This window comes from Adiantum capillus-veneris, chromosome 1 (assembly GCF_014529385.1).
Source record: "Adiantum capillus-veneris isolate H3 chromosome 1, ASM1452938v2, whole genome shotgun sequence".
NCBI classification, from domain to species: Eukaryota; Viridiplantae; Streptophyta; class Polypodiopsida; order Polypodiales; family Pteridaceae; genus Adiantum; species Adiantum capillus-veneris.
In genome coordinates, this window is record NC_140931.1 from 74,236,981 (window position 1) to 74,381,159 (window position 144,179).

At 43.0% G+C, this 144,179-nt stretch overlaps 3 protein-coding genes and 1 pseudogene across 3 annotated transcripts; 2 read left to right on the forward strand and 2 right to left on the reverse strand.

Annotated features, from left to right (window-relative positions):
• The first annotated feature begins 23,612 nt into the window (after positions 1-23,612).
• On the forward strand, positions 23,613-87,100 carry LOC147464974 (uncharacterized). Its single transcript, XM_086517276.1, has 13 exons — positions 23,613-23,865; positions 24,093-24,234; positions 83,906-84,045; positions 84,338-84,425; positions 85,140-85,210; positions 85,287-85,388; positions 85,636-85,725; positions 85,804-85,878; positions 85,966-85,998; positions 86,087-86,167; positions 86,238-86,297; positions 86,399-86,556; positions 86,637-87,100. Exons 2-13 carry the CDS (start codon positions 24,180-24,182, stop codon positions 86,683-86,685), a joined length of 1,002 nt encoding a protein of 333 aa, XP_086373402.1. The 5' UTR covers positions 23,613-23,865; positions 24,093-24,179; the 3' UTR covers positions 86,686-87,100.
• A 27,223-nt stretch (positions 87,101-114,323) lies between these two features.
• LOC147464975 (uncharacterized) lies at positions 114,324-130,356 on the reverse strand. Its single transcript, XM_086517294.1, has 6 exons — positions 130,192-130,356; positions 128,016-128,052; positions 127,753-127,849; positions 116,541-116,593; positions 114,799-115,013; positions 114,324-114,706 (listed from the first exon to the last, which is right to left on the reverse strand). Exons 1-4 carry the CDS (start codon positions 130,354-130,356, stop codon positions 116,542-116,544), a joined length of 351 nt encoding a protein of 116 aa, XP_086373420.1. The 3' UTR covers positions 114,324-114,706; positions 114,799-115,013; position 116,541.
• Positions 125,435-126,280, reverse strand: LOC147464976 (uncharacterized; annotated as a pseudogene).
• LOC147464977 (linamarin synthase 2-like) lies at positions 130,222-132,523 on the forward strand. The gene is made up of 2 exons (XM_086517282.1): positions 130,222-130,713; positions 131,446-132,523. Exons 1-2 carry the CDS (start codon positions 130,587-130,589, stop codon positions 132,423-132,425), a joined length of 1,107 nt encoding a protein of 368 aa, XP_086373408.1. The 5' UTR covers positions 130,222-130,586; the 3' UTR covers positions 132,426-132,523.
• Positions 132,524-144,179: the final 11,656 nt, after the last annotated feature.

Consider the following 144,179-nt stretch of genomic DNA (forward strand, 5'->3'; position numbering starts at 1 on the left):
GTTGTAGATGGTGTGGCCTCTGTTTTTGTTGCTTTGGGCTACTCAAAACTGGATGTTGCTTGCTATTCAGGCTCCTTTTCTTTGGCTTTCTCGCCCTCATTGGGTCTAACTGTTGGTGAAGGGGGAGGGCTTGGCATTGGGTGGTCTACCTGTTCCATAGAGGGTGAGGTTGGCTTTAGAGACATCTCCTCTTGATAGTGTTGTGTCTCTCCTTGTTCTGTACCCGCTGCCTGTCTTTGTTGCTCTGTTGCATCTTCTCCTGCTTTTCTCTCAGCTCTTGAGCTTCTTTTAACTTGAGGGCTTTTGCCTCTACATACATGCACTCAAGAAAGTATGTGGGGTACTCTGCTTCTTTCCTTGCAGGGTTCTTAGTTCTAGGACCCCTTATCTCTTTTGGAACCCACCTTTCCGGGTCCTCACCTGCAGCTTGGCGGTTTCTTTTGTAAGTTTGTTTTTCTCTTTCAAAACTCACCTTTTTTTGTTGAGGTTCCTCTTGGTGTGCAGCTACAACTTTCTTCTTCATCTCTTCAATTCTAGCCCTTCTCTCATTGTCTGAACTCTCACTGCTATGAGCTTCATGGGAGCTTTCGGCAAACTGTTCATCAGATTTATAAACTCGCTTTAATGAACGTGTAGTTCTTGGAGACGGTTGTGTAGACACAATCCATGTTTTTTGATCTAGGGCTGGCGGCAAATTGTCGGCCATGCCAATAGCATGATATGCTATTCTCATCAGTACTTCAGGCATGCCCAGATAAGTAATTTTACCTTTTTTCTTTGTGCCCTTCAGCGTTGTCAGCACATACTGTACATGATCAATCGGTTGCCTAGTTGTCGACTTCAACACTTGGGTGAAGATAGTGGCAACTGCATGATTTGGTGTGGTGTACTATGGCGGTCTCTTTGCTAAGAAGTGAAAGTGCTGATGGTACATACGGGCTGGTTCTTCCGCTTGCCTTTGGATGAGGTCGGCAAAAGTTACAGCAACAGTCTCCTTGGTGAATGTGCCTGTTATCTTTCTGTCTCGGGCCCGCACTGTCATTCCTTCAGTCAACAACTTCAGTGCCTTGGCCACAATTTCCTTTGTGATTACCACTTTGACTTTTTTCCCTTGTTGATCAGTAATTTGGGCTGATCCATCCTCTTTAATTGTAGACAGTAGCTCATAGGCTTTCTGAAAATCTATGCCGCATGGTTCCTGGTCGTAGAATTCCCTGAGGCCCAGCCTTCTGTTAGCTTCCTTTGTGTTTGGCTTGGCCGTTACATCATATATCTCTTTTGGTAGCATCTGTAGCTCTACTTGGCGTCCTTCTTCACTCTTAAACCTACCTGTGAAAACTGTTGTATTGTTTTTCTCAAGTTGTTCTCTTGACAAGTATGTTGTCTTGGCCGTCTTTACTAAACTTGGGTCCAGTTGGTAGGGTGGCAGCTCTTGCAGCTTCTCTTTTTTGGACACCCTTTTCTTGGACTTCTCGCCAGCTTACATTGCTCCTGTTAGGGGAATACAGTGCCAAAGTTAGAAAATTCTGTAAATTCCGCTCTGAAATGCCCTTGAGTCTGAATTGCTAACAAATTGAGTCCAATTTGCTTCAAATCAATTTTGGAGCATACATAGATGCATAAAAACATGTAAAGATCAAAATCATACAGTTCAAGAAAAAATTTGCAACAAAAGTAAATAATCGCGATTATTTTCAACTGGGGATTTTTTCCAACTTTTTGCATTTTTGACATTATAAGCTTGAACTATGTGGCCTTTAGTGCTCTGAGTGAAGTGTGGGCTCAATTGAGTGCAAGGGGTGGAAATGGTGCCAAATTTAGGCTTTCAGTCTCTGAATCATATAGATATAAAGGGATTTTGAATTTTTGAGATCCAAATTTGGTCAGTGGACTTGGGACATCATGTGCTTTGGTCCCATAAGGTCAAAGTTGCAATTTTTTCCCATTTTGGCAAGAAAGTAAATAATTGTGATTATTTAACTTTTTCACCAAAATGTACTTTTTTTTGTGCAACTTGGTTCTAAGCATGATTTAGACTCTGTGCATGAGATATGGGGTGATTTGGATCAAAAAATGTGACACATAACTCAAAAATTGGATTGAAAAGACTTCTTTGCGTTTTTTGATAATTTTCCAAGTTTTTCTTGATCATTTTGGCTCAAACTTGAAATATGACATGTAATAGATGTGTACAAGTGATAGGTGAAGTGAAGGTACCATTTTCAAGCCAAAAAAGTACAAAAATAAATAATCGCACGATTATTTACAGCAGTCAATTTTTTTGCTAAACTTGACAATTTTTGACCTATACATATTCAATACACCTAAGACAAATCCTAAATTGAATTTGGTAAAGTTTTGTCGTGTCGACATCACTTCGTGCTTTGTCGACTCTGGAATCACTGATTTTTGTGACTAGATGGCTTGTGGAGTTGGTTAGTCACTTTTGAAGCTATAGCTTTGTCCGCTACATAGTCCTGAAGCTACCCATCCAATTTTGACCCATTGGGAGTCAGTTTGACTTCATATGTCAAATTTGATGCTTTGTAGCCTTCGAGTTGTTTTCTGCTTTTCGAGAGCTTGCCTTGATAGTTTTTATGAAATTGTCCATGTACATTGTGTGTAAACCCAGTCTATAAGCTGTCTGTGGAGTCAGAATCCAATTCTGGCATCTTGCAAAAACCTAGCTTTTCTACTTGGGACCCCCCTCGACCCCTACCGAATGGTCATCTGGTGATATAGAAGTGTTCTATTATATAGGGGCAGGTCTCGTCCAATTTGGTTGAGCTGACAGGCCGCTATGGTCAATTTTTGGTCGTAGGACTTCGTGCACTGCTCGATTTCTCCTCGAGCTTAAACTTGCCATCGGCCATATAGAATTGATCATTGATAATCTTATAACTTACCCCTCATGTCTCGTGTGAGACGGCGCTGTACATGGGCGATTGTGCTCCGAAAGTCGTGCGCGAAGAAGGTCGAGAGCTCTCTTCTCCAAGGGCGACTAGTGCTACCTTGGATATCTATACTCGGACTTCCCAAACCATTTTTCCCCAAATTTCCCTATTAGTCCTACTACGCCTCTATGTTACACTCAAAAATTTTCTTAATCGGATTTCGGTAGCTCATTCTGCAAGAATTCGTAGGCCTTGGCCGCTTAATTTAAGCTTCCCGCTTCCATCTATTGATTTGATTGATATTTTTATGCCTGTCCGCCTTGTCCTTTTGATCATCAACGTATTTTCAATTTTTCCATCTGAGCTCATTTGCTATTTATTATTAATCTCTGACCTGTTTATTGAAAAAATAAAAAATAAAACAAAATGCGCTAAAAAAGCAAAGAGAAATTTTAATAATTAAGAAAATTCATTAAAAAACATAGATTTATTTTTTTTGGTAGATTTCTCCATTTTTAAGTCCCAAATTAAGATAAATGATAAAAAAATAACCAAAAAAGATAATTTTTTAATGATTTTTTGATAGTATATACACTATTTACTCTCATCGGGGAGATGTTATGACTTATTAAGGGCATTATTAGGTAATTTTGCAAAAAAATCACACGTTAACATCAAACTGTTTTCCTCCCTCTTCAAACATTGTCCTTAATTACTTAGCCCTTCCACCCCTCTTAGATGGCGTACTCCAGGACGACTGTGTGCATGGGTTGAACAATCGTGTCTATGCATAGCCTTGGTTGGCTCTACCATGTTTTGAAGATCAATGCAATTAAAACCATTATGTTGTACAAGAGTGGGTCTTGAGTAATCAACTCAAGGGTTTCTAATGTCGAGGTTTTCTTTTGATGTCTCCCAAAGAGAAAATCTTGTAGTTTGTGTGCTCTTCACTTTATTGTACCATTAGGATGCTTTGGCACGCTAATTTCCTAAGCTGTTGGTATCAATAATGATGGTTGTCGAGCTTTTACCTACCATTGGTATCTTGGTTTTTCTTCAATGAAATGTTGTGGGTGAGTGTTTCTAGACTTAACCCTCCATTGCTTTATTGGTTTTACAGTTGTTGCAGAAGATAAGTGCTCTTTTTTCCTCCAAATCCATTTTGTTTTAGGTTCCCTGCTCAAAGATGCTCCTCTTTGTGTTTTGAACCTTGGAACTATCTTTAGTACTGTAGATGATGTTTTGGGCGCCCAAATTTGAATTGGCTTGCCTTTAAGCTATGATTTTGGTACCCAAATTTGCATGACTCCTTGCATGCTACTTGTAGCATTTGCTTGTCTATAGGATGGAGAAGATTGATTGCTTTTCGTGGTTTGCTTTGATGGTAACTTGATTTCCATTCCTCTTTGCTTGGTGCAATTGGAACAATGAGTTGTCCTCCTTTGGGTGATAGCTTGAGCTGGTTGGTATCCCAATCTGGTACTACCTTATACGTCCACATCCATGAGATTCCAAGAATCATTGTTTCATTCATGCGTTCATCTGGTAAACATACAAACTGATGAGGGTATGAACATCCATGTAGTATCACATTTAAGTTGACTACTCCCAATGTCGGTGTTGGGTTCTTGTTGCTCCTTGAATAGTCGATATTCCTGCTGCTGTCAAAGACTGACTCGTTGCTTCTTGTATGTGGAATAACTGACTGCATTTACTTGAGCGCCTCTATCAACCAATGCATTTGTGCTATGATTATTCAACTGTACTTTGATGCAAAGGTCCATTCCATCTAAGCATTCATCATCCATTGACACTGCATCTTTCTGTAATTTCCATAGTCGGGCTTCTAGTTCCAGAGTGTTGATGGGAATAGGTATTTGTTGATTTTTGAGAGCAGCTTTCCTTTTGAGTACTCGAAGCCGAGCTTCCTCTTGGGCTTCATCGATAACCTGTTGTCGTTTTATCTTTCTTTGCTTTGTCGCATGCATCTTTTCTAGCAATTCATTGGTTAGCGAAAAATTGTACTTCTTTAAACGACATCCACTAATCCAATTAGCCATTGGTTCGCCATCTAGGGGGACAACTTAATTGCTCCACTTGGAGATACATCTTCAATGATAAACAGTCCGTTTCCCTTTTTCTTAAACTTGGGAATGTGTTGCTTAAGGGAATAGACTAAAACTAAGTCCCCTTTTTTGAAGATTTTTGTGACTAGATGGGAATCAAAAAACTGTTTTTGTTTCCGTTTTTGTGCATAGTAGTGAGCTACAACTGTTAGCCTTTGCTCATCAAGCTTTTCTAAATCTTCAAGTCTCTCTGACAATTCGTGTCCAGCCCACTCAAGATCCTTAGCTACCCTTAGTATCGACAATAGAAATCCTATTGGCAGTATGGCATCAAGACCATAAACAAGGTTAAAGGGTGCAGTAAAGTTGTTTTGAATGAAACTCGATAAGACCATAGAGTGGCATGGAGATTAATTTCCCAATCTGTTCTTTTTGAAGGAACCACTTTAGTTAACACTGAGCTAAGAATTTTATTCGTATGCTCAGCTTGTCCATTTGCTTGTGTGTGATAGAGAGCTAATTTTTTATGGATGACCATAAATTCATTAAGCAAAATACTCAATTACCTCATTGAGGAAATGAGTTCCCCTATCACTGACAATTTCTATTGGCAGTCCATATCTTGTGAACACATTCTCATATAAGAATGCGGCTGTGGTTCTAGCATCATTCCTTTGAGTTGCTTTAGTCTCTGCCCACTTGGTCAAATAGTTCGTAGTTATAATGATATATTGAGCTTGGGTTCTATAAGCAAGTGGTTGTATTGGCCCAACAAAGTCTATACCCCATTTTGCAAAAGCTCTAGCCCCCATCATTGGGTCTTAAGGGCATGCTATCTACACAGGTTGGCATTTTGCTCGTTGACATACATCACACCTTCGAACATATTCTTTGGCATCTGCAAAAAGTGTTGGCCACCATATGCCTGCCATTAAGATTTCTCTTGCGGTGGTTTCACTAGAAAAGTGACCTCCAGCTAATCCAGCATGTGCTTGTTCTATAATGGGAATATATGCGTCTTCATCTGCACAAAGATGAAAATGTTGATCTTTACCTCTCCGATACAATTGGTTTTCAATAAGAGCATAGTCTCTTGCCTTAGTTTCAATTGCTCTGTGACGGAGTTTACTCATATCCTCTGGAAATGTTCGGCTTGATAAGTAAGTAAGTGGATAGTTACTCCACTTTGGAACAAGTGATATTCGGAACAATGTCACGTGAGGTATGGGTGCTTGTTTTTTACATTGAGGACAAATTTTTACAACAAAATGAACATCACTCCTCATAGTTGGCCAAAATACTCCAAGTCTCAAGATTCGTTTCATAGTTTGGTCTTCTACAAAGTGAAGTCCTACTACGATAATATGTGCTTGACTTAGGTATTGGGTTTTCTCCTCGTATGATTAATGCACAACAGTAATATTCCATCTTGATTTCTTTTGTACAGCCTTTCAGCTAGTAATTGATACATAGCCGATTGCTCAATTAATCCGATTGTAATAAGAAGTGGTATTTGCGAATCCACTTGAGCTATGGTCATCAATGATACCATATTTTCCAACCATCGAGGTATCAATTCCAGGGAGAACAGATATGCATCGGGTAGATCATCGTCTACTCCCTTAGGTGGTTCTCCGGAAAAATCCTTAAATGATTTGCTCTTTGATGAGTGGTGCCCTTTTTCACAACTACAGTAAAATCAAATTCCAAAAGAATAATGAACCATCTCACTATTCTTCCTATGTTACATGGCTTGTTGACCAAGTACAATAAGGCTTGATGGTCCATAAAGAACACAAATTTGTTTGCTAATAGGTAATGTCTATACTTTTTCACGGCATAGATCATCGCTAATCCTTCCCTTTCGGTGGTTGTATAGTATTTCTCTGCCATATTCAATTGTCTGCTAGCATAAGAAATAGGAAAATCAATTTTCTTGTCTCCTGGTTGAGCTAGTATACACCTAATGGCAAAATTGGAAGCATCTATATGTATGTGGAATATCTTATTCCAATCTGGTGCTTTCAATATTGGAGCTGAAGTGAGAGTTTGCTTAAGCTTCATGAAGGATTCTTCACACTCATCAGTTCATTCAAAGAGTGTAATCAAGCTATACATGGGTTTTGCAATTATAGCGTACATGTAAATGAATCGTCTGTAATATCCACAATGTCCCATGAAGGCTTGAACCCCCTTGACTATTGTCGGTCTAGGCAAATTAGCAATAACATGAATTTTATCCATATCATTAGCTATGCCATTTTTAGACACTATATATCCAAGAATTTTTTCTTGTCTACCCATAAATGTGCACTTTTCAGGATTTAAGCAAATCTTATAAGGTCTACATTTTTTTAATACCTTTTTGAGGTGTTCAAAATGATCAGCCCGGATTGATGAATGTACACATAGATCATCCATATATACTTCCAAGAAGTTTCGAAGGTATTTTTTAAAAGCATGGATCATCAATCTTTGAAAGGTGACAGGATCATTAGTTAATCCAAAAGGCATAACCAGATAGGCAAAAATACCCCATTCAGTTGCAAAGGCAGTTTTATGATGATCTTTGGGGTCAACCAAAAGTTGATTGTATCCCAAAAAGCCATCTAAAAAGCTATAAGTTTCTTTTCCTGCAACTCGTTCCAAAACATGCTCAGTGATTGGAAGAGGAAAGTTGTCTCTAATGGTTGCTGCATTCACTTTCTTGTGATTAACACACACCCTTAATTTTCCATTTTTCTTGGGTACTACCAAATTGGAGACACCCAATCTGTGTGTTCAATTTCATAAATGAATTCGGATTCCTTTAGATTTTCTATCTGTTCTTTGATCTTGCTGGCAAATGTCTCATTATAAGTGTATGGCTTTTGTCTGCTTGGTTTTGCATCATCTCTCATAGGTATGGTATGTTGACAGATTTCTGGATCAACACCCTTGAGATCCTTATAAGACCAAGCAAAGATATCTCGGTATTCTTTCAGTAAGCTTAACAAAAGCTCTTCTTCTTCTTCCGTCAGGTCATTTGCAATGTAGGCAGGTCTAAGCTCTTCTTCTGGTTCAGCTAGATCTATCTTTTTTGCATTTTCAGGTCCTTCGTAGGACTCGCTCTGTTTTCGTAGTTCTCTGACAGGTTGTTCGCTATGATTTTGCGGTCTTGGAGAGTTTATTTCTTGTAAATGGATGGAACACTCATTACATCTTTACCTTCCTCCTCAGTGGTTTCCATTTCAGTTGTATATATCTCCTTGAGAGCTCTCTTCAACTCTTGATACTTCTTTTTCCATTCAACTCGTGTCATGGTTGGATCCTTGTCCTGGTATTTAGGTTTTGCTTGAGTTTCCTTTCTCATTTTTCTCAATGTTTTCGATATTTCCTGCTTTCTGTTTAAAGGATATCTACCAATGATTTTGTCTTTGATACAATCATGTGCATTTATCTGCATCAGAAACTGTGTTCTACTGGAGACTAATGGCATAGGTCTAGCTTTCAAATTTCTGGTGTCTCTTTTTAATCTATACCATTTCTTTCTTGTAGGTTTCTGGTTTGGAAAGTCAAAAAACTTTTTCTCCCCTCCTTTCATGTGTAGTTTAGCTCTCACATGTTCTTTTTCTGACCCCGAATCATCTGAGGTAGCTGAATGTTCTTCTAATTCATCTGTTGCATCATAATAGAGGTCTAAAAAGTCTTGTTGAGCCTTCGTTAAGTCCTTGGATTCTTGTCGTCGTCAATGTGAAGGGTCGAGAGCATTTGTATAGGGAATTATGTCATAGCCATCCTCATTGCAAACAAACTTGAGTAGGCATAGACGTATTTACACATGCATCCATTGTTGCTAAGATTTGAGTCCACTCAAATGGATCAACAAATGCTCTGGAAAGGGTTCAGGTACATAGGCTCTATCTGTGCAATCTCTTTCTAAGATACATTCTTCTCGTTTTAAACTCCCTTTTCAGAGGCTCCACACATCCAAATAGGTGCGTCTTTGTTCAACCCGGTGATAGAAGCTTAGTTTCTGCCGAAGAGACTGAGTTGAATTCTTATATGGGTGTTTTCATGACATCTCTATAAATGTGATCTTTTAGATTAAACCTTGTTATTGATCCACTTGCTTCAAGTACAAATAATTGTTTCCCCAATCCTGGATGAGTTGTACTTGTCGCATGAAAGGTCTTCCCAAGATGATTTCATAATTGAGTTTCTTTCCAAAGTCCACTATTGCAAAAGTGTGTTGATAATCAATCCCACAAGAACTAACTATCATCTTTTCAAGCAATCCTAAGGGTCTTTCGATGTGTCCATCAGCCAATTGCAATTTCATTCGAGTTTGTCTGATGGCTGGTTGCCCCCATGATTCCCATACTGCTTTCGTGGCTATGGCTATGCATGTCCCACTATCCAGTATTGCTATGGTTTCTATATCATTATATCTCACTGGAAGGGTTGTGTTTCCTTCCTCCCCTTCGTAATATTCTACGACTTTGTTCATTGAAACGGATCTAATCTCTTTGTTATCCAATTCTGTTTCAATTTTCCCAAAAAAAATTCAATTAGCCATGTTATCCCCACCTTCTCTAGAGTTTTTTGTAGATCATTCCATAGATATGGTCAGATTTTCAAAAGTTCTCCTAAAGTAAGAGTGCATTGAATGGGTGTAGACATGATTGAATGGATGTTGTCTACCTCTAGGGTATGTTTCTCTTTTTTTACCTGAGTGGTTTTACACACTATGGATACATCTTCGTTATCTCCCAAGTAAGAGAGTAGTGTTTTCAAAGTCAATGGTTTAGACATTCCTGAAGCTTCAGATCCGCAATCCCCATACAAGGATTGTACATCTATGTCCATATCCGGAGGTAGATTGTCTAACCAAACCTCCTCTATATGAGTTGACTTCAGAGTTAGGCTCTTATCATTAATCTCTCTAAATTTTTCCCATAAGTGTCCTGGCCAGTCTTCTTCTACGAACGGAATTCCATCTCTAAGGCATCTTCACTGTCAGGTACTATGAGTTTTGGCTCTTTTGTTTCAAGGTGGGGTTCTACCACCACTTCGAATTTTTGTTTACATGTTCCTTCCACAAACTCCTCGGGTTTTGCTATACTTTCAAGCTTGGGTTTTTGTTTTTCCAGCATCTCTTAAGTAATTCTTACCAAATTTTAATAAGCTTCAAGCTTAATTGCTTCCATATCTGGAGAAGGATAATTTTTCCATTTGTTTTTCATGTTTTGGCCTGCTTTAAGTCCCGCTTGGTAAGATTCCAAGGCTGCATTGATTGGCTCAAAAAATTTGTCTACAAAATTGATCCTCTAGATTTCACTGTGGTTTTCTTGATTTCGCTTCCACTTTCTTTCACTTTTTCCTGGAATAATTTCTTTGCTTTCTCCTCAATTTCAGCCAGTTGTTTTTGTTTTCTCATTTCATACCTTTGCTTCTGCTTCTCTTGGTCTTTTGAGAGGAATATTTTGTATTCTCCGAATCATCAAAGGAGTTATGTTTCTTTTTCATAGCCTGGGCTCTGGTGATTACCTTGATCAGAACAATTGGTTCACTCTCAGATGAGTTAGTAGGTATCAGTTGGACTACGTTTACTACTACTTTACCCTTGTTTAAAGGATTTTTTGGACAATCTTCCTCCCTTTTTGCAACATTGTATACAATAAGCTTCAACTGGCTTAAGGTTTTTGTCAAGCTCTGGGCATTCATTTTTCCAATGATCATCTGCACCACAATTATGACTAGAACTAGAAACTGTCATAATTGTTGTGCAGATGATCATTGGAAAAATGAATTTCCAGAGCTTGACAAAAACTATGAGGGGACCAAGGCAAGGGATACCTCAACAGCGACAACCAATTAGGCCGCAGAAATGGTGTGCAATCAAGGGTAAATGGACCAACCATGAGACCAATGAGTGCTATTACCGACCAAAGTATGATGGGAATGTTCAATACGTGCCTATGAGGCCACAAGGATAACCCAGTTACAGATATCATCTTAATATGGCCCTAGCTCAAAGACCACCGATGGATATGGAAAGACCTCAACCCGTGTTGGGTCAACAACCTCCATATACTGGACATAATGCAGTGCTTGTAAAGTACATGCATTCAGAAGGAGTCATAGGTGAACAAGCACTAGTGCCTGTTACACCCTATGCTGAGCCTAGTCCATCTACAATAATGGTAGAAGGAGATTGGTATAGTTACTACCATTACTGTAGATGGACTAGGCTCAGCATAGGGTGTAACAGGCACTAGTGCTTGTTCACCTATGACTCCTTCTGAATGCATGTACTTTACAAGCACTGCATTATGTTCAGTATATGGAGGTTGTTGACCCAACACGGGTTGAGGTCTTTCCATATCCATTGGTGGTCTTTGAGCTGGGGCCATATTAGGCTGATATCTGTAAATGGGTTGTCCTTGTGGCCCCATCGGTACGCATTGAACATTCCCATTATACTTTGGTCGGTAATAACACTCATTGGTCTCATGGTTGGTCCATTTACCCTTGATTGCACACCATTTCTGCGGCCTAATTGGTTGTCCTTGTTGAGGTATCCCTTGCATTGGTCCCCTCATAGGTGCTTTTTGCATGTTATTCATCATTTCGTTCATCCTTTTGAGCATGTCTTCTATGGTTGTAAGCGGTGTTGCAGCGGCAGTTCCCACTTGTGATGGTTTGGTGTATGTTGTTTTCTCGCTTTGGTTATCCTTAGGACATTTTCTTCATTGAAAATATCACAATTGTCTCCTAAGTCAATAGCATCCGTGACACTCTTGTAGGGTTATATGTTTCTTGCTATACAGTATAGCATGAAGTTCTTTGTTTAGCAGTCCCTCTAGAAATAATAATACTAGCCTTTCTTTTGCAGGTATTTTTAGCTCTAGGCATCTTGCGATGTATTGCTTCATTCTAGTTGCACAATCCCTAACAGACTCACCTTATTTCTCTTTGAAGCTATAGATTTGAGCTACCGTATTGTGTTTGATCCCCGTTTTGAAACATACAGCTACAAATCCTTGAGCTAATGTATTCAAGTCCATGATTGACCTTGGCAGAATGTTTTGGAACCATGTCAGTGCTTTTCCTTCTAATGTCATTCCACATCTCTCGAATTGGGTATGAAAATCAAATATGCGTTCTGCTCTTAGCACTTGTGTAAAGCTTGCTAAGTGGTCATATGGATCCCCAGATCTACTTATTTTCTGACCCATTTTTGAAAATCGGTTGGTCTGACACGTCTATTTGGTTCAACTCCCGGTCTCCTTGAAGTTGGTCCTGTTCCGAGTCCTTCAAACCAATCTGTTGGAAATAGTGACTCATGTAGCCCTGGATTGGCTTTAGTCACCCGGCTTTCTTCTTGATGAGGTGGTTTCTGGTTTTTTAACATTACTCTCGAAAGATCTCTCATGGAGTTTATCTCTTGGAATGGTTTCTGGTCCTTGGCCCAATATCGAATCCCTTATGGAGTACCCTTGGTATTTGGCTTGTTCCACCTCGTGAGGAGTCATCATAACAAAGTTATTGTTATAACAATCCCTAAATAGGTAGGTTGGTATATCAATTAATCCCTTGTCTTTGATTTTGAAGATATAGATGATCTTCATAGGCGTTAACTGTCCTGATTTGGCATGAGAAGTCCATAGAAGATCTTTGACGTTTCTATCCTCCCAACAATAGACTCCGATCCTCGAATTATCCGTACTAGGCCATTTCAAAGGCTTCAAATCAACTTGATCATATCCTTTGAATTCTAAAGTGAGTGGTCCTTCTTTTGTTGCCATGTTTATAATTATAGTATTTACTTCTAGGGTTTTCAACTTGTAAATACTGAGTTCCGTTTTTATCCATGTATATTTTTCCTTGTTTGTTTGCCTTGATTTCCTCTTCGAACTCTATGTCATGGTCATCGATGCAAATGCCATACTCTTCATTAGGATCCAGGCAGACGTGAGCTCCATGGCAATTAGTCTTATAAAAAGAGAGTATGTGCTAATATTGCACTGTCGTTCCGGTTTCTGAATGAGTCAAATAGGAAGACCTTTCAGGTGTTGATTCTGAAAATGTGTCTGATACTTCTTCAAAGATAGTGTCCAAGTGATCTCCTTGGTTCACACTCTCTTCGGTGGATACTCTACTAGCGGTCTCTCTAGATATGCCTTGATTTGCTAGTATATGACCAGCTCTAAGGTTCATATAGACTCGTGAAGCCCTGGATAGAGTACTTACCGTCGGATTGACTTGTTGTAAAACTTCTTCCGCTTGACTTAATTGCAACTTCTGTCAAGCTTTCAATTCCTTGTCTGCAACCTGATTCCTGTATCAATTTTATTAAAGTTAGCTATTCTTTCACAAAGACTGTACAATTTTTGCTTACTATTGTGACTAGTCTATGTGTATCTCTTCAAGTTAAGTGAATCAATACTTGAGATTTTTAGATTCTACTTTTGCAAAAAGCCAAAGACTAATTTACAACCTAGAAACTGAGTGAACATGTACTAATTTGGATCCAATTGAATCCAAAATTGCCCGGTGGCCTTGTATTATGTTGGTCTAACACTATACAAGCTCAAAAATCAAAAAGTCTATCTCTGTGTATCAGAAGTAAATAATAGCGATTATTTACTTTTCTCAATTTTTTGCACTTTTTGACTTGTTTTGCCAAGTATACAACTAGTTAAGGTCTCTGAACAAGTTTCACTGAACTTGAACAAAATCTGTTCAAGTTATCAACTGTTTCGTGTCCGCGTACTCATTTTTCAAGAAGTCTCACTTTTGTGATCCAAATTTCAAGAAGTCTCACTTTTGTGATCCAAATTTCACCAAAATTGATTTGTGTGGTCTACTTGATATGCTTGACCTTGTGGTATACTCAAATGTGCAAACATGTCCAATTTTGTAGCAAATGTAAATAATCGCGATAATTTACTCCTATTATTTTTATGCATGTTTTTGCCACAATCTTGACATAGATCTGTTAAGCAACTCAACTTAAGCTCCCTAGCCAAGTTTCATCAAGTTTGGATAATTCTTGTTCAAATGGTCAACAGTTTTGTGTCTGTAGACTGAATTTGCAAATTTGGCCAAATTTTCAATCCAATGATCCAAATCTTACCAAATTTGGTTTGTGGGCTTAAGATAACATGATAAAACTAGTGGTATGCTGGTTTGGTCAAAAAGGTTGAAAAATAGAATAGAAGTAAATAATCGTAATTATTTACTTCTGGCAAATTATTGCAACTTTTTGGTCATTTGAGCATGACACTTGTTTAACACATCAATATAAGCCTATAAGTCAAGTTTCATTGAGTTTGAACCAAAGTTTCCCAATTTACACTCAAGTTCCGAAAGTTAGTACCAGAATTCAGTTTCTACCAAGTTTCTGGTCAGTTTGGTGATCCAAATTCTATGGGCCTTTACAAAAGATGTTTGTACACATGCATAGAGTCTCTGGTATCAACCTTGGTCAGAGTATTTGACCTAGTCGTTTTTGACCCAGAATGCATCTAGATGCTTAGCAATGATGCCCCAATACCCTGCATATACTTAGTTTTTTACTTTGAAGCTTAAATTCCTAATTATGATGAAATTAATCCGCGGTTCAACGACGCCAAAAGCTATGGATTACCATGAAATGCTTATGTGAATGCGTAGAGCTCTTACCTGCGGTTGCAACGCAACAGACGTGACTACAATGTGACAAACGGGGAGGGAGTAGGAAGCGTGAGAAGGAGAGAAGTGAGCGTCGTTAGCTCACGCTGTGTATTTCTTATCCAAAACTTATGAAAAAAACTTACAAATTATCTTTTATACCTTAGCCAAGGTTTTTGGTGGTCAAAATTAATAATCTAGGAGCTCTAACTAAAGACAAGTTGATACAATCTGGAAGCTTGTAGCCCCGACTCATCAATTACAATGTTTATATAGAAAGTAGGAGTTACAATATTCCCGATTTATCAAAATAATAAGTGTTTTTACAATAAAAGCTCCGAAGAATGGTATTCGAGTTAGCTTGCTGCTAACAGCTATTGTCTGAGAGCACAACAAGGAGGATGCCGACAAGGTAGAGATGTCGAGAGCAACAGTAGCGTCAGTAGCAAAGGGCAACAATGGTGATGACAAGGGCAACGTGGGGTTGTAGCCCGTGCAAGTGATGATGATGGCAACCTGGGCAAGTAGTGCGGCTGAAGAGATGCACAATGTTGAATATGCTCAAAAAAGACAAAGCCACATGCAGCTGACAAAAATAGTACTCAAATTTTCACCTTTTGAAGGACATGGTCACATGGCTCACACCACAAACGCCACACAATAAATACAATCTCTCTCTCTCTCTCTCTCTCTCTCTCTCACACACACACACACACACACACACACACACATTTCACCACCTGTTGGTTATTTTTTTAGTATCAAATTAAACTTTCCTAGCTTAGTTCACACTTGCTGGTACACATACACACACACATTTCACCACCTACTGGTAATAATTTTTTCAAAGTTTAGTTCACACTTACTGATACACGCATACCCACACACATACACACACATTTAACCACTTGCTGGTAGCCTTTTTAAGCATCAGATTAAGGTGTAGATTTAAGGGGATCTACTACTTTTGAAACATGGGATGTGACCCTAGATGGGTGTGATGGTTACAAAGCGTGAAAAAATTACTTATTGCAGTCTTTTACTATGCCGTGAGGCGCTTGGGTTTAACCTACTATGCCAGATAACATCGCGGGCGGCTACTCTTCCACATTTCCTCAGGGGGAGGTCGATCTACTCTGGATACGATATAGACAATTAGCTATGAGTGAGGGCAGTTGTCCTTGTTCTATTTAAAGGGATGATGATGGCAACTTGGGCAAGTAGTGCGGTTGAAGAGATGCATAATGTTGAATATGCTCAAAAAAGACAAAGCCATATGCAGTTGACAAAAATAGTACTCAAACTTTCATCTTTTGAAGGACATGGTCACATGGCTCGCACCACAAACGCCACACAATAAATATAAACTCTCTCTCTCTCTCTCTCTCTCTCTCTCTCTCTCTCTCTCTCTCTCTCTCTCTCACACACACACACACACACACAAACTTGGTCAAACTTGGTGAGAGAGTTGAGGGGTTGATGGGCTTCAAAAAATAATATGAGTTTAGAGGCTCGATAGTGAGTCCAAGAAACACAGATGTTGGATACACAATTGAGGGGTCAAATTTTAGGCAAATTTTGCACTTGGGAGCTCTATGAGATGCCTTCGAGAAGTGCTTCTTGTACACACACTAGTTGCACAAATGATCATTGATGCCTATGATGAGAGTAATGGTGCGGTAAAGCAAGCTAAAAATGAGCACAAGAAAGCACAAAAAATGAAATTGCACACACACATTTATTAGAATGCCACTAATCACAAATCAATTAATTAACAAGGATAGTGGCTCATTGGTATTGCCAAGAACGTGCCCAAGCTTAATCAATGATATTAGTGATGAGAGAGAGAGAGAGAGAGAGAGAGAGAGAGAGAGAGAGAGAGAGAGGATCTTGATGGTGATTAGAAGAAGGCTAGTCACCTCCAAAGCTCTAATATCACTTGTTGGGAAGCGTGTTCGTTAACCACCAACGATTTAACATTAGGCTATGGATGATGGATCCTTATCTTAACCATGGTGTTAAGGTTACGGTTAGAGAGATGGACATTAGGGTTAAGCTATGCAAAGTGCAAGAGCATTAAAGTAGAGTATAGACACAAATGGTAGAACTCAAAAGTGCATTTGTTTGGTTAGAGAATAGCCTCTCATATAGGATTTGAAAGGACAAGGGAAACTAGGGTATGAGAGTCCACCACCCAACCACCCATTATATAAGCAAGCCCTTGGCCCTTTGCCCTAGTTGGACTCCCCGTTCCACACTAGTTGGACTCCCTGTTCCACACCGTCTAGCCCGGCCTTGTCGGTGTCCTGACATTACTCCCCCCTTAAGAAGAGTTTTCGTCCTCGAAAACAAAAGTGGGAAACTTCTTCTTAAGAACACTAATGTTTTCCCAAGTGGCATCCTTCATGGATCCAGTTGTGTGGTTGATCGGAACACGGTTTCACAAGAGGTTCAATGAAACCAAGAGTAACATCTTGATTTTTCACATTGTTGTCCATTAGTAACCAGCTTGTGTCACTGATTCCTATCCTATCATTGTGTGTAGACTCCAGTTAGAACACACATGAGTATTCAAAAACGAGTTATCACACAAAGATATACCTAAAAGAGTACTTGCTGATCTAACTCATCAGCCAAGTGTAAGTCCTTGACTTGTTCTCAAATTTTATCAGTAAACAACCCCACCCTAACGAGTGTCAAGGTTGAGAACCTGACTTATACATGAAGAGACTACCTAGTCGCAACATGCATTAACTGATAGTAAGTAAACTCCAAGAAGAGCAAAAATGCTTATTAATTGGATTGCTTGGTGCTAATGACGCACTTTGCATATCTTTTAGCCCAAGATTACACTTTGTAATCTGCCTATCCCCTTGCATACTGACAGTATTGAGGTGTGTTTCCCCCACGGTTTACAGATAGTCTTCCCAGACGACTGGTAAACAGGGATTTACAATATCGTATAACATTGTCAAGGAATCAACAATGTCCAAAATAACCATCATGGTTAACTTGAAAAATCCACAAACACCCAAACCGAGCCATGGCCTCTATTGGTGATAAGTAGACCCCAAAAGAAATCTCATAGAGATACTGCACTTAGAGTGCAAAATGCTTCATAAGCAACAACCTGAGGAATATGCATACCGTTCCAAATCAGCCTTTGCTAAACACTAGGGCCCATACCACCTAGTGTGCATGCATTTAGCAAAAAACAGATCCGAACGTGTATATCCATGGTGATCCTTGCGAATACTTATGGCAAATGTGATACGCCTAGCAAACATTAAAAAGGAATGTAAATAGGTCTGAAAAGAAACTAAATACTTTCAGTTGCAATCTTTTGCAAGCCTTGCTGAAACGTCTGAATCACAATAGAAGGTGAAACATTTATCACTTCTAGGTACATACAATGAAACTTTTTCATTAACAACTTAAAGCCTTGCTATATGTATAAACAACCATCTGTAATGTTGTTTAGTAGTACTTGTACGTGAACAAGTTACGCTAAGTATCCGATAATTTTTTGCCAGAACTTGCTCCTGATACGTTGTGTTGAAAATGGTCTATAAAACAGATGTGACCAGCACCTAGGGACTTTGTCGTGACATATAATTGAAATAATGGCGCCAGTGTCTGTCTAGAGACTCATATGCTCCACATGTGGAATATGTCTCATGTGAGGATGTGTAAAAAAGAACATCCGTCAAGTACAAGATGTACTTGTGTGTGGAGGTAACTCTAAACACCCTGCCACAAGAGTGAGAGGGACCCTCATTCATTGCTCCACACTAGCTAAACTGAACTCCTTGAGTCTCTATACCATGTTGTATCCCATGTGACAACATGTGCCAAATTGAATTCTACGAGTGGATTCATAATAGCATAATGTACTTTGGACACTACGGCCCAAAATACTTGTTTTATCATGCCCTTGGTTACCCGTATGCAAATGCAAAGGAGTACGTCTCCCCCCTATGAAAAAATCAAGCAACATTGCACTAGAAACCCTGGGTGTTGCCTTCACAATCCAAACCCGTTTGGTAGAATCTACGTAGTCAAACCCCTTGGTAAGATCTTTTGTAGAAACTGTTCGACTAGCAGGTAACGGTAACCAACCTAGTTAACCGTGTACAGAACGATGAGAATCAACTTGAGAAGGTGAATTCGTATGCTACCGCATGGTATAGTGCGGACTTCTTTCCTTGAAAGTATAACCAAAATAGATCAATTGTGATCCTCTATGATTATGGGGTGATTTAGTAAGCACCCGTGGGGTCTTACCCCAGAACAGTGCGTCCATAGACACTCGTAGTGCTATAGAGAGAGCAAGACATCCACACAAGTGAGATGCATAGCTGAACAGCCATGCTATCTCAACTGGTTGCTGCCTCTAGACTCAATGGTATAGATCAGCTGTTGATGTAAGTACAATAGAATAAAAAACTCAAGTCGAGCGTCGCACTAGAAACATATAGTGCAAAAATGACACCCCAATCTCCGAAATGACAAGACTCTTGCTCGTCCATTAACGTCGATGTATTCGATGTGTACTCCACTGGGCAGATTTGTTCGATCATAAGAACAATCCCCCAAGGAATGCCAACCGTTGGGTCATACCCGAGATCTGACAATGACTCTTAGTCAGCGTGTGTGGCTCATAGCCCTTATGGCCATTAGTGTTCAATCGATGAAACGATGAAGACTAATGTAGAGGACATCGTGCCCAATTTCTAGCTGAGAGTTAAAGGACCTTGGCTCATGCTGACTCCCAAACAAAAAATGTATCAAAAACTGCGTAGAAAGTTTTCATTATTCATGGAGAGAAATAAGAAAGAGAGAGAAGATGCTGGGCTAAGGAACTTTCCTTAAGTGACGAGTTTATATATGTTGTGCCCAATCTATGTCCTTTGACGCATCTTATGCCGGACGTGCAGCTTATCCTAGAAGCATGCAACAATCTGCCTGTATACCACTCTCATCGAGAGAGGGAACAGAAAACATAAGCCACAACTTGACCCTCTTACCATGTATGGAGTCATGGCTTTAGAAAAATGACTTAATATGGCACTTTGCCTGTGAAATTAAGTCGAAATTGTAGGTTCTTTGAAGTGTTGTTGTGTGTTGATAGCAACCAACAATCATATTAATAAACCATCCTTAGTCTGTCCTTGATAGAGTTGCGAGTGTGATAGCAGAAGCGTAATACATGAAGCAGTAGAATTGAATCCATCGCCCTAGCATGCCTTGCATGCAGAATTGTAAGCCCCTGCAGAGAGTGATGGCCTCAAACGTGAGATCCATAACCATTTGTGCCTTGCACATTCGAAATTGGCAGAAATTCTATGAGGTGATATTCCCTATGTTGCCAGTTTTTCAAACTTGTGTGTCACTGCTTGTGATTCCAAGTCATTGGGCAGTACCTTGGCACAAGGGAGAAGCCCTGCTTCATGAAAAATTGTCAAAGGACTTTGCTTTGAACAAAAGCATTAGTTTCCAATGTAAATGTATAAACATGGAAAAAATAAACAATACTGAACATGGTATAACCTGGTCATCCTGCTGTAACCAGGTGCCTGGAGATGTCGGAAAAAAAGCCCGCTCCAATGTAGATCATAACCCTCTCTGGTCCGCGGGAGAAAGTTGGCCGGAAATATCCTGTAGGCATAGGGAGAACTTCCCCAAGGGCGTGTGCTCATAGCATACCCCAAACGGGAAACAGCTTAATGTAAGATTCGTAAATGGAAGCCTTGCTTTCTTCAAAAACAGGTGCAGTAAAAGGCCATGCATGTCTCCTTGAGATTGCAATTTTGCTATGCTTCATTCCAATATTTAAACAAATCCAAGTTTTGGTGCTTACAGTAATTTTCACAAGCCATGCTTGTGATGTGCATGCCTAAAGTGTATGCACGTCTATTGCATATCGTAGCGATCAAAGAGATGTTGCATAACCAAAAATCAATTGCGTACCTTATTAAGTACACTTACTGACGAAGCTTGTCGCCGGAAGAATCAAATGAGTCACCAGCAAGAAGAAAACCAAGAAGTGATTTTTTGGATACTAATGTTTGGTTCAATAGACATGGTCACTGTGGATTCAACTTCACCATTTCCAATTGCCTACTGCTTAGAATTGAAAGAATAATCGGCCTTGCCAATCATCGATGCCTTATAAGACACAGGCCATGCTTGAGTTGGCTCTGTTACTAGACAATCGTGCCTCGTAAAACTCTGTGTAAATGTTATCTCTATCGGAGCCATGCTCCTTAGTCCAAATCATGGTAATGACTATCGTACGTAATACGTTGACCTTGGCCAGTAATAGGCCATGCCGGTTGTCTTGAGATGCTGTGATTGGCCCTTGCCATCAAAGTATGCAACAAAATGTGAGTGCTTATGAGAACTGTCACAAGCCGTACTTGTGCTTGGAGTGCTTAAAGTGCACTCGCCTTTGTTGCTTGATACAAATATACAACAGGGTTTGTAACATTTTGCCAATCAAACTAAAAAATAAAAACGATGCTCACCTGATTAATCACATGCCGCGACATGTCGTAGGTCCTTTCCTTGCCGATTGTTGCAGCCTTGCTTGGTGTTGTATATCTGTAATAAGCCTTGCTCACACAAAATTTAATAAAAACACTTGTAATTTACCTCAAGCAACACATCGCAAACCAATCCTTGCCATTGGCTTCCCAATTGCCAATTGCGAATGCTAGCATGACGGTTATCCGCCTTGATGCCAAAAGTCCCGTTGTCTTTGATCGAGTGGTAAAGATGTGTACAATTTCACAGCAACCAACTAGGAAGATGGTGCTCATGACGGTCCTTGATGTGCTCGAAAGCTTGTGTTCGGGCCCACCATGGCAAAACCCTGCACCATGGATGCCTTGCCAAGCCCATGATGATGGCCTTTGCCGCATGACGACATGCAACATGTTGGAGCACTTTTGCCGCTAGCCTCGGATGCATAGCATGGGGCCTTGCCCATGGGTAACTGCCCTTGCATGTTCAAGCTTAGGGCACTAAAAAAAATAAGTTTGAAAACATGTAGCTTGCATGGCGGCAACAGATTGTGCGAGGAAGGAAGCCGACAGGGCCGACGCTGCAGACCCTCTCCGGGCAAGGCAACGTGACGAGAACTTCCCCCCACGACAGCGCGAAGCCAACCTCGTAACTTGCGTGTGGATCCGAGCAAGTCAAAACAGCCCCCCTTCTTTATGCAAGCCCTCCTTCACGCGCGACCTCGTCGCTAGTTTCCTGCACGTTTCCATGCCGAGCCTCAAGGGTTCTTGCCCACGTCCTGTTCGACTGTCGGATGCCTGCCATGGGAACGAGAGAGAGAGAGAGAGAGAGAGAGAGAGAGAGAGAGAGAGAGAGAGAGAGAGAGAGAGAGAGAGAGAGAGAGAGAGAGAGAGAGAGAGAGCATGCAAAACCTTGCAAAGGCCCGCCAAGTCCCCCTTTCCTCCATAGCCCCCTCCTCCATCAAGCTCTGATGCTAGTGAAAGGACAAGGGAAACTAGGGTATGAGAGTCCACCACCCAACCACCCATTATATAGGCAAGCCTCTGGCCCTTTGCCCTAGTTGGACTCCCCGTTCCACACCGCCTAGCCCGGCCTTGCCCTTGTCTAGTCCGGCCTTGCCGGTGTCCAGACAGGCTTAGTGCTTTACATCCATTGCCTAGAGAGGTTGCACCCTCTTCTCATCGGACCATCTCATTACTTATCCTTCCTAGTTGTGTAGGGGACTTTTCCATGTGGTGCCACAAGTGTGGGTTTACCCTAGCAGCTAACTTTGGTGATATTCTAATATGCCCTTATACTCCTGCTTTGATCAATTGCCATATATTGACTACTGGGTTTGTTGGTTTTTCTCGAGTGCATTCTGATGAAACATCAATAACATATTACACTTCGCATATTGATGGGCCTTCAAAAAGAGTAATAGCTTTAGTTATGAATTTGAAATTCTAAGTATCTCTATTTGGTACCTTTCGGAAGGTTAAAAAGTTTCAAGATGATTGCCTTAAGAAAATTTACTAGCAAGGATAGAGCTTGCTTTCTTTTGAAAATCTATTAATGAATTAAGAAGATAAGAACTTTATTGCTAAGTAGGATTGAATACTTCTTGTTATTGGGTTGGCTACTTGGATTCTATGGTGTATAAAACATACATAAAGAAATTCCTAGCTTCTGAACATCAATTATACTTTTTTGGAATGTATAGTAAGCTTCAAAGGAAAGGAGGGTTTTCTAAAAGTCTGATTTCTTTTTAACACTTATTGCCATCTCCATCAAAATGGGTGGTGGTCTTTTTGATGGTAATCAAAAGCCAAAAAACTATTTTTAAGCTAGAAACAATACAAGAAAGGACTCATTTTATTTGTTAAGATATTAACTATCTTAATAATCTTTAAGTAAAACAAGGATAACAACTGATAGGTTCTTTGACACTTGTAAAACCTATCCAACGCTAACAAATCTGTTCTCTTATGCAAGGATAACACAATTGATAGGTTCTTTGACACCTGTAAAACGTATCCAAAGCTAACGGATTTGTTGTTTTGTTTGAATGGATGCAGGTGAGAACTCTATCTTTGCTTAAAGAGGCTTATCTTTGTTCCAATTTGACCTTGGAGATGAAGGCATATTTCATCGTCGTAAACTGGTTTAATCCAAATGTATAAGATAAATAGAATATTAGGGCATTATGATCATAATGTACAAAAGTGAATCGAATGCAAAATCGTTTTTGAGTAAATCACCTTTTTTATCTTTACAACTAGTTGTCTCGTGAGCAAAATGTTATGTTGTGTATAAGTATTATCTTAATACAACAACACAGACTCTCCTCTCGCGATGCCTCTTGATCGATTTTGTGTTAGACAATGAAAGTTAGCAACTGATGACCTCATGTAGATTTGTACAAGGGTGCCCTACGGCTGAGTTAGCCCATAGGCTTGACATGCCATCACATATTGCGATTGCTCTCTCGACTGTGTTCTCCTCTCTAGGGTGGACATCTCACATTTTCAGCCTATCCTGGCCTATCATGTTGCACCACGTAGATACGCTGCTGGCCGGATCCCCCTCCCTCTAAATTTGCCGTTTTCCCTTAATTCCAGTGACCTCCTGTATCTATTTGTCTAGACGGAATCTCAGGCCTGCGTACGACATTGCCAGGTTTCTGCGTAAGCCCAGCACATGCCCTAATTTGGCTCTCATCGGTGCTTACACAATCCGCACAGGTAAACTTTCTCCCGCTCCAAATGTTGCTTTTTGACCTACCATCATCTTGCGCTGCAGATACCGCTTGTGCTTTATTAGCTCATGACTATGTTTCAAATGTCTCGTTGGGTCTTCCTCGCCACGATGCATTGCAAACGATTCAAGCCGCAAGTGTCTAGCTGCACAATCTTGACAAGTAGTGATGTCTCGGCAATGAGAGATGGTGATGATTTCCTCGCTTTTGCAGGCATCACCTGGTGACGATTGAAGATTTCTAGAGTCGTTTTGCAAGTGGTGTTTACCCTTCAACAGAGGGGTGCGGGTTGGCCTTGAAATGGCACTTCAGGCCAGCCTCTCCGCCTCAAAGATTCTACTCATTGTTGGTGCAAGTAAGCGCATTGATTGTTTTCGATATGCCTGTATCTAATCTTAGCATCACATGCAGAAGCTTTAACTGTACCTTTCCTCAATCATGTACCACAGTTTCAAGACGTTTACTCCAAAATAATAAGAAAGATGGGAGGCTACTTGGAATGGATTCGATATCTTTTTTCTGCCATGTTGTGAGCATGTCTATGTACACACATCAAAAAGATCTTTTTCTTGAGTCATTGTCCCAACTTAGCGCTCTTTGGGAGCTAGTTCCTGGTTGCATTTGCCTCTCCTTTGCGATCGATAATAAGTGAGGAGGGACACGCACACACGCACACAGACATATCAGTAACTCTCTATATAGGTATAGCTTCTCAAATCTTGAGCTGAAGCTGCGTTCAGGGAAATTTGGCAGTGGATTTATAAGCCGCATCTCCCAGGTTCATTTGTTCATTCTGTGTGAGTTGTGTTGTACAATCTTGCACTGATATTCTCCTTGTTATGTCCCTAGATGCTCTAATCGGCACCTTAGCCGTGTCTGGTCACTGTAGGTTAGGGCGGTTACGTTGGACACGATGTTCTTATGTCTAGATATGTACCGCTCCTTGCTAGTATATACCTCCAAACATGATAGAAATTCTTTCTATCTTTTGTGGTGCGTATGCCCTATCAACTACCTTTTCTTTTGTGCTAATTTTTCCAATTTAACGCTTCTCTTAGTGCTAGGCTTCATTATGGCTGAGTCTGCCCTTGATCTCCGGAGCGATGATAGAAACTCAGCACGCTGAACTTTGTGTTGATGTATGCTCATGTGTGTGTGTGTGTGGTGTGTGTTGTGTTTGGGAGCATATGTTTGTACCTAGTTCTACACCCACTATTGGGCATTGACGACGTTAGTGGGGATGTCGTGGTATTTAGTCAATACTATGCATGATGGAGCTGATGGTTATATTGTCTCGTGGGTGACTACCATGAGGCTATACCTTGCACTTTCCTTCAAGGGTGAATCTGGGTATATCTTGGATTCATCTAGGTATATGATAGAAAATCTATCTAAGAAAATGTGATTGCACAATCTGTGAGGGTGGTTGATTGCTCAAATTGTGAGGGTGGTAATTTTGATGGTGGTAAGGGGGGGGAGGCCTTAATAGGAGGCGAGGAGGAGGAGACCCCCTTCCTACGGTGATAAAAGGACCTCTCTTAAGGTCTTGAGAAAGGCTTTGGTGTTAGGCGTTGGAACTTCTATCAAATCAGCGTCAATAGAGGTGAATTAGCTCGATTTCACCAGATAGAGCGCTGGCCATTGGGATTCTGAAGTGGTGTTGTAGGACTGTCCAATTTGTGCATCCCTTTCCTAGATATGGGCCATAACTTTATCAAGATATTAACTCCTAGTCTGTGCACAAGAGGATTGTTAGTAAGATTTGTGGATCCGGAGGATTCCATATACAACCAAACAACACAGTCTGGTTGTGATTGCTAGTATTGCTACGCTGGAATATTTTGCAAATGAGTTGTACCGTTAGTTCCTTGGGAGAGACCAGGAAGTGGGTATTCTTGATGCGACACATGATGGATGATGGGAGCATTGAAAAGGAAATATTCCTTTGGTATGGGAGGAAATCCGAGCTGGAAAAAAGAATAGATGTAAGGACGGAGAGACAAGAATAAATATGGGTTCTGAGAAGCTTTTTCTAAAAAGCGAAATAGTTTTAAGTGCTTTTTGGGAAAAAAGTAGATGCTTTTCCGCGAGGAAAAGCAGAGATTAAGAACGAAGCGAGGAAAAGTTGACCATCGAGTCTGAGATCAAGAACGAAGGGGTTTTTCGGTTCTTGTGCTTGTAAAAAGATTCTCCTTAAGCCCGCGGGGGGGGGGGAGGAGGGACCAGCCAATCTTTTGGTCCCCAATATTGTCCCCAAGTCGGAAACCAGGTACGACGCACGAGAGAATCGCTTAAAATACTTCACAAGTTTATCACACTTTTAAATCAGAGCGTCAACACGTCTCAACGTGTCACAAACCGATGATGTGGCATGACCACTGCAGGCTAGATGATGACGTGGCTGAGACGGTATGTTGCTAAATTGGCTTTATCTGACAGAAAAATAATTCTAAATGAATTATTGGATTTATAAGTGAGAGGGTTTTCTCGCTTGGAACACCAAGGAAAAATAATTCTAAATGAATTATTGGAATTTTAAGTGAGAGGGTTTTTCTCACTGGAGACATCCGAGTACAGAATATTCCTAGTGCGTCATTTAGAGTAATGACGGGAGCACTGTGAAAGGGAATATCTGTAAGGCCACCAGGAACGGGTACTTCTGATGCGTCACATCGGATGGGTGATAGTCGGATGGGTGACAGGGAGCATCGGGAAGAAGTATCCGACCATCCGGGAACGGACATCTCTGATGCGTCATAGGATGGGTGACATAGAGCATCATGAAGAAGATTGTACCGTAAGTTCGGTAGGAAAGGACTAGGTGATGGGTATTCCTGATGTGTCACAAGGTGGGTGACGGGTGCATCGGAAAGGGAATATCCATAGTCGGGAGGAAATTCCGAATTGTGTTAGAATTGTGCACAAGGAAAAGCAAGCACTTGGATGAAGATGGGTTCAGAGGAAACTTTGAGGAAAAACAAATGCTTTTTGAGAAAGCGGGATTGCCTTTCGGGAAAGCAGATGCTTTCTCGCGAGGAAGTCTATGTCTGCATTGCAACTGTGCATGTGATTGCATCCAGGGACGCATGGGAAGTGCTGTGAAAGCATTGTTTTTAACTTATAGGTTTTATTGAGTTTTTGGGCAGGTTCATACTATTTTTTAAAATACGCCGGCCGCCCACTTAATAAGTGGGCAGCCATCTGATAAATAAGGCAACAGATCAGCCAGCGTCTTTTTCTGGCAGAACAGAAAAAAAAAAAAAAACCGGCCGCAATCTCTACGCGAGCAACTTTTCGTGCCCGTGGCTAGGAGCTATAAAAGCATCACATGCCCTTACTCAGAGAGGAGGACCAATCTTTGCAAGGAGGAGATGCTGCTGCAGATTTCAGCCGTAAAGAAGACGTTGCCGGTGATGCCCATGGCTGCCCCAAGTGTACCAGATGTCGCCAAGACCCAGTGCGCGAGTTCCCTCGCGAAGAAGTGCCTAGGAAGCGTGTTTCCATCGCGACAAGTTGCTTTTTTTTCTCTGTTTTCAGCCCATAAACGTCGTAGACGGGGCTGATTTACGAGAAGGAACCCGAGAACACACCTCTTTTGTGTGTAGGAGTGGAAGAGAGGATTTTCTATGGAAAGATCTCTTCCGGGGAATTGCTTTTCGAGAACGGAGTTGCGTTTCGAGCGTCGAGACTTTGAAGGTAACGATTTTCATGTTATGAACTCTGAGTATTTGTTTGCAGGTGTACTTCCTCTTAGTGAGGGAGTAGGAGCAGAGGAAGGTATGAGCCTCTGTAGGAGAAAAGCGCTCTGAGGAACTAGAGCCAGATCAGCCCAGGGGTTTCGTACCCGAGTGTGGGAAGTAGATTGAAACCGGCCTGTTCAATCCAAAAAGGGCGGTAGACTTTACTTTAAACCTTGATTTAGCTTTCACCCATTATTAGTTGTCTATTTTACCTGCGCTATAGTGACACAAGAGAGGGGAATGGGATACGGATGCTAGAATGCACCTGTATGAGAAGACCGACACCAGATTGGCCCCTAACTTAGGCGCCCCTTTCGGTATTTCTTTATTCTTTAAAAGAGGGAATAAATGTTGTGGATCCCTACAAGCTGCCCCGCACAAACTTGGCTGAATTTCAATTGTCCCGGCTTATTTCGGCAGCATAACTGTTCTAGGACCCTTCACAGTCAGTATTCCCACGCATTGACTGACTTTCCCGACGCATACGGGCACTTTGCAAAACCTGGCGAGAATCTGCAGCACGCTCAATTCTCTATTTTCAGCCCTGAAAATGCACCAGATCACCTGTACAGCGGTCCCCTTGCGTCCCCGAACCTCCTGGGGGTATTAGGGTCCGTTTAGGGCCAAAACCCTAAGCCTGCAAAAATACACAGCAGGCTGTAATTTATTGTCTCGGACTCCGTTTCGCGTGCCGGTCGCATCCTTAGCAAGTCCTCGAGCTCCTCCACCTGTAGGGCTACTTGTCCTTTGAATCGGACGAGAATTCTGGCGTGAAACCTCTCCGAATTCACCTGTACCTACGGGGGATTAGCCGCTAGCTAATCCAGTACCTGTGCAAGAGGCTCTTGCCTCGGCAATCGCGCATGAACCCACAAAACTGTACATTGGTCAAATGAAGAGCCACTAGAGGGGCATCACATACTGCCAAAGGGGAGAGAGAGGGCAGTGCATAGCGTGCAGGGCATCACTCCTGGCACCGCACTGTGCATAAGAGGGAAAGCAAGCACTCCATAGCTCTTAACCTGTGACAAAAGCTGCAAATGAGCCTCTCCCAGCTTAAAATTCAGCGCCAACTCTCTCTTGCATTAGAAACTGCACCAGAATGTGCCACTTGGCACATTTACAAGCATTTTCCCGTTTCGGGGTTGCCGCCTAAAAATCTCCCAACCGGTTGCCCAGTTGACTTCACGGCAGAGCAAGAAAATGTTCCCTTTGTCATTCCGGAGGTAATGGCGTCAACACATTTTCAGGTCCCAAAATAGCAGTTCCCTAAATTTTAGGAGATGCTGCCATTGTATCTGTCTAGGTCATCCGACCCTCTGTACACTACGGCCACATCCAGAACTGAAATGTAGCCTCTGTAGCAAAGGATTCCACTTTGGCTAGTCAATGACCCCACTTGGCTAACCATAGTCCTTGTCCAACCTTAGTGCTCTCTTGCCCTCAGGCCTGGACTCCCTCTGGACAGTTCCACACTAGCTATGCAATGCAGGGCAGTTAGATTTCCCGAGGGGTGTTTCCAAAAAGTGAAAGTAAATAGATAATAAGAAAGAAATCAACAAAAAGGATAGATAGTAGTCACACGCTGGTGACATACCCCCCTCTTGAAATCTCAAACGTCCTCGTTTGCATCTATGCCGTACATGCTTACTGTCAACACTGATGTATTCAACACCTGTCGACACATATACGACACATACATGCTCATTGTCAACCCTGGTGTATTCAACACCTTGTTGACTCATGTATTGCCTGCGTGTGAACCCTGTCCCACTAACATAGTGGTAGCTGCGCACTGTGCCATTGCTTTGAGTCACTAACTTTCCAATGACAAAATGGTAGCTGCACATTTTGCCACTGTCTTATAGTACACGTTGGATCCCATAACACTTTCGAGCATACCCAAACCGACAGTTTAAGAATGCAGTTACACATGTACTCTTGAATAGAAGCAATCACTGTATCCTTGACAAACTGACAAGAAATACTCACTTCTATAGCACTAACCAAACTTTTGGACATTCCATAAGAGCAATTGCCAAACTGACAATCTGTACAACTCTAACATTCATGTAACAGGTATTTTATTTGAGCTCACTTTAAATACCTTGTACATCATTTGTTTCAGAAGCCATTGTCACAGTGACAATCCATTTAGCTTTGAAACTCAAGGGGTCAAGGTAGGTTGCAAATCGAAGGCTTCAAGGTAAAGTGATAACACAGTTGGTGACTCTGCAAGTTCACTTTCTTCCATCCACTTAGCATCCATTGGTGGATAGTTTCTGAACTTTACCAAGTAACGCCTAGCAACCTTGCCTTTCACTTTCCTTTCTTTGTGTGCCAAAATCTGTTCAGGGACCAAGATCTCGTCAAGTTCCTCGACTTCCGGCTGATCTTCAGCTGGCATATCTTTTGGCACATCACCCACATAGGGTTTGAGAAGACTCACATGAAACGCATTGTGAATCTTCCAACTTTCAGGCAATTTCAGCCTATATGCAACATCACTGATTATGTCGCATACTTGAAAAGGCCCATAGTAACTCATGCTGAGCTTTGGAGACAGTCTTTCCTTGCCCTTCATCTTCTTTAACCTTGCCTTTTGAAGTCGTAAAAGCACCCAATCACCACGTGAAAGTACCACTTCACGATGGTGACGATCAGCTGCTTTCTTTTGCTTTGCCTGAGTCTTTTCTAAGGCCACTTTGACCTTCTTGTACATTTCATCCATGTCCTGAACATACTTATCTGCTTCAAATATCTTGTCCTTTGTATGCAGTATGGGAGGAACTTTCTTGCCACCTTCAACTATCTCAAAAGGTGCCTTGCCAGTTGATGAATGCACTGTATTATTGTATGCATACTCCACCAATGGCAAATATTGCTCCCACTGCTCTGACACATAACACTTCAGCAGATCTAGGACAGTAGAATTTGCCTCTTCTTACTGCCCATCTGTTTAAGGATGAAATGACGAAGAGAATTTGAGCGTTGTGCCCATATTCTCAAACAAGCCTCTCCAGAACAAACTTGTCATGCGTGGATCACGTTCGCTAACAATCGACTGTGGCATGCCATGATACTTGAAAATATTGCTCATAAACAAGCGTGCCATCTGATCTGGCTTTATCTTTTTCCTGACAGGAATAAAATGAGCCTGTTTGCTGAATCTGCAAATGATGGTCCAAATACCATCGTTTCCTCTCTGCGTTCTCGGAAGATGAAAGATAAAATCCATAGCAATACTTTCCCATGGTTTGTCTGGAATAGGTAGTGGTTGCAATAACCCTGGTGCCTTTTGCCTGTCAAACTTGACCTTCTGGCAAATTAGGCATTCTCGCACAAAGGCATCCACATCTCTTCTCAATGTAGGCCAATAGAAGAATGTCTCAACCGATTTAAGTGTAGCATCGATACCACGATGCCCTTCATACGGTGGGACATGACTCTCTTCCATAACTTTGCGTCGCAATGGCTTTGTGACACACAATCTGCCATGCATCATCATGAACCCATCTTTGAGAAGATAGTGTTCATGACGTTGTCCATCCATTAGCTGCTCGAAGACACTTGCAAAATCTTCATCATTTCCATATTGTTCTCTCATATCATCAAGTTCATGGTGATAAGGAATTGACACAGCTGAAAATTGTGGCTTCCTTGACAAGGCATCAGCCACAACGTTCTTCTTGCCTTCCACATGCACAATCTTAAAATGGAACATGGACAAGATATTTGCCCATCGCATATACTTCTCAGATAACTTTGTCTGTGTCAAGAAGTATCGCAAGGTGTGATGGTCCGTTTGGACAACAAAGTCTGCACCTAGCAGGTAGTGTTTCCAACTTAAGAGCGCATGAATCACAACCAGTAACTCTTTCTCATAGACCTGCATGGTCATCTTTGGCCCTTGCAAAATTCTGCTCTCATAGGCTACTACCCTGCCATCTTGCATTAGCACTGCACCAATGCTACTACCATAGGCGTCACACTAGACCACAAATGACTTCCCAAGATCTGGCAACACAATGACTGGATCTGAAGTCATCTTTTCCTTTAAGAGATTAAAAGCTGAAATCTCTTTCTGTGTCCATCTAAAGGTATCTGCCTTCTTTTGCAGAGCATGTAAAGGTGAAGCAATCTCAGCGAAATTTCTGATAAACCTTCTGTAATAGGAGCATAGTCCCAAAAAGCTTCAGACATCATGCACCGTCTTCAGATTTGGCGATGACTTGATCGCTTCAACTTTTGCAGGATCCATTCTGACACCATCCTTTGAGACAATGTGTCCTAGAAAGTGAATCTCTTCTAGAAAAAACTCACTTTTCTTTGCATTGATGAGCAACCTATGACTGCGTAGCTCTTTGAACACAATGGCCAAGTGATGCCTATGCTCCTCTTCATTCTTTGTGTAGACTATCATGTCATCAAAGAATGTACCAACAAACTGCCGGTGTGGACGGAAAATTCTGTCCATCATCCTATTGAACGTAGCAGGAGCATTTGTGAGACCAAAGGGCATCACTAAAAATTCGTAAAGGCCAAATGTTGTTCTAAAAGCAGTTTTGTGCACATCCTCTGATCTAATGCGGATCTGATGGTACCCACTCTTTAGATCTATCCTGCTAAACATAGCTGCTCCTTCTAATTTGTCCATAATATCATCAATTCTAGGTATAGGGAACCTATTCTTGATGGTATTCTTGTTCAGTGCATGGTAGTCGATGCACATACGCCATGAGCCATCCTTTTGCTGCACCAACAACACTGGAGAACAGAATGGAGATGAACTGGGCTGAATCAGCCCCTTTTCTAACAACTCCTGTACTTGGCCCATTATCTCTTTCCGCTGAGCCGCACTAACCCTGTACGGAGGCTTATTTGGTGGGCTACTGCCTGGCACCAAATCTATCGCATGGTCCTCGGGTCTCTCTGGCGGTAATTGAGACGGTAATGAATCGGAAAAACAGTCACTGTACTGTTGTAAAAACATTGACCTTTCTTTATCTAGCACAGATAAATTTGATTCATGACAATCTGACACTTCACGTGCAAAAACCAAGTACGCAGAAAGATGCTTTTTCATTACAGAAGTAATAGCAGAAGCTGATACAGTAGGAATAGACTCCCCTTTAAGCTTTACATCCAGAATGTGAGTCTTTCCCCTGCTCTGTACAGTGATCTTTTTGTTGTAGGCATCCATGATTCTCTGTACACGAAACAACCAAGGAATACCTAACAACACATCACATCCGTCCAGTGGCATGATGTAAAATTCTTCAGCATCTACATAGGACTAGATATGTAGACGCAACCTTCCAATGATGGGCGTCACAGCCTTTGTATGGCCAGGACATGCCAAACCTGCCTCTGCTGTATAGCCCATCTCTTCAGGCCTGATTCCCAACTTTGAAGCCAATTCTGGGGAAATGAAGTTGGCTTTGGCACCTGGATCAAAGAAGATAAGCATTGTTTGATCCCTGACCTTTCCCCATGCTCTGCAAAGCTCACTTGCATCTGAATTTGGCTTATTGCCCACCATATCTGGCACTAGACCAGCCATGGGCTTCTTTCCTTTCTTGTCTTCCTTGTCATCAGAATCGCTGGCCTTTTCTTTGTAGAACAATTGTAAGCAATGTGGCCAGGCTGCTCGCATATAAAGCATTTGTTCTCTGTCCTCAGGACCTTCTTTTGCTCTTCTGACTTGCGAGGAAAACGTCTTTTCCATTTCTTTGCTGGTCCTTTTTCTGATTCAGCCGTAGCTCTGCCTTTCCCTGCGTTGGCTGACTCCTGAGTCCCTTTAGGAGCCTCATTGGGAACGTGCTTCTTGGCTGAATTTTTCTTGGCTGATCCTGCCTTGACGCCAGTGTTAAATTCACAATCTTCTCCCTTGAGCAAACCATTGCCAGTGTTTGCTACCTCGATGAGCTACGTCAAAGTAGTGACTTTGGTCTTCGTACAGTACTTTCTCAATCCTTTGGGTAGGCCACAACAGTATTTTTCAATCTGTTCTGTCAATGGCACAAATCTATAGGAAGTTACTGGAAGTAGAGCTTTCCAAAACTTCCGATTGTAGTCATCCAGATTCTTGCAAGTGGCAGCATTAAGCTGGTGCCATTTTGTCATGATATTTGCTTCAAAGTCATCAGATAACCATGCTGCTGCAAAAATCTGCTTGAAGTAAATCCATGTGGACGGAGCTTGCCCTTGAAGCAATAAAGTTGTCCACCATTGTCCCGCATTCCCTGTCAAGAAAGTGGCTGCCTTGCGGACCTATGAAGCCTCTGTAAAGTTTCCCCCTGCATAGGCCTTGTCAAACTGTTGGAGGAATGAGAGAGCCTTCTTCCTGTCATCAAACCCTGTAAAGGTCGTGAATGACACACCTTTGCCACCTTCTTTGTACGGAGTTGGCCTCTCCAGCGGCGTTAAATTGTCATATGGAAGTGACTGAAACATGGGAACACTATTAGGGTTCATCTGTGTTCCTTGGCCGCTATTAACTTGACCTGGAAATGCCATATTTCGCTGCTGATTTGTAATTCCAGCCATACCAAAATTTGCCTGTGGCATCCCAAATTGGCCCTTAGTGCTCTAAAACCCTGGGTGCATACCCATGACACTGTACATGGGGTTAGGCATCATCGTTTGAGATTCAGAAGATTTAGTGTCGCTTTCGGCGCGGCCCAAAGAAGCAAGCGTTGCAGATCTTTATGAAGTTCAAGTACCGCACGACCCACACCTCAAAGTGGGCCGACGAAGAGTTCCTTCCAGGATTCCAGATGCTGTTGGCGATCTCCCTCGATGCCATACAGTTCGGTATCAGTACCTCACTTTGAAAAGGAGGGGATGTCACGTGACACATCCCGACCCTATGTGTCCGTGGACAAGCTACACCACAACTGGCTTCAATCACTCAAGACTCAAGTTAGTTTAGATTAGCAGTGATCTGGCACTTTTGTGAGTCTATTCGTAGACCGTGCATGCACAATCACTTATCATAGATGCATATCCTCTGGTTGTACACAACATGATCATTAGTATTCCCTTCAGAATCCATCAGATTCAGTCAGGGGAATTTTCCAGTGCATTTAGCCTATTTTTGGTTATTTTCACTTATTATTTTTAAGTGACTTTCCAACAAAAGTAGGTAGGGCTATTTTGCTAAGTTAATATATAAGCAAACCCAAGTTAGCACTTTCTGGCAGAAGAGGCAGCAAGAGCTTCCGCTCAACAGACAACTTCTCAGCAGTCCCCCCCCCCCCCCCCCCCCCGCACCCCTAGCGTTTTTGGATCTACATCCTCGCGGCACTTCAGCCTGGCGTTTTCACCTCTTGCTGGATCGCCTTCATCTCCCAGACCCCCAGGAGTAGCAGAACCATCCCATCGCTAGCAGTAGATAGCCCCAACGTTTTCCTTGCAAAAATTCTACATCAACAGCCAGCGTTTTCCTTGCAAAAACGCCAGCCATACCTGCAGATCTCAGCGTTTTTCAGCCAGCGATATCATCATAAAAACACAGATTTTCAGCCTTGACAAACGCAGGTTTTTCAGCAGATGAACAGTAGCAGATCAGCCCCAGATTGGTTGCAGAAGTTCCCCATCTTTAGCCCAAGAAAACGCAGCCAAAACAGTCATTTTCAGCCACCGAAACAGTCCCGTAAATCAGCAGTTAGAAGACCATAGATTTCAGCCATCAAGTCGTCGTCGTCACCACCGTCGTCGTCATCGGCATAGTCCAAGTTGCATCAGTCCATTGCATACGCATTGTACACCTTTGTGCAATCAAAGTAGACCACTCTCGCCGACGAGAGTGGGGCCTTTGGAGGAGGGTTTTACAACCTCTCGGTGTCGTATCTCTTCTCTCTCCTTCTCTCAGTTTCATTCACTTGCACGCACAATATCCACTCACTTTGTTCGTGATCATAGCACTCTCCATAAGACGGAAGGCTCTCTCCTTTCCTAAGAACTAAAAGGAACCTTGAGCAATAGAGATCACTAATCTTGAGAAAATACAACATTCATTCCGCTGCACCTTACAGTATTCCTCGCCAGTTCGAGTCTGAAGCCGCCCTTTTGGAGAGAGAAGAATTAGAAGGCATGTGTTGGGAGAAATCGGGAGGAATCTTTGAAAAAATGAATAAAACTCAAGAGAAGCTAGTATATGAGGAATAGATAACAGGATTTAGAAAAAAAAAGAGAAGAAAGAAAGAACGAAAGAAAGAAAGAAAGAATGAGATGATGATAGTTCCTGAATGAACTTGAAGAGAGAGAGAGAGCGAGGAGATACTTGTTTTGAAACAGATATTGATTTTCCAAGACAGGAAAGAGAAAGGTAAAGTGAATGATGGTTCTTAGGTAAGACCATCGGGCATTAAATGTGAAATGGATGGAGGAGGAGGACCTAGCAGAAACTCTTCGGATTTGGAACTTTACCTCGATGCTTTTGGTCTAGCAGTGGCTATTCCACTCCTTTGTCACAGATTACCTGGATGGATTAAAGTCGCCGATTTTCCCTTTGGGTTTGAGGGATATTGATGGGCTGATAGTATCCTGGTGAATGACTTTATGAGAGAAGTACTTCGACTTGGGATCCCCGAAAATGATTTCTTGCACACGACAGTGCTTGAGGCGAATGATTACTCGCACACGACAGTGCTTCAGTCGAAAATCTCTATAGACATGATCGCAATATGGGATTAGTTAATCCGATCAGTGAGGGTCTGGAATGGATGATGGATCTAGATGCGGTTACTAAATACGTTGCTGGCAGTCATGGTGTGAGATTTGGAATGAATTTTTCTGTGATTGATTTGTCATGTGATGGCATGTGCCGTGATGTGACTATCGTCTTTGTACAAGTGCTAGATGTGTCGTGTCTAGTGAGTCGGTACTTAGAGTCAATGTTTGTTGAAATGGTTTATGGCCTTTGTTTGTTTTGCAGGCGTAATCGAGGGCGATTACAATTCTTTCAAGGGGGGGTATGTCACAAATTGATGAAGTGTCATACCATTGTAGGTCAGATGATGACATGGCTGAGACGGTACAGACAGTTGACGTGGCAGGTCGTGTAGACGTTCGCTTTTTGCGCCGATTGCGCCGATTGCTGACATGGCAAAACTGTACGGAAATCCTGCTTTTTGCGCTGATTATTGACGTTGCAGAGCTGTACGAAATTTCACAAACTGCGTTGATGTTTTTTAAAGGCAGATTTTTGGACCAATTGATTTTGGGGTTAATGCTTTTGAGTTTACTTGCCTTTGGGGCTTTGCTTTTGGCATCCCTTGTAAGTTTATAAGGAGCCCAAGGGCCTCACTTCTTAGGGCATCTGGACGTAGAGTCTGAGAGCTGAGGACACGCAGAAGTTGTACTTTGCTCAAAGATTAACAAAAAGAAATACCGAAAGGGATGCCAGTCTTTGGGGCCAATCTCTCTTGGCACGGAACTATGCAAGGCCGTGTCAAGACTCATTAATTGTGAAGTGTTCTAAGTGAATCTCTATTATGTCGCGACAGAACTTAGACTTGGGTTGCCCAAGTTTGTGACACACCGTAGTTCCGTGCCTAGAGGTATTGGCCCCAAAATCTAACGCCCCTTTCGGTATTTATTTTTATATTAATGCTTGAGCAAAGGTACAACTCCGGTGGGCCCCCTCTGTTGAGTTGCTCGTTAACACACACTGAGGGAAAGACGGGCCTTCGGTTCTATTTAAAGGCCCTTGGTCTCAAAATCAAAGCACTTACATGAAAAACTGCCAACTCAAAAGCACTGGGCTAAAGGAAGCCAACGGAAATCCATACACCCTGCCACGTGGCATGTCAGCGCAAAATGCGAGGTTCGTATTACTGCCATGCAGCATGCTAGTGCAATTTGCGAAGAACCGTACTGCTGTCCACGTCATGAGCTGGTCCCGGTGGTCATGCCATGGCATTAGCTTGTGACATACCCTTCTCTTGAAAGAATTGTAATCACCTTTGATTACGCCTGCAAAATCAGACATAAGCCATATAGCAGTTCAATAGACACTGACTCTAAGTAGTGACGCAATAGATGACACAAATCCAGCACTTGTACAAAGATGACAGTCACATCACATGACATTCAAGGATTCAGATCTAGGACCATGATTCCTGGCAACGTATTTAGCAATCGCATCTAGATCCACACCGAGCCTCACTAATGTCTGATTAACTAATTTTTATTGCGATCATGTTCATAGATTTCTCAAGATTGAAATGTTGCATTCATTTCGTCAATCATTCCATCTTTCAATCCTGCACTCAAACAAAATCACATGCGTGAGTAATCATTTCCGGGAATTCCAGTTCATCCATCAAACACTGAGCTCATACTGAATAGAGCGTTTCAATCATTCAATTCTAGTCATCTTATCGCTGTGTAGCCATCTCATCCCTTGGGAACTCTTGATGCGCTCACCACAGTTTCATTTAATCATTCATCATCATCATTCAAAATTCATGATTCGTATCGTTATCAGGTTCATTCTGGAGCTGTCATTGCTCCCGATTGGATTCAAATGCAATTTTGACATGATCTTATTCTTGATTTCACCTGTTATTTGATCACAAATAGCAGGATTTTCCAAAGAACATTAATTTCATACATAAATCAAAGTCATCTTCTTAAATTCATATTTCAAGATCGTTCATTCATAAAGTTATAAAACAAAATACTCAGCTCATAAGTATGTTTATCAATTTTCTATCGAGTATCTGTTCTAGAGCGAGTATCTCCTCGCCCAGTTCTACTTCAGTCTGTCAGTCGTTCTCATTCTTGCGCCTTTTCCGGGCACCGTGCAGATATATGTCCTTGTTTCCCACAGTCAAAACACCTTTCTGTTTTGAGGTATTCGTTTTTTTGTTCCTCTGTCAGTTGGAAATGTGTATCTTTGTTTCCTCTTCTTCAATCATCACTTGTCAAAGGTGGATCGGTTGATGTGTTGGATAAGTCAAGTTTGCTGAATGCATAGCAAACCCTTGCTTAGCATGTCCCATTAACGGTTGTATGGACTCATCTTTTTAAAAGATAGAGGCGGGTAGAAAAACATCCAAAATCTCTCGCAATAAGTATCCAGAGTATTTGTCTTGGCCATCCGAAGATGATTCCAGGCTGTACTCACGTCACATTCGTACTCTTGAGTGAGCCACAAAGAAATAAAAAGTCTCTTGAATTTTAGCCACTTTGTTGGTGCTTCTTTTCATAACTGAAGAGTGGACCACCATGTTCGTGCATTTTGTTTCAAATAAGATGCGACCCTTCTAATCTTGGAGTGCTCTGAGTAGTGGCCTCGAGAAAAAGCTACGTCAAACTGTTGAATAAAAGTGAGAGCCTTGTGCGTGTCACAAACTACTGGCGTGTCAAGCCACTGAAGAACAAAGCCACTGTGCAGATCACCGGCCAAGGGGCCTAATGTAACAAACTTGGACACTCCAAGTCAAGATTCTACCGCGACACAGCAGAGATTCAATTCAAAACAGTTCACAATTCACAATTTATCTGACACGGCCTGGCGGAGTTCCGTGCCAAGAGGTGTTGGCCCCAAAGACTGGCGTCCCTTTCGGTATTTCTTTTTGTATTAATCTATGTTCAAAGTACAAGAGAGTGGGAGGGTTCTCACTCTCAGACTCTGCGTCCAGATGCTCTGAGGAGTGAGGGCCTTGCCCACTTCTTTATTAGTTACAAGGGATGCCCAAAAGCAGAGCCCTGAAAGCTGTAGTCAAAAGCTTCTCCAAAAATAAAGCAATTTTATCCAAAAGCTGCTGTAAAATTCAGCCAGCGCTAAAACAGCTTTTTCGTCCTCCTCCTCCTCCTCCTCCTCCATCCACTTCACATCCAATGCGGAATAGTTCTTGAATTTAACCAAGAACTGTTTTATCGCTTTACCTTTTATCTTTCTATCTTTATGTGCCAATATCTGTTCTGGAACGAGTATCTCCTCGCTTTCCTCCACTTTGGGTTGCTCATCTGGCTCCCCATCATCGGGCACATCGCCTTTAAAAGGCTTCAGGAGACTCACATGAAAAGCATTGTGAATTCTCCAAGTATCGGGCAGCTTCAGTCTAAAGGAGACATCATTTATCTTTTCGGTTATCTGGAAAGGTCCATAGTATCTCATGCTAAGCTTTGGAAAAAGCCGCTTCTTTCCTTTTTTCTTTCTTAGGCGTGCCTTTTCAAAACGTAAGAGCACCCAATCATTCTCCTTTAATTTCAAATCGTGACGATGTTGATATGTTGCCTTTTTGTGTCTTTCTTGAGATTTCTGCAAAGCCTCCTGGACCTTGGCAAAAGCAGCGTCCAAGTCTCGTGTGTACTGGTCGGCTTCAAAAATCTTATCTTTTGTGCTTAGGAAGGGTGGAACCTTCGTAGCACCTTCAATAATCTCAAATGGCGCCTTCCCCGTCGAAGAGTGAATTGTGTTATTGTAGGCAAATTCCACCAAGGGCAAATATTTTTCCCATTGAGTCTTCTGATCCGAAATGTAAGACTTCAATAAATCTAGTACGATTGAATTTGCAATCTCAGATTGCCCATCTGTCTGCGGGTGGAAAGATGACGCGAACTGCAACCGTGTGCCAATGTTCTCCCAAATAGCCTTCCAAAACAAGCTCGTGAATGAAATGAGCTTGCTTGCTAAATCTGTCAATAACAATCCAGATACCATCGTGCCCACTGTGTTTTTGGGAGATAAAAAATGAAATCCATTGCAATACTTTCCCAGGGGCGGGTGGGAGGTAAAGGTTGTAACAATCCCTGTGCTTTATGCTTGTCAAACTTGACCTTCTGGCATACCAAGCTACTACGTACAAAATCGTCCACGTCCTACTTGAGTCTCGGCCAAAGAAGTATCTCTCTACACCTTTCAAGGTGGTATCAATGCCGCGGTGACCCGTAAATGGTGGACAGTGGCATTCGGTTATAACTTTTTCCCTCAATGGCTGTGTAACGCACAACATCGTTTTCTTCATCAAGTAGCCATCCTGAATGGAATATGCGGCTACTACCTCCCCATTCTGTATTCGACTGAATATAACTGCAAAATTTGTATCTGTGGCATACTGATCGACCATATCCTCAAAGCTTCTATGGTGTATCGCAGAAATAGCCAGAACCAACGGCTTCGGGGACAAAGCATCTGCCACCAAGTTCTTCTGTCCCTGCACATGGACAATTTGGAAGTGAAACTGTGACAAGATGTTCGCCCACCGCATCTGCTTTTTTGATAGCTGCTTTTGTGACAAAAAGTAGCGTAAACTCTGATGATCTGTGAAGACCGTAAAATCGGCTCCGAGTAGGTAATGTCGCCACTGAGTAAGAGCATGGATAACCACCAAAATCTCTTTCTCATATATCTGTACTATCAATTCCGGCCTTGAAAACAATAGGCTTTCATAGGCAATGACATGGCCTTCTTGGATTAAGGCCACACCCAGACTACGACCACAAGCATCACAATATACTTCAAATGACTTCTGCAAATCCGGTAAAGTCAAAACTGGTCCTGTAGTCAATTTCTCTTTTAATGTTTGAAAGGCAGTCACCTCTGTGGGTCCCAACGAGAAAGGGACTCCTTTCTGTGTCAAAAAGTGCATAGGGGAAGCAACCTCTGCAAACTTTCTAATGAACCGCCGATAGTAAGAACATAAGGCCAAGAAGCTTCTAACTTCATGGACATTCTTCAATTCGGGCCAATCACGTATAGTCTCAATCTTTACCGGGTCCATCTACACTCTTGTTGCTGCTGAAACGAGGTGTCACAAAAAGTGTATCTTTGGTAGGAAAAATTCACTTTTCTTTGCATTAATCACCAACTTGTGATCTTGCAATGCCTGAAAGACCTGTAGCAGATGTTCTCTATGTTTTGCCTCATCCACGGAGAAGACAATAATGGCATCAAAGAAAGTGCCAACAAAAGATCTGTACTCTTTGAAAATCCTGTCCATCATTCGGTTAAAGGTCACTGGAGCATTGGTAAGGCCAAAAGGCATCACCAAAAAATCAAATAAACACGAAGGTTGTCCGAAAAGCTGTCTTATAGACATCTCCCGGCGCGATTCGGATTTGATGATATCCGATCTTCAAATTGATTCTGGTGAAACAAGAGGATCCTTGTACTCGGTCAAGAATATTATCGATCCTAGGAATCGGAAATCTGTTCTTGATGGTGATTTTATTGAGAGCTCTATAATCAATGTACATTCTCCAAGATCCGTCTTTCTTCAAAACCAACAACACCGAAGAGCAGTAAGGTGAAGTACTCGGTTGGATAAGACCCTTTTCCAAGAGGTCTTTCACTTGGTTCATAATATCTTCATTCTGGGCTCGGCTCACACGGTAAGGTGGCTGGTTCGGTGGTGTGTTGTCACAAATCAATGACGTGGCGCAACCCTAGACACATCCTATCCAGTGGGTAGCAGATCGGTATGCTTGCGGGAAACCCTAAGGACTGGCTGGTTGTTGACTGTACGGACCCGTACTGCTGATGTGGCAGCGATAGATTTTCAGCTCTACGTGTAACAGACTTGGACACTCCAAGTCAAGAATCTACCGCGATAGCACCAAGTAACCACTTTAATACAGTTCACAGTTCACAATTGATTCAACACTGGCCCGACGGAGTCCCATGCCTAGAGATATTAGCCCCAAAGACTTGTGTCCCTTTCGGTATTTCTTTTTGTACTAATCTGAGTTCAAAGTACAAGAGTGCGGGCAAGCACTCACACTCAGACTCTGCGTCCAGATGCTCTGAGTTGTGAGAGGGCAGCCCGCTTATTTAAAGTACAAGGGTTGCCAAAAGCAGAGCCCCAAAAGCTTTCCAAAAACTGAAAATCAAAAGCTCAAAAGATTGTGCTTTTTTTTCCTCTCTTAAGTTCTCTCTCTTTCTTGCCCTAAAAATTAAAGCAAAAGAGTTCTTCTTCTCTCTTTCAATTTGCGTGGAAAAAGCAATGTCCAAAAGCTCCGTACAACGAGCGCAAACTCCGTACTGTTGCCACGTGTCATCCCAGGGTTAGGGTTTCTGGCAGATTTAGGGTTTCAGCAGAGCGGGCAGCCACGTCATCACTTTGTGACATACCCCCCTCTCGAAAGCATTGTAATCGCCCTTGATTACGCCTGCAAAACAGACAGAAGCCATAAACTTTCTTAGCAGACACTAATTGTTAGTACCTACGCACTAGGAACACACATCTAGCGCATGTACCAATCGACAGTCACATCATTCGACATCACAAGACATCACTAGACATCACAGGATATCTCATGACATTCAACATTCATTCGGATCTTAGACCATGATTTATCGGCAATGTAGCTAGCAATCGCATCTAGATCCAGTTGGGACCTCATCGATGCCCGATTGACTAACCCCTATGGCAACCATGTCTATTCGAGATCAATTAGACCAAAATGCTGCAGTCATTTCGTCTATCAGTTCTTGCACTTACAAACAAGTCAAGAACAAATCAGTTTCATATTCAGGAATTCCATTTTATAAAGTCATACTGCAGAATACTGTCAGCTCTCAGTATCCCTGAAGCTCAAAGAGACATCAATGACTTTAGTATACAAAAATCAAGGCATTTGTTGACAAAGGAGCGGAGTAACTCCCCTCTTGTGCATCCCACTGCACTAGATCTCCGGCCAAGCTGAATTTTGGGTTCCATTTGGAGTAGACTATGCTAAACCAAAAGCTTCGAGGTAAAGTTTCACAATCTGAGGAGTATCCGCTAGGTCCTCCTCCTCCATCCACTTCGCATCCAATGTAGGATAGTTCTTGAATTTAACCAAGAACTGCTTTCGGACTTTACCTTTATTCTTTGTGTCCTTATGTGCCAAAATCTGTTTAGGAACAAGGATCTCCTCGTTTTCTTCCACTTCGGGTTGCTCATCAGGCTTCCCATCATCATGCACATCACCTTTAAAAGGTTTCAAGTGCCTTCTCAAAATGTAAGAGCACCCAATCATCCTCCTTCAATTTCAAATCGCGATGATGGCGATCCGCTGCCTTTTTCTGTCGTTCTTGAGATTTCTGCAAAGCCTTGCGGACCTCGGCAAAATCCGTATCTAAGTCGCGCCGCGTATACTCATCCGCTTCAAAAATCTTATCTTTCGTGCTTAGGAAGGGTGGAACCTTCGCAACACCTTCAACAATCTCAAATGGTGCCTTCCCCGTCGAAGAGTGTATCGTGTTATTGAGTCAAATTCCACCAAAGGTAGATACTTTTCCCATTGAGTCTTCTGATCCGAGATATAAGACTCCAATAAATCTCAAACCACTGAATTGGCAATCTCAGATTGCCCGTCAGTCTGCGGCGGGTGGAACGATGACGAGAACTGCAACCGCAAGCCAATGTTCTCCCAAATTGCCTTCCAAAACAAACTCTTGAATCTGGGAAACTCGTAAATCTGGGTCCCTGTCGGAGACAATCGTCTCAGGCATGCCTTGTAATCTGAAGATCTCGGCCACAAACAGTCTTGCTAAGTGATGCGGCTTGACTGTTTTCTTGTCACGGGAACCGAATAATAGAGATAGACAGCAAAACAGAGGAAGAAATCTTTGTATTGATAGTGTTTGATACAACAGAGGAGCAATTGAATATATATATGGGCGCACTCCGTTGTACGGAGCTCGAACCTCCCGACCACCCCCGAGCTTCAATTCGCTTGCATGCAGCGTCTCACTCGCACTCGCACTCGCACTCGCACTCGCACTCGCACTCTCACTCTCACTCGCACTCGCACTCGCACTCGCACTCGCAGAAGAGAGAATGGTGAATCACCCCCAAAACGCACCACCCGTCCTTCTATTCTCCTCCAAAAAGCCTGCGACCTCTTAAAATAGCCACTTTTCTATTTTTGGCGCTCGGTCGACTCGACTTGCGCGCCAATATACCTGCGAGAACAAGGTAAAAAAACGTAATCGCGAAGCGATCCGTAGAGGTTAGTTAGTTTTTTTATTATTTTTTTTATTTTTTTTTATTTTATAAGTCCACAATTTTTCAGCTGTCTTCAACTGAACATAACTCCCAAACGGAGCCAAAACAGCCCAAGTCCGTCTCATACAATCTTGTTGCCCTCGCTGCGCTCTTCGATGGCTATGTGATGGAAAATTTCCATAGCCTGCTCCGATTTGCTGAAAATCAACCTGCAAAACAGCATTTTCTACAAAAACGATGCAAAAACAGCAAATCCAACTTTTTTTCTTAATCTTTGGCCTTCAACGAGCATCAAAACATCAAAATATCTAAAGACTCAAAAAACCAAAGTTGTTCCTTATAACGCAGGCTTCAATCGCTTCATACATCACTTTTTCAAAATCCCACGTTAACGCCTTCAAAAATGCCCCAGAAAGTGCCTTCCGGATCAAAAATTTTTATCGGACGAAAACAATCCACACATCCTTCTACACAGTGGACTAACTTTAAAATGACAAAAAACTTCCTAGAAAACAAAATTTATTACTAAAACACCTTGAAATCAAGTCTTGTTACAATCTCCCCTTTTCAAAATTAACTCTGTCCTCAGAGTTGGAAGGAGGGAAATTCGCTTTGCAAAACACTAAGATCAACCCAAGATGCATCCTCTACTGGATAGTTCTGCCACTTAACCAAAACTTCCACAATGTCTCTATTTCTCAAATGTTTGACACGCCTATCTAGCACTAAATCTGGTTCTACTGTCAATGTTCCGTCATCTTTCAACTTAGAGTTGTCCTGTAAAACATGGTGCACGTTAGGAACATACTTTTTCAATAAACTCACATGAAATACAGGATGCACTTTGACATGAGAAGGCAATTCCAATTTGTAAGCTAATGAACCAATGCGCTTCAAAATTTTAAATGGCCCAGCAAATCGTGGAGACAATCGCTTATCCTTCCCAAGAATTAAATGAGACTTCTCGGGAATAACTTTTAATAAAACCATCTCCCCAGTTTCATACTCCACAACCCGATATTTCTTGTCATAATACAATTTATGTCTCTTTTGGGCTTCTCTAATATTCCCCCTGATTTTGGCCAACTCGTTATCCATCTTTTCAAGCATCTCACGTGACAGTTCTACCTTATTCCTTGAGCTAAGAAAATTTATAGGTGTGGGACAGTTATAGCCATACATTGCTTCAAACGGGGTCATCCTAATAGATGAATGATATGAACTGTTGTATGCAAATTCAACCAAAGGCAAATATTCATTCCAATTAGATTGGTTTTCATTCACATACATTCGTAACATATCTTCTGAAATACGATTCACTCTCTCCATTTCCCCATCGGTTTGAGGGTGAAAAGCAGTAGACATGCGTAACTGGGTACCTATAGAGTCAAAAGTCGCTCTCCAGAAATGTGAAGTGAACTTAGAATCTCTGTCAGACACTATGCTCTTGGGCATGCCATGCAAACGAAATATCTCTTTCACAAACAAGCGTGCAATGGTCAAAGCAGTATCAGTTATTTTCACGGGAAAGAAGTGAGCCTGTTTTGTGAGTCTATCTACTACCACAAAGATCGAGTCATACCCTCCACGAGTAGTAGGAAGTCTAATAATAAAGTCCATGGATATAGACTCCCACTTCTGTAAAGGAATGTCTAAGGGTTGAAGGTCACCAGGCATCCTCTTATGTTCAATTTTAACTTGTTGACATTGAAAGCATTCACGCACATAATTCTTAACATCCAATTTCATACGTGGCCAAAAGAATGAACTTTTAATCTTTTCATATGTCTTACTCAATCCAGGATGACCAGAAAAAGGTGAGTTATGACACTCATGCAGAATTTGACTCTTAAAAGCAGAATTTGCAGGAATACACAAGCGGTCATAATAATACAGATTTCCCTTATACAAGTGATATCTGTTCTCATACATCTCACCAATATTCTCACGCAAGAATTTCAAAATAGGCATGTAAAAAGAATCATTTTCAACTTCGACATGTATCTCATCAACCAAATCGGATTGCACAACAGTCAACAAATTACACATGGGCCTACGACTCAATGCATCTGCAACTTTATTTTCTTTCCCACACAAATACTTCAAGTCAAAATCATACTCAGCCAACAATTCAATCCATCTCCTTTGTCTGTTGTTTAACAATGGCTGCGTGAAAATATACTTCAAACTTTGATGATCAGTACGCAATTCAAATTTGACACCAAGCAAAAGATGACGCCAATGTTTCAATGCATGAACAACAGCAAGCAATTCTAGATCATGTGTTGCATAGTTCAATTCATGTCGTCTTAATTTCCTAGACTCATATGCAACCACTCTTCCTTCTTGTGTCAAAACACACCCTAGTTGTTCACCACTAGCATCACATGACACAACAAATGGTTTGCCCATCTCAGGAACTTTCAAAACACAATTTTCTGCTATTTTAGCCTTCAAGGTCTCAAAAGCAGTCTCACAGGTAGAAGTCCACACAAAACCCTTGTCTTTCTTGGTCAATTCGGTCAAAGGACTTGCTATCTTAGAGAAATCTTTAATGTGTGCTCTCTCATATTGTGCCAGACCCATAAAGCTTCTCACATCCCTTAATGACTTTGGTGTTGGCCACTCCACAATAGTTTTAACTTTGTCAAGGTCAATGTGAATCCCCTCTTTAGAAATCACTCTTCCCAAGTACACAATCTGATCCTTTGCAAAAGTACACTTACTTGCTTTGGCATACAATTTATGTTCACGCAAAACCTCAAATGTTTTCTTTAAGTGCAATGCATGATCTTCTTCATTCTTAGAATACACAAAAATATCATCTAAGAATACCAGAATGAAGTCATCAAGATACGGGTGAAAAATATTATTCATTAAGCACATGAAAGTTGTTGGTGCATTAGTCAAACCAAAAGCAAGAACTGTAAATTCATAATGCCCATAACGTGTACGAAAAGCAGTCTTTGGAATGTCCTCGATCTTAATGCGGATTTGATGGTAGCCAGAACGAAGATCAACCTTTGAAAATATTGTGGCACCACTCAAATGGCTAAGCAATTCATCTATGTGAGGAAGAGGATATTTGTTCTTAATGGTCTGTTTGTTTAACCCCCTGTAGTCAATGCATAACCTATATGTACCATCCTTTTTCTTTTGGAATAACACAGGACTGCCCCAAGGAGATACACTAGGTTTAATAAAACCCTTTTTCAAAAGGTCATCAAGTTGTATCTTGAGCTCTTTAAGCTCATCAATATTGAACCTGTATGGAGCCCTTGAATAAGGTGTTGCTCCTGGATATAGATCTATGGCGTGGTCTACCGCTCTAGGCGGAGGCATACCAGGAAGATCGTCCGGGAACACATCCTTAAATTCATGTAAGAGATCCTCTACAAATTCTGGATTTTCCCCTTTCTGTTTATTCCCAGAATCCTCTTTAATCTCGTTAGCAAACACAAGAAACGTCTCACACCCTTGTCTCACCCCCCTCAAAAGTTTCATGGCAGAAATTAGAAGTGATTTAGTATTTCTCTCCTCAGCTTTAATCGCATGACCATCTCTGTTTTTAAAAACCAACTCACCCCTCTCACAATCAATCAATGCATGGTTCGCAGCCAACCAATCCATTCCCAAAATTACATCCCGTTCACCCATGCTAATAACATAAAATTCTCCCGAATGTTTCTCTTTGTTCAGCAAAAAAGGTAAGTTTTGAATATGACCCTGTGTATAATGTTTCTTCCCATTGGCCAATTCTACAGGTCTCCTAATCTGGGAATCAGAATTCAATTTCAAAGTCTGCGCAAGCTTGTTAGACATAAAACAATGCGTACTACCCGAATCAATGAGAAAATTCACAATTTCAGTTCCTATCTTACCCCGAATTCTTATAACGGATGCCCTTAAATGATGGACAGACGTTGTCATGCATTTCATAGGAATTTCAGAGCACTTACCTTCCTCGCTCGCTTCCCCAATCGTGGTGTCCATCGCATTCATATTGGCTTCCATTCGTGCAAGAACAGCCTGATCGATCTCCTTATTTGGGCATTCGAACGTCTTGTGACCTTGCTCACCGCAACGAAAACATAACCCAAATCTCCTTGCTCGTTCTAGAAAAGCAGGATCATGTTGCCACCGCAGCGGTTGTCGTCTTCTTTGATTCTGATTTGCATCATTTTGACCCAAATTTTGATTGCGGTTGTTTACAGTATTCTGTCCCAAATTTTGATTGCGGTTGGTTACAGCATTCTGATTTGTACTCTGATTTCGATTGAAATTCTGATTCTGATTTGAAAAATTATTGGGTGGTCTTCTCTGATTATTTGTAAAATTCCTTCGGAGAAACTCAGTGTTTGTCTGAAAAGGCCTATTCTGCATTCTATGCCCGGTAGGTATAATTCTGCTTGGAGTAGGGTTGCGGCTCTCATACTTCACCTTCTTCTCATAATTTTCGGCCTTCGCAATAGCATCTAGAAAATCGGTAGCCCCTGCACCCTTTACTTGATAATACAGATCTTTACACAGTCCTTCGATAAATTTGTTTGTCAACGCCTCTCCTTCTACTTCCGGTGCATACTTGTGAAGTCGCAAAAACTTCTCCTTATACTCATGTACAGTAAGACTTGGCTCGTCCTCAGGTAGCTGCTGAAACTTGTAAAACTCCATCTTTTTATCCATCTCATAGTGTGGAGAACAGTACCTTTTATACGCTTGCATTTTAAATTCCTCCCAAGTGATTGGAGTAACCTTTGTTCGTTGTTTAAGGTATGCTTTCCACCAAAGCTTTGCGGTTTGTCGAAGATGAACAACTGCAACCTTTGCTTTTGCCTCTTCAGAGAACTTCTTCAATGCAAAATAATCTTCTAACTCTTCAATCCATGCTTCGAGATCTTCACCAGTTTTCTCGATGCCATTAAACTCGTTAATCTTTGCCTTCTTGAAGACTTGCTGCAAAGCTGCCCTTTCAGTATCTTCATCTGCATCTTCTTCATCACGTTCCCTTCTTCGTCCTCTCCTTTCCTTAGTTTCCGCTTCGCCGTCATTCCGCTCTCTTTCGTGTGGACGACCGCGACGTCCATCACCACCGTTCCCATCATCATCATCTCCATCATCACCACCATCTCCACCGCCCGGTGCCCCAGCGCCCACTCGTTGATTATTGTTTCCTGGTGGAATAGCATGGTTTCCGTCTTCCTGTTCACCATTAATTTCCACATAGATATCAGGGTCTCGTGTTGCTTTGCCTCGCAGAGCCTCAGCACGCTCCTGATTTGAAATTTCCAGATCCTCTCGTAGTCGTCGAATCAGGTATTCTTACTCCTTTATCTTCTTCTCGTATCCGTCCATGTCCAGAATCAACCGCTTGCTCTGATACCAATTGTCACGGGAACCGAATAATAGAGATAGACAGCAAAACAGAGGAAGAAATCTTTGTATTGATAGTGTTTGATACAACAGAGGAGCAATTGAATATATATATGGGCGCACTCCGTTGTACGGAGCTCGAACCTCCCGACCACCCCCGAGCTTCAATTCGCTTGCATGCAGCGTCTCACTCGCACTCGCACTCGCACTCTCACTCTCACTCGCACTCGCACTCGCACTCGCACTCGCAGAAGAGAGAATGGTGAATCACCCCCAAAACGCACCACCCGTCCTTCTATTCTCCTCCAAAAAGCCTGCGACCTCTTAAAATAGCCGCTTTTCTATTTTTGGCGCTCGGTCGACTCGACTTGCGCGCCAATATACCTGCGAGAACAAGGTAAAAAAACGTGATCGCGAAGCGATCCGTAGAGGTTAGTTTTTTTTTTTTAAAAAATTTATTTATTTATAAGTCCACAATTTTTCAGCTGTCTTCAACTGAACATAACTCCCAAACGGAGCCAAAACAGCCCAAGTCTGTCTCATACAATCTTGTTGCCCTCGCTGCGCTCTTCGACGGCTATGTGATGGAAAATTTCCATAGCCTGCTCCGATTTGCTGAAAATCAACCTGCAAAACAGCATTTTCTACAAAAACGATGCAAAAACAGCAAATCCAACTTTTTTTCTTAATCTTTGGCCTTCAACGAGCATCAAAACATCAAAATCTCTAAAGACTCAAAGAACCAAAGTTGTTCCTTATAACGCAGGCTTCAATCGCTTCATACATCACTTTTTCAAAATCCCACGTTAACGCCTTCAAAAATGCCCCAGAAAGTGCCTTCCGGATCAAAAATTTTTATCGGACGAAAACAATCCACACATCCTTCTACACAGTGGACTAACTTTAAAATGACAAAAAACTTCCTAGAAAACAAAATTTATTACTAAAACACCTCGAAATCAAGTCTTGTTACATTTCTTCACTGGAATGAAATGAGTCTGCTTGCTAAATTTGTCAATAACAGTTCAAAAATACCATCGTGACCACTTTGTGTTCTCGGGAGATAAAAAATGAAATCCATTGCAATAGTTTCCCAGGGGTGGGTGGGTATGGGCAAAGGTTGTAACAATCCTTGTGCTTTATGCCTGTCAAACTTGACCTTTTGCCATACCAAGAAACTGCGCACAAACTCTTCCACATCCTTCTTGAGTCTCGGCCAAGAGAAGTATCTCTCTACCCCTTTCATGGTGGTAGCGATGCCACTGTGACCCGTAAAAGGTGGACAATGGCATTCAGTCATAACCTTTTCCCTCAACGGTTGTGTAATGCAAAACATGGTTTTTCTCATCAAGTAGCCATCTCGAATGGAATATCCCGCTACTGTCTCTCCATCCTGTATCCGTGTGAAAACGTCTGCAAAATCTGTATCTATGGCATATTGGTGACCATATCCTCGAAGCTCCTATGATGTATCGCGGAAATAGCCAGAACCAACGGCTTTCGAGACAAAGCATCTGCCACCACATTCTTCTGTCCCTGACAATGGACAATCTGGAAGTGAAACTGTGACAAGATGTTCGCCCACCGCATGTGCTTTTCTGATAGCTGCTTTTGTGACAAGAAGTAGCGCAAACTCTGATGGTCTGTAAAGACAGTAAAATCCGCTTCGAGTAGGTAGTGTCGCCACTGAGTAAGAGCATGGATAACTGCCAAAAGCTCTTTCTTATAAATCTGTGCTGTCATTTCTAGCCTTGAGAACGATCGGCTCTCGTAAGCAATGACATGGCCTTCTTGCATTAAGACCGCACCCAACTACGACCACAAGCATCACAATATACTTCAAAAGACTTCTGCAAGTCCGGTAGAGTCAAAACTGGTCCCGTAGTCAATTTCTCCTTCAATGTCTGAAAGGCAGTCACCTCTGTGGGTCCCCACGAGAAAAGGACTCCTTTCTGTTTCAAGATATGCAAAGGGGAAGCAACCTCTGCAAACTTTCGAATGAACCACCTGTAGTACGAACACAGTCCCAAGAAGGTTCTAACTTCATGGACATTCTTCAAATCGGGCCAATCACGGATAGTCTCTATCTTGGCCGAATCCATTTGCACTCCTGCTGCTGCTGACACAATGTGTCCCAAAGAGCGTATCTCTGGTAGGAAAAATTCACTTTTCTTTGCATTAATCAGTAACTTGTGATCTCGTAATGCCTGAAAGACCTGAAGCTGATGATCTTTATGTTCTGCCTTAGTCTTGGAGAAAACAATGGTATTGTCAAAGAAAGTGCCAACAAATAGCCTGTACTCTCAAAAAATCTTGTCATCATCCGGTTAAATGTCGCAGGAGCATTGGTTAAGCTGAAAGGCATCACCAAAAGCTCAAATAACCCAAAAGTCGTCCGAAAAGCTCTCTTGTAGACGTCTCCCGGCGCGATTCTGATCTATTGATATCCACTCTTCAAATCAATCTTGCTAAAACACGAGGATCCTTGTAATCTGTTGAGTATATCATCGATCCTAGGAATCGGAAATCTGTTCTTGATGGTGATTTTGTTGAGAGCTCTATAATCGATGCACATTCTCCAAGATCCATCTTTCTTCAAAACCAACAACAGTGGAGAGCAATACGGTGAAGTACTAGGCTGGACAAGACCCTTTTCCAAGAGGTCTTTCACTTGGTTCATAATCTCTTCGTTCTGTGCTCAGCTCACACGGTAAGGTGGCCGGTTCGGTGGTGTGCTTCCAAGTGTCAGATCAATGGTATGATCTTCAAGACGAGCATGTGGTAACTCGCCTGGTAGGCCCTTTGAGAAGCAATTGGCGTGAGAGTGGAGAAAATCTTGGCATTCTTTATCAAGTTTAGACATATTTGTCCTATCCTCATCACTCAACTCTTTCATAAAGATCGAGTAAACAAACAGACTGGATTTCATTAATTTAGAAATGGCCGAAGCCGATACAATAGGGACAGACTCGCCCTTTAGTTTAATGTCAAGTACAATGGTTCTGCCCTTCTCTGTAGTCAATGTCGCTTTCCTCGCCCGATAGTCAACCACGGCGTTGTTCTTGTGGTGCCAGGGAATTCCCAAGAGAACATCACAACCTTCCAAAGGCATTATGTAAAAGTCCTCATGTCCCAAATACCCTTAACAATGCAACCGAAGTTTGCCAATGACATGTGTAATGGCTACGTCCTTGTCGGGTGCCACTAGAATAGCCTCCGCAAGTGGTCCCATCCGATCGGGAGTGATCTCGAGCCGCGCTGCGAATTCCAGTGAAATGAAGTTGGCCTTGGCTCCTCCATCAAAGAAGATCAGGGTCTCTTGGTCTTTCACTTTGTCCCAAGCTCGACAAAGTTCTGTACTCTCGTCCATTGTGTTGGGATCGGTACCCACACAATCTGGAACCAGTCCTGTTTTCATCTTGCCTTTTCTTCCACGTTCCTCAGCTGCTCTCGAACTCTCAAGTCTTTCGTCGTCCTTGTCATTCTGTTCTTTTTGTGCCTTTTTAGGGCACTTCGCAGAGATATGTGCATGCTCCCCGCATCTAAAGCACTTCCCCTCCCTAATGAAGCGAGCTCTCTTCTGAGGAGTAAGCTGGGGTCGTGCATCCTTCTTTTCTGGGTTGCTCTTTCTCTTTCTACTTTCATTTGTTGAAGTCTGTTCGGCTCGTTGTGTCATGACCTTATGGGTGGGGTAAGTCAGACTGCCAGAGTGAATGGCAAAACCCCGTTTCGCATGACTCATCAACTCCTGAATAGAAGCTGACTTCTGTTCCAAGCAGTGATCTCGGATCTCTGTAGGCAGACCCAAGGTAAACCACTCAATCTGTTCTCTTAACTAGATCTTCTTGAATGAAGAGGTGGGTAGAAAAGAGCTCCAGAATCTCTCGCAATAAGCGTCCATTGTATCTTTCTTGGTCATCCGAAGATGGTTCCAAGCAGCTCGTATATCGCGTTCGTACTCTTGAGTCAGCCAAGAAGAAATAAAAAGCTTCTTAAATTTCAGCCATTTAACTGGCGCAGTCTTGTTTAAAAGAAGCGTGGACCACCAAGTTCGAGTATTCTCCTTAAAGAAAGAGACAGCTCTTCGAATCTTAGAGTGCTTTGAGTAGCGTCCTCCCGCAAAAGCGATGTCAAACTGCTGTACAAAAGACAAGGCCTTCGAAGCATCTCTATATCCCGAAAACGTGTCAAATTTAATTCACTGTCCACCTTCCTTAAACTCTCGGACCTTCTTGCTTTTAACTTCCAGAAAGTCATATTTGTTGGCTTTATAAAAATTCTTCTTCTTTGCATAAAAGTTGCTGTCGTCAGAGTCTGAACTGTCTGGAGACGAGTCCTCTGTAGGACCGTCACTCATTGGGCGAGATTTAGACTTATTTGCCTTTTTCTTGCCCTTTCCGAAGCGTTGTTTCTTGCTTCGCTTTTTGCCTTTGCGGTCTTCTTCGCTCGAGTCAGATGAGCTAGAAGAACTGTCAAAAGAAGAAGAAGAAGAAGAACTGGGTACTTCTTCAAATCGAACATGCTTCTTCTGTTTCTTTGCCTTTTCAAATGTCGACTGACAACCCAAATAACACGGGAAGTCAATGCCCTTCTTCTGCTTTTTGCCCTGCTTTTTAGCTTTGTTTTGCGCGTCAAAAAGCTGAGCAATCCGTGCATCAACCACCTCTTCTAGTGCCTTCTCTGAATATTTCTTGTGAGCAAAAGTTTTCTTGAGAGCGGGTTTTGGGGGTGGTGTTGTGGTTTTCTGCCACTGCGCATGCACTTCCTAAAAAGAAGTCTCGCTCATATATTTTGCAAATTTTGGATCCTTCGCATTGAGCATCATCTTTGTTGCATCACCGATCAATTGGCGACGCTCCATCTCTCGACGCTCCGCCTGAGTAGGCCGAGGCGGGCCATACTCCTTGCCGGAATCTTCATTGTGATCCCTTGCCTCATCTCCGGATGCAGAGGGAGTCGACTGATCCTTGTGTGAAGCCATAGGTGCCGCGGAAAAAAATTTGGGATCGGATTTCCCATAGAAGAGAAATCGGTTGTGCTCTGATACCACTGTAACAGACTTGGACACTCCAAGTCAAGAATCGACCACGACAGCACCAAATAACCACTTCAATACAGTTCACAGTTCTCAATTGATTCAACACTGGCCTGGCGGAGTTCCGTGCCTAGAGATATTGGCCCCAAAGACTGGCGCCCCTTTCGGTATTTCTTTTTGTATTAATCTGAGTTCAAAGTAAAGAGTGCGGGCAGGCGCTCACACTCAAGACTCTGCGTCCAGATGCTCTGAGTTGTGAGAGGGCTGTCCGCTTATTTAAAGTACAAGGGTTGCCAAAAGCAGAGTCCCAAAAGCTTTCCAAAAACTGAAAATCAAAAGCTCAAAAGATTGTGCTTTTTTTTTTCCTCTCTCAAGCTGTCTCTCTTTCTTGCCCTAAAAATTAAAGCAAAAGAGTTCTTCTTCTCTCTCTTTCAATTTGCGTGGAAAAAGCAATGTCCAAAAGCTGCCGTACAGCCAGCGCAAATTTCGGCGCAATTTTCGGACGTCCGTACTGCTGCCATGTGTCATGCCAGGGTTAGGGTTTCTCACAGATTTAGGGTTTCAATAGAATTAGGGTTTCAGCAGAGCGGGCAGCCACGCTATCACTTTGTGACACTACGCAAAAAGCATGGGCAGCTTTTGGGCCACGCAAATCCAACCTCTTTGCTTTTTCTACGTAAAACAGGAGAGAGAGAGAGAGAGAGAGAGAGAGAGAGAGAGAGAGAGAGAGAGAGAGAGAGAGAGAGAGAGAGAGAGAGAGAGAGAGAGAGAGAGAGAGAGAGAGAGAGAGAGAGATTTGGGTATCCATGCGACGAGCTATCATACGCTCACCTCCCTCATGCCGTGAGGAGATTGAGCGCTAGCCTCTCATTTGGAATGATGCAGTTCTTGATTCTTCGGTTAATCCGCCCCGTCAGCTTAAGGAGAGGACTCACATTGATTGGGCTGCTTGGGACACTGGCTCTGCTGCCTCTATGCGGTTGTTTCATGAGACACGTATGCTGGATGCAGATTTTGTGGCAGAACATTATGACATTGGTCGCGGGGTAACAGACAGACTGCTTGAGATTGACTCTGCCATTCCTTCACACTGGGACGCAGTCATGCGAGGCACGGTTCAGATGCCTCCACATTGTGACTGGGAAGGCCTCTTTGCTCAGAGCACTCTCTTATTAGTTCGTTTAGACGCCATGCTGTTCACAGTTGATACTGACTACTCTCCGGGGATGCATGCTAGATTGACATATGCTACTACCTCTCCGCACCTTGTCTACCCCGGCGCTCGATGGGAGGCCATACGAGTAGTTGGCTCCCGCGGGAAGCGTCGTTGTATTGACCCCCGTTTCGCTTCCGCTGATGTTGCACTTTGGAGGCTTTGGGTGTGGGAGGGTCGTGCCCTATCTCAGCTTTATTGGGACCCAGGTGAGTGGCATTGGCCTCACTCTAACGCCACCGGTGCACATGTATCATTCTTTGAGTACACTGTCAGAATTGGAAGATTCGCATTGATGAGACAGCACCCAGAGCAGCCCACTCGTATGCGTTTCTGGTTACATTCAGGTCTCTCCCATGCCTATCTACAGCAGTTTTGGTCAGCCATCTGGGATTTACGTGTGGCTCGTTGTATTTCCTTTTTCCTGTGGATGATTGTACATGCAGGACTTCCAGTTGGAACTTGGTTAGCTTCTATGGGTCATGATCCGTTATGTACTCGCTGTTCTTTGCGCCTACCTGAGTCACCTGCACATTGTCTTTGGTCATGCTCGTCTTCTCATATAGTGTGGCTAGCAGTTTGCTTTTTACTTAGCAGAGCTGGTGTTCAGCATGGATTTCTCACTTGGGGATCTGTTTCCTGGTTGATGCCGATGCCCGGACCGCATCTTTTCTACGAGGGCTCAGACACAGATCCAGCTCTTATGCTTACCTCGACTGGTTACCGACGAGGGACTTTGGCTATGTTACCACAGATTGCTTGGCAGGGGGATCCTCAGACACGTGATGAAATCTTCTCAGTCATCACTAGCATTGCACTCTGGAATGTTTGGAGAGCTCGTTGTCTTCACGTTCTCAGTGCGGCTCCACAGCTCCTTCCGGATACCCTCACTGCCATTTGGCTGGACATCATTCACACCCTCATTTGGCAGTGGGATTCTTCCTTAGGTACATCTAGAGCATCCGAGGCTCGTCGATTTGACTTCCTTCGGCGTTGGGCCCGTTCTCCACTCTTCTTCATACTTACCGGTGGACAAATTACATGGCATTATGCACCTCCTCAGTGGTTTCTCCTCCACTCATCATACAGACCACCATGAGATTGTTCTAGTCGATTTGTCACTATAGTGGCTCTCAACCTTACATTCCGCTTGTACACCCCACGTGATAGGCTATTTTGGCATCCGCTGGGGATTATATTGTACTCAGTAATATACAGCCCTGATTTTTCCGAGAGAGAGAGAGAGAGAGAGAGAGAGAGAGAGAGAGAGAGAGAGAGAGAGAGAGAGAGAGAGAGAGAGAGAGAGAGAGAGAGGTGCTTTATTTAATTAAAGAGAGAGACAGAGAACTTCTGGCTTTATTTTTATTAAAAGCCTAAGAGAGAGAAATAGCTTTTGATTCTTATCAGCTTTTGGGGCTCTGCTTTTGGCATCCCTTGTACTCTTTAAATAATTGGGTAGGCCACTCATAACTCAGAGCATCTGGACGCAGAGTCTGAGAGTGAGCGCCTACCTACTCTCTTGTACTTTGAACACAAATTAATTTAAAAAGAAATATCGAAAGGGTCCCCAGTCTTTGGGGCCAATATCTCTAGGCACGGAACTCCGCCGGCCAGTGTTGAATAAATTGTGAACTGTGAACTGTTTTGAAGTGGTTATTTAGTGCTATCCTGGTAGATTCTTGACTTGTCCAAGTCTGTTACAGTGGTATCAGAGCACGGCCGATTTCTCTTCTACGGGAAATCCGATCCCTAAATTTTTTTCCGTGGCACCTATGGCTTCAGGCAAAGATCAATCGACTCCCTCTCCATCCGGAGATGCCGTAAGGGATCACAACGAAGATTCCGGCAAGGAGGATGGCCCGCCTCGGCCTACTCAGGCGGAGCGTCGAGGGATGGAGCGTCAACGATTTATTGGCGACGCAACAAAGATGATGCTTAATTTTGCCAAGGACCCGAAAATGGCAAAATATATGAGCAAGACCTTTCTGGAGGAGGTGTACACGCAGTGGTAGAAAACCACAACACCACCCCCAAAACCCGCTCTCAAGAAACCTCCTACTCCCGGGAAGTATACAAAGAAGGAATTAGAAGAGGTGGTTGATGCATGAATTGCTCAGCTTTTGAATGCGCAAAACAAAGCTGAAAAGCATGGCAAAAAGCAGAAGAAAGGCACTGACTTCCCGGGTTATTTGGGTCGTCAGTCGACATTTGAAAAGGCAAAGAAACAGAAGAAGCGTGTTCGATTTGAAGGAGTACCCAGTTCTTCTTCTTCTTCTGACAGTTCTTCTAGCTCATCTGACTCGAGCGAAGAAGACCGAAAAGGCAAAAAGTGAAGCAAAAAGCAACGCTTCGAAAAGGGCAAAGAAGTTTAAATCTCGCCCCGTGAGTGACAGTTCTACAGAGGACTCGTCTATAGACAGTTCAGACTCTGACGACAACAACTTTTATGCAAAGAAGAAATTTTTGTAAAGCCAAACAATATGACTTTCTGGAAGATAAAAGCAAGAAGGTCCGAGAGTTTAAGGAAGGTGGATAGTCAATTAAATTTGACACGTTTTCGGGATAGAGATGCTTCGAAGGCTTTGTCTTTTGTACAACAGTTTGACATCGCTTTCGCGGGAGGGCCTTACTCACAGCACTCTAAGATTCGGAGAGCTACCTCTTACTTTAAGTGGAATGCTCGAACTTGGTGGTCCACGCTTCTATTAAGCACGATTGCGCCAGTTAAGTGGCTGAAATTCAAGAGGCTTTTTATTTCTTCTTGGTTGACTCGAGAGTATGAACGCGACATACGAACTGCTTGGAACCATCTTCCGATGACCAAGAAGGATACAATGGACGCTTACTGCGAGAGATTCTGGAGCTCTTTTCTACCCGCCTCTTCATTTAAGAAGATCTCGTTCAAGGAAGAGATTGAGCGGTTTACCTTGGGTCTACCCACAGAGATCCGAGATCTCTGCTTGGAACAGAAGTCAGCTTCTATTTAGGAGTTGATGAGTCATGCGAAACGGGGTTTTGCCATTCACTTTGGCAGTCTGACCTACCTCACCGATCAGATCATGACACAAAGAGCCGAACAGACTTCGACAATTGAAAGTAGAAAGAGAAAGAGCAACTCAGAAAAGAAAGATGCACGACCCAAGCTTACTCCGGAGGGAGCTCGCTTCATCAGGGAAGGGAAGTGCTTTGGATGCGGGGAAACTGGACATATCTCCGCGAAGTGCCCTAAAAAGGCACAGAAAGAACAGAACGACAAGGACGACGAAAGGCCCGAGAGTTCGAGTGCAAGTGAGGAACGTGGAAGAAAAGGCAAGATGAAAACAGGACTGGTTCCAGATTGCGTGGGTACCGATCCCACCATGTTGGACGAGAGTACAGAACTTTGCCGAGCTTGGGGCAAAGTGAAAGACCAAGAAGCCTTGATCTTCTTTGATGGAGGAGCCAAGGCCAACTTAATTTCACCGGAATTGGCGGCGCGGCTCGAGATCACTCCCGATCGGATGGGACCACTTGCGAAGGCAGTTCTAGCGGCACCCGGCAGGGACGTAGCCATTACACCTGTCATTGGAAAACTTCGGTTGCATTGTCAGGGGTATTTGGGGCGTAAGGACTTTTACATAATGCCTTTGGAAGGTTGTAACTTGTGATGTCCTCTTGGGAATTCCCTGGTACCACAAGAACAACGCCGTGGTCGACTATCGAACGAGGAAAGCGACATTCACCACAGAGAAGGGCAGAACCATTGTGCTCGATATAAAACTTAACGACGAGTCTGGTCCTATTGTATCGGCTTCGGCCATTTCTAAATGAATGAAATCCAGTCTGTTTGTTTACTCGATCTTTATGAAAGAGTTGAGTGATGAGGATAGGAAAAATATGTCTGAACTTGATAAAGAATGCCAAGATTTTCTCTACTCTCATGCCGATTGCTTCTTAGAGGGCCTGCCAGGCGAGTTACCACCTGCTTGTCCTGAAGATTAGACCATTGATCTGATACCTGGAAGCACACCACCAAACCGTCCACCTTACCGTGTGAGCCGAGCACAGAACGAAGAGATTATGAACCAAGTGAAAGACCTCTTGGAAAAGGGTCATGTCCAGCCTAGTACTTCACCGTATTGCTCTCTAGTGTTGTTGGTTTTGAAGAAAGACGGATCTTGGAGAATGTGCATCGATTATAGAGCTCTCAACAAAATCACCATGAAGAACAGATTTCCTATTCCTAGGATCGATGATATACTCGATTGACAGGGATCCTCGTGTTTTAGCGGATTGATTTGAAGAGTGGTATCATCAGATCCGAATCGCGCCGGGAGACGTTGACAAGACAGCCTTTCGGACGACTTTTGGGTTATTTGATTTTTTGGTGATGCCTTTTGGCTTAACCAATGCTCCTGCGACATTTAACTGGATGATGAAACCGGCCTGTTCAATCCAAAAAGGGCGGTAGACTTTACTTTAAACCTTGATTTAGCTTTCACCCATTATTAGTCGTCTATTTTACCTGTACTTTCAAGACACAACAAAGGGGAGAGGGATACAGGCTGCTAGATTGCACCTGTATGAGTAGACGGACACCAGATTGGCCCCTAACTTAGGCGCCCCTTTCGGTATTTCTTTATTGTTTAAAAGAGGGAATAAATGCTGTGGTTCCCTACAAGCTGCCCCGCACAAACTCGGCTGAATTTCCACTGTTCCAGCCTGATATCGGCAGCATAACTGTACTAGAACCCTTCACAGTCAGTATTCCCACGCATTGACTGACTTTCCCGACGCATACGGGCACTTTGCAAAACCTGGCGAGAATCTGCAGCATGCTGAATTCTCTGTTTTCAGCCCTGAAAATGCGCCAGATCACCTGTACAACGGTCCCCTTGCGTCCCCGAACCTCCTGGGGGTATTAGGGTCCGTTTAGGACCAAAACCCTAAACCTGCAAAAATACACAGCAGGCTGTAATTCACTGTTTCGGGCTCCGTTTCGCGTGCCGGTCGCATCCGTAGCAAGTCCTCGAGCTCCCGCACCTGTAGGGCTACTTGCCCTTTGAATCGGACGAGATTTTTGGCGTGAAACCTCTCCGAATTCACCTGTACCTGCGGGGGGATTAGCCGCTAGCTAATCCAGTACCTGTGCAAGAGGCTCTTGCCTCGGCAATCGTGCATATACCCACACAACTGTACATTGGTCAAATGAAGAGCCCACTAGAGGGGCATAACATACTGCCAAAGGGGAGAGAGAGGGCAGTGCTTAGCGTGTAGGGCATCACTCCTGGCACCGCAGTGTGCATAAGAGAGAAAGCAAGCACTCCATAGCTCTTAACCTGTGACAAATCTGAAAGTGAGGCTCTCCCCTTCCGAAATTCAGCGCCACTTCTTGTTGCATGAGGCAAATGCACCAGAAGGTGCCACTTGGCACATTTATAAGCATTTTCCCGTTTCGGGGTTGCCGTCTAAAAATATCCCAACCAGTTGCCCAGTTGACTTCATGGCAGAGTAAGAAAATGTTCCCCTTGTCATTCCGGAGGTAATGACGTCAACACATTTTCAGGTCCCAAAATAGCAGTTCTCTAAATTTTAGGAGATGCTGCCATTGTATCTTTCTAGGTCATCCGACCCTCTTTGTACACTGCGGCCACATCCAGAACTGAAATGTAGCCTCTGTAGCAAAGGATTCCACTTTGGCTAGTCAATGACCCCACTTGGCTAACCATAGTCCTTGTCCAACCTTAGTGCTCTCTTGCCCTCAAGCCTGGACTCCCTCTGGACAGTTCCACACTAGCTATGCAATGCAGGGCAGTTAGATTTCCCGAGGGGTGTTTCCAAAAAGTGAAAGTAAATAGATAATAAGAAAGAAATCAACAAAAACGATAGATGGTAGTCACACGCTGGTGACATACCCCCCTCTTGAAATCTCAAACGTCCTCGTTTGCATCTATGTCGTACAAGCTCCTAGTCAACATTGATGTATTCAACACCTGTCGACACATATACGACACATACATGCTCATTGTCAACCCTGGTGTATTCAACACCTCGTCGACTCATGTATTGCCTGCGTGTGAACCCTGTCCCAATGACATAGTGGTAGCTTCGCACTCTGCCATTGCTTTGAGTCACTAACTTTCCAATGACAAAATGGTAGCTGCACATTTTGCACTGTCTTATAGTACACGTTGGATCCCGTAACACTTTCGAGCATACCCAAACCGACAGTTTAAGAATGCAGTTACACATGTACTCTTTAATAGAAGCAATTACTGTATCCTTGACAAACTGACAAGAAATACTCACTTCTATAGCACTAACCAAATTTTTGGACATTCCATAAGAGCAATTGCCAAACTGACAATCTGTACAGCTCTAACATTCATGTAACAGGTATTTCATTTGAGCTCACTTTAAATACCTTGTACATCATTTGTTTCAGAAGCCATTGTCACACTGACAATCCATGTAGCTTTGAAACTCAAGGGGTCAAGGTAGGTTGCAAATCGAAGGCTTCCAGGTAAAGTGATAACACAGTTGGTGACTCTGCAAGTTCACCTTCTTCCATCCACTTAGCATCCATTGGTGGATAGTTTCTGAACTTTACCAAGTAACGCCTAGCAACCTTGCCTTTCACTTTTCTTTCTTTGTGTGCCAAAATCTGTTTAGGGACCAAGATCTCGTCAAGTTCCTCGACTTCCGGCTGATCTTCAGCTGGCATATCTTCTGGCACATCACCCACATAGGGTCTGAGAAGACTCACATGAAACACATTGTGAATCTTCCAACTGTCAGGCAATTTCAGCCTATATGCAACATCATTGATTATGTCGCATACTTGAAAAGGCCCATAGTAACGCATGCTGAGATTTGGAAACAGTCTTTCCTTGCCCTTCATCTTCTTTAACCGTGCCTTTCCAAAGCGTAAAAGCACCCAATCACCAAGTGAATATACCACTTCACGATGGTGACGATCAGTTGCTTTCTTTTGCTTTGCCTGAGTCCTTTCTAAGGCCACTTTGACCTTCTTGTACATTTCATCCATGTCCTGAACATACTTATCTGCTTCAAATATCTTGTCCTTTGTATGCAGTATGCAAGGAACTTTCTTGCCACCTTCAACTATCTCAAAAGGTGCCTTGCCAGTTGATGAATGCACTGTATTATTGTATGCATACTCCACCAATGGCAAATACTGCTCCCACTTTCCTTTATGCTCTGACACATAGCACTTCAGCAGATCTAGGACAGTAGAATTTGCCTCTTCTGACTGCCCATCTGTTTGAGGATGAAATGACGAAGAGAATTTGAGCGTGGTGCCCATATTCTCAAACAAGCCTCTCCAGAACAAACTTGTCATGCGTGGATCACGGTCGCTAACAATCGACTGTGGCATGCCATGATACTTGAAAATATTGCTCATAAACAAGCGTGCCATCTGATCTGGCTTTATCTTTTTCCTGACAGGAATAAAATGAGCCTGTTTGCTGAATCTGCAAATAATGGTCCAAATACCATCGTTTCCTGTCTGCGTTCTCGGAAGATCAAAGATAAAATCCATAGCAATACTTTCCCATGGTTTATCTGGAATAGGTATTGGTTGCAATAACCCTGGTGCCTTTTGCCTGTCAAACTTGACCTTTTGGCATATTAGGCATTCTCGCACAAAGGCATCCACATCCCTTCTCAATGTAGGCCAATAGAAGAATGTCTCAACCGCTTTAACTGTAGCATCGATACCACGATGCCCTACATACGGTGGGACATGACTCTCTTCCATAACTTTGCGTCGCAATGGCTTTGTGACACACAATCTGCCATGCATCATCCTGAACCCATCTTTGAGAAGATAGTGTTCATGACGTTGTCCATCCATTAGTTGCTCGAAGACCCTTGCAAAATCTTCATCATTTGCATATTGTTCTCTCATATCATCAAGTTCATGATGATAAGGAATCGGCACAGCTGAAATTTGTGGCTTCCTTGACAAGGCATCAGCCACAACGTTCTTCCTGCCTTCCACATGCACAATCTGAAAATGGAACATCGACAAGATATTTTCCCATCGCATATGCTTCTCAGATAACTTTGTCTGTGTCAAGAAGTACCGCAAGGTCTGATGATCCGTTTGGACAACAAAGTCTGCACCTAGCAGGTAGTGTTTCCAACTTAAGAGCGCATGAATCACAGCCAGTAACTCTTTCTCATAGACTTGCATGGTCATCTCTGGCCCTTGCAAAATTCTGCTCTCATAGGCTACTACCCTGCCATCTTGCATTAGCACTGTACCAATGCTACTACCGCAGGCATCACACTGGACCACAAATGACTTCCTAAGATCTGGCAGCACAATGACTGGATCTGTAGTCATCTTTTCCTTTAAGAGATTAAAAGCTGAAATCTCTTTTTGTGTCCATCTAAAGGTGACTGCCTTCTTTTGAAGAGCATGTAGAGGTGAAGCAATCTCAGCGAAATTTCTGATAAACCTTCTGTAATACGAGCATAGTCCCAAAAAGCTTCGGACATCATGCACCGTCTTCAGATTTGGCCATGACTTGATCGCTTCAACTTGTGCAGGATCCATTCTGACACCATCCTTTGAGACAATGTGTCCTAGAAAGTGAATCTCTTCTAGAAAAAACTCACTTTTCTTTGCATTGATGAGCAACCTATGACTGCGTAGCTCTTTGAACACAATGGCCAAGTGATGCCTATGCTCCTCTTCATTCTTTGAGTAGACTATCATGTCATCAAAGAATGTACCAACAAACTGCCGGTGTGGACGGAAAATTCTGTCCATCATCCTATTGAACGTAGCAGGAGCATTTGTGAGACCAAAGGGCATCACTAAAAATTCGTAAAGGCCAAACGTTGTTCTAAAAGCAGTTTTGTGCACATCCTCTGATCTAATGCGGATCTGATGGTACCCACTCTTTAGATCTATCCTGCTAAACATAGCTGCTCCTTCTAATTTGTCCATAATATCATCAATTCTAGGTATAGGGAACCTATTCTTGATGGTATTCTTGTTCAGTGCACGGTAGTCTATGCACATACGCCATGAGCCATCCTTTTTCTGCACCAACAACATTGGAGAACAGAATGGAGATGAACTGGGCTGAATCAGCCGCTTTTCTAACAGCTCTTGTACTTGGCCCATTATCTCTTTCTGCTGAGCCGCACTAACCGTGTACGGAGGCTTATTTGGTGGGCTACTGCCTGGCACCAAATCTATCGCATGGTCCTCGGGTCTCTCTGGCGGTAATTAAGACGGTAATGAATCGGAAAAACAGTCACTATAATGTTGTAAAAACATTGACCTTTCTTTATCTAGCACAGATAAATTTGATTCATGACAATCTGACACTTCACGTGCAAAAACCAAGTACGCAGAAAGATGCTTTTTCATTACAGAAGTAATAGCAGAAGCTGATACAGTGGGAATAGACTCCCCTTTAAGCTTTACATCCAGAATGTGAGTCTTTCCCCTGCTCTGTACAGTGATCTTTTTGTTGTAGGCATCCATGATTCCCTGTATACGAAACAACCAAGGAATACCTAACAACACATCACATCCGTCCAGTGGCATGATGTAAAATTCTTCAGCATCTACATAGGACTAGATATGTAGATGCAACTTTCCAATGATGGGCGTCCCAGCCTTTGTATGGCCAGGACATGCCAAACCTGCCTCTGCTGTATAGCCCATCTCTTCAGGCCTGATTTCCAACTTTGAAGCCAATTCTGGGGAAATGAAGTTGGCTTTGGTACCTGGATCAAAGAAGATAAGCATTGTTTGATCCCTGACCTTTCCCCATGCTCTGCAAAGCTCACTTGCATCTGAATTTGGCTTATCGCCCACCATATCTGGCACTAGACCAGCCATGGGCTTCTTTCCTTTCTTGTCTTCCTTGTCATCAGAATCGCTGGCCTTTTCTTTGTAGGACAATTGTAAGCAATGTGGCCAGGCTGCTCGCATATAAAGCATTTGTTCTCTGTCCTCAGGACCTTCTTTTGCTCTTCTGACTTGCGAGGAAAACGTCTTTTCCATTTCTTTGCTGGTCCTTTTTCTGATTCAGCCGTAGCTTTGTCTTTCCCTCCGTTGGCTGACTCCTGAGTCCCTTTAGGAGCCTCATTGGGGACGTGCTTCTTGGCTGAATTTTTCTTGCCTGATCCTGCCTTGACGCCAGTGTTAAATTCACAATCTTCTCCCTTGAGCAAACCATTGCCAGTGTTTGCTACCTCAATGAGCTGCGTCAAAGTAGTGACTTTTGTCCTCGTGCAGTATTTTCTCAATCCTTTGGGTAGGCCACAACAGTATTTTTCAATCTGTTCTGTCAATGGCACAAACCTATAGGAAGTTACTGGAAGTAGAGCTTTCCAAAACTTCCGATTGTAGTCATCCACCTTGTCAAACTGCTGGAGGAATGAGAGAGCCTTCTTCCTGTCATCAAACCCTGTAAAGGTCGTGAATGACACACCTTTGCCACCTTCTTTGTACGGAGTTGGCCTCTCCAGCGGCGTTAAATTGTCATATGGAAGTGACTGAAACATGGGAACACTATTAGGGTTCATCTGTGTTTCTTAGCCGCTATTAGCTTGACCTGGAAATGCCATATTTGGCTGCTGATTTGTAATTCCAGCCATGCCAAAATTTGCTTGTGGCATCCCAAATTGGCCCTGAGTGCTCTGAAACCCTGGTAGCATGCCTGTGACACCATACATGGGGTTAGGCATCATTGTCTGAGCACCCCCAAACACTGTTCCTGGCGTGTAAAACTGATATCCAGGTGCATGACCAGCCATGCTCTGGAATACCGATCCACCTCCAAAATAGCCAGGGTGTACTGAAGGTGGTGGTAAGACCTGTTGCATAGCCTGTAGGTTGCTTCCTTGCCCATTAGAACCAGCTATACGCTGCTGAAAGGTGGCGAGCTGAACTGGTACAGCTTGAAAGACTGGCATCTCAGCCACCTGTTCTTGCACCTTAGGCATAGGTTGTGGAGACTGCATGTTCTCCGTCAAGTGTACAGGTGTTTCCATTGACTGTGCGGTATGAATCACCTGTGCTCGAGCCTTAATAGGCTTTTGAATATGATCCAGTGACCCAACTTGCTGAGACGGAACAGGAGGTTGCAGAAAGGCTAAAAACCTCGGATTCTGCATCACTTGTGTGAACATAGCCACATCAGTAGCCAACTGGGTCCTGAATATATCGTCATCTTTCTGTGGTGGTCTTGACGACTCACCCACTTCATGTGTCTGTTGACCCTGTGAAGAGGAAACCTCTTCAGTCACATCATCTGGTCTGTCAGCCATAATTGCAATTCCCTGTGTCTGGTCTATAATCCCCTGTGTTTTCAAGCCCAAAACTGACCAAGGCTCACTTCTATGGGAAAAAGTGATTTAATCCCGTCGATGGAACCATGAAACCGGCCTGTTCAATCCAAAAAGGGCGGTAGACTTTACTTTAAACCTTGATTTAGCTTTCACCCATTATTAGTCGTCTATTTTACCTGTACTTTCAAGACACAACAAAGGGGAGAGGGATACAGGCTGCTAGATTGCACTTGTACGAGTAGATGGACACCAGATTGGCCCCTAACTTAGGCGCCCCTTTCGGTATTTCTTTATTGTTTAAAAGAGGGAATAAATGCTGTGGTTCCCTACAAGCTGCCCCGCACAAACTCGGCTGAATTTCCACTGTTCCAGCCTGATTTCGGCAGCATAACTGTACTAGAACCCTTCACAGTCAGTATTCCCACGCATTGACTGACTTTCCTGACGCATACGGGCACTTTGCAAAACCTGGCGAGAATCTGCAGCACGCTGAATTCTCTGTTTTCAGCCCTGAAAATGCGCCAGATCACCTGTACAACGGTCCCCTTGCGTCCCCGAACCTCCTGGGGGTATTAGGGTCCGTTTAGGGCCAAAACCCTAAACCTGCAAAAATACACAGCAGGCTGTAATTCACTGTTTCGGGCTCCGTTTCGCGTGCCGGTCGCATCCGTAGCAAGTCCTCGAGCTCCCGCACCTGTAGGGCTACTTGCCCTTTGAATCGGACGAGATTTTTGGCGTGAAACCTCTCCGAATTCACCTGTACCTGCGGGGGGATTAGCTGCTAGCTAATCCAGTACCTGTGCAAGAGGCTCTTGCCTCGGCAATCGCGCATGAACCCACACAATTGTACATTGGTCAAATGAAGAGCCCACTAGAGGGGCATAACATACTGCCAAAGGGGAGAGAGAGGGTAGTGCGTAGCGTGCAGGGCATCACTCCTGGCACCGCACTGTGCATAAGAGGGAAAGCAAGCACTCCATAGCTCTAAACCTGTGACAAATCTGAAAATGAGGCTCTCCCCCTCCTAAATTCAGCGCAACTTCTTGTTGCATGAGGCAAGTGCACCAGAAGGTGCCACTTGGCACATTTATAAGCATTTTCCGGTTTCGGGGTTGCCGTCTAAAAATATCCCAACCGGTTGCCCAGTTGACTTCACGGCAGAGTAAGAAAATGTTCCTCTTGTCATTCCGGAGGTAATGACGTCAACACATTTTCAAGTCCCAAAATAGCAGTTCCCTAAATTTTAGGAGATGCTGCCATTGTATCTTTCTAGGTCATTCGACCCTCTTTGTACACTGCGGCCACATCCAGAACTGAAATGTAGCCTCTGTAGCAAAGGATTCCACTCTGGCTAGTCAATGACCCCACCTGGCTAACCATAGTCCTTGTCCAACCTTAGTGCTCTCTTGCCCTCAGGCCTGGACTCCCTCTGGACAGTTCCACACTAGCTATGCAATGCAAGGCAGTTAGATTTCCCGAGGGGTGTTTCCAAAAAGTGAAAGTAAATAGATAATAAGAAAGAAATCAACAAAAAGGATAGATAGTAGTCACACGCTGGTGATAGATGATCGACAGGATTTTTCGAGAGTACAGGCTATTTGTTGGCACTTTCTTTGACGATATCATTGTTTTCTCCAAGGATGAGGCTGAACATAGAGATCATCTGCTTCAAGTCTTTCGGGCATTACGAGATCACAAGTTAGTGATTAATGCAAAGAAAAGTGAATTTTTCCTACCAGAGATACACTTTTTGGCACACATTGTGTCAGCAGCAAGAGTGCAGATGGATCCGGCCAAGATAGAGACTATCGTGATTGGCCCGATTTGAAGATTGTCCATGAAGTTAGAAGCTTCTTGGGATTGTGTTCGTACTACAAGCGGTTCATTCGAAAGTTTGCAGAGGTTGCTTCCCCTTTGCATATCTTGACACAAAAAGGAGTCCCTTTCTCGTGGGGACTCACAGAGGCGACTGCCTTTCAGACATTGAAAGAGAAATGATTGCGGGACTAGTTTTGACTTTGTCGGACTTGTAGAAGTCATTTGAAGTATATTGTGATGCTTGTGGTCGTAGTCTGGGTGCGGTCTTAATGCAAGAAGGCCATGTCATTGCTTACGAGAGCGACTGTTCTCAAGGCCGGAATTGACAGCACAGATTTATGAGAAAGAGCTTTTGGCGGTTATCCATGCTCTTACTCAGTGGCGGCATACCTACTCGGAGCGGATTTTACTGTCTTTATAGACCATCAGAGTTTGCGCTACTTGTTGTCACAGAAGCAGCCATCGGAAACGCAAATGCGGTGGCCGAACATCTTGTCACAGTTTCACTTCCAGATTGTCCATGTGCAGCGACAAAAGAATTTGGTGGCAGATGCTTTGTCTTAGAAGACGTTGGTTCTGACTATTTCCACGATACATCATAGGAGCTTCGAGGATATGGTCGACCAGTATGCCACAGATCCGGATTTTGTAGACATTTTCACACGGATAAGGGATGGGGAGACATTAGCGGGATATTCCATTCGTGATGGCTACTTGATGAGGAAAACTATGTTGTGCGTTACACAGCCGTTGAGGGAAAAGGTTATGATTGAATGCCACTGTCCGCCTTTTACGGGTCACCGTGGCATTGCTACCACCATGAAAGGGGTAGAGAGATACTTCTTTTGGCTGAGACTCAAGAAGGATGTGGACGAGTTTGTGCGTAGTTACTTGGTATGCCAGAAGGTCAAGTTTGACAGGCATAAAGCACAAGGATTGTTGCAGCCTTTGCCCATACCCACCCGGCCTTGGGAAAGTATTGCGATGGATTTCATTTTTGATCTCCCAAGAATACAGAGTGCTCACGATGGTATTTGGACTGTTATTGACAGATTTAGCAAATTGGCTCATTTCATTCCAGTGAAGAAAACAGTCAAGCTGGATCACTTAGCGAGACTGTTTGTGGCTCAGATTTTAAGATTACATGGCATGCCTGAGACGATTGTCTCCGACAGGGACCCTAGATTTACGAGTTTGTTTTGGAAGGCAATTTGGGAGAACATTGCCACGTGGTTGCAGTTCTCGTCATCTTTCCACCCGCAGATTGACGGGCAATCTGAGATTGCCAATTGAGTGGTTTTAGATTTATTGAAGTCTTATATCTCTGATCAGAAGACTCAATGGGAAAAGTATCTACCTTTGGTGGAATTTGCCTACAACAACACGATACACTCTTCGACGGGTAAGGCGCCATTTGAGATTGTTGAAGGTGTTGCGAAGGTTCCACCCTTCCTAAGCACGAAAGATAAGATTTTTGAAGCCGACGAGTACACGCGCAACTTGGACACGGCTTTTGCCAAGGTCCGTTAGGCTTTGCAGAAATCTTAGGAAAGACAGAAAAAGGCAGCGGATCGCCATCGTCGCGATTTGAAATTGAAGGAGGCTTGAGAAAGAAAAAGGGAAAGGAGAGGCTTTTTCCAAAGCTTAGTATGCGATACTACGGACCTTTCTAGATCTCTGAAAAGATCAATGATGTCTCCTTCTGACTGAAACTGCCTGACACTTCGAGGATTCACAATGCATTTCATGTGAGTCTCTTGAAACCTTTCAAAGGTGATGTGCCTGATGATGGGGAGCCCGATGAAAACGAGGAGATCCTTGTTCCTGAATAGATTTTGGCACATAAGGATAGAAAGAATAAGGGTAAAGTACGAAGGCGGTTCTTGGTTAAGTTCAAGAACTATCCTGCATTGGATGTGAAGTGGAGGAGGAGGACCTAGCAGATACTCCTCAGCTTACCTTGAAGCTTTTGGTTTCGCATAGTCTACTCCAAATGGAACCCCAAATTTAGCTTGGCCGGAGATCTGGTGCAGTGGGTTGCACAAGAGGAGAGTTACTCCGCTCCTTTGTCAATAGATGCCTTGATTTTTAGAATACTAGAGTCACTGATGTCTCTTTGAGCTTCAGGGATAGTGAGAGTTGACAGTATTCTGCTGTATGACTTTATGAAATGGAATTCCGGAATATGAAATTGATTTGTTCTTGACTTGTTTTTAACTGCAAGAACTCATAGACGAAATGACTGCAGCATTTTGGTCTAATTGATCTCGAATAGACATGGTTGCAATTAAGGTTAGCAATCGCGCATCTATGAGATTCCTGAGTGGAGATCTAGATGCGATTGCTAGCTACATTGTCGATAAATCATGGTCTAAGATCCGAATGATTGTTGAATGTCATGTGATGTCGAGTGATGTCGTGTGATGTAATGTGATTGACTGTCGATTGGTACATGTGCTAGATGTGTGTTCCTAGTGAGTTGGTACTAACAGTCAATGTCTACTAAGACGGTTTATGGCCTCTGTCTGTTTTGCAAGCGTAATCGAGGGCGATTACAATGCTTTCAAGAGGGGGGTATGTCACAAATCAGTGACGTGGCACAACCCTAGACACACCCCATCCAGTGGGTAGCAGACCGGTATGCTTGCGAGAAACCCTAAGGACTGGCTGGTTGTTGATTGTACGGACCCGTACTGCTGACGTGTCAGTGGCAGGTTTTCAGCTCTATGCAAAAAGCATGGGCAGCTTTTGGGCCACGCAAATCCAGCCTCTTTGCTTTTTCTACGTAAAACAATAGAGAGAGAGAGAGAGAGAGAGAGAGAGAGAGAGAGAGAGAGAGAGAGAGAGAGAGAGAGAGAGAGAGAGAGTTCTGCTTTATTTAATTAAAGAGAGACAGAGAACTTCTGGCTTTACTTTTATTAAAAGCCTAAGAGAGAGAAATAGCTTTTGATTCTTATCAGCTTTTGGGGCTCTGTTTTTGGCATCCCTTGTACTCTTTAAATAAGTGGGTACGCCACTCACAACTTAGAGCATTTGGACGCAGAGTCTGAGAGTGAGCGCCTACCTACTCTTGTACTTTGAACACAGATTAATTTAAAAAGAAATATCGAAAGGGGCGCCAGTCTCTGGGGCCAATATCTCTAGGCACGGAACTCCGCCGGGAGTGTCGAATAAATTGTGAATTGTGAACTGTTTTGAAGTGGTTATTTGGTGCTGTCGCGGTAGATTCTTGACTTGGAGTGTCCAAGCTGTTACATGTGCTTCCAAGTATTAGATCAATGGTATGATCCTCAGAACGAGTTGGTGGCAACTCGCGTGGTTGGCCCTCAAAAAAGCAATCGGCATGAGTGTGGAGAAATTCTTGGCGTTATTTATCAAGTTCAGACATATTTGTCCTATGTTCATCATTCAACTCTTTCAAAAAGATTGAGTAAACAAACAGACTGGATTTCATTAATTTCGAAACAGCCGAAGCCGATACAATAGGGACAGACTCGCCCTTCAATTTCACATCAAGTACAATGTTTCGGCCCTTTTCAATAGTCAATGTCTTCTTCTTCGCCCGATAATTGACCACGGCGTTGTTCTTATGGTACTAAGGGACTCCCAGGAGGACATCACAACCTTCCAAGGGCATTCTGTAGAAGTCCTCGTGTTTGAAATACCCCTGACAATGCAACCGAAGTTTGCCAATGACAGGTGTAATGGCCACGTCCCTGTCGGGTGCCACTAGAACTGCCTCTGCTTGTGGTCCCATCCGATCGGGTGTAATCTCAACCCGCACCGCCAATTCAGGTGAATTGAAGTTGGCCTTGGCTCCTCCATCAAAGAAAATCAGGGCTTCTTGATCTTTCACTTTGCCCCAAGCTCGACAAAGTTCTGTACTTTCATCCATCGTGCTTGGGTCAGTACCCATGCAATCTGGAACCAGTCCTGCTTTCATCTTGCCTTTTCGTCCACGTTCTCAATTGTTCTCGAACTCTCTGGCCTTTCTTCATCTTGTTCTTTCTGTGCCTTTTTAGGGCACTTCGCGGAGATGTGCCCATGTTCCCCTCATCCAAAACACTTCCCCTCTTTGATGTAGTTGACCCTCTCTTGAAGAGTGAGCCGGGGTCGCGCATCCTTATCTTTCTTTTCTTGGGGGCTCTTCTTCTTTCTACTTTCATTATTAGAAGTCTGCTCGGTTCTCTTGAGTTATGATCTCATTTGTGGGGTAAGTCAGACTGCCTGAATGTATGGCAAAACCCCGTTTCGCATGATCCATAAGTTCTTGAATAGAATCTGACTTTTGTTCTAAGCAGTGATCTTGGATCTTTGTAGGAAGTCCGCAGCAAAACCGCTCAGTCTGTTCGTTAAACGAGATCTTCTTAAATGAAGAAGCTGGTAGAAAAGAGCTCCAAAAACTCTTGCAATATGCCTCCAAAGTATCTCTCTTGGTCATTCGAAGATGATTCCAAGCAGTTCGTATATCTCGTTCGTACTCTCGAGTCAACCATGAAGAAATAAAAAGCCTTTTGAATTTCAGCCATTTAAGTGGCGCTTTCTTGTTCGGTAGAAGGGTGGATCACCATGTTCGAGCATTTCCCTTGAGGAAAGAGGTAGCCTCCGAATCTTGGAGTGCTCTGAGTAATGCCCTCCAGAGAAAGCTATATCAAACTGCTGTATGAAGGCCAAAGCCCTCGAAGCATCTCGGAATCCAAAAAAAGTGTCAAACTTAATTGACTGTCCACCTTCTTTAAATTTTCGAACTTTCTTACTTTTATTCTCGAGAAAGTCATATTGGTTGGCTTTATAGAAGTGCTTCTTCTTTGTATAAAATCTGTGATTGTCGGAGTGCGAACTACCTGAAGACGAGTCCTCTATAGAATTGTCACAACTCGGCGAAACTTAGGCTTCTTTGCCTTTTCTTGCCCTTTCCGAAGCTTTGCTTTTTGCTTCGCCTTTTCCCTTTCCTGTCTTTTTCGCTCGAGTCAGAAGAGCTAGAAGAACTGTCAGAAGAAGAAGAAGAAGAAGAACTGGATACTCCTTCAAATCGCACACTCTTCTTTTGTTTTCTTGTCGAGGCTCTGTGGTCTTCTGCCACTGGGTGTGCACCTCGTCGAAGGATGTCTGAGTCAAAAATTTTGCAACTTCAGGTCCTTCGCAAAGTTGATCATTATCTTTGTCATGTCGTCAACCAATTGCCGACGTTCCATCTCTTCCATCTCTGCCTGAGTAGGCCGAGGTGGGCCGTACTCTTCGTGAGAATCTTCTTCATGATCACTTCGCGCATCCCCAGATGCAGAGGAAGTTGATTGTTCTTTGTTGGAATCCATAAGTGTTGCGAGAAAAGCATCGGATGTCTCGGTAGAGGAGAAATCGGCCGCGCTCTGATACCATTGTAACGAACTTGGATACTCCAAGTCCAGATTCTACCGCGATACAGCAGAGATTCAATTCAAAACAATTCACAATTCACAATTTATCCGACATGGCCCGGCGGAGTTCCATGCCAAGAGGTATTGGCCCCAAAGACTGACGCCCCTTTCGGTATTTCTTTTTGTATTAATCTGTATTCAAAGTACAAGAGAGTGGGAGGGTTCTCACTCTCAGACTCTGCGTCTAGATGCTTTGAGGAGTGAGTGTCACCAACGTGTGACTACTATCTATCCTTTTTGTTGATTTCTTTCTTATTATTTATTTACTTTCACTTTTTGGAAACACCCCTCGGGAAATCTAACTGCCCTGCATTGCATAGCTAGTGTGGAACTGTCTAGAGGGAGTCCAGGCCTGAGGGCAAGAGAGCACTAAGGTTGGACAAGGACTATGGTTAGTCAAAGTGGGGTCATTGGCTAGCCAAAGTGGAATCCTTTGCTACAGAGGCTACATTTAGGTTTTGGGTGTGGCTGCAGTGTACAAAGGGGGTCAGATGACCTAGAAAGATACAATGGCAGCATCCCCTAAAATTTAGGAAACTGCTATTTTGGGACATGAAAATGTGTTTGTGTCATTACCTCCGGAATGACAAGGAGAACATTTTCTTACTCTGTCGTGAAGTCAACTGGGCAACCGGTTGGGAGATTTTTAGGCGGCAACCCCGAAACGGAAAAATGCTTGTAAATGCGCCAAGTGGCACATTTTGGTGCACTTTCCTCATGCAAGAGAAGGTGGCGCTGAATTTTAAGCTGGGAGAGGCTCATTTTCAGATTTTGTCACAGGTTAAGAGCTATGGAGTGCTTCCTTTCCCTCCTATGTACAGTGCGGTGCCAGGAGTGATGCCCTGCACGCTACGCACTGCCCTCTCTCTCCCCTATGGCAGTATGTTATGCCCCTCTAGTGGGCTTTTCAATTGACCAATGTACAGTTGTGTGGGTTCATGCGCGATTGCCAAGGCAAGAGCCTCTTGCACAGGTACTGGATTAGCTAGCGGCTAATCCCCCGCAGGTACAGGTGAATTTGGAGAGGTTTCACGCCAGAAATCTCGTCCGATTCAAAGGGCAAGTAGCCCTACAGGTGCGGGAGCTCGAGGACTTGCTACAGATGCGACTGGCACGCGAAACGGAGCCCGAAACAGTAAATTACAGCCTGCTGTGTATTTTTTCAGGTTTATGGTTTTGGCCCTAAACGAATACCCCCAGGAGGTTCGGGGACGCGAGGGGACCGCTGTACAGGTGATCTGGTGCATTTTCGGGGCTGAAAAGAGAGAATTCAGTGTGCTGCAGATTCTCGCCAGGTTTTGCAAAGTGCCTGTATGTGTCGGGAATGTTGGTCAATGCGTGGGAATACTGACTGTGAAGTGTCCTAGTACAGTTATGTTCCGAAATTGGGCTGGAACAGTTGAAATTCAGCCGAGCTTGTGTGGGGCAGCTTGTAGGGAACCACAACGTTTATTCATTCCCTCTTTTAATCAATAAAGAAATACCGAAAGGGGCGCCTAAGTTAGGGGCCAATCTGGTGTCGGTCTACTCATACAGGTGCAATCTAGCAGCCTGTATCCCTTTCCCCTTTGTTATGTTTTGAAAGTACAGGTAAAGTGGGCGACAAATTAAATGGGTGAAAGCAAATAAGGTTTAAGTCTAAAGTCTACCGCCCTTTTTGAAGTTAATAGGCCGGTTTCATGGTTCCATCGACGGGATTAAATCACTTTTTCCCATAGCAGTGAGCCTTGGTCAGTTTGGGCTTGAAGACACAGGGGATCATAGACCAGACACAGGGAATTGCAATTATGGCTGACAGACCAGATGATGTGACTGAAGAGGTTTCTTCTTCACAAGGTCAACAGACACATGAAGTGGGTGAGTCTTCAAGACCACCACAGACGGATGATGATATATTCAGGACCCAGTTGGCTACTGCTGTGGCTATGTTCACACAAGTAATGTAGAACTCGAGGTTTTTAGCCTTTCTGCAACCTCCTGTTCCGTCTCAGCAAGTTGGGTCACTGGATCATATTCAAAAGCTTGTTAAGGCTCGAGCACAGGTGATTCATACTGCAGAGTCAATGGAAACACCTGTACACTTGACGGAGAACATGCAGTCTCCACAACCTGTGCCTAAGGTGCAAGAACAGGTGGCTGAGATGCCAGTCTTTCAAGCTGTACCAGTTCAGCCAGCCACTTTTCAACAGCCTATAGCTGGTTCTAATGGGCAGGGAAGCAACCTACAGGCTATAAACAAGTCTTTCCACCACCTTCAGTACACCTTGGCTATTTTGGAGGTGGATCGGTATTCCAGAGCATGGCTGGTCATGCACCTGGAAATCAGTTATACACGCCAGGAACAATGTTTGGGGGTGCTCAAACGATGATGCCTAACCCCATGTATGGTGTCACGGGCATGCTACCAGGGTTTCAAAGCACTCATGGCCAATTTGGGATGCCACAGGCAAATTTTGGTATGGCTGGAATTACAAATCAGCAGCCAAATATGGCATTTCCAGGTCAACTTAATTGCGGTCAGGGAACACAAATGAACCCTAACAGTGTTCCCATGTTTCAGTCACTTCCATATGACAACTTAACGCCGTTGGAGAGGCCAACTCTGTACAAAGAAGGTGGCAAAGGCTTTACAGGGTTTTTCCAAGTATGCGACATAATCAATGATGTTGCATATAGGCTGAAATTGCCTGACAGTTGGAAGATTGACAATGCGTTTCATGTGAGTCTTCTCAGACCCTATGTGGGTGATGTGCCAGAAGATATGCTAGTTGAAGATCAGCCGGAAGTCGAGGAACTTGACGAGATCTTGGTCCCCGAACAGATTTTGGCACATAAGGAAAGAAAAGTGAAAGGCAAGGTTGCTAGGCGCTACTTCGTAAAGTTCAGAAACTAGCCACCAATGGATGCTAAGTGGATGGAAGAAGGTGAACTTGCAGAGTCACCAACTGTGTTATCACTTTACCTTGAAGCCTTCGATTTGCAACCTACCTTGACCCCTTGAGTTTCAAAGCTACATGGATTGTCAGTGTGACAATGGCTTCTGAAACAAATGATGTACATGGTATTTAAAGTGAGCTCAAATGAAATACCTGTTACAGGAATGTTAGAGCTGTACAGATTGTCAGTTTGGCAATTGCTCTTATGGAATGTCCAAAAGTTTGGTTAGTGCTATAGAAGTCAGTATTTCTTGTCAGTTTGTCAAGGATATAGTGATTGCTTCTATTAAAGGGTACATGTGTAACTGCATTCTTAAACTGTCGGTTTGGGTATGCTTGAAAGTGTTACTGGGCCCAACGTGTACTATAAGACAGTGGCAAAATGTGCAGCTACCATTTTGTCATTGGAAAGTTAGTGACTCAAAGCAATGGCAGAGTGCGAAGCTACCACTATGTCATTGGGATAGGGTTCACACGCAGGCAATACATGTGTCGACGAGGTGTTGAATACACGAGGGTTGACAATGAGCATGTATGTGTCGTACATGTGTCAACAGGTGTTGAATACATCAGTGTTGACTGTGAGCATGTACGACATAGATGCAAACGAGGATGTTTGAGATTTGAAGAGGGGGGTATGTCACCAGCGTGTGACTACTATCTATCCTTTTTGTTGATTTCTTTCTTATTATTTATTTACTTTCACTTTTTGGAAACACCCCTCGGGAAATCTAACTGCCCTGCATTGCATAGCTAGTGTGGAACTGTCCAGAGGGAGTCCAGGCCTGAGGGCAAGAGAGCATTAAGGTTGGACAAGGACTATGGTTAGCCAAAGTGGAATCCTTTGCTATAGAGGCTACATTTCAGTTTTGGGTGTGGCTGCAGTGTACGAAGGGAGTCAGATGACCTAGAAAGATACAATGGCAACATCCCCTAAAATTTAGGGAACTTCTATTTTGGGACCTGAAAATGTGTTTGTGTCATTACCTCCGGAATGACAAGGAGAACATGTTCTTACTCTGCCGTGAAGTCAACTGGGCAACCTGTTGGGAGATTTTTAGGCGGCAACCTTGAAACGGGAAAATGCTTGTAAATGCGCCAAGTGGCACATTCTGGTGCACTTTCCTCATGCAAGAGAAGGTGGCGCTGAATTTTAAGCTGGAGAGGCTCATTTTCAGATTTTGTCACAGGTTAAGAGCTATGGAGTGCTTCCTTTCCCTCCTATGTACAGTGCGGTGCCAGGAGTGATGCCCTGCACGCTACGCACTGCCCTCTCTCTCCTATGGCAGTATGTTATGCCCCTCTAGTGGGCTTTTCAATTGACCAATGTACAGTTGTGTGGGTTCATGCGCGATTGCCGAGGCAAGACCCTCTTGCACAGGTACTGGATTAGCTAGCGGCTAATCCCCCGCAGGTACAAGTGAATTCGGAGAGGTTTCACGCCAGAAATCTCGTCCGATTCAAAGGGCAAGTAGCCCTACAGGTGCGGGAGCTCGAGGACTTGCTACGGATGCGACCGGCACACGGAACGGAGCCCGAAACAGTGAATTACAGCCTGCTGTGTATTTTTGCAGGTTTAGGGTTTTGGCCCTAAACGGTCCCTAATACCCCCAGGAGATTCGGGGACGCGAGGGGACCGCTGTACAGGTGATCTGGCGCATTTTCGGTGCTGAAAACAGAGAATTCAGTGTGCTGCAGATTCTCGCCAGGTTTTGCAAAGTGCCCGTATGCGTCGGGAAAGTCAGTCAATGTGTGGGAATACTGATTGTGAAGTGTCCTAGTACAGTTATGGTGCCGAAATCGGGCTGGAACAGTTGAAATTCAGCCGAGCTTGTGTGGGGCAGCTTGTAGGGAACCACAACGTTTATTCATTCCCTCTTTTAATCAATAAAGAAATACCGAATGGGGCGCCTAAGTTAGGGGCCAATCTGGTGTCGGTCTACTCATACAGGTGCAATCTAGCAGCCTGTATCCCTTTCCCCTTTGTTATGTTTTGAAAGTACAGGTAAAGTGGGCGACAAATTAAATGGGTGAAAGCAAATAAGGTTTAAGTCTAAAGTCTACCGCCCTTTTTGAAGTTAACAGGCCGGTTTCAGTGAGGGCCTTGCCCACTTATTTATAAGTTACAAGGGATGCCCAAAAGCAGAGCCCCAAAAGCTGTAGTCAAAAGCTTCTCCAAAAATAAAGCAATTTTATCCAAAAGCTGCTGTAAAAATTCAGTCAGTGCTTAAACAACTTTTTCATACGCTTTGCCACGTCATCAGCTGCAGAAAAGCTGCTTTTCCGTACGGATGTCACGTTAGCACTGTCTCCGCGTTTTCTGTCGGAAAATCCGAGACTGCCACATCAGCATTGTTTCTGCGTTTCAGCCTGCTGCCAGCTAGTGTGGGTGTATCCGGGCATGCCACTGGTTTGTGACACCTAAACGCTAAGACGCAGAAGCAATAGAAGAAGATGACGTGGCAAATCGTACGGAACTTCGGATTTCACGCTGACTGCTGACGTGGGAGACTGTATGGAATTCTACGTTTCACGTTGACTGTTGACGTGGCAGACTGTACGGATTTCCGTAATTCACGTTGACAGGTGTTGACGTGGTACTGTACGGTTTTTCGTAATTTGCGCTGGCAGCTTTTGAACAAGATGTTTTTGTACCAATTGCTTTTGAGTTTAAAGTTTTTGATGTAAACTGCTTTTGGGCCTAGGGCCTTTAAATATGAGGCCATGGGCTCATTTTCGGGCATGCTTCTGGACGAAGGTGCAAAGGATGGAGTACCTGCTTGTACTTTGATCATGCAATATAAAGAAATACAGAAAGGGGCGCCAAGGTTTGGGGCCAATACTCTCTGGGGTGGAATTCCGCCACGCCGTGTCACATGTCGCCTCTCTCTCTTTCAGTTCAGTTGTTATTGAAGTGTTAAAAGTCTGTTCAATCTGTTCTTTTCCGTTGGCATGTGGTGCCCGTCTTGTGACAGTGCACATCTTAAAAACCTGAAAAGGTATCAAATTTTATTGCTTGTCTGCCCTCCCTGAATTCTTTGGTCTTCTTCTCGTTCTTTCCATATCTTTGGTTCTTCTGTCGTTTCTTGCCCTTTTTGTCCTCGTCACTGGAATTAGAAGAGGAAGAGCTGTTTGAACTGTTAGAAGAGGATGAGGACGAACTGGACATCCCTCGAAGCGTACATGCTTCTTGACTTTTCGTGCATTTGCAAATGAAGACTGTTGACCCAAATAACCCGGGTAATCTGTTCTCTTGCTGCGTTTCTTTGGAGAGCTTTGTGCTTTTCAATATTTGGTTGACTCGTCGTTCGATCACATCAACAAGTTCATCTTCAGTGTACATTCGTGGGGCGGGTGGTTATTAAGTGTGGACTTTAATGGTGAATCGATGGCTGTACGCCATGGGGAATACACCTCATCAATTGGGTGCCCGGTCGAAAATTTTGCGTACTCGGGATCCTTCAAGTACTGTAATGTCTAGTTGGCATAGGTATCAACCTGCTATTGACGTTGCATCTCCATTCGTTCATACTCTGTAGGCCTGAGACCCGTACTCTTGTTTCGATTGCCCATTTGAATTTTTCGTACTTTCACTCGATCCGGAGTTGTTGGGTGGGTTCGTCCGATTCTTGCGAGATCCGTCGTTTGAATTCATGTGTGTCGCTGTATAGGGATCGGAAGTCATGAGAAAGGCACCACGTGCCAATGGAAAAGAACAAACTGAACAGACTTTTAGCATTTCAATAACAATTGAACTGAAAGAGATGCCCGACACGAGACGGGGAGTGGCGGAGTTCCACCCCGAGAGAGCACTGTCCCCAAACCTTGGCGCCCCTTTCGGTATTTCTTTATATTACTTGAACTCGGTACGATGCCGGTACTCACGCACTGTACCTTCACCCAGAAGAGTGCCAGAGAATGAGCCCTCTGCTCCAAAGGCCTTTGGTCTTGAAAAGCAGTTACATGAAAAGCTTCAAACTCAAAAGCAATCTGGTCTCAAAAAGCATCTTGCCCAAAAGCTACCAATGCGAACTGTGGAAATCCGTACAATGTGCCACGTCAGCAGTCGTCGGTGCAAAATGCGGAAATCGATACAGGTGCCACATCAACAGTCAATGTAAAATCCGGAAATCTGTATAGGTCTGCCACTTCAGTAATTGGCACGTCATCAGTTGGTTGCACATTCTTCTGAGTGTGTGTCGAGCTTGGTTTTAATGTCTTTAGTCACTTTGGGCCCCATCGGACGGGGTCCCATAAGTTGGTGGAACTTATCTTTAGTAATAGGTTACTTAGGTGCATATTGTTCTGAAGTGATAGCTGTCTGCAATTCTCGAACAAGATCACCAGATATTCTTGATTAATTGCAATTGTTACAGGGCCTCTTAAACAAGAGGATTTTGTGAAACGGGAAGGCTCCATGAGGTGGGTTGGATGTTGAGAATATGAGGATCCTGTGAAGTCTCATTGGTCGCCTTTGCTGAAGCGCAGGTGGATTCAAATTTGTGTTTATCAGTAGGATCATCCTCATGTGAGAACAAGAGGACGACTGAGCTTTGATACGTTGTAATCACCCACCTGATGAATGACTCACTAAAACACATAAATTTGCAATTGAAAGAGTTGAGAGAACTGAAAATATCACACTTGCACTTGATAGATGACACGAGAGCGGTGTAGTTCCGGTCCAAAGAGTATTGGCCCTCAAGTCGAACGCCCTTGTTGGTATTTCTTTTATATCGATTAAAGAGTTTATGATTGTGTGATCACAGGTTCTCAAATTCTGTTTACAATTGAGGCTCAGCCTCGTATTTAAAGGCACATGGCCTTCAAAAAGATACTTGAAACACATCTCTAGAAGCATCCGTCCTCCTAAAAGCAGCAAAAGTCAACTCTGCCAATAATTGGCATCCCAAAAAGCTGGCAAAAAATCTGCTTGCAACGTTAGCCAGCTGCCATGTTATCAATCCTGGAATTTGCAGCAGGAAAAGCGGCAGAAATCATGGGCTGCCACGTCATCAAGTTGTCACATTGCCCAAAAAGCTTCTATTGCCACAATCTCTATGTCTTCATACCGCTTCTCCTCTTCAAGGATGAAAAAGCGCTGCTTCCATATTCGATTGTTGTAGTTCTAGACCATATTGCTCTGAGAATAACAATTGTTTGAGCTCTGATACCATTGCAATCGGCAAGGCACTGGCAAGGTGTTGAATCTCTTGAACAATACCCAAACTGAACTGGATCAACAATTACTTGAATTTGAAAGAGAGAAAACATCACACAATAGACAAGAGATATGGAGTGGTGAGTTCCACTCCCAAAAGCATTGGCCCCTAAACTAGGCATCCAACAGGGTATTTCTTTATTCCATTAGATGGAGTCGTAGTTTACAAACTCGAAGAGCCATGCTCGCGGCTCTCTATCTGAGTCATCACAGAGTCACAGTCCATTAGGCTGATCTGCTCCAATGGCACCCCTGGACTTTCTTTTTATAGGCACAGGTTCAAAAGCACTCCCCAAAAGTGACTACAAAAGCACCAAAAATCAACTGTTGATAAAACCGATTCTCAAAAGCAAAAAGTCAACGCTTTCCCATAACTGGGACTCGAAAGCTGCCTAGCGTTCTAGATGTTAGCTTGTGATGCGCACCACGTTTCCTATCAAGTTTCCGCTGTGTTGCACGCCGCTGTTGCAGAGACTTGGTCCTCCATTTTGGTCCAGCTCCATCTCAGCTCGATCACCTCTTCTGGTCTGTCAGGTCATGCCATTTGTGACACACCCCGAGTCCCCAAGCCAACATGCGCACTCGAACAAAAGAATGCACCTCCACAACGAAACAGCCCTGCATCAAAGCCTAGTGGAAATTATTTTTCCCTCCCAAACCCCCTTATGCCGTAACAATTTACCAAGCCAATGTTAAGACCTCGGGTTTTAAATGCCTCACGTTGTCAAAATGTCATGTATGTTTCTTTAGACTTTGAGCTCATTCTAGTACTGGTAACTGTAGCTTGTGCACTTTGTGTAACTGGGGTAGCACATGGCATGCTTTTTAAATTTATATGTTTGTGTATATCCTATAAGGGTTCGGTGTAAGATGGGTTTGCCTTAACCTACAGACTTGTTTCTGACCTAATTACTCTTGAAATGGTTGCTTAATGTTTTACATGGAATTGAAGAAACCACAGTTCAAACTTTCCTTTCATTCACTTTTACTTTTGATTTTGAACAGGTGTAGCAGGGTCTATACTGGCACAGAATGGTAGCTTAACAGATTTTTTTGATGACACTTATAAGGTCCTTGTGAAACATTTGAAAAATGATGGCGAACATACAAAACAGAGTTCTGTAGATTCAAACCTGCTTGCACAGGTCAGTTCAGTGGCAGTTGTTGGGATTCTGATAAGCAGTTCAAGGAATTTGTGTGGGAAAATCTTCTGAGCCTGCCTTTAGCAATTCTAGTCTTTAGACATGGCCATCTAAATTGCAGAAGGTTGCACATTTTCATTAACCGTAGGCAGATTCTCACATGTAAATGTGAGAACTTGCCTGGGCTTTTGAACTTTGTAGTGTCAAGTTTTTTGTTTTGAATGTTGGAACTAGCTAAGCTGCTTCAAAACATTACTGGTAAATTTTGAAATGAGTTGTCTTTCCCCATTGACAGCTTAATCGATTGCGACAAGAGCTGAGCACTTTAGCCTCTGAAAGATCGTCATCAATTACAGTTGTCTCTGGAAGCTCCAGAACCAATGGTATCTTCTATGGTGACCCTTGTCATGCATTTTGAGCAGCTTCTTTGTACAGGGATAGGGCGCAAAGATTCTAGATGTAGTTGTAAAGTGCAAAATGTCCATGACCAGTAAAAGGTTGCATTAGACAAGGTGGACTGTTTGTGAACGTATATGGCCCTGGAAAACTTGATAGTAAAGCAAGAGAAAAGAGATTATTCTTGGAGATAGCTTTACTATATTTTATATGGTACACTTGAAACCTTGGATATTGCTACCGGCATAGATAAGCAATATGTGGTATCATTCAGTGCCTTAGGATTGAATTTGGAAATAAGCATAGTTTTGTAAGTGAAAGTGTCTTCAACTTGAGAGTCAATTCACCATTGGTGCCCGTGTCACAAGGTCAAACAGTAGAACGAGTGGCAGCAGTAATTAATCATGTTGAAGGAGTGTAATGTTGATTGTGTCAATTTGAGTTACTTGGCTTTTCACACCATTAATCTCTCTTTTGTGCTATTTTGTTTCTTTAAAAAAAAAAAAAACCATAAACGCGGGGAGATTATATTAAGATCAAGAGGCAGCCACGCCAGCCTTGGGATAACAAAAAACAATAAATTTTTTGTGACATTAATTTGCAGGCATTTAAGATAGCTGAGGATCAAGTCACCCTTTATAGGGCTATTTTGTTTTGTTATCCTGTATGTAGAAGGTTGTGATCATTGCCAAAACTTTCAGGTTCAATTGTCTCGTATGCTGTTCCAGCTTTGCTACTTGGAGTGACAGGTTATGGATATATGCGTTGGAAGGTAAGCGCACATATTCAAAAAACTTTGTTTTCCCCAGAACCATATGACATCTGATTCTTTCTTTGTACCAATGTAGGGATTATCTTTTTCAGATTTTATGTACGTCACAAGACGAAGCATGTCAGATGCAGTTTCAAGTGTATCTAAGCAACTTGAGCAAGTATCGACAGCTTTGCAAGTACGTGATAAAAATTCCAAGCTTGCTGTATAGTTTATAATCTGCTCTCATACAAAAGGTGTTTGTGGATCTGTCCATGTATTAATGCACATACAAACTGACGTTTATTTGCTGTTCATAAGATCTGATCGTAAGTTTCATTGGTAGCAGTTGAAGGCATGGCTTGTTTATATGTTTGCGAACATCTGTATTAATTAGGAGCCTATGTTGCGTTTTGTTCTTAATCGTGAGTTACTTCTTCCCCTAGGCAACAAAGCGACATTTGACATCAAGGTTGGAGCATCTTTCTGGTAACCTGGATCAGAATATGGAGCTTCAAGAAGAGCTAAAAAATGAGGTCAAATTTACATGGAAATTAGGAGGTTCTTTGCTTGTCATTTCTTATTTTTGGTGCTAAAAACATGTTTTGCCTCAGGTATCATTAGTTCGTGGAGATGTCGAAAAGTATGGGCTCGAGATTGAGACAGTGCAAAGGCTTGTGCAAACCCTGGTGTGTTTACCATTTATATATCCAAAACGCTTAGCATGCTTCGTTTGCTCTCATTTATTCACTTGGCTATCTATGAATGGCAAGCAGGGTGTAAAAATCGATACCATCGAGAACAAACAGGCAAGTGTTATATGTGGTCAATGGCTTACTCTTCTGGGTCTTCTACCATTTCTGAACCCTAAAGAAATCAAAGTTGTGTGCTTTGCAGGACATGGCGAACACGGGAGTCATTTATCTGTGTAACTTTGTTGAGAAGATGCAAATTAGCCAGCCTTCGGAGGCTGTACAGGTGAGTTAAATAGTCTTGTAATTTGTGGCGTATAAAGGTTGGACCTGTTTATAAGCATGTGCACTTGCAGGGTTTGCACAAGCCTCGGCTTGACCGGGGAGGGTCATCTACCGGGAGCATCGGATTTAAGGTTGGTTTACTTGCTTTTGTGCAAGGTTGACATTGTCCAAAGATCATATTAATGTTCTGAACTTTTTCTATTTTTAATCTGAATTTCTATGTGCTCCCCAGTATTTGCAATCTCTCTCAAATACTCTTGAGTCGGCAGATGCACATGCTGAAAGTTTGGTTTCAAAAGGAGGTAGCGAGATCGCTACAGTGAGTAGTGCTAAGAACTTGAGTCCGAGCTTGCAAAGGAAGTTCCCTTCTTTCTCTGCAGGTCTTACAAGGTAATTCAAGCTTGCCTAATGGATTTGAAGTCTCTTGGCATGCATGTGTTGGCTCTCTGAAGTGGAAGTTCTTGTTACAGGTCATTTTTCTCAAAGACGAAACCTGCAATTTATGAATCAATAAGCTGATTAAAACGCGGCTTACCAGCACAGTGGATAAATTAGTGAGCGGTTGGGTAGCTCTGAGGAAGCGTAGAGTGCATGTAGCACTCTCCATTTTGTGTTGTACTAGAGGAAGCCCACACGTGCTCTCAAGCAATACTAATTGTGTATAAGCCCAATTGGCAGGTGAGATCTTTGCGATCACTTGGGCAGTGTCCTGCCGCTCTCGGAACATTTGTCACGAGACTACTGTTGCAGTTCAAAAGGAAAGTAGTCTCTCGGTCCATGGAAAGTCTGCCTCCTATATATGAAATGATCCAAAGCTTTGAAAGTTGGAGAATGAGGCACGTCCTCATTCAAGAGGCACGGTCTCTCAAGGCCATTTTGATGTAAAGGATGCAGTTGACATTGCTAAAAAAGTCTTTGTTTTCTGTATCCAAAATCCTTTCTTCTACAAAAAACGGAAGCTTTTGTCCCAATGAGTTGATTTGTTCTCATATTGTCACCAGCTCTAGTTGTCGTGAGTGATGGTGACCTGTATTGCAATAGTGTACTTCCATTGCATAAGCTTGAACCTATGATTGATTTGTTCTCATATCGTCACCAGCTCTAGTCGTCGTGATGGTGACCTGTATTGCAATAGTGTACTTCCATCGCATAAGCTTGAACCGATGGGACGAGTTTAGGGACGCTGAAAACTTTGCATCTTGCTTGTCATGATCTGTCTTTACAAAAGAGTGTTGTAGATATCAGAGACAAGCCATGGTTTGAGTTTGCCTGAAGGAAATTCTCTTAAGAGGTTGCTTTTCAAGTTGTGGTCGAAAACACCATCCATTGCTCTTAATAGCCTCACACACGTAGCAAGGCGTTCACTTTGCCAAAATCTGGTTTGCAATTGTTATACACCGGGACGCTTACGAAAACCACGAGGCTACTGTTGCAGTTCAAAATACGGTCTGATTGTGGTACATGCTGAAGAAAAATGCCTGTTAGTGTGAGAAATGCTGCTGTTACTGTAGCTTGTATCAATTGAGAAGTGCCTAGGCTGTCTCATGATGCCTCGAGAGAATTATGTGTGCTCTAGAAGTTCTTCTTCACAAAAGTATAGAGGAACCGTCTTATGGTCAGATGACCTATAATGGTGTATGTGTGGTGCCACCTCACTTTCACATGGGGTGTTGAAGGGGGAATGATGGCCCCAAACCACTAAGTCATCTTGACCATCCAATTCTCGAGAGGGGTAAAAAAAAGGTGCCCCTAGTTTATCCCAAGCCTATTGCCTAGTTCACCTCTAGTTTACCCCCCTTGCATCGCACAGGGCTAGATTGGGCTAGATGTGGTTCCCCCTTACATAGAGGCTGTGACTTGCATAATTTTTGGCATGATGACTTCAAGGCAACAAATTACGTGTCCTTATTACACGTCATAACATTACCACTTAAAAATAGGAGGAAGTCTTGAATCTTAGCTTCGAGGGCCATGATCCTTGCTTCTTGGCGGGCAGTCGAGATCTTCCTTGGTGCTCTTGCCACCGCAAGAGAGCTCTTGCGTGAAACAAGGGTGCCGAAGGAGGACATTGGGGCCACTCGTGACACCTTCTCAAAGGCAGGTCTTGAGAAAGCCAAGCTTACTTGAAACTCTGAACTGTTTGACCCTGTGGTGAGTTGAAACTTAGACAGATGGGATGAGAGAGAGAGAGAGAGAGAGAGAGAGAGAGAGAGAGAGAGAGAGAGAGAGAGAGAGAGAGAGAGAGATTTTATTAACATCTTCAAAAGTCCTAACTCAACGTATGAGACAAATCAATGTACATGTGTGGAATGTCTTCAAAAGTCGGAACTCAACCTGTGAGACAAATCAACACATATATGTGGCATGTCCTTTATCATCTCGTAAAGGACAATGTTAGTTGAAAATGAAAGACTAGCTAATTGATAAGTAGGTGCTAGGACTCAATCAAGAGTAGACAATGAAAGGGGGGGATGATACTATGGGTGATGACCATGATAAATGGAGGAGTAAGGAAGGAAGGGGGGGGAGGGGATATGGTGCTCCATTGATTATCTCAATCAATTGGCTGGCTTGTGTGTGTATTTTTGTGGTTTTTCGTTATCAATTTCTTTTGCCTTTTGATTACATTACGCTTTCTTGTGCGAATGCAATCCCTGAGATAGGGGCTGTGAGTAGCGACCTCGATGGCGGGTTTTGTTGGCATAGGTCGGGTCCCATCCGATACGGCTGTGCTTGGACCTCTATTTAACCCTCACTTCTTTGGATCAGGTGAGTTCTGTACTCACTTAACATCAGCGTGCTGTATTTTTCAATCTATGCTTAGGTGAGTTCTATACTCACTTAACATCAATGTGCTGTATTTTTGAACCTATGCTTTCATTACATCTAAACTATCAAGACTACATCACACACACACACACACACACACACACACACACACACACACACACACACACACACACACACACACACACACACACACACACACACTAGTATACTGGTTATAACTCTCAAAAAACCCCTTCCCCCCCCCCCCCCCCCCCCCCATTTTGCATAGTAGTGATACCTTTTTGCTATGCCACTAAAAACCTCCTTGTAATGGGACATTATCCCCGCTTAGACAAAGCGTGAAAGAATAAGTGATATCATCATATGGGGTAGGCGGCCCCTGTCCACTCTCTATCGCCCTCCCCAGGCGATGGCACTTGCAGGCTCACGCAGTTGAGGGTGGTTGAATGCATTCATCCTACTTGCTCTGGGAGCGTGCACACCATCCTATATAAACTGAGGTGAGGGCATACTCTGGCCCTCACTTAGCCTTGGTTTAGGTTTTTTCTGCTTATTTTTGCCACTATCTGAACTTGCTAAAGAAATGGAGCTTGCACCTCAAGCAACACAGGTGTTATGTTTTACCTTACTACCAATTCCGGTTTTGGTTTGTTTTTTGTTGCAATACTATGCATGGTTGATAAAGATTGCAGCCGTTTGTTTTATACACTTTTTATTGGTCATGAGCATAAGTAGAACAAACTATTGTGCCATGGCATAAATGGCTTAGGTCTTGAGACCTTGATTTGCATTAAAAATAGGGATGGTCTCTGTGGAATACTTGCACGGACAGAGCATAATTTGACGCAGGTGGTTGTACTTGATTCTGTACTAGCCGTCGAGGGGTGCTTGTTACACTATATAATGATCCCTTTTAAAAAAAACATACTGTTGTGCAATCACATGAGTTTTTTTCTTACAAGTAGTTAGAGGCTCTGTGCTAGCAACTGAGGGTTGTTGTTTTCACTAATGGTTATCATATCACCTGGCATATTGCCACTGCAGGTCTATCAGGTAATGGGTTGCTCTGAACTAGCCGATAAGAGCTGCTTTTTACACTATGAAAAATCTTTTTTAGCCATCGCATGGTTGGCTTGGGTCTTGGACCTTGTTTTGCATTTGGTGACAGCTTTTGTCGAACACTGGCAGGGACTGAGTGTTTCTAGCAAGACGATATAGGCTCTGTGCTAGCAACTAAGGGTTGTTATTTTCACTAACTAGTTGTCATATCTACCTAGTAAATTTCCAAATACAAATGTGTTAGCTTATAGGTTGCTCTGGTCGTAATCACTGTAGAAATCTCTTAATATTCAATGTTTTTAAAAAAAAAGGGGGGGAGCATGACTGGTAGGTTCGGAAACTGTTGGTTTTTTCTCTTTGATAAACTGTTGCCACACTTGGGCTTATATACAATATCACCATTGGGATTTCATATGAGATACAGGGATGTGGTTTTTTTTAGCACTTATGACTGTTGAAGCTTTAAGGCATCATACTCAAACAAGGCCAGACACTACCGTTCTTTGTGGGATACTAATAACTTGGGATTCTGAAGGTTAGTATATAGCTGTTACTTGCGGCTTTGGCATGTAGCTATGGCTGGTGATCTATGAGTACACTTAGTATAAATGGAGTTTTCGATATTCTATTGAATTGGTCATACTGTCATTTTAATGGTTGTAAAAAGGGAGATTATTCATTACCCTCTTCTGGTACCATTGGTTCTTGAACAAAAGATTGGGCATCTTACACAGTTAAAGACGTTCTTGGCCTCTCTTTGTATAAAGGAATGCCAATGACACCTTGAGATTGTTACTCCTGAAGGTAAGTATATGGTTACTACTGCAAAGCATAGCTAACAAGCTATGGTTAAATAAATAAATCTCACGATGGTTAAATTGATATATGGATTCTTGGTGGGCTTCACAAGCTCAGTATAAAAGGTAGAAGGTATCACTCATTTTTTATGTAATAAATAAGGACTGCTATCATACAAGTTCTAAACCTAGCTTGTCTAAAGCAAATAAAATCTGTAATAAGGACATGGATAACAACTGATAGGGTCCATTAATACCTGTAAAACACATCCAAGGCTAATTGAATTGTTGTCTTGTTTGGATGGATGCAGGTAAGGACTCTATCCTATCTTGGAGGGTTTTCTTTTCTTTGGCAAGCAACCTTACTTTGATGAAGTATTCACTGAGGAATGGGAAAGTTCTTTTACTACTGGTTTAACTGAAAGAGGATCTCTTTCCTACAATAATTATACTTAAATAATTCTGATACTGAGTTATTTTTGTACATATCTGTTCATTGTTCCTTGGCCAGCTGTCTTTTGAATGTAAAAATTCAATTATGTCTTATTAGTTAAGATTAAATAGCTAAACACACACACACACACACACACACACACACACACACACACACACACACACACACACACACACACACACACACACACAGTGTAGCCTTACCTCTTGTCTCGTGTTGAGCTTCTTCTCCCCTCATGGAAATTGTTAGCCCTTTAGGTAGCGATCCATCAAGGGACTTCTACGAAGGTTTGCAATTTCAAGCAGACAGGCTGCACCCACTACTGCTGCTATCGGTTATTTCGATGGCATCATATTCTATGGGGCGTAGTTGTTGCCTTTGTTTGATCCCTTGCCGAGCTGGTAAAGCTTATCTATTGTATACTCTACAAGGTGGTTATGCGTTTGGGCATGGCTTCAACAAAGCCTCAACAACGATGGACAATTCGCTCTGATGTTGTTGCTTGTGTGTAACAGAATATGGCAATAACATTGATTGTAACGGAATTAAAGTAACATTAATGAGCATTTCCTTAAGATAATTCTTAAAGAGCATAAGGAGAGTACTTGATTAAAGGTAGAAAAATTAACATTATACCTAGTAAGCTTGTCATGAACAATACTTGTAAGAGAGAGAGAGAGAGAGAGAGAGAGAGAGAGAGAGAGAGAGAGAGAGAGAGAATTAGAGAAATTGACAATAGTTGAGGACCGGATTTACTTGGAGCCGGTCCCCGCTCCAAAAGGCTTTTTTATCATAGATTCTTCTATGAAGAGAGACTTGGTACAATACATGCTTTGTGTTCCCTGAGACCTTTTGATGCAACGAAGATGTTAGACTTCATGCACCAAAGTTATGCTCGTAACTAATCTTGTAAAATAATTAACTTGTCCCCGACCTCAATCCCAAGACAAACACCTTCAAAGGTGAAGAGATCTAGCAAGGAGTAAGGGAAGGGAGGAGGAAGAAGAAGTAGCATACGAGAAAGAAGTACTTTCCCCACCATAGATTACTCTTGGAGCTTAGCTTAGCATAGTAATATAGATGGTAAAGAAGATGAGCATCACATTGAAGCTTGACTCTTGGTTGGATTTGCATTCCATAGCCAAGAGGTGTTGGTGTAGGCTCTTTAATTCTCAAGCTTGGAGAAGGAGATGGAGTTCTTGGTCAATACAATGAGAGAATGTGTGAGAGTGAGTGAATGCCAAAATGAGAGCCCTAGCTTTGCCCTGCTCAACCCCTCTCTCTCTTGACTCTAGCTTGATCCCTATTGGCCCTTGCAAGGCTTGGCTAATCACAAGCTATGGTAATTTCAAGCAATAGGGGTAGCATTTGGACAAGTGTCCTTCTTTTCCCTTTTGAGAGAGAGAGAGCTTAGATAATTAATGAAATGAATCTTAATTCCCATTGGACCTCCTTAAGGGCCATCCAAAAGGATTCAGGCACACCATGAGGGAAGCATGGGTAGGGACTTGACATGTGTTCGTTATGCCTCTTGTGGAGAGGGCTTGCCTTGAGTGTGTGTGTGTGTGTGTGTGTGTGTGTGTTCTCTGTCATCCCCTACTCTTACAGCTCCCCCCCATATATGTAGGAGTCATGATTGACTTTGAACACCCCAAGCACCTTGGTCATCAAGCATCTCAAGCACCTTAGTCATGAAGCACCTCAAGCACCTTAGTCATTAAGCACGACAAGCACGTCAAGCACCTTAGTAATGAAGCACCTCAAGAACCTTAGTCATTAAGCACGACAAGCATCTCAAGCACCATAGTTAGTTCAAGCACCTGAAGCACCTTAGTCAGCTCAATCACGACAAACACCTCAAGCACATGCCTAGATTTCCTAAGGTTTGAAGTACCTAAAGGTCCTAGGCATAAGAACTTTTAATACCAACCTTTGGAGGTATTTAACGAGAAAACCTTAAGGTATTTTAAGCTCTATTATCTGCTCATTACTCTTTGATAGACCATCTCCCTTTTGGACCCTTAATGAGAGGTAACCTGATCTCCTTTTTGGTCCCGTGTTGAGATAGATCTAAAAAAGCACATATTTATATTCTAACTCTTGTTTCCTTTCATTTTCCCACATTTAAATGACCAGTTCAATATGAGAAAATCATTTGGGATGATATGTAGATATTAGATTTTATGACATTAGCTCTCTCTTGAAACCATAGTCGTCCTCGACTATGAGGTAGAGAAGATAAAGCCTTAGTCATTCGTCTATGTTTCTTAGCGGGTAGAGGATCCCTTTTTACCCTATGACATCATTCCGGAATGGATGACTAGTCTATTTGGTTCTTGGGAGACTTAGCAGTCGTCGCAAGCATGCCTGCACTTTAGTCCATATCATACTCCCAAAGTAGAGTGACAAATTCTACTTGGTTTATGGGAGACGTCGTCATCACAAACAAGATTCTAAGCATTCTTACTACTTAAATTTATGCACAATAAAAAGAGAACTAGTCTTATAAGACAAAAACATTGTTCATTTAACAAAACATTTACGTTTGCTTACTCTAGTGTTGTCACAAACTGGTGATGTGTCAACCCTAGAAGTTGTCCCAACTTATGGCCAAGTGATGAGGGACCCCGAGGACACAAGGAAATTAAAGCAAGCGGCTGCTATCGTGGCTGGCGTACAAAATTCCGCAAATAATGCTGATTGTACGGATCTTCGCAATTTGTGCTGATTGCCGTACGGCCTGCCCAAAATTACACCAACAGCTTTTGGCAGTATTGGATGACCAGTTGCTTTTGGAAACTGATTGCTTTTGGGGGCTCTCCTTTTAGCAACCCTATGTAACCTTTGTAATTGGCCTTTGGGGCTCACTTCTCAGAGCATCTAGACGCAGAGTTTGAGAGTGAGACCCACGGGCCCTCTTTGTACTTTGAACACAAATAAATATAAGAAGAAATACCGAAATGGGTGCCAATCTTTGTGGCCAATACCTTTGGGCACGGAACTACGCCGGGCCATGTCGTCCTTGTGAACTATTTGAAGTTAATCTCTGTTGTGTCGCGGTAGAATCTTGACTTGGGGTGTCCGAGTTTGTTACAGTCGTATCAAAGCGTGGCTAATTTCTCTTCTATTGGGAAATCCAATCCTTTTTTGGCGACACTTATGGATTCCAACAAGAATCAATCGACTTCTTCTGCATATGCTAATGCGGGAGGAGATGACGAAGAAGATTTTAATGATCAAACAGAGGAAGAGTACGAGCCACCTCGGCCTACTCTGTACGAACTTGAAGAGATGGAACGTCGACAACAGGTTGACGAGAGTGCACAAAGCAGATGATTAAAATTGCAGAGGATCCAAAATTTGCAAAATTTTTGGCTCAGCAATCCATCGCCGAAGTGCACACCAAGTGGCAGAAAGCCACAGAACCACCCATCAAATTGGCAATCAAGAAACCTCCTTCTCCGAGGATGTTTACAGAGCAAGAATTACAAGAGGTGGTTTAGACAAAGATCAATCGGTTTTTGGACGCAAACAACAAATCCAAAAAGCAAGAGAAAAAGCACAAGAAGGGGACTGAATTCCCGGGTTATTTGGGTCGTCAATCTTCTTTTCCATCGGCAAGAAAGCAGAAGAAGTGTGTACGATTTGAAGGACTACCCAATTCTTCTTGTTCTTCTTCTTCCGACAGTTCTTCTAGCTCTTCTGACTCGAGCAAAGAAGACATAATGGCAAAAAGAGAAGCAAAAAGCAAAGCTTTGGAAAGGGCAAGAGAAAGGCAAAGAAACCCAGATTTTGCCCAATTTTTGAGAGTTCTTCAGAGGAGTCATCCTCCAATAGTTCGGACTCAGACGATCACACGTTTTATGCAAAGAAGCATTTTTACAGAGCCAACCAATATGACTTTCTCGAAGACAAAAGCAAGAAAGTAAAAGAATTCAAAGAAGGTGGACAATCAATTAAATTTGAATCCTTTTCTGGGTTCTGAAATGCTCTGAGGGCTTTTGCCCTTCATTCATCAAAGATTAGGAGGGCTACATCTTTCTTCAAGGGAAATGCTCGAACATGGTGGTCCACTCTTCTTCTGAGGAAGGAAGCTCCAGTTAAATGGTTGAAATTCAAAAGGCTCTTTATTTCTTCTTGGCTGACTCGAGAGTCCAAACGAGATATATGAACCTCTTGGAATCTTCTTTGGATGACCAAGGGAGATTCTTGGACGCTTATTGCGAGACATTCTAGAATTCTTTTCTACCAACCTCTTTATTTAAGAAGGTCTCTTTAAAGGAACAGATTGACCGATTTTGCTGTGGACTCCTGACAGAGATCCGAGACTACCTCCTGGAACAAAAGTCTAATTCTATTCAAGAATTGATGGGTCATGCGAGACGGGTTTTTGCGATACATTCGGGAAACTTGTCTTACCCCACTAATGAGATCTTGACTCAGAGAACCCAAAAAACCTCTTAGAATGAAAGTAGAAAGAGAAAGAGTTTCCAAGAAAAGAAAGACAAGGATACACGAGCCCGGCTCACTCTTCGAGAGAGGGCCAATTACAAGGAAGGAAAGTGTTTTGGATGCGGGGAACATGGGCACGTCTCCGCAAAGTGCCCCAAAAAGGCACAACAAGAACAACATGAAGACATGCCAGAGAGTTTGAGAGCAGTAGAGGAATGTGGCAGAAAAGGCAAGATGAACATAGAACTGGTTCCCAAATTGCATAGGTAATGACCCAAGCAATTGATGAAAGTACATAACTTGGTCAAGCTTGGGGCAAAGTGAAAGATCAAGAAGCCTTGATTTTCTTTGATGGAGGAGCCAAGGCCAAATTCATTTCACCTGAATAAGCGGCATGGCTTGAGATTACACACGATCGGATGGGACCACCAGCATAGGGCAGTTCTAGCGGCACCCGAACAGGACATAGCCATTACACCTGTCATTGGAAACTTTGGTTGCATTGTTAGGGGTATTTGCGGCACGAGGACTTTTACATAATATCCTTGGAAGGTTGTGACATCCTCCTTGAAGTCCCTTGGTACCATAAGAACAACGCCGTGGTCGATTATCAGGCGAAAAATGAAACTTTGACAAATGAAAAGGGTCAAAAAATATCCTTGAGGTAAAACTGAAGGGCGAGTCTGTCCCTATTGTATTGGATCTTCGGCCGTGTCCAAATTAATGAAATCCAGTCTGTTTGTTTACTTAATTTACTTGAAAGAGTTAAATAATGAACACATAACGAATATGTCTGAAGTTGATAATGAACGCCAAGATTTTCTCCACATTCACGCCGATTTCTTTTCTGAGGGATTGCCAGGGAAGTTGCCACCGTCTCGTCTTGAGGATCACACTATTAATATGACATCTGGAAGCACATCACTGAACCGGCCACCTTACCGAGTTAGCCGAGCCCAGAATGAAAAGATCATGAAGCAAGTGAAAGACCTTTTGGAAAAGGGTCTTATCCAACGGAGTACTTCACCCTACTTCTCTCCGGTGTTGTTGGATTTAAAGAAAGATGGATCTTGGAGAATGTGCATTTATTCCAGAGCTTTCAATAAAATCACCATCAAGAACAGATTCCCAATTCTAAGGATCGATGATATTCTTGACCGACTACATGGATCCTCTTGTTTTAGCAGGATTGATTTGCAAAGCGGATATCATCAGATCAAAATTGCACCGGGAGATGTCTACAAGACAGCTTTTTAGACGAGCTTCGGTTTATATGAATTTTTGGTGATGCCTCTTGGCCGTACCAATGCTCTAGCGACTTTCAATCGAATAATGGATAGGATTTCCAGAGAGTACAAATCTTTTGTCGGCACTTTCTATGATTACATTATAGTCTTCTCCAAGGATGAGGCAAAACATAGACACCATCTGCTTTAGGTCTTTTCAAGACACAAATTAGCTCTCAATGCCAAAAAGAGCAAATTTTTCTTGCTAGAGATACACTTATTGGGACACATCGTGTCAGCAGCAGGAGTACAGATGGACCCGGACAAGATTGACATTATACTTGATTGGCCCGATTTGAAGAATGTTCATGAAGTTAGAAGCTTCTCGGGCTTATGTTCTTACTACCGGTGGTTCATTCAAAAGTTTGCAGAGGTCGCTTCCTCTTTGCACATTCTAACACAGAAAGGAGTCCCTTTCTCGTGGGGACCCACAGAGGGTGACTGCCTTTCAGACATTGAAAGAGAGATTGACTACGACAAAAGTCCTTTGAAATATATTGTGATGCTTGTGGTCGTAGTCTGGGTGCAGTCTTAATGCAAGACGGCCATGTCATTGCCTATGAGAGCCGATTGTTTTCAAGGCCGGAATAGACAACACAGATTTATGAGAAAGAAATTTTGGCGGTTATCCATGATCTTACTCAGTGGAGACATTACCTACTCGGAGCCGATTGTACGGTCGTTTCACTGATAATCAGATGTTACGCTACCTCTTGTCACAGAAGCAGCTTTCGAAAAAACAAATGCGGTGGGATAATATCTTGTCACAGTTTCACTTCCATATTGTCCATGTACAAGGACAAAAGAACTTGGTGGCAGATGCTTTGTCCCAGAAGCCGTTAGTCTTGGCTATTTCCATGATTCATCATAGAAGCTTCGAGGACATGGTCGATCAGTATGCCATAGATCCAGATTTTTTGGATATATTCGGGGTGGACTGTCATCGACAGATTTAGCAAGCAAGCTCACTTCATTCAAGTGAAGAAAATAGTCAAGCCGAATCATTTAGCGAGACTGTTCATTTCGCAGATTTTTAGACTACATGGAATGCCTGAGACAATAGTCTCTGACAGAGATCCCTGATTCATGAGTTTGTTTTGGAAGGCTTTATGGGATAACATTGGCACACGATTGCAGTTCTTGTCATCTTTCCACCCGCAGATAGATGGGGCAATTTGAGATTGCAAATTCAGTCGTATTGGATTTAATGAAGTCTTACATTTTTGATCAAAAGAATGGGAATTTTTTTTGCCCTTGGAGGAATTTGCCTACAATAACACGTTCCACTCTTCGACGGGGAAGGAACCATTTGAGATCATTGAAGGTGCTCCGAAGGTTCCACCCTTCCTAAGCACGAAAGATAAGATTTTTGAAGCCGACCAGTACATGAGGGACTTCGACACTACTTTTGCCAAGGTCCGGGAGGCTTTAATGAAACCTCAGGAAAGACATAAGAAGGCAGTAGATCGGCAACTTCACGATTTGAAATTAAAGGAAGACGATTGGGTGCTCTTATGTTTTGAGAAGGCACGCCCGAGAAAGAAAAAGGGAAAGGAGCGGCTTTTTCCAAAGCTTAGCATGAGATACTATGGACCTTTCCAAGTAAAAGAAAGATAAATGATGTCTCCTTTAGATTGAAGCTGCCCAATACTTGGAAGATTCACAATGATTTTCATGCGAGTCTCTTGAAGCCTTTTAAAGGCGATGTGCCCAATGATGGGGAGCCAGATGAGCAACCTAAAGTGGAGGAAAGCGAGGAGATAATCGTTCCAGAACAGATATTGGCACACAAGGATAGAAAGATTAAAGGTAAAGTGATTAGACGGTTCTTAGTTAAATTCAAGAACTTTCCTGCATTGGATGCGAAGTGGATGGAGGATGTGGACCTAGCAGAAACTCCTCATATTTTGGAACTTTACCTTGAAGCATTCGGTTTAGCATAGTCTACTCCGATAGAACCTTGATTTCAAAATGGGTGAATCTAGTGCATCAGGCTTGCACAAGAGGGGAGTCGCTCCGCTTCTTTGTCAACGGATTACCCCGATTTTGATATAGAGTCACTGATGTCCCTTTGGGTTTCAAGAATACTGCTGGGCTGACAATATTTTGCTGTATAACTTTATGAACTAGAATTCCCGAAAATGAAACTGATTAAGTTGTACTTGACTTGTTTGAGTGCAGGAATTGAAAGACAAAATGATTGCAGTGTGTGGTCTCATAAATCTCTATAGATATGATTACAATAAGGATTAGTTAATTGGGTATCTGTGAGGTCCGGATTGGATGTAGATGCGATTAATCATCGTATGAGATTTGGATTGAATTTGAATTGATTTGTCACGTGATGTTCTGTGATGTCAAGTGATGTCCTATGATATCTGGTGATATGACTATAAATTTGTACAAGTGCTAGATGTGTTGTCTCTACTGCGTCGGTACTAACAGTCAGTGTCTACTAAGACAGTTTATGGCCTCTGTCTGTTTTCCAAGCGTAATCGAGGGCAATTACAATTCTCTTAATAGGGGGGTATGTCATAAACCGGTGATGTGGCAACCCTAGAAGTCGTCCCAACTTATGGCCGATTGACGAGGGGACCCCAAGGACACAAGGAAATTAAAGCAAGTGGATGTTGACATGGCTGGCGTACAAAATTCCACAAATAACGCCGACTGTGTGGATCTTCGCAATTCGCGTTGGCTGTCATACGGCCTATCGAAAATTGCACTGACATCTTTTGGAAGTATTGGACGACGAGTCGCTTTTGGAAACTGATTGCTTTTGGAGTTTGAAGCTTTTGGGGGCTCTGCTTTTAGCAACCCTGTGTAGTGGCCTTTGTGGCTCACTTCTAAGAGCATCTAGACGTAGAGTCTGAGAGTAAGACCCGTGGCTCCTCTTTGTACTTTGAACACATATTAATATAAAAAGAAATACCGAAAGGGCGCCAGTCTTTGGGGCCAATATCTTTGAGCACGGAACTACACCGGGCTGTGTCGTCCTTGTGAACTGTTTTGATGTGAATCTCTGTTGTGTCACGGTAGAATATTGACTTGGAGTGTCCAAATTTGTTACAAGTGTAGCATTGTAAGAATTGACAAGGTTCATACTATCCTTAAACTGTGTTCCTTGAATCCATCTGGCATCTTCGAAAGGATAATTTTTGAACTTAATAAGATACCGTCGGATAATCGTTACGAAATAGGACGTAGCTAAGTAGATATTAGAGTAGTTTACTTAATGGAGAGAGATAATTTTCACACATGAGAGATTATAGAGAGACAGAGAGAGAGAGAGAAAGAGAGAGAGCACGATATATGTGGTTCACCAAATGTGAGCTACATCCACGGAAGCAGCCACTTAATGGCTTAAGTACTTCAAACAAGAAGTAGGTTACAAAAGCATTATACCCTTAATAGAGCTCCCACCTTGCTTCACTGTCACCACCTCACGTCAACTTCACAATGCACCACAATGCCTTTTGTGTGTAGAAGATGCCTCCTTTTATAGGCCAGGGTTGCCCTCTCACATGAGAGGCAGCCGCGTGTAGCTGTCCTTGTGTCGACAAGTACAATGCACCCATGTGTGGCCGCCCTTGAGTAGACATGTTCGCCTTGAAATCAGTCTCAGTGGCCACCATCCATTGACTTTTGACCACCAGTCAACCGGCCATTGACTTCCAACTGACCGATCGTTTTTTGACCACTTTCCAGCCGCCATACGACCATAATATTTCGATGAAAAGAAATATTCCGGCTGTGAATATTTGCGAGCGAGTGATTTTTCTTACGCACAATGGCTTTGCTTCATAATGGGGGCCTTACAAATGTGTGTTTTAACCACTAAAAGTTACAAGGGGTAAATCACGCTCCATACTTAACACTAGTTGTGTAATTGGACACTAAAGTGTCTTGAGACATTGAAGTGTCCTGTTTTTCTATGAAGTTTTGGAAATTTATTTGTCAAGCTAGAAAGAAGTTTTTTACACCTTGCTTCTACCATAGGTTGGTTGGTTATGAGGGAAAGAAAACACTGGATTTTTATCCATGTCAAAACACAAGCCCGATGGAGAGAATTTTGGCAATTTCTAAGTCGTAATTTTTTGTAAAATTTCAAGTTGTTTTGCCAAAAAAACCATAAAATTCTTATATCTTTTTGTAGAGGTGAGTTTTTTAATGTCTTTAAAAGCCAAGTGCTAGTACATGTTACAAAACAATGGAATGACCTTCAAGGAATAGTTTCAAATTTAATTGTAAGTTATAAAAATAATTTCATACTTGAGCATGTGCTGACTCAGAGCATAATTTTGGCCTTTCAAAGGTCCTCTCATGGAATTGGGGCTATTCTAGTACAATTTGACAACATGAAATGACTTTATATGTTAAAACCAAGAAACTACGTATTTTTTCGGCTCCCAAACTTACTTAAATCTTGTCGCTTACACCCTATCTTGGAATTTCGATTGTGCAAAAACTCTTGAAAATCTTGAGTTCTTCACAATAACATTGAACTAAGGTTTTAGGTATCCAATTGTATTTATACCATGCACTTTGATACATTTAGTTGATATGTGTGGAAAGTTTGAAGGGTTTTGAATACTTATGTCTCAAGAATTAAAATATCAAAATTTTTGCATGTGCAGTTTTGAATATTTGTCGAAATGATCCAAAAATTGTTTCTTACCAAAGCACTTCTGTTTGCCACCTTGAGTCCTCATTGGAGAGGGTAAGCAATGTATCACTTTCTAAAACTCAAAAACACATCAAAAACATATTTTTTCTATGCATACAACGATATGCATGAAATGGCCATATCAAATACGTAGAACTTCCCATTATTTTATATACTCTTCAGTAAAGTTTTTTGCACATGAAACTTGCAATTATCTATAGCACAATTGTAGAAAAGTTGCGTACAATTTTCTATAAGGTTGCTTCATTTTTTTTTGAGCTTATAAAGTTGATTTCTTCAAAGCATCAATCACAATCTTATGGGGGTCCACTCGATGAGTATATTTCTTGACCATGATAGCTTCCAAAATGCAAGGTTATATTTTTCAAAGACACTCTAGCTAACATATTTAAGCATATCAAGAGGGTTTTCTTAAATACACCGTCTGATGCAAGTAGCATTTAATCTAAATTTGTAAAAAAAGGACACTTAAGTGTCCTGTTTTGGTATCAAACTAGTGTTAACAATTTTCCACTTGGAGACCGATCTCCACACCAAACCTGTGACTACTTTCTATCCTGGATTCTTATCCTTGAATGCCGATTGAAGATGAGCAAAAGCTCAACTTCTCCGTGTTGACCACCTTTGTAAACATGTCTGTAGGATTTTCACTTGTGTGCACCTTTCCTAGCTTTAGCTTTCCCTCTTCCAAAAGAGTACGTATGAAGTGATATCTCACCTCAATGTGCTTTGTGCTTGAGTGAAAGACTGAATTCTTTGCAAGATGAATGGCGCTTTGACTGTCACTGTACAAGAAACAATTGTCTTGCTTGTATCCAAGTTCCTCCAAGAATCTGTGAAGCCACTAGCCCACCATTGTCGGGTAGACTTTTGAAAATGCATAGCTACATGATGTAACTTGGAGTACGCATCAAATTATTGGATGAAGACCAAGACTTTGTCCGTAGCACCAAAGGTGCAATCATAGGTGAAAAAAGAGATATTCCTTTGTCCCTCCTTGAACTTCCTAATCTTGTAGGACCTTTTCCAGGCAACATAGGATTTGCGATGTCCTCCCCTCTTGTATTCTCTAGGAGAAAAAGTGCTCCTTTCTTTGGAAGAGGAGGATGATGATGATGATGCAGAAGAGGGTGACCTCTTTCTTGCCTTTTTCTTCTTTTGATTTCTCTCTTCCCTCTCAGAATGGTGAGGAGAAGAACTATATGAAGATCTTTTCCTCTTGGGAGGAGTTGGGAATTGTCGAGACCGTCATCTTCGTGGAGCCACATCCTCCAAAAAATTTGGAGATTCGCTTCTTTCTCTTTCATAGGGTTCCTCCTCTTCTCTCACTAGAGAGAGTCTTTTTTTGGAAGTCTCTACAAGAGGCTTCTCAAGCTTGCATATGCTTCGTTTCTTGCTCTTCCATTTTTTTAAAGTCAAGCTATCTCATTTGATAGCGTGAATTGAAGTTTAGAATGTATGTGTGCGCATAGAGGTTTCTACAGCCTTTCATTGCACTAATTTGTACTCTATTTTTAGAAATCATTCAGACACACTCGCTCTTCTTTAAAAAAAATCTTATACTCTCAAGGATACCCTCCCCAGATTCCATACCCCCCCCTTTTGTGTGATTGTGCTACCGTTTTTGTCCTCTATCATCTGCAGCCTCACACTCACAACAAGATTGCATACCCTGCCTCGCAACCTCTACCTACAGTCTTGCGGGCTCACAGTAGGCTATGACTGGCTATCAGACACTGTCAGGTTTTGCTACATAGCCATGGGGGAGAGAGAGAGAGAGAGAGAGAGAGAGAGAGAGAGAGAGAGAGAGAGAGAGAGAGAGAGAGAGAGAGAGAGAGAGAGAGAGAGAGAGAGAGAGAGAGAGAGAGAGAGAGAGAGAGAGAGAGATAAAAAAAAGAAAAGGAGCAGGTATCCCATAGTCCTAGCCTCCCCGCACTCCCTTGTTCCCAAAGAGAGAGAGAGAGAGAGAGAGAGAGAGAGAGAGAGAGAGAGAGAGAGAGAGAGAGAGAGAGAGAGAGAGAGAGAGAGAGAGAGAGAGAGAGAGAGAGAGAGAGAGACCCGACAAAGATGTAGTCTCCACGATTTTGAGAGAGAGATAGAAACAGATAGAGAGATGCTATGCAATCTCCATGCTTTTGAGAGAGAGGTAGAGTTTCCATGCAATGAACTGAAAAGGGCCCCTGCAATTTCACTCACCTGCTTTGTGCATCCTGCTTGATTCGACTTCTCTTTTCTTTTTTAAAAATTGTCACATCTACTTGGATCAAGCATTGAGAAATGGCGCCTTGATTAATTTGAATGCTTTGTGTTTTGATTCCCCTTTAAAATTTGTGCATTCTGTGTGTGTCCTTGAAAATGTATTTTGCATATGTGTATGATGAGTGGTGCCCTTTACCAAGCAAGGTTTGTCTCTTTCAACCCCAACAAAGCTGTAAGGTGGGATCCACCTTTTACCAAGAAAGGCTTGGAGGGCCCTCCATCTGGTAAACGACGCCCCATACAACGAATCAATTATGTTAGCTCCAAGCACTGCCAATCAATTTGTTTTTGCCCGCCAACCTGCGATGTGACAACCAACCTCATCAGCACTGCCTGTATGGCGTGACAATCAACCTCATCAACGATCGTCCTTCACAAATTCCTATACTTCTTGCTCGTGTATCTCTAGCTCTGCTCTATTCAGCCTCTCTCTCTCTCTCTCTCTCTCTCTCTCTCTTGCACACACAAAATCTTGAACTTTGATACGCTTGTTGTAGAATCTACAATCTCTCTCTCTCTCTCTCTCTCTCTCTCTCTCTCTCTCTCTCTCTCTCTCTCTCTCTCTCTCTCTCTCTCAGATCACTCTCTCTCGTTCCCAGCCCAGGGGCATGCTTCCCATTTGTCACAATACCTCCTCTCCCACATGGTTGCCTTCACGTTAGCTTTTGTGCACACACAGAAAGACCCCCTCACTCCTTTAGCAGTAGTCCATTATGATATGGACACCTTGCATGAGTCCATGGCGTAGCGATAATGGCGATTTCTTTAGTATTGCACTTTTGGGTGTCAAACATCTCCACATGGTCTTCTCCCAATCGACAACGGATCTGATCTTTTCGATGAAAACGACCCGATCAATGAAGCTGCAATTTCAACAATCAATTGCATCATCACATTTTCCGTATCCTACAAACGAAAGAGTTTTGTTGTCGGCGTATGGTATGTCAAACCTCAAAGCCAATATTTTTGGCAGACATTCTTTGACTGCATAGAGGGTGACGGCATTTGTTTCGAGGAAAACTTGCGAGTTCCACGAGACTGCTTTAACATCATCTATGCTTTAGTGCAAGGCAACCTTCAACAAAAATCGATTCCTTGATAGATAGTAGCCGCGGTGCCCACAAGGGTTCTTACTATGTAGAGGAAGGTTGCTTTGTCTCTACACATGCTCGACATTGGAGGGCCGGCGGTCCATAACATTGCTAATGTGTAGGGTCTTAGGAGATACACTGTTAGTCGAGTTTTTAGACAATTCATTGAATCCATGATGCGACATACGAGCACATTCATTGACTGGCCAACCACACCACAAGAAAATCAACTGGTGAAATGTGGCTTCAAAGCAAAGTAGGATTCCCCAATGGTTGCGGTGAAATAATGCAACACACATCAACATATGGAATTGCCAGTTGGTGATCTACACGCACATTGGCTTGATAATAGGAACCGTAATTACTCTATGATATTGCAGGTGATGGTCAACAACAACTTGCGTTTGCTCGATGTCATGTGTGGTATGCCCATTGTCTGCAATGACATCCGTGTGCTACGAAATTCATCATTGTATAGGAAAGCACAAACCAATGTGATTCTTGATGGCCCAACAATTGTGGTGGAACCGCATCGAATTCCAAAATACATCCTAGGAGATGGCGATTACCTAAACCTACCATGGCCTGTCATACCCTTTCTTGCTACGGAGCGTGATGATATTTTGCAATAATTCAACTACAAACTTTCCAATACACGAATTTTTGTGAAGCGAGCATTCGAAAGGTTGAAACAGATGTGGGATTATCTGCAACAACGGGTGAGACAACCAGACGTGGAGCTCTTGCCAAAAGTCATTGCCACCTGCTGCATTCGACATATGGTTGGAGTTTGGTGTACCGCTCGATGATGATGCCATTGTCCACGATGAGCAAGCTCCACAACATGTAGGGGTTGCAGCCAGGGGATTGACCACCAGAGACATCCTACTCGCTAACATGCGAGATGGTCACATGGACTACTTTTTAGTACTCTATAATCAAGAATTTGATCTACACATTGTTCTGTTATCTATAGATTGGTTTATCTATGTTTGGATCAACATATCGCCGTGAGGGAGACAAAATTACTTTGGATCTTTATCTTTGGTTTGGGGGGGGGGGGGGGAGAGAGAGAGAGAGAGAGAGAGAGAGAGAGAGAGACGGTGCCAATAAAGTGTTTAAGATTAACATGTCACAAAAGTTTTTACAGTTAAGTCATTGCACGTTAATTTTAAGTGGTGGACTACTTCTTTTGGTGCTTCCAATGTCCCCTTAGCACTCCTATCCGGCCATTCACCCACGAGCGCCGCTTTCACTTGATCCCTCCTGAGCTTCCTTCTGCTGACACACATTGGGCCCACCACCATCGCAGGCGGTGTTTGTTGCTCGCCTGTGCTGTCACTATCGGAGGCATTGTGTGGTTATCTTCTTCGTCGCTTGCAAGCGAAGAAGTTAAGAAATTAGGGTGAAGGAAAAAATGCAAAAAACAAATAGTAGCGAAAAAGAAAACAACGACCAATTTTCAATGGGACTTGCATACATAGGGGTATCGTGTCATCCTCCATAGAGTCAACCAACAATCCACCGATGTCGACATTGCGGTCCCCGCCAGAAAGCATTTGCATTTTTTTGTAGGCTTCGAATAGAAAGTCTTCTGCATGCAATCCTTTTGTGCGCCGCTCGGTTTGATTCATTTGCCAATAACTAGACCATCATAGGGATCTTCTTCTCATAGTGGTTGAGCCTATTGAATAGAGAGTGTACTTTCTCCCACTTTGTTTTGCATTGGGCCTTATTACGCATGACGCCTTGTGCTTGACAAGTCTCAACAACCACTTGCCAATGGTCGCGACGAGTGCGTTCATAAACCCCTCCTTCACTCTAGCGTACCTATACTTCTTTCTTTGCCTCAACCAAAGTGATGATCTCTTGGAGCCGCCAATTAGTTCGTGCAATTGTTTGTGGGGTGGGGTCAACGAAGGGACCGACGCTCCCTCAATTGAGGTGTTGCTATTCTGCAAAAAAACAGAGAGGATCAATACTGACATCAGTATGTAGCAGCCCTCCATCGCATTGTACATATAACCTCACAAAACTATGACGCGTTGTCAGGAGTTTTTTGGAGCAAGGGATTGCGCATATGTACATATACATGCATGGTGCATCGAATAAACGATTGCCCATTTTCCAGAGCAAGGTGGTTACGTGGGACCCACATGTGTACAGGTAGGGCAGCATGTACATAGTGCATCGATTTTCATCGTTACCAGTACCAGTGTGTTTTTTATACAATAAGGAGGAGTTGGTAGCGCGTAAAACTTCTCGAGGAAGCTATCCGCGGGCCGACGACATGAGGTCAGCAAGTGCATCAGATGGCATCTAGTGGCGTCAGGAGGGCGAACGAGGTCAATATTTGCACGCGGATGAGGACGGACACAACGTGGGTGTTTTCTTGTGAGAGTTATGGAGAAAGGTCATCATTAGGACCACTTTTTGGGGCCACTTCACGTGGTGGCAAGGTGCATTATTGGAAAAAAGTTGAGTGCCAGGTGTGCGAATGATGCAAAAAGGTGACAACTATGCACTGCGAGGTCAGTTTTTGGCCTGTTCGGGGTCCGTTTGAGGTCATCTAAAAGGCCAAGGGTGCCCAAGTGATAAAGCTAAGTGTGGGAACTGAAAAAACTAAGAGAAGACCAGAAAAAACGTGGAGAAGAGAGGAGGAACAGCCGCAGGTGTTTTTTTGCCCATTTTGGAGCCTGTTTTGGCCGTAAACTGGTCATCCGAGGTCGGATTTGAGCACTTTGACATTGTAGATTGGGGTTTTGGGCCGTTCCGGACGCGATGGCGCTATCCGTTTTGCCAAATTCCTCACTCTTTTTCTGCTGTTTTTCTATGTAAGTTTCTCCTATGAGCGAAGTTTCTGCTCCAGTTTGTGATTGTATCTGGTATCTTTTACCCATATTTTGTGAGCTGTTTGCCCCATTGGTGTTGGCCCAAGCTCATTTGTATCTAAACATCAGAAATTCTCCTCTTTTGAGCTGAGTTTTTTGGGTGTGTGTGTGTGTGTGTGTGTGTGTGTGTGTGTGTGTGTGTGTGTGTGTGGAGTGGGCAAGTGGATAGTCTCTCTCCTGTCACTCCAGAGGTGTGTTCCCTGTCTCGGCCAGGTGTGTTGTGTAAGCCGAGTGGTGCCCCATAGTGTGTGTGTGTGTATCTTCCCAAGAGTGTGTGTCGGGTCGTTATAGAGGCGCTGTGTGTGTTTTCATCCCGCTCACAGCGTGTACCAAACGAAAAGAGTGTACACACACATGTGAACGGAGAATATTAGTTACTTTAGTTTGATTACTTTATCTAAATCATGGAAATGATTAACCACTCAATGCAGCAAAATAATGGCAGTAAAGCACAAACTGATTTGATTACTTAATCGAAATGATTAACCACTCAACACATCAAAATAATGGCATCCGATTATAAAAGTTAAAGCACAAACTCATTTGAGACTACCTGCGTGAGGCAGCGCCATAAAATCCTTAGCCATTGAGGAATAGAGGAAGGCGAGGCATGTTGCGTGCGCACGTGCGCACACACACACACAACAATGGTGAGCTGACGGGATGTCTCAAAAGTGATATTGTGGGGCATCTCCTTCGTGTGGTTCTAGAGGAGCCAGGGAGCAGACGGAGAGGATTGGAGGTGGAGAGTATATGTTGCAGGCTGCACAATGCACACACACACACACACAGAGAGAGAGAGAGAGAGAGAGAGAGAGAGAGAGAGAGAGAGAGCGCAATACCTTTTTCACTTGCAATGTGCAACGACAATAAACGCTATGCTTCACTTCCACTATAGTGCCGAGGGAGGGATGAATGCAAGCACACAACGGGAAGAGTGGTGTGGGAGGTGTGTGAAACACCCACCAGTCAAGCTGTAGGAGCTCCCCGCAATCTCTGGAGCCGGCCCTCCAAAAGTGTTAAGGGCCTACAATGCCATGGCTAGAGGGCTCTCCACAGTCCACATACGCCTCCAACAATCCTATGGTGGAGCACTCTTATTAATGAAAAAGACATGGCCCATGGGTCTCGCGAATGCCAATGTGATTAAATATCCGACTCTCTACATACTACTCTATTGGAAATGAACCAACCTCTAAAGATGCCTCTAGGTATATTGAGTAGGGCAGCCACATCGTCCAAATGATTTTCTAAAGAATCTCAAACTTTCTATTTTTGGCTTTCTAAACAAAGGCTTGGAGAGTGTCAGACTAGGTATACTTTCAATGTTTTGAGTGATGATTGATACTTGCCTTAAATGTTATTTTGGTTTCAAAATAGTAAATGGATCTATTATTTCACCCTCGATTTCACATCGTGACATGCTTGACTTTTCTTGCATTCTATTGTTTTAGAATGTTAAAGTGAAGTTTCACCTTCCATAATTCTAGTAATTTCTATAGACACACGTACACATTGATGAGTTCTTTTTATTTCACATTTCTTTTCACGCCCTCACATGGCTTGAATTTTTTTGCATTCTATGAATTAATTTTCTTGCATTCTAGGTATACTTTCAATGTTTTGAGTGATGATTGAAACTTGCCTTAAATGTTATTTTGGTTTCAAAATAGTAAATGGATCCTTTTATTTCACCCTTGATTTCACATAGTGACATGCTTGACTTTTCTTGCATTCTATTGTTTTATGTTTTAGAATGTTAAAGTAAAGCTTCACCTTCCACCTTCCATAGTTCTAGTTATTTCTATAGACACACGTACACATTGATGAGTTCTTTTTATTTCACATTTCTTTTCACGCCCTCACATGGCTTGAATTTTTTTGCATTCTATGAATTAATTCTAATCAATATTCGAGAAAGTCTTTTTTAATAAGCATATATTGATTGAATTTTCTCTTCATCATAAAAAAAGAGAACAAAAAATATCAGCATAAATTTGTAAGATTTTCTCATATATTTCATCGTTTTACTTCCCTTTACCATGTTTTTCAACCTGCTAGTCTCGATTTTCAACCGGCTCAAGGTTAAGCTGAGGCAATTTTTTCCCGAACACCGATTCCAATTAAACTCAACCTATTGACATTATCACTTTCTTGTTTTTTTAGAAAGCCATCCTGACCTTTTCACTTGTTATTTCAGATTTCATTTCACAACCTCACATGGCTTGACTTTTCTTGCATTCTATAAATTAATTATAATCAATATTTGAGAAAGTCTCTTTTATTAAGCGTCCGTTGGGCGAATTTCCTTCTCATCACATAGAAGAGAACGGAAAATACTAGCATAAATTTGTAAGATTTTGAACTATTTTCTCTCATATTTCACCGTTTTACTTCTCTTTACCATGGTTTGCAACCAGCTAGTCTCGATTTTCAACTGGTTTAAAGCTAAGCTGAGGCAATCCTTTCTCGAACACCGATTTCAATTAAACTCAATCTAATGACTTTATCACTTTTTTGAATTTTTAGAAAGCCACGGTGAGTCGTGACCCTATCACTTGTTTAAAGTAAAAGGCATGAAGAAAGTCAGTGGCATTTTGTTTGAGGTTGATGCTATTATTAATACTATCGTTTGTGTGGCCTATTCACACGACCACTGTTATTTAATTTAGGAAAAATTACCAAAATACCCCTCTAATTTGTGGAAATTCCCGAAATACCCTTGTATCTATTTTGGTTGTATTCTTCAGGGTTTCCTAATCTTTATTCCTTCTGGACAATTGAGATCCCCTTTTGAGTGCTCAGCATGTAATTTGAAACAAATTACCATGGAAAAAAGGCAATTCTGTCTAAAAATAATGAAGCAATCATCTCCAAAGCCTACATAACCAACTCAAATTCTAGTTTTAGCATCTTGTATGATAGACAAGCAGTCTTCTTATGCAAAGCTACAAATTTTTTTATTTTTGGAGTAATTACTCTCACAACCAAGGGTATTTTGGGAATTTTGAAAAATTTGAAGGGCGTTTTGGAAATTATGACAAAATATTGGGGGTATTTTGGGAATTTTTGAAATTGAAGGGGTATTTTGGGAATTTCAAAAAAATTAGAGGGGTATTCTGGTAATTTTCCCTTTAATTTAATTGATTTGCTGGCCTGCGTTGTCATTGTGTGCATGCTGGTAAAAATTCCTACGTCCACCCTTGTCACTATCTGGCACGGCTCTGGCCAGGGGGGATCTAGGGCCCAAATTTGGGGGTGCGAAGCGGCTTTGATCTCAGCCGTCGGTTCATGCAGCGAACTGGGGGTGAACTAGGGGTGAACTCGGGGCAAAAATAGCGCCCCGAGTTCACTCCTAGTTCACCCCTAGTTCACCCGTCTCGCGAGGTGTGGGTCGAACCTGGGACATTTCGACTGCCGCATGAATGCCCTACCACCACGCTAGCGCGCGTCGCTATTCATGTTGGCATGGCACATGATCATACCCTAGTTTAGGCGCCCCTACTTTACCCTTAGTTCATCCCGACTTCACCCACCCCTAGCTTACCTGCCCCTAGTTCACCCTCAGTTCACCCACCCCTAGTTGACTACGTGATCCTATGGCAGAGATTAAATCCGCCTCGTGCCCCCAAATTTGGGCCTTAGATCCCCTCTGACCCAGAGTCGTGCCATATAGTGACGAGGTACGTCCACCGTCTTCCAGGTTCGATGTTATACCTGCAAAATGTTAAAGCGCATTCGCACGGCAAGGCTTAGCGCTGACAGCTCAGCAGCAGCAAGCTTGAACGAAGCTCGCGCTCTCTCTCTCTCTCTCATTCACACACACACACACACACACACACACACACACACACACACACACACAGATTATGGAGCATAAGGAGCTTCATGCAGTCATGGTGCCCATGCCCATGTTTGGCCACATCTACCTGCTCCTCCATTTTGCCAAATATCTTGTTGCGCGCTTGAACTTCACAGTCACCTTTGTTAACAATTATTTTTACCACCACCGCATCCTCGCACATGAGACGTCCCTCTGCAGCACCAATGGAGAGCTTCGCTTTGAGTGGGTAGAGAATGGCCATCCAAATTAGTCTTCGTCGGCTAAACACTAATCGACATCGAATTCCAGAATACATCCTAGGAGATGGAGGTTACTTGAACCCGTCATGGCTTGTCATACCTTTTCCTGATGCGGAGCGTGATGATATCCTGCAACAATTCAACTACAAACTTTCCAGTACACAAACTGTTGTGAAGCAATCATTTGGAAGGTTGAAATAGATGTGGGGTTATCTGCAAAAACGGGTGAGACAACGAGACGTGGAGCTCTTGCCAAAAGCCATTGCCACATGCTGCATTCTACATAACATATAGGTGGACTTTTCTGTACCGTTTGATGATGATGGCTTTGTCCACGACGAGTAAGCTCCACAACCTGTAGGAGTTGCAGCCAGAGGATTGACCACCAGAGACGTCTTGCTTGCTAACATGTGAGATGGTCACATGGACTACTTTGTAGTACTCTATAATCAAGGATTTGATCTAGACATTGTTATGATGTCTATACATTGGTTTATCTATGTTTGGATCAACATATCGCCATGAGGGAGACAAAATTACTTTGGACCTTTATCTGAGAGAGAGAGAGAGAGAGAGAGAGAGAGAGAGAGAGAGAGAGAGAGAGAGAGTACCAATAAAGTGTCTATGATTAACATGTCACAAACGTTTTTGCAGTTAAGTCATTGCGCCTTAATTTTAAGTGGTGGACTACTTCTTTTGGTGCTCCCAATGTCCCCTTAGCACCCCTATCCGGCCATTCACCCGTGAGCGTCGCTTTCGCTTGATCCCTCGTGAGCTTCCTTCTGCTGACATGTCACTGGGCCCACCACCATCGTAGGTGGTGTTTGTTGCTCGCTTGTGTTGTCATTGTCGGCAGACATGGTGTGGTTATCTTCTTTGTTGCCTGTAGGTGAAGAAGTTAAGAAATCAGGGTGAAGGCAACAATGCAAAAAACAAAGAAACAAGGGCCAATTTTCATAGGGACTTGCATACCTAGGGGCATTGTGTCATCTTCCATAGACTCAACCAACAATCCCCTGATGTCAGCATTGCCGTCTCCGCTAAAAGCATCTGCATTTTGTTGTAGAGTTTGAATAGAAAGTCTTCTACATGCAATCCTTTTGTGCGCCGCTCGATTTGATTCATTTGCAAGTAACTAGACCATCATAGGGAATCTTCTTCTCATAGTCGTTGAGCCTATTGAATAGAAAGTGTACTTTGTCCCACTTTGTTTTGCATTGGGCCTTATTGCGCATGACGCCTCGTGCACAACAACCACTTGCCAACGGTCACGACGAGTGCGTTCATTAACCCCTCCTTCACTCTAGCGTATATGTACTTCTTTCTTTGTCTCAACCAAAGTAATGATCTCGTGGAGCCGCCAATTAGTTCGTGCAGTCATTTGTGGGGGCGGGGTCATGAACGATGGGGTTAGTGCTCCCTCATTTGAGGCGTTGCTATCACTAGGGTAGGCCCTGATGGGAGGCTTGCTTGATTGGTGTTGGTAGAGCAGATGCTAGACGTGCAGACAATGGCAACGACATTGTGGAAGGCAATGGATGCGGTATTGAAAGCAAGGATGGCCTTACCAAAACTGGCCGCACTTGAGGTAAGTGGATGGTTGGGTTAGGACGGAGTCCAGTGTGTGTGAAGGCTGATTGGGGAGGTGGTGTTGTGGGCCCCCAAGTATATGAGCCGCATAGGGCTCCAATTGACGATCTTCCTTGCAGTGGCTACAAGCTATACCCTATTTTGTTGGAGTTTTCTTGAGGTGATCCCTTTTGTGGAGCCATTGGACGGATTGCCGTCGCCAACTCTTCGATCGTCAGCATCACTTTGTCGAGTAGGGACTCCGTTGGTAGGATGGATGAAGGCACCTCCTTGCCATCGTTGTTCCATTCGTTGTTGAGAACCATTGACAAATTCTCTCGAGAGATGACTGTAGAAAAACGAAGAGGATCATTACTGACATCAGTATGTAGTAGCCCTCCATCGCAATGTACACACAACCTTGCAAAACTATGACCCATGTACCAAACGAAAAGATTGGACACACACATGTGAACAGAGAACATTAGTTATTTTAGTTTTATTACTTTATCTAAATCATAGAAATGATTAACCACTCAACACAACAAAATAATGGTAGTAAAGCACAAACTCATTTGATTACTTAATCGAAATCATAGAAATGATTAACCACTGAACATAACGAAATAATGACATCCGATTCTAAAAATTAAAGCACAAACTCATTTGAAACTACCTCATGAGGGAGTGCCATAAAAGCCTTTGGCATTGAGGAATAGAGGAAGGCGAGGCATGCTGCAGAGAGAGAGAGAGAGAGAGAGAGAGAGAGAGAGAGAGAGAGAGAGAGAGAGAGAGAGAGAGAGCGCACATGCCATGCGCCGACCGTTCAAAGTAACTGTGGATCTCCACCGGCCGTACTAGCCTCTTTGAGCACATGCACCGTTGGCTGGAGCCTTACCGGACACCACCTGCCATTAGACTACGCACATGTTGCACGTCTAACCCAGAATCGGTGGAAATTCTGTCAACCCTGATGGTAATTGGTTATGCAGGTTGACTGCGCAGCCCCAATCTCTTCAGGCGACCATGCCTATTGCAAGCAACATATTGTTAGAGTTTTGTACAACGTCTTTGCAGCACTCCATAGGACTTTGCTGATCATCGATCTAATTGAACAGTAGCCTGCTCAAACAGTGGCATACCTCATTGTTAAACAAGAAATGCTAAACAAGAAATGTTGCATACAATAGTAGCCTGCTCAAGCAGTGACATACCTCATTGTTAAACAAGAAATGCTGACAATACTTAAAAATGTCCAGAGGCAGGAAAACATAATTGTCGATTGTACTTGGGAAAGAAAGCCCGAAGGGAACATGGTATCAATACAAACGCGATGATCTTAAGGTAAAAAAAAAAAGCTCGATACAGAAACTACTAATTTTTTCTGCAATCTCCGGGGAAATACTGCATCCAACAAGCCTTGAGAAACCTGCAAAACAGTTGCGAGTCAGCAAAACGAACTAACTAACAATTAGATCAAAAGAAAAACTATTGAGGCAAGAAACAAAATTTTATCAATAACCTTCATAATTTCAGTGGAATCTCCCGTCATTTCGTAGCATGTTCGCTTGCCTTCGTATGCTCTGCAAGGCATGGTTTCTAAATAAAGCTGCTCTGACACGCAAAGCTCTCTCTCTTGATTTTGACTTGTAATGCACACCACACAGAGGCTCGCCATCATTTGGATGGGGGTCAACCTGCTCATTCGGTTCGACCTCCCCGCGTAGCTGCACAAAGTTGTGCAAGAGGCAGCAAGCGCCTATCACCGTGGGTGCTATTGCCAGATCGACATTCAACTCGTGAAGTATGCGCCATCTATTCTTCAAGATACCAAACACATTCTCCACTTTTACTCTGCCTTTTGAAAGATGCCAATCAAAGTGCCGCTTTTGAATTAAGTGTTGCCCACCTTTTGAACGAAAGGGCTTCACACCAAAAAAGTTGTGGCTTTGTAAGCTGAGTTTGCAATCAAGTAGGGTCGGATGCATTCGCCTTGCAGTTGAATTGTGGGACTGGCGATGGCTCGACCACTCTTCAACTGTTGGTAAAGACTACATTCTTTGAAGTGCGTTGAGTCGTGCGTGCTACCAGGGGACAACACATACCACACTCCAAAAAAGCTTATGGGAGTCGACTATGCCTTGTAGAAGAATGGGGAACCATGTCTGCAAATGTACTATGCAGGAAATTTATCCTTTGATGGCTTCCTTTGCAGTCTAATATGCGTTCCATCTATGGAGCGTGCTACTTGTGGAAAGCCTGTAATAGCTTCAAATCCGTCCATTATGCTTTTAAGCCTTTCACCCTCAGGTAAGCAAATATGAAAGCGTGCCAACATGTTACGTTGGCTTAAAATGCGGCTTATATTCATGGTGTACTTTCGTATAGTGGACTCCCCGATAGGGTAAAGACAAGTAATTGATTTGGAAGAATGACCATGGGCTAGTCTCCACAATACACATGCTAGTGCCAGATCACCAACTACGGGAGCACGGACAAAAAAATCACCATTGCAAGGCAATAAAGGATCCACTTTGTCTAGGAGTGCATTGAGAGACTCATAAGACATGCGATATGCAAATAAATACTTGTGCTGGTTATTTAGATTGGCTTTTGACCATAGCCGACTGTGAATTGAGGTCCAAAAAATCTCTTGCCTTGGAAATACCCACCACTAACACGGCTCGTAGCACCATGCATCAGGCTCCAATAAACTCATGAAAACTCCCCACATCATGAAGTGCATGAAGTACAACATGCGCTTCAAGTGTATATTGTGTCTCCCGTATGGAAGCGGACGGCATTGCCAAAGTTGTTGATCTTGCATGCATATAGCAAAGAACTATAGTAACCAAAATATATGCAAACTTTCCATCCTACACCCACAAGACTACTCATAAAAATTCTAGTCAAATGTTAAAGTAAGTTCGAAATGAATTGAGGTCAATATGGTTACCTTATGCAATCATAAATCTAGGATGCTTCAAAATCCAGCTACTCTCTCGATCCCTGCAAAGCAGAAAGCATACACTCATGAGCTTCATGATAATATAAATGGATTGCAGCCTTGCTAGAGAATATTACATTTACTTACTAATCCCGGACTTTAGCTAAAATCTTAGCAAGCTTGTCATAAAATCTAATATCTAACCAACCCAAATGATTTTCTCATATTAAATTGATCACTTAATGTGGGAGAATAAACGGGAACAAGTGTTAAGATATAGATATGTGCTTATAGATCTATCTCAACACGGGGCCAATAGTAAAGGGGCCCAAATGGGAGATGGTCTATCAAGAGCAAGGCTAACCAATGGAGCATAAGACCTTAGGGTTAGCTTCATTCAAGACCTCCAATAATGTGTGTAAAAGTCCTTTGACCTTAGGTAAGCTAGGGCTGAGCTTGAGGTGGGAACCTGGCCCAAGCTCGAGGTGTTTGTCCTGCTTGAGGTGCTTGTCGTGCTTGAGGTGTTTGTCCTGCTTGAGGTGCTTGATTAAGGTACTTGAGGTGCTTGACTTACTCCATGCTTGAGGTGCTTGACTTGCCGCTTGATTAAGGTGCTTGAGGTGCCTTGACATGCTTGCCTGAGATGCTTGTGGGAATACCCCCTAGTCCAAGTGCTTTGTCATGCTTGATGACTAAGGTGCTTGAGCTCCTAAAGTCAAAAGCATCCCTACAAGAGGGGGGGCGAGCCCTTTTCCTAGGGATTAGAGAGAGAACACACACTCACACTCACAAGGGAAGTCCCAGCTTGAAGAGGCAGCAAGGACACATGTCAGGTCCCTACCCATGTTACCTTCATGTGTTGCTTGAAGCCTATTGGCTAGGCTTCAAAGGGGTCCAATGATAAATTACTTGAATTATCTAATTGTTTTTGCATTTATCAAGTCCTCTCTCTCAAAGGGGAAAAGGGGACACTTGTCCCAAGGCTATCCCTGTTGCTTGTAATGGCTTCTTCTTGTGATTGGCTAGGCCTGGAGGGGTCCAATGAGCTTCAAGCATGAGCTACAAGGGGGGGTCGACCCAAGCAAGCTAGGGGGGTGCTTAGGGGGTATACTCACCCACACACACTCACAAGCACTCTCATTGTGTACTATGCAAAGTGCAAGAGCTCCCTCTCCTTCTCCAAGCAAGTAGAGGTTGAGAGCCTACACCAACACTCTTGGCTATGGAGTGCAAATCCAACCAAGAGCCATGCTTCAATGCTTAAGCTTGCCATCTCCTTCTTCTTCATTACTATGCTATTATGTATGCTAGCAACAAGAGTATGATAAGTGAGGAACTAATTCTTTCTCCTACGAAATGTTTCTTCTTCCTCTTCCCTACCCTCATTCCCTGCTAGCTCTCTCCACCTTCGAAGGTGTTTGAGGTCTTGGGACTGAGGCTTGGGATAGTTAAAGCTTTCTTCAAGTTTATGTTATGTTTGTGATGCATGAAGCCTTCCATCTTCATGGCATCACCTAGGTCACAAGGAACACAAAGACTGTATTGTAACAAGTCTCTCTTTATGGGAGAAATCATAATACAAAGGCCTATTGGAGGGGGGACTGGCTCCACATAAATCCAGTCCTCAACTGTTGTCATGTTCTCTAAATTCTCTCTCTTGCAAAGTATTGTCTATGCCAAGTTAACTAATTGCTATGATTATGTTGCTATCTTCAATTATGTCTACCCGCTATGCTCACAAAATCATTTCTTGAAAGTACTCTCATTAAATTCCGCTACTCTCAAATTAAATAGGCAAATTCCATTACATTGGTATCAGAGCATTTGGTTTCTCTTTTCTTGCTTAAGAAGAGAGGTCCTTAAGTAGCCTATAAATGGTTGATGTTGTTAATTATAATAGAGTAAGTGGAACTGGGATCTAATATCGGTTTTGTTAAGCCCACTATGTGGGGGATGGTGCACACCTCGGGAGCTTTGGACTTAATAATGGAGTCTTTTTAGACTTGCCTACGGCTTTACCATTATTGAGCCATAAGAAGTCCGAAAGGAGCTAGCCCTTGGCAACTCTGCTATGTTAGACCTACTCCTCTACTCTCTATAATTAACCATTTTGAGCCGTGGGTGTAGATACTTAAGAGCCTATTTTCAAAGGCTAAGAGGAGTGGCAACTAAGGTTTTGTATTGCCAAAGCATACACTAAGTATAAACATAAATTTTGTATTGCCAAAGCATACACTAAGTATAAACATAAATTTTGTTAACATGGCTAACAATAATCAAGAGAGTAGAATGAACATTGATAGCTTTGATTTTGCACATGAAGGTGCTAATGATGATGCTCCCATGTTTGTGAATTATCTCGTCACTAGGTTGCAACAAGCTATGGGCAACCCTGTTTTGCAAGCCGAAGTTAATCAACAACTTCGTGCTTATGGAATTTCCCTTCCTCTCCCAGAGGAGAGAGAGCTTAGGAGGCCTCTTGAAGAGACCCCCAAAAGAAGACTCTCTCCCATTCGAGAGGAGGAATCCAAAGAGAAAGAAAACAATGACAGTCTAAGTTCTTCTGAAGATGTGGCTCCACGAAGACGGCGGTCTAGACGATCGCCTATTCCTCTCAAGAGGAAAAGAGCAACCTATAGTCCTTCTCCTCATCACTCTGAAAGGCAAGAGAGGAAACAAAGGAAGAAAAGGGCTAGGAAGAGGTCACCCTCTTCTCCTTCTTCTTCACCTTCCTCCTCTTCCGATGAAAGTTATGGCTATTCTCCTAGAGAATACAAGAGGGGAGGACATCACAAATCATTTCCTGCATGGCGAAGGTCACAAAAGCTAAAGAAGTTCAAGGAGGGAGTAAAGAGTATCTCTTTTCTCACCTATGATGGCACCTTTGGTGCTACCGACAAAGTGTTGGCCTTCATCCAGCAATTTGATGCGGCCTTTGGGGACGAGGGCTTCACAGAGTCCTCCAAGCTACGCCATGTAGCTATGCACTTCCAAAAATCAACTCGTCAATGGTGGGCTAGCCTTCGTGGCAATGGAGAAGCCCCAATGACATGGAAAACTCTACGAGTTTCCATCATGAAGCAATTTCTTCCAAGTGATACTAAAGATAAAGTTCTTACCGAATGGCGCGGCTTGAAGCTTCTCTCTCATGAGTCTATCAACAAGTATGTAGACAAGTTTTGGGATTTACATCTCAAAGCTACTGTCTTTCAAAAGATAGACTTTGTCGAGCAAAGACAACAATTCTGTGCGGGATTACCTGAAGAGATGGCCGAATACATCAACTCTCAACGGCCCGGTACTATTACCGAAGTAATCCACCACACCATGGTTGCTTCACGCATCAATTTCCATCAAGGGGCTAGACGTAATGTCAAGCCCATGGAAAACAAAGATAAAAATGATGCAAAGGGGAAATCCAATGCTCAAAATAATTCCCAAGGCACTTCCAACAACAACAATAACAACAACAACAATCGGTCCAAGGAGAAGGGAGTTTACAAAGGTAAAAACAAACTCTCTCCTGAAGAGCTTGAAGCTTTTCGCAAGGACCATAAGTGTTTCAAGTGTGGGGAGCAAGGACATGGCTATCGTTCTTGCCCCAAGAAGAATACTCGCAATGCAAAGGATCATCACTTTCCTATGCGTGGGGAAAGGTAAGAGAGCATGATGCCTTCATCTTGTTTGACCCTGGCTCTACTCTCAACTTCATATCAATAGAGTTGGCCACCAAGTTGGGCATTCAAGCTTTTGAGATGGGAGATATAGTAACAGCTGATGCAGCTTTCAAGGGACAACAAGCCTCTGTTACTCCCTTGATTGGGAAGTTGAGGCTTCATGTCCAAAGCTATGTCGACAAAGAAGACTTCTTCATCTCTCCTCTCCAACATTAGGATGTTATCCTAGGGGCACCATGGTTTGATCACATGGCTGCAAAAGAGGATGCTCATTGCAAAGGATCATCACTTTCCTATGCGTGGGGAAAGGTAAGAGAGCATGATGCCTTCATCTTGTTTGACCCTGGCTCTACTCTCAACTTCATATCAATAGAGTTGGCCACCAAGTTGGGCATTCAAGCTTTTGAGATGGGAGATATAGTAACAGCTGATGCAGCTTTCAAGGGACAACAAGCCTCCGTTACTCCCTTGATTGGGAAGTTGAGGCTTCATGTCCAAAGCTATGTCGACAAAGAAGACTTCTTCATCTCTCCTCTCCAACATCAGGATGTTATCCTAGGGGCACCATGGTTTGATCACATGGCTGCCAACATGAAGTTCCCTGAAAGGAGAATTTACTTCACCTACAAGGGAAAGAACATGTATATAGATGCTAGTGAGCGTGGTCGCACTATTCCACTTGTAAATCCTCTTTCTTTTGATAAATCAATGAAGAGCTCAGTTTCTGCGTACATGATTTATGTCAAAGAGTCTCTAAAAGCTAATAATGTTTCATCAAATGAAAATGATAGGAATCAAGAAGAGTTAGACTTGTCTACTTTTCTAAAAGGATTCCAAGATGTGTTCATCGATAATATCCCTATGGACCTACCTCCAAAACGAGGGGATGATGACCATCGTATTGAGCTCCTTCCAGGAAGCTCACCGCCTAGCAAACCTCCTTATCGAGTCTCACAAGCTCAACAAGAGGAGATTATGAGGCAAGTACAGGAATTGGTAGACAAAGAGATGGTGAGGCCTAGTTCCTCTCCCTTTTGTTCTCGAGTCCTTTTAGTGCAAAAGAAAGATGGTACATACCGTATGTGTGTGGACTATCGAGCACTAAACCATATCACTATCAAAAACAGATTTCCCGTGCCTCGGGTAGAAGATCTGTTTGATAAGCTACAAGGCTCTACCTACTTTAGTAGGATTGACCGCGTTTCACACAACATTTGGTCTTTATGAATATCTAGTCATGCCTTTTTGGCTTGACTAATGCACTAGCTACTTTCAACTGTCTCATGGAGAAAATTTTTAGACCATATCGTAAATTCACTGGAGTGTTCTTTGATGATATCATCATCTACTCCAAATCTTTGGAGGAACATAAGCAACATCTCCAAGTGATTTTTCAAGCCTTGAGGGAGAACAAACTTTTTCTCAACCAAAAGAAAAGTGAATTCTTCCTTCAAGAGATTCAATATCTAGGTCATATTATTTCTCACGATGGTATTCGTATGGATCCATCAAAGTTAGAGGTAATAAAATCATGGCCTAACCCAAGGAATCTACATGAGCTAAGAAGCTTTATTGGTATGTGTGCATACTATAGACGCTTCATAGCAAAATTCTCTCAAGTAGTAGGACCACTACACGACTTAACAAAGAGGAACATTAAGTTTGTATGGACTGCTAAGGAGAAAAATGCTTTTGAAATTCAAAGAGAAGCTTACTTCCCAACCAGTCCTCGTGCTTCCGAATCTCTCAAAGCCATTTGAGGTCCAATGTGATGCGTGTGGTGATTGCCTTGGAGCGGTTTTGCTTCAAGAAGGGCATGCCATAGCATATGAGAGCCGAAGGCTCTATAGTGATGAACGAGTCTTGGGCATTTATGAGAAAGAGCTTTTAGCTGTTCTACATGCCCTAGAGACATGGAAGCACTACCTATTGGGGACTCCATTTATCCTATGAACCGACCACCAAAGTCTCAAGTATTTCATGACGCAAACCAAGCTTTTCGACAAACAAATGAGGTGGGCAAATTTTCTTTCACAATTTAATTTCCATATTGCTCACATAGCTGGTAAGCACAATCAAGTTGCCGATGCACTTTCACGACGACCAAAAGTTAATGCGGTGTCTATAGCTACTCACAATGATCTATCCTCTATGATAGATGAGTATGCTACTGACCCTGACTTTAGAGACATAATGTCAGCCCTTGCTTTGGGGAAGAAAGAGGAACCATTCACCTTGCAGGATGGTTATCTTCTCCACGGCAATAGGCTATGTGTTACCCATTCCCTTCGTGAGAAGGTTATGTATGAATTCCATGCTCCTCCATATGCAGGGCATAGAGGTATTCAACCTACTCTCCGAGGAGTAGAGACGTATTTCTATTGGCCTACCATGAAAGTGGACATACAAGAGTAAGTTTCAAAATGTGTAGTATGCCAAAAGACCAAGTATGATAGTAGGAAGCAACCTGGATTACTCCAGCCATTGCCTATTCCAAATTCACCATGGGAGAGTATATCCATGGATTTCATCTTTGGATTACCCAAGTCTATCCATGGGAATACAGGAATATGGACAATAGTCGACATCAGGTTTAGCAAGCAAGCACATTTTCTTCCTGTCAAAAAGACTATTAAGGCACATCAAATGGCAACTCTCTTCATATCTCAGATTTTCAAGCACCATGGATTACCCACATCCATCCTGTCAGATAGAGATCCTAGAATGACCAGTAATTTCTGGAAAGGTCTCTTTGAAAATCTAGGAACAAGATTGAATTTCTCTTTGGCCTATCACCCACAAACGGATGGCCAAAGTGAGATAGCCAATCTTACGATACTCGATCTACTCAAGACTTATGTTACCGAAGTAGATCAACACTCACAATGGGAAAAGTATTTACCTCTAGTAGAGTATGCCTACAATAATACTGTACATACTTCTACGGGGAAAGCACCTTTCGAGATCATAGAGGGGAGACCTAAAAGTCCCTTGCTACTCAAAGTACATGGGAAGATCTTCGCCGCCGATGAGTATAGCCGTGACCTACAAGAATCTTTTCAAAAGATTAGGGAGGCTATAGCCATCTCTCAACAAAGGCAAAAAGCTGCTGCTGATAAGCACAGAAGAGCCTTAATGTTCAAAGAAAATGATTGGGTCTTACTCAAGTTTCCTAAGGCTCGGTTAAGGCAAACGACGGGCAAAAATCCTACAGGCCATCAAAAGTATTATGCTAAACTAGCAAAAAGATACTATGGTCCTTTCCAAATCTTGAAGCCCATCACTGAGACGGCTTATCAACTCAAGTTGCCTAACCATTGGCTTATACACAATGCCTTTCATGTAAGCCTACTTAAGCCGTACAAAGGAGATCCACCAACTGAACCAATTATTGAAGATCCTCCCGAAGTTGAAGACCAAGAAGAGGTGCTACAACCCGAAGATGTCCTTCGGCATGAAGACAAGGTATTACGACATGGTAAGATAATCCGACGGTATCTTATTAAGTTCAAAAAATATCCTTTTGAAGATGCTAGATGGATGCAAGGAGTACAACTTAAGGATAGTATGAACCTTGTCAATGCTTACAATGCTACATTAGAGTAAGCAAATGTACAAATTTCTTTTAAATGACTCATGTTTTTGCCTTATAAGACTAGTCCTCTTTTTAATTGTGCACAAATTTAACTAGTATGCATGCTTAGAATCATGTTTGTGACGACGACGTCTCTCAAACACCAAGTAGAATTTGTCACTCTACTTTGGGAGAATGAAATGGACTAAAAAGCAGACATGCTTGCGGCAGCTATGTCTCCCAAGCACCAAATGGATTAGTCATCCATCTTGTAAAGATGTCGTAGGGTAAAAAAGGGATCCTTTACCCGCTAAGTACGATTGACTAATGACTAAGGATTTATCTCTTCTACCTCATAGTCGAGGACGACTATGATTTCAAGAGAGAGGTAATGTCATAAAATCTAATATCTAACCAACCCAAATGATTTTCTCATATTAAATTGATCACTTAATGTGGGAGAATAAACGGGAACAAGTGTTAAGATATAGATATGTGCTTATAGATCTATCTCAACACGGGGCCAATAGTAAAGGGGCCCAAATGGGAGATGGTCTATCAAGAGCAAGGCTAACCAATGGAGCATAAGACCTTAGGATTAGCTTCATTGAAGACCTCCAATAATGTGTGTAAAAGTCCTTTGACCTTAGGTAAGCTAGGGCTGAGCTTGAGGTGGGAACCCGGCCCAAGCTCAACCCTACCGGCCCAAGCTCGAGGTGTTTGTCCTGCTTGAGGTGCTTGTCGTACTTGAGGTGTTTGTCCTGCTTGAGGTGCTTGATTAAGGTACTTGAGGTGCTTGACTTACTCCATGCTTGAGGTGCTTGACTTGCCGCTTGATTAAGGTGCTTGAGGTGCCTTGACATGCTTGCCTGAGATGCTTGTGGGAATACCCCCTAGTCCAAGTGCTTTGTCATGCTTGATGACTAAGGTGCTTGAGCTCCTAAAGTCAAAAGCATCCCTACAAGAGGGGGGGCGAGCCCTTTTCCTAGGGATTAGAGAGAGAACACACACTCACACTCACAAGGGAAGCGCCAGCTTGAAGAGGCAGCAAGGACACATGTCAGGTCCCTGCCCATGTTACCTTCATGTGTTGCTTGAAGCCTATTGGCTAGGCTTCAAAGGGGTCCAATGATAAATTACTTGAATTATCTAATTGGACACTTGTCCCAAGGCTATCCCTGTTGCTTGTAATGGCTTTTGCTTGTGATTGGCTAGGCTTGGAGGGGTCCAATGAGCTTCAAGCATGAGCTACAAGGGGGGGTCGACCCAAGCAAGCTAGGGGGGTGCTTAGGGGGTATACTCACCCACACACACTCACAAACACTCTCATTGTGTACTATGCAAAGTGCAAGAGCTCCCTCTCCTTCTCCAAGCAAGACGTAGAGGTTGAGAGCCTACACCAACACTCTTGGCTATGGAGTGCAAATCCAACCAAGAGCCATGCTTCAATGCTTAAGCTTGCCATCTCTTTCTTCTTCATTACTATGCTATTATGTATGCTAGCAACAAGAGTATGATAAGTGAAGAACTAATTCTTTCTCCTACGAAATGTTTCTTCTTCCTCTTCCCTACCCTCATTCCTTGCTAGCTCTCTCCACCTTCGAAGGTGTTTGAGATCTTGGGACTGAGGCTTGGGATAGTTAAAGCTTTCTTCAAGTTTATGTTATGTTTGTGATGCATGAAGCCTTCCATCTTCATGGCATCACCTAGGTCACAAGGAACACAAAGACTGTATTGTAACAAGTCTCTCTTTATGGGAGAAATCATAATACAAAGGCCTATTGGAGGGGGGACCGGCTCCACATAAATCCGGTCCTCAACTGTTGTCATGTTCTCTAAATTCTCTCTCTTGCAAAAGTATTGTCTATGCCAAGTTAACTAATTGCTATGATTATGTTGCTATCTTCAATTATGTCTACCCGCTATGCTCACAAAATCATTTCTTGAAAGTACTCTCATTAAATTCCGCTACTCTCAAATTGAATAGGCAAATTCCATTACAAGCTCCAACTGAGTGGAGAGGTAAATCTGTTGCCGTTTTGTGTCCTCCTCCTCGCGGATTCGAAGAAGACGCTCCTCTAATGCATGCCGTGATGCCTCTAGCTCTCTCAATGTTGCATTGAGTTTTTCTTCCACGTCGCGAAGTGTGTCGCATAACTTGGTCATGCCGTCACCCATGGTTCGATTCAAAACTCCTAAGAGAGACCGCTTTGACTACTTTGCCTTGCTGCCGATCACTCCCTCGAACTCAGTGAAGTCCATGGAGCTTACAGGAATTTGTGATGTACGCGAACTCACTTCAGAATTAGTCCCCACTTCCCGTTCAAGCTCATTCAAGATGTCTTCATTTTCCTTTGCAGGTCCATCACTGTCCAAACCCCCAGCCAAGCCGGTACATCTAGGGGTCTTGCACCACATCACATTTAGGATGTCAAAGAACGACACGTGCTAGGACTTGCACCAGTGAAAGATGATTTTTGTTTCTCCTTTTTGTACATCTTCTTGAGGGTATCAATTCAATTTTTTTTCATTCTCAGTGTTGTAAGTGGTATCCATCTCGGCATTGAGATTTAAAATCACGGCCTCCTAGTCCTTAAAGCAAAAGTTGCCCTTGTTGATGTGATTCCATTGTTCGTCGTAAATCCTTATTAGAGCGCGGGTAGTGTCATCATCCCATGTGAATGACGTTTGCCTAAGCCGCTTGCTTGCCTTTCGAGACACATTGCCACTGGGATGCTCTTGGCTAGTGTTGCTAATTGACTGCTCAATATTTGTACCACTTGGTTGCTCTATCCTAGTTGTCATGTCCACCTCTTGAGACTCGATCATGACCTTAACAACCTTAGTAGGTTGTGGTGGAGGAGGAGCTATGGTTCCTCCATCGCGCATAAAGTCCATGGCACGGGGAAGACCAAATGTCTTCATGAGGTTGACCTCTTGAGACAAAGGCACAAACTCTTCATAATCATCATCCGATGGAGGGCACGTGCTACCCGAAATGGGCCATGGGGGCATTGTGGGCAAAGTCCCATACATAGGAACACGTCTGGAAATTGTTCCTCCACTTGGAGGTTCCCGATCCGAATCTCGGTATGAGTATTTCGAGAACAAGTTATGGGAAGAAGTGATACGCAAGCAAGGTCACTATGGACGAGTGAATGTATGCAATGAAAAATAGACGATCCTCAATGATAATAGTGGAAGTTCCAGAAATGTAGTTATCATCTACCTGAGCTAGTTCTTGGTGAGGCACTTGCACACCACGTAAAGCGTTCGGGATGGCGTTTTCTCGAGGAGGGGGGCGTTGGCCTGCGTGAGCGGTCATTACAGGCAATATCTACAAATATTTAATGCTAGTTGTAACTTTAAACACGGTATAAGAAAGGCCCAATAGCAGTGATCAAAAGAATGCATTGTACTAAGGTCCGTGTCACGCTGGGACGGGGTGTGCAAGGCCATGCTGAGATGGCGTCGTTCCATTCGCCAATGAAAAGGCAAAACTTGGCCGCGAGCCTTTGTCAGAGGGGCGGGCAAGAGAGGCCGGCCAACTTTCTAATGAAGCGGCCAACTGCAAAAAGCGCAGGCGGGAATGACGCTCACAGGTTTTGAGACCTGCCAGTCAACTCGAAAGACGGACGCCTTACCATTTGGCTACAGCGGATTCGCTGGGGGAAGTTAGCATTGTTTAGGATATAGCATAATGTGACGCGTTTGGCTGGCCATCTTCCAAAAAGTGGAATGGCCGCGTGTCCCAATGTGACACGAACCTAAAATTGAATAATATAGGTGACCATGCCGTTATGTACCTAGGAAAAAAACATTGCTTGGCCACTAAAAAACACTTTGCGTTAAGAATGCTTTGTGATGTGATGCTAAGACCCTGCGTTAAGAATGCTCTGTGATGCTAAGACCCTGGGTTAAGAATGCTCTATGATGCTAAGTAAACATTGCTTGGCCACGAAAAAAATACCTTGCGTTAAGAACGTTCTGTGATGCTTGAGCGCTCTGTGATGCTAAGACCCTGGATGCTGAACACTGCTTCGCTTGCTGGGACACTGCACAAATACCTGCAAATTCAATCATTAAGTATTTCAATCATTGAGTGACATTTACAACGTACGCTTGCAACATTAATTTAATAACATTAAGCAGGACGTTAAGTGGAATCAGCATGGCGTTGCAGTGTTGATTGACGGACGCAAGGGATCAGTAGACAGGGTGAAACCACCTTACGAGATGCAGAAGCAGTTTTGATGGTAATCGTCAAGGCCTGCAACGCTGCAACAGCTCAACGATTGCAATTTACAGATGCTCGGTGCCCTAGCAAGGGAGGGGAGAGGCACAGGCTGTGGCGCAACAGGTCTGCATTGCATCGAAATGAACCTGCAAAGGAACCTCTTGCTGTGCATTGGAGCTAGGCGAGATAGACTGCACTTATATTGTACATGCGCTATGGCTACATAGCAGATCAAAGCTTCAACATGCAAACAGGTTAATAATAGTGAGGCACCGCTTGAACACACACCGTTTGCAGTTGCAAACGGCTAGGGGAGGGGCATGGCTTTCCGGTTCCTGCGGTGGCAGAAGCACGTTCGAACTACGGTGAGCTAAGGTCCAAATAGGTGATGGGGTAGGCTGGAATCTTCACCGCATGGCGCGTGCTTTTGGGTGCATGTGCGCACCTTAAGAGAGAGAGAACAACGGTGAGCTGATGGGATGTCTCATAAGTGATATTGTGGGGCATCGCCTTTGTGTGATTCTGGAGGAGCCAGGGAGTAGACGGAAAGGATTGGAGGTGGAGAGTATACGATGCGCGCACGCGCGCACACACACACACACACACACACACACACACAAAGTGGGATTGGGCTCTAAAGAGCACGAAGAAAGCTTAACCGCCCCCCAAGTTCCAGAATCCAACCGGTTAGACTCTCTCTCTCTCTCTCTCTCTCTCTCTCTCTCTCTCTTCGCGGGCGTGAAGGTTTGTGTTGGGTGTCGGCTCCACCGTGCGAGTGCTTTAGCAGGAAATATGGCCTGCTGCCCTAGTGCCCCACCATATCCACCGCTTTCCAAATCGTACTGCCTAGGTTGTGGCGTGGAGGTTTGTGTTGGTTGTCGACTCCGGAGTCCGCCGTGTGAGTGCCGTGCAGGTTTGTGCTGGCTATCGTCGCCTGCTCTTTGAGGTCGATGCTATTTACTACGATATCGTTTCTGTGATCTATGTTATTTAATTTAATTTAATTTAATGTTGTTTGAGGTAATGCTACTACTATCGTTTGTGTGGCCTATTCACACGACCACTATTATTAAATTTAATTAATTTGCTGGCTTGTTGAATATAGCGCTGCCGTTGTCCGCACACTGGCAAACACCTGGGTCCACTCCTTCAATGCTATGTGTCATGATGAGCAAACTATTAAAGCGCATTCGCACGGCAAGGCTGAGCTCAGCAGCAAGCTTGAACGAAGCTTGCTCTCTCTCTCTCTCTCTCTCTCTCTCTCTCTCACTCACTCACACTCACACACACACACACACACACACACACACACACACACACACACACATGCTGGCAAACACCTGGGTCCACCCCTTCAATGCTATGTGTCATGATGAGCAAACGGTTAAAGCGTATTCGCACGGCAAGGCTGAGCTCAGTAGCAAGCTTGAACGAAGCTTGCTCACTCTCTCTCTCTCTCTCTCTCTCTCTCTCTCTCTCTCTCTATCTCACACACACACACACACACACACACACACACACACACACACACACACACAATGCACACAGATAGCCTGCGCACATGCAGGGTCCCGGCCAGTCTCAGCAGCCGCAACCAACCACCGGCCGATATCATCCACTTTGCGCACATGCCGTGGCGGCAGCAGCATCACCGGCCTGCCATTGGTCGTTATTGTGCGCACATGGAAGCTAAGCAGCAGGCGGTGAGTTGGATGACGTTGGCGCAGACCATTGTGTAGAGTTTGGACGCATGTTGCGGGCGTCATCTGCCATCTTTAGGCAGCCACCGCTTTGCTACCGTTGCAAACGGCTAGGGAAGGACACGCACTTTTCGACGAAAGTGGCAGAGAAACGATCTGCTACAGTCCAAAACAGTGGCGAACCAACATGGAATTTGAATCGGCCGGGAGCCTGCCTCAGGACTAAGTGGCACGGGCATAGGAGGGTGGGATCTATGGCGTAGTGGTTAGGGTGTGCGTCTCTCTTGAGTGAGGTCACGGGTTCAAGTTTACTTTCAAACCTCGGATACCGTAGTTTATTTTTTACAAAAGTAATCTAGAGTACCCACATTCCAAATCTACGACCCACAATCCCCGGTCGTAGATCCCACCCTCCCATGTCCGTACCACTTAGTCCTGAAGGCCTGAGCCTGTGGTTGGTGCATGTGCGCACCCTAAGAGGATGGAGCATAAGGAGCTTCATGCGGTCATGGCGCCGCTGCCCATGATCGGGCACATCTACCCGCTCCTCCATTTTGCCAAATATCTTGTCGCGCGCCTGAACTTCACAGTCACCTTTGTTAACAATTATTTTTACCACCACCGCATCCTCGCACATGAGACGTCCCTCTGCAGCAGCAATGGAGAGCTTCGCTTTGAGTGGGTGGAGAATGGCCTACCGCCAGATTACGACTTCAACAATGTCTGGCAAACTCAAGACGAATTTTTTCAAGGCTGCTTTAACATGCAGGCGCCTCTCAAAGCTCTGATGGAGAGCTTGAAACAGAAGCATCCACCTGTTTCTTGTGTGGTTTTTGGGTCATTTTTGTTTGGGCTCATCATGCAGCCATGGAGCTCGGAATTCCAGCTGTCTTTTTCTGGAGCCAGTCGGCTGCTGTCTTTTCCATCTATCGCCACGTGCCTCTGTTAGATGCCAACGGCTTCTTTCCTTTCAACAAAGAGTCACCAGGACCAGGTAAATCAAAGCTTTGTGGGTGGAAATAGCTGTGTCTTGGAGTTTATATGTATTGTATAGGTTTTAAGTTCCATGGCCATCATGAAATTTATCTGCAGAGGTGAAGCCTTGAAACCTTGAAACTCCTGAAATGTGTCAGGTGGTGCTGAAATGCCCCCACATGAAACCTGAGTTGAAACACCCCACTCGTAGAAAAGAGAAGACAAATGTCGTAGCAAAGACATCAATACAATAAAGAAAGGCACTGAACACAAACGGCTGCACTTTGTGAGCCATAGTGTAGGAAAAACAGCTGCATTCGGAATGAAACACTTGGCAGTAAAAGGCATCGACGGAAGTAGAGGTATCTATGGGGAAGGTGAGTAGCCATCACACACAGGGAAAAAAAGCCGCATTCGGAATGAAGTGTTTCGGCGTCGACGGAAGCAGACGTATGGGTGTGGAAGGTGGAGTAGCCATCACACAAAACATTGGTATACTTTACGAGCGTAATGTGATGTTAGGTAAGCATGGACAGTAACAGGATGGATAGGTGGCTACCAGGGCTTGCCAAAAAGATTTTTTTTGAACCAAAGAAAATAAGGGCACACTTAAAACACTTACAGTTTTTAGGTCAAAATTTGAAGCATTTGCTGGTATTTACACGCAAACTTTTGCCGGTTTTCTTAATGGCAGATGTTCTGTACTTAATCAATTGACTGTCTTTCTCTTTTGTGACGATGCAAATGATAGAGTGCAAGGAAGACGATGCTCGACTTGTGTCGTACATACCTGGAGTTTCTCCTCTTTACCCTGAGGACTTACCTACATTTCTCCTTGTAGAGGACAGAAGCGATAAACATCTGAAATTTATGGAGTTGCAGTTTGATTTATTGAAAGAATGCAAAACAGTGGTAATCAATTCTTTCTATGAGCTTGAGAAAGAGACATTCGATGCATTGCAAGGAGAATCACTCTCTGTTTACGCTGTGGGTCCGTTGCTCTCCTCGAAACAAACAGTCGGGAGCTCAAAGCATGTTGCAAACTTCTGCCGCACGGTTCAACAAGATGGCGTGGAAAGCATCAAAAGAGATGAGTGTTTGAGATGGTTGGACACGCAGAGTATGCAGTCTGTGCTTTATATCTCTTTTGGTACTCTTGTAAGCCCCGATCCTGAGAATATGAAGGGCATTGCTTTGGCACTTAGAGAGAGTAAGCAGCCCTTCGTATGGGCCTTCAAGCTTACATCGTTTTACGACCATTTGTCAGGGGAATACAAAGGAATTAGCTCAGTTGCAGAAATGTTGCCAGAGCATTTCTTAGAGGACACAGTAGATTATGGGATCTTGGTCCCATGGGCTCCTCAGCAGGATGTGTTGGCTCACCCTTCTGTGGGGGCCTCTTTGATTCATTGTGGATGGAACTCTACACTGGAGAGTGTGAGCATGGGAGTGCCCATAATTCCTCTTCCAATGGCTTCTGACCAAACAACCAATTCCAAGTATGTGATTGATGTGTGGAAGGTGGGAGTGAGGCTCGAGTTAAACAAGAGTGGCAAGGTAGACTCTGCAGATTTGATTAGAGTTCTGAACGTCGTCTTTCACGAGGAAGAAGGACAGGAGCTGAGGAAGAGAGCTGGCAAGCTCAAAGAGGCAGCTAGGAGAAAGTTTGAGATCAGGTCGAAGAATGATATGCACCGGTTTTGTGAAGCATTGATGCACACCATCGCTTAACAGGGCAGCATTTGAGCCTTGAAATGCTACTCTTATCTGATTTACATGTGCTTTGCATTTCATTTGTTGTTGAATTAAAATTGAGTATAGTAGTATGACACTCTCTCTTATTGCTTCACTTGATTTAAGCCTATGTTGTTTTGAAGGTTACTAACAATTTCTTTAGCTAATTTCTCTCTCACAAAGTTGCAGTCACTGATGGGGAAAACATAATTTTCACGAACCCAAGCGGGTCGTCCGCTCAATCAATCGGCTGTTTTGATTTATCAGCTAGCTCAAGGCTGACACTGGTTGCATCATAGTTTCATGCATTTTCCCTCTTCTTTCACAACCATCTCACACCCTTTGCAAAGATAGCTAAAGTGCCAAACTAATGAAACAAGCCAAAAATTAAAGCATTTTACCAGTATCTATAACTACAATTTTCATGAAGGTCCAACATAAGTCATAACTGGGGATTTTTTATTTCAACTGGGAAAATTACACTGGTATACCCAACGCACAAGGAATTTGCTTCCATGGCATCTCGATTCTCACTTCCATCGTGTTTGTAAGTGTAATACTCAAGAAAATTTAAGGTGAGAGTAAGTCTTTGTGACCATATGCGCAAGAGGTGTGCCATCGATAGTGGATAGTAATTTTTCTCTGTGTTCAATTGGCATGAGGACAACGAGAGAGAGAGAGAGAGAGAGAGAGAGAGAGAGAGAGAGAGAGAGGGCACATGCAGGGCTACCGCACCCTGTCTCCTGCTGCGCGCGGCTGACCTGTGGCTCCCACCCTGTTGCTTATTGATGCACATGCATGAAATGGGATCCTCTGGCCAACTCGGTAGTGGTATGTGCTAGAGCCGTAAGCCCATTATTGATCAAAACCAAACAGACAATTGCATATCTAGAGACTGTCTGAACCGTTTGGGTGGTAGGCGGACCTCAACCTCTGGACTAAAGAACACGGGGTCTTGAATGAAGATCCCGTCATGTGATCCACAGAGCAGAACCTCACGCACAAAAGTAGATAGCTTGTGCACATGCAAGGTCTCAGCCAGTCTCAACAGCCGCAGCCAACCACCGGCCGATATCATCCACTTTGCGCACATGCCGTGGTGGCAGTAGCATCATCGGCCAGCCATTGGTCGTTATTGTGCGCACATGGAAGCTAAGCAACAGGCGGTGAGTTAGATGACGTTGGCGCAGATCATTGTGCAGAGTTTGGACGCATGTTGCGGGCGTCATCTACCATCTTTAGGCAGCCACCGCTTTGCTACCGTTGCAAACGGCTAGCGGAGAGCATGCACTTTCTGACGAAAGCGGTAGAGAAACGATCTGCTACAGTCCAAAACAGTGGCGGGCCAGCATGGAATTTGCATCGGCCGGGATGTTGTGGCTGGTGCATGTGCGCACCCTAAGAGACGTGTTGGGTCGTTAGATTTTAAAAAGTAAAGTTGGACAAATTTTGTAAACTTGGACATCTGAGGTGTAAACTCAGACAAGCATAAATAACTATTAACTCACCCCCATTTCAACCAAATCGTTGTGCGCACACGATTAGCACATTGGGTTGCCACAATGTCCGTCTGGGTTCGAGTCGCAGTGAGGGAAGCGTCGTCGTTTTTTTTTTACCGTCGGATCTCCTCGAGATCCTCGCTATCCACCATCCGTCGCGAATCCCATGGTCGGGTTCATTCAAGACCCGTGCCATTTAGTCACGAGGGTAGGCAGAGGAGGAAGTAAACCGAGGCAAGGACATTGGATGACAGGGCAGTTGGATATGTATCCCACGGCGGTGGGCGAGGGTTGCTAGATGTTGGGCGATGAGGGTAGGAATTATGGTGACGATGACGGTCGAGGGAGGCCCATGTTTTTTGTTGTTGGTTGTGGGAATCCGTGTCTTTGAGCTGACGGGAGGGATTTCACCATACCTCAGTATACTCATGGGGTGTGCAGATTGGCAGGAAGTGTTTGCATGCAAGAGAGGGGCTCAGGAGCCTACAGAGGGGGACTGAGGAGGGAGATCATCGTAGAAGGAGGTCCAAGGAAGTTTGAGATTGCGAGAGCAAGACAACGTAGGTATGTCGGGCAATGTAGGTATGCCTTTGCCGAAGGGCTCCTTGTTTGTTGTTGCAAGACCTAAGAGGGGGGCCAAAGCGTCGCATGCACTGAAAGCCATGCAGACGACGAAAACGTCAAAGCACGTTGGGGAGGAGGTGCCGTTGCAGGTTGACCTGTTTTTGCAGATGGTTGACCTGTGTGGACAATTGACGACGCTCGATGTGGGAGGGTTGCCAAGCGAAGGGTGAAGCTGAACGGTGCGGTGGATGTGGCTTCAGAGCCAAGCAACAAGAAGGTGGTTACTGTGCATCCACCATGCGAGTGCTTTTCTCTACATTTTTTAAATGTTTGCAAATTTGTAGGCTTCGAATGTCGTCAAAGGTGTCTCCAAGAGTGTCCTAGAAAAAAACCCGAGGATAAGGTGAAAATGGTTGCTTTGATGTCTCTCGCTTAAACGCAATGTGGAAGTCTTCTAAAAAAGCCGGAGGACAAGGTGCAAAGCTTCGGGGAAGGCTTAAAAATCGGACAAATGAAAGGTACGCTTTACTATTGAACAGGTTTATCTGTCACCGTCCGGGTTTATATGTCATTATGTTGTTGAATTTTTGGTAGCACCACATACACTAATTTGGCAATCCATGAGTGCAAACTAGAGATCAATGGATCTCTACAATGAAGATTTTGTTGATTTTGATGAATTAGCTCAATTACAAGCTCAATGAGCAAACTATGCACTCAATTGCATCTAATTCATTTGATGTTGCTCAATTTGTGGTGAATTGGTAGTAACTTGTATGTTAATTGACCAAATTTTATATGTCTTAGAGCTATCAATAGTAGTTGATACTTGGGTTGCCCAATACTGGCTAAACATCTAGTGTAATTTTTGTGCGACTCAAACATTTAAGCCTCATCACACAAACACATGGCACATAGTTGTTTGAGTGTAGATAACGAGAATCGGCTCTAGGGAAGCGTCATCACATAGTAGGATCACTAGTAGCTATTGTAATTACTGGTTGGTAATTGTATAGTGGCACCGTCAATCAAAACCCAGTACGAGTACTTATAAATAGGACTCGTTACTTTCATTTTAGGGTCAGTCAGGTGTGTTGCTCTAGCAAATTGTCCGTCTCCTATTGACAATCTTGAGCATACCTTTATTATACTCATAGCTTTTTTGGGAACTCTTGTACTCCTTTGTAATTCAACACTCAATGCCATTCAATTGTACTTCTGACTCAACTAGAATTGAATATATCGGTTCTAGCTGTCTTGTTGATATATTCAACTAGAATTGAAAAAATGAGTTTCACTTGTCTTGTTGTCCATCATCTCATTCTGCTCTTTCAGTTCAGTTGTTTGATTTGGTTTTCCTTATGTTTATCTGAAGTCTGATTTTGTTCGTCTTATCTAAACTGATCTGACTTGAAATCCGACTCTGGAGTTTTGACCTGGAATAGTTGTCAAGTGATCAACTCATTCCATTTTGATGATCACGATGGTGAGTTAAAGCTCTTGATAGGAACCAATTTCCCATTTAGAATTTAGAGTCAACTAGATTTCTATAATGCCGCCAAGATGTTCAATAGAAGCAAGAAGACCCACTACGATGTTTGCCGACAACCAGGACCACATCAACACATTTGGTGAAGAATTGGAGCAGAGCTTTGATGAAGGACCCCAATTGATGTAAATCTTGGAAGGAGAGGCAAAGGGATTTAATAATTTTCACCATTCACTCTAGTCAAGGAGAGGTCATTTAGAAGTCGCATGGGTCTTAGTTGTTGAATGTGAAGGGAAAAGCGAAAGTGCATACTAATGTCAATGATGACAATAAACGTAGCAAAAGAACAATGTTACATGCGAAAGCCGATCAGAGGGATGAATGTGATACTGTTGTTGAAATGGATGATAATTATAATGATAGACGGGATCTTGATATAGATCATCATAGTAAGCACAAAGATAGGAAAAAAAATATGATCACAAGAAAAAACCAAGATGCAGAGAGCAAGAATCGAATAATTATAAAACCAGACATGGGGAAAGATCTAGTGACCTGAAGATTGCTTTTTCAATGTTCAAAGATAGTAGGAAGGATGACCCGGATGTGCATAACCAAGCCTTTGAACAAGACGTTGATATGAAGGATATTGCTGGGGATGAGTGGGTGAATACTTCCCACAAACTCTAAAGGATGCAGCTAGAAAGTGATATTACCATTATCTAGCATGCAAGCTTTGAACCCACAACAAGTGAAAACGCATTAGGAAGGGAATGAGGTATAAGAGGGCCTTTTTATTTTCCATGAAAGTCAAAATGAGATTATGGAATGGACAAATGGGTCGATGCCATGTGGACTGAAATAGCGGGTATGGGAGGGCCTAAAAGTGAGTGGTATCAGTAGGTATTTAACAACCTAGGTGTGTTATTGACTCTATGTCTTGTAGCAATGTACAAGAAAATAGTGATTGTTGGGTGACTATCGATTACAAACGATTGATGTGGGTGACAATGCAGGCAAGCTTAAGAGGTTTACACATGGTCGCAAAAAGACACATAGCTTTTTGAGCACAAAATCGAAAGGAAAGAATCATGGAGTTCAAGCAGAACCCAAAATGGTAAGCAGATAGCGAAGGTGCAACATGTATATAAAGCTTCCAATCGAAGCTAGGGACAACATTGATTTCATCGAGGCTTTCTATAAACTGTACTTTCACATCATTGTAAAGTTTCTAGGTTGTATTTTCATCTTATACATTGCTTTTTATGTGTATATGATATTTGCTGCTAATTTATTCTTGCAGATGTTTTTCAATTTGATTTTGTAGAGTGGGAGCAGAGATCTTTGAATCCATCTATGTGGAACTTGACAATTTAATTTTGCAAATTGTCTATCCTCTAAGCTTGCCTCATGAGACATATTCTTTTTTATAGCTATACTTATGTCATGTTTAAAGCGAAATGGAGATCTATCTCCTATTCAATCACCAAGTCTGCAGAGTTTGGAATGGCTTATGCCAGACAATGCATCGATAGTAAAAACCAAAAGGAGATTCCAGGTGGATGTATATGAAGCCATGATGTGCACCTATGGATCCCACAATGCAACGATAACATGGTTTACATCTTTTCATGTGTTTGTGTATATCTTTTGATTGATAGAGTGATTACATGGCATCAACAATGTGAGATCTTCTTGAGTGGACCATGTACTTGAAATTTATCTTATAGTGTGGATAAAAGAAAATCCATTGTAAAAAATCAAATGCAATGAGGATAGTGAGATGAACAACTTCCTTGCAATTGAATGGGAGACCAAGATGGTCAACCACCAGTGAGATAAAATTAGGTGCTATGTGATTGCGGTTAAATTGGTGCTTGGATACCATATTTGCGAAGCAAAGTCTGTCAATGGTCTTCTCCTATAGAAGGTGGAAGCTAACGATGGGGGAATAGAAGACATTCAACTATGATGTTGCTGCTAGAGAAACCATTGCAACACCTTCAAATATGTCTCCATGATGATGCAATGCACAATATCTCTGCGAATAACGATTTGCCACCTCATCCATGTCTGTGAGATCTCAATCTGCGATATACATTGTTCAAGCAATACCTCTTTGTTGTCAATGAAAAGGCTTTTTAGTTTAGAAAAGAAAAGAGCTTTCTTCATTGAGGACATTATGCTTTTGTGATGTATTTTAGTAAAAGCTTGCAATTGGTGCGAATTTCTCTCCCATTAATAAATATAGTGTTTTGAATCTCATCTCTGAGCATATTTGTTCATTTTGAAGTTTTTTTGGGCCAATTCATTTTTTGTTAAGTTTTCGACCGAAATGTTCAACTTCATTAATTGGGAATGCTAATGCCTTCAATCTTGGTGTCTTTTGATGTTTTGTCGCGTGTTTTATTTAAATATTATAAGTTTAAGTTGATTCTAAGTTTTTTTTAATTTTTTTAAAAAGTGACTTTGGATATATAAGTCACGTTTAAGATTTAAAAAGTTCATTTCTCACATTCACAAAACTCTAGCCTTAAGCTTTCTTGCCATCTTTCTCGTGAACGAATCCATGACAATGTCTTGTGACACACTCTTTGCGTAACTGGAAAAGGTTGGTCTTGTAGATCGAGCACATGAACTAGTGAGTGTGTTTGAGAGCACGATCGACATGTAAGCCACTATCAGCCTGCATGCAGAGGCCTTCTAAAGCTTTCTCGATTACATGGAGCAGCACATGAAAGAATATGTCATTGTATTTGAGGGATTCGATACGGTGTGATTGTCGGTGGATTTTCTCAAACACCTCTACTTGATCGGTAGAAACTTTTTCTTTCATCTATTGAGGTTTGTCAAAGGGTTCACTAAACGAGACTATAGAATGGAAGATGAGGATGACCTCATAGACTTGGGCATGGGGTATTCTAACACCAATTCATATCTTGGGACATGGTTCTGGTTTTACTTGTGTTGGAGGGCATGTAGAAGTAAAAATCAAAGGAAGAGGCAAGTAAGAAGCCCTCGGTAACCATTATGGAGGAGTCAAGTAAAGTTGTCAAAGAGATTTATGAGCAGATTGAAGCGTCCCTGGTACTTGTCCTTTTACAAGAGCCCAACTCCACCGAGGAGGAAGATCCGATGATAAAGGGAGATGAGATATTGGAGGAAGTCCTCGACCTCCAATTACTTACTTTGCATGTTGTAGTGGTGGAGGGTCGTCATTTTTTCTTTCCTCGTCGACTTTGCTAAAACAGTTGGACTCAGAGAAGAAGTAGAGAAGACGACTTGCTCTCAGTGGTTGCTATCTATGCGGGCATGAAAGATCTAAGTGAAAAAGCAGATTTGATCGAATTTGAAATTGACTTTGAAGACCAAAGTCTCCCGGTAAGACTCTCCTACCTGCTTAATGAAAATGAACAAATTTTGATGAAAAGGGTGGCAAGCCCACTGTGGATATAAAATCATGTTCCGCCTTTTATAAAAGCGTGCTTGAAAGCACTTTTCACTCACACAAATAACTGATTTCAATAGGTAGAGATGATCGTTTCTACATCGACCTTACAAGGAACTCTCTTAAAAAAATGGATGAGGATATTGAGATAAAAGGTTTTAAACCTAAAGGATTGTCTATGCTTTTATACAACAAGTGGTAATTTCCTTCAAAATGTTCTATAGGCAGCATACTATGTTGATAAATTCACAATACTAAACTAGAGTTTCTTGTAATGTCTCCACTGGTAGGGATAGCTTTTTGTGACACTACCTAAGCCTCTTAGAACCATTTATTCTTCAAGTTTTTCAGATAGAGTTCTCAAAACATGGTTTTATAGAGCTACTCCAGTGAAAAGCATTGAATGCCATCCTTATCAAAGATTCTCTTACCCTTAATGCAAATAAATATATATTAATGGATCACGAGACGGCCATGTATGCCTTTACAAGCAAGCACCTTGGGTTAGTCCTTTCCCTTTCTGCGTTAAGCTTATGTCAACTGAAGAAATTCAAAGAGGGAGGGAAGAGCATCTCTTTCCTTACCTATGATGGTACCTTTGGTGCTACGGACAAAGTCTTGGCCTTTATCCAGCAATTTGATGTGGCGTTTGGAGATGAGGGCTTCACGGAGTCCTCTAAGCTACGCCATGTAGCTATGCACTTTCAAAAGTCCGCCAGTCAATGGTGGTCTAGCCTACGAGCCAACGGTGAATCTCCACGAACATGGAAAGCTTTAAGAGATTCCATTATGAAGCAGTTTTTGGCCATCGATGCCAAAGACAAAGTACTCACCGAATGGCGAAGCTTAAAGCTCTCTCCCTATGAATCCATCCACAAATATGTAGACAAGTTTTGGGACCTACAACTCAAAGCCACTGTCTTCAAAAAGTTGGATTTTGGAGAGCAAAAGCAACAATTTTGTGCGGGCTTAACCGAAGAAATGGCGAGTATGTCAACTCGCAAAGGCCACGTACCATATCGGCGGTAAATACACCATAACTATGGTGGCCTCACGAATCAATTTCCAAACGGGGGCTAAAAGAAATAATAAGCCCCCGGAAAACAAGGGTTCCAATGAGCCTAAGGGGAAGGACAATGTCCAAAAGTCTCCTAAGGGCAACTCCAACAAAGCTAAAGAGAAGGGAGTTTACTAAGGTAAGAACAAACTCTCTCCTGAAGAGCTTGAGCGTTATCGCAAGGATAACCGGTGTTTCAAGTGCGGCGAACAAGGGCATGCGTACCGCGCTTGTCCCCAAAAGAACAACCGGCAAGATCCTCCTAGAGCTTCCTTGGTTGAAATCCAAGAGGAGGAGACTCACCAAACTCATCACAAAGGATCTCCTCTATGCCATGCTTGGGGAAAGGTAAGAGAACCTGATGCTTTATTCTCTTTGACCCTGGTTCTACTCACAATTTTATATCTATAGAGTTGGCCACCAAGCTAGGCATACAATCCTACGAGATGGGAGATGTCCTACCCGCAGACAGTGCCTTCAAGGGGCAAGAAGCTTCAATCACTCCCCTAATCGGGAAATTGAGGCTTCATGTCCAAGGCTATGTGGACAAAGAGGACTTGTTTATCTCTCCTCTCAAGCATGAGGATGTAATCCTAGGGGCACCATGGTTTGACCGCCTGGCTGCCGATGTTAAATTTCCTGAAAGGAGAATCTCCTTTAAGTTCAGGAAAAAGACATGTATATAGATGCTAAGGAAATGGGTAACACTATCCCCATTGTACATACACCAGATTTCAACAAATCAATAAAGAGCTCTATTTCTGTGTACATGATTTTTGTTAAAGATTCTCAAAATGAACCTAATGCTTTAACAAAAGAAAATACAAGCAACCAAAAGGAATTAGAGTTATCCAATTTTCTCAAGGGGTTTCAAGATATTTTTATTGACGACATCCCTTGTGAGCTACCTCCTAAACGAGGTAATGATGACCATGCAATTGAACTTCTTCCAGGAAGTTCACCGCCTAACAAACCTCCTTATAGAGTGTCTCAAGATCAACAAGAGGAGATTATGCGGCAAGTGCATGAGTTAGTTGAGAAGGGCATGGTTAGGCCTAGCTCATCTCCATTTTGCTCACCTGTGCTATTAGTGCAAAAGAAAGATGGCACATATCGTATGTGTGTCGACTATACAGTACTAAATAGGATCACTATCAAGAATAGGTTTCCCGTTCCACGGGTAGAAGACCTATTTGATAAGCTACAAGGATCGACCTACTTCAGTAGGATTGACCTAAAAAGTGGCTATCATCAAATAAGGATAGTTGATCAAGACATTGTAAAGACCGCATTTCGTACCACATTTGGTACATTGTCATGCCTTTTGGCTTGACCAATGCACCAGCCACATTCAACCGCTTGATGGAGAAGCTGTTCAGGCCTCATCGAACCTTCATTGGAGTGTTCTTTGATGATATTATCATCTACTCTAATTCATTAGACGAACACAAGCAACATCTCCAGGTAATATTTCAAGTTTTAAGAGAGAATAAACCTTATGTTAATTGAAAGAAAAGTGATTTTTTCTTACAAGAGATTCAGTATTTAGGTCACATTATCTCTCAAGATGGCGTCCAAATGGATCCATCAAAGTTAGAGGTAATAAAAGGATGGCCTAAACCAAGGAATCTTCATGAACTAAGAAGCTTTATAGGTATGTGTGCATACTATAGACGCTTCATAGAAAAGTTCTCACAAATTGCGGGACCATTACATGACCTAACAAAGAAAAGCGTTAGGTATACATGGTCTGCTAAGGAGAACAATGCTTTCGAAAAGCTTATCTCTCAACCTGTGCTTACACTACCGGATCTCTCAAAACCATTTGAGGTCCAATGTGATGCTTGTGGTGATTGCCTTGGAGCTGTTTTACTCCAAGAAGGGCACGCCATAGGCTATGAGAGTCGAAGGCTCGACCCTGTTGAGCAAGCTCTAGGAATATATGAAAAGGAACTCCTTGCAGTTCTACATGCCTTAGACTCATGAAAGCACTATTTATTGGGGACTCCTTTCATTCTGCGAACGGATCACCAAAGTCTTAAGTACTTCATGACACAGACCAAGCTCTCCGACAAACAAATGAGGTGGGCAAATTTCCTTTCGCAATTTCATTTTCATATTGCTCACATTGCTGGCAAGCATAATCAAGTAGCTGATGCACTCTCCAGACGGCCGAGAGTGAATGCGGTTTCCATAGCAACTCACAATGATCTATCTTCAATGATAGATGAGTACGCTATTGATTTCGATTTTAGAGATGTGATTTCAGCCCTTGCATTAGGGAAGAAAGAAGAACCATTTACTTTACAAGATGGTTATCTTCTCTATGGCAATAGACTATGCGTTACTAACTCACTACGTGAGAAAGTAATGTATGAATCTCATGCTCCACCGTATGCGGGGCATAGAGGGATTCAGTCTACCTTAAAGGGAATTGAAACATATTTCTATTGGCCTACCATGAAAGTGAACATACAAGAGTATGTTTCTAAATGTGTGGTATGCCAAAAGACAAAATTTGATAGAGGGAAGCAACTTGGATTGCTTCAACCCTTGCCAATCCCTAATTCACCATGGGAGAGCATATCCATGGATTTTATCTTTGGATTGCCTAAGTCTATCCATGGGAATACGGGAATATGGATGATAGTAGACAGGTTCAGTAAACAAGCTCATTTTATACCTGTCAAAAAGACTATCAAAGCCCATCAAATGGCAACCCTCTTCATTTCACAAATTTTCAAGTACCATGGCTTGCCAATGTCTATAGTGTCGGATAGAGATCCTAGAATGACCAGTAATTTCTGGAAGGGTCTCTTTGAGAATTTAGGGACAAGGCTAAACTTCACTTCGGCCTATCATCCACAAACGGATGGCCAAAGTGAAATAGCTAACCTAACAATTCTTGATCTACTAAAAGCCTATGTAACGGAAGTAGATCAAAGATCCCAATGGGAGAAGTACTTACCCTTAGTGGAGTATGCTTACAATAACACTGTACATACTTCCACGGGAAAAGCACCTTTCGAGGTAATTGAGGGAAGATCGAAAAGTCCCTTGCTACTTAAAGTACATGGGAAGATCTTCGCTGCAGATGAGTATAGCCGAGACCTACAAGAATCTTTTCAAAAGATTAAGGATGCTATCTCTATCTCACAGCAAAGGCAAAAGGCTGCTGCTGATTCCAATGCAAATGCTGGTTCCACTACAAATGCAGTCATTGTTGTGCCTTTTGTGAAAGGAGACTCTGATGCGGATGTTGATGCAAAATGGGCTTTTAGTGCAGAGTGCACTTACAATCCTGTTGTCATAATAATCAATATCTAATTCTCCTAAATGATTTTCTCATATTAAACTGATCATTTAATGTGGGAAAGTGCCAGGGGAGAAAAAGCTAGAATATTGGTTAAGCTAGCAGACCGGCCACAATAGGGATCCAAAGGAGGGAAAATAGGGATCCAAAAGGGGGGCCATCTGCAAAAGAGCCATGTGCAACAATGGGCTAAAAAGACCCTAAGGTTCAGCCCATTAAGACTTCCAAAATGCTAAGGTTCCAAAATTCAAAGGTTATGTCCAAAGGTCAACCCTAGGGAAATTGGATGCTTTGTGTGTGACCAAAAAAGTCTTTGAATATCCCTACATAGGAGGGGGCGAGCCTAGCAAGTAGGGGATGAGAGAGAAGGCCACACACACA

Coding starts and splice junctions, on each gene's coding strand:
- LOC147464974 (XM_086517276.1), top strand. CDS start 24,180: ATGGCACTTCAGGCCAGCCTCTCCGCCTCAAAGATTCTACTCATTGTT. Junction 24,235..83,905: donor TCTACTCATTGTTGGTGCAA/GTAAGCGCATTG, acceptor GATTTTGAACAG/GTGTAGCAGGGTCTATACTG. Junction 84,426..85,139: donor TGGAAGCTCCAGAACCAATG/GTATCTTCTATG, acceptor CAAAACTTTCAG/GTTCAATTGTCTCGTATGCT.
- LOC147464975 (XM_086517294.1), bottom strand. CDS start 130,356: ATGTGCGAGGATGCGGTGGTGGTAAAAATAATTGTTAACAAAGGTGAC. Junction 128,053..130,191: donor TTATGCTCCATCCTCTTAGG/GTGCGCACATGC, acceptor GCAGCGTTGCAG/GCCTTGACGATTACCATCAA. Junction 127,850..128,015: donor CAAAACTGCTTCTGCATCTC/GTAAGGTGGTTT, acceptor TTGAATTTGCAG/GTATTTGTGCAGTGTCCCAG.
- LOC147464977 (XM_086517282.1), top strand. CDS start 130,587: ATGGAGCTCGGAATTCCAGCTGTCTTTTTCTGGAGCCAGTCGGCTGCT. Junction 130,714..131,445: donor CAAAGAGTCACCAGGACCAG/GTAAATCAAAGC, acceptor TGCAAATGATAG/AGTGCAAGGAAGACGATGCT.